The 144,179-nt window shown below is 42.9% G+C and overlaps 1 protein-coding gene and 2 pseudogenes across 1 annotated transcript; all 3 read left to right on the forward strand.

The window, feature by feature from the left end:
• The first annotated feature begins 18,473 nt into the window (after window positions 1-18,473).
• Window positions 18,474-19,172, forward strand: LOC147445248 (uncharacterized; annotated as a pseudogene).
• An 807-nt stretch (window positions 19,173-19,979) lies between these two features.
• LOC147445249 (uncharacterized) lies at window positions 19,980-26,060 on the forward strand (annotated as a pseudogene).
• Window positions 26,061-45,099: 19,039 nt separating this feature from the next.
• On the forward strand, window positions 45,100-112,590 carry LOC147445250 (centrosomal protein). Its single transcript, XM_086525980.1, has 2 exons — window positions 45,100-45,331; window positions 112,100-112,590. The coding sequence occupies exons 1-2, from the start codon at window positions 45,137-45,139 to the stop codon at window positions 112,301-112,303; spliced, it is 399 nt and encodes a 132-aa protein (XP_086382106.1). The 5' UTR covers window positions 45,100-45,136; the 3' UTR covers window positions 112,304-112,590.
• The last annotated feature ends 31,589 nt before the right edge of the window (window positions 112,591-144,179 follow it).

The raw sequence follows: 144,179 nt of genomic DNA on the forward strand, positions 1-144,179 counted from the left end.
CTTGTTAGCATCAGCTTTTTGCCTTTGTTGAGAGATGGATATAGCCTCCTTAATCTTTTGAAAAGATTCTTGTAGGTCACGGCTATACTCATCGGCAGCGAAGATCTTCCCATGTACTTTAAATAGCAAGGGACTTTTAGGCCTTCCCTCAATGATTTCAAAAGGTGCTTTTCCTGTAGAAGTATGGACAGTGTTATTGTACGCATACTGTACAAGAGGCAAGTACTTCTCCCATTGTGAGCGTTGATCTACTTCTGTAACATAAGTCTTGGGTGGATTGAGTATCGTAAGATTGGCTATCTCACTTTGGCCATCCATTTGTGGGTGATAGGCCGAAGAGAAATTCAATCTTGTACCTAGATTTTCAAAGAGACCTTTCCAAAAATTATCGATCATTCTAGGATCTCTATCTGACATGATGGATGTTGGCAATCCATGGTGTTTGGAAATCTGAGATATGAAGATAGTTGCCATTTTGTGTGCCTTAATAGTCTATTTGACATGAATGAAGTGTTCTTGCTTGCATAACCTGTCGTCTATATTCCATATTCCCATATTCAAATGGATAGACTTGGGTAATCCAAAGATAAAATCCATGGATATACTCTCCCATGGTGAATTTGGGATAGGCAATGGCTGGAGTAATCCAAGTTGATTCCCTGTATCATACTTAGTCTTTTGGCATACCACACATTTTGAAACATACTCTTGTATGTCCAATTTCATGGTAGGCCAATAGAAATGCGTCTCTACACCTCGGAGAGTAGGTTGAATGCCTCTATGCCCCGTATAGGGAGGAGCATGGGATTCATACATGACTTTTTCACGAAGGGAGTGGGTAACACATAGCCTATTTCCATGGAGAAGATAACCATCTTGCAAGGTGAATGGTTCCTCTTTCTTCCCAAAAGCAAGGACTGACATTTTGTCTCTAAAATCAAGGTCAGTAGCATACTCGTCTATCATAGAAGATAGATCATTGTGAGTTGCTATAGACACCACATTAACTTTTAGTCGTCGTGGAAGTGCATCGGCCACTTGATTGTGCTTACCAGCAACGTGAGCAATATGGAAATAAATTGTGAAAGAAAATTTGCCCACCTCATTTGTTCGTCGGAAAGCTTGGTTTGCGTCATGAAGTACTTGAGACTTTGGTGGTCGGTTTGTAAAATAAATGGAGTCCCCAATAGATAGTGTTTCCATGTGTCTAGGGCATGTAGAAAAGCTAAAAGCTCTTTCTCATAAATGCCCAAGATCTGTTCATCCGTATTGAGCCTTCAGCTCTCATATGCTATGGCATGCCCTTCTTGAAGCAAGACTGCTCCAAGGCAATCATCACAAGCATCACATTGGACCTCAAATGGCTTTGAGAGATCTGGAAGCATGAAGACTGGTTGGGAGGTAAGCTTCTCTTTGAGCTTGTCAAACGCATTTTGCTCCTTAGCAGTCCATGAATACTTAACGTTCTTTTTTGTTAAGTCATGTAATGGTCCTGCTATTTGAGAGAATTTTGCTATGAAGCATCTATAGTATGTACACATGCCAATAAAGCTTATTAGCTTGTGTAGATTCCTTGGATTAGGACATACTTTTATTACCTCCAATTTTGATGGATCCATTCGGATACCATCTTGGGAAATAATATGACCTAAGTATCGAATCTCTTGAAGGGAAAATTCGGTTTTCTTTTGGTTGATAAAAGGTTTGTTCTCCCTCAATGCTTGAAAAATCACTTGGAGATGTTGATTGTGTTCCTACAAGGACTTGGAGTAGATGATGATATCATCAAAGAACACTCCAATGAATTTGCAGTAGGGTCTAAAGATTTTTTCTACTAGACGATTGAACGTGGCTGGTGCATTAGTCAAGCCAAAAGGCATGACTAGATATTCATAAAGGCCAAACGTTGTACGAAATGCGGTCTTTAGGATACCTTCATCCACTATCCTTATTTGATGATAGCCACTTTTAAGGTCAATCCTATTGAAGTAGGTAGAGCCTTGTAGCTTTTCAAACAGATCTTCTACCCGAGGCACGTGAAATCTGTTTTTGATAGTGGTATGGTTTAGTGCTCGATAGTCCACACACATACGATATGTACCATCTTTCTTGACAAAAATCTAATTTCTAACCAACCCAAATTATTTTCTCATATTAAACTGATCATTTAATGTGGGAGAATAAACGGGAACAAGGGTTAAGATATAGACATGTGCTTATAGATCTATCTCAATACAGGGCCAATGGTAAAGGGGCCCAAATGAGAGATGGCCTATCAAAGAGCAAGGCTAACCAATGGATCATAAGACCTTAGGGTTAGAGACCTCCAATAGTTAGTGTAAAAGTCCTTTGACCTTAGGTAAGCTAGGGTTGAGCTTGAGGTGGGAACCCGGCCCAAGCTTAAGGTGATTAAGATGCTTGAGGTGCTTGATGACTGAGGTGCTTGAGATGCTTGAGGTGCTTGACATGCTTGAGATGCTAGGGTTGTACTTGAGGTGAGAACCCAGCCCAAGCTTGAAGTGCTTAAGGGCCAAGCTTGTGGTGGGAACTGGGTCTAAGCTTGAGGGGCTTGAGGTGTCAAAAGTCAAGATTCAATCCCTACAAGAGGAGGGATGAGAGAGAACACCCACACACTCACACAAGGCATACTTAGTACAAATAAAGCATAAGGGACACTTGTCAACTTCCTCCTCATGTTGCCCTCATGGTGTGCCTAAAGCCTATTGTTTGGCCACCCAAGGGGCCCATGACAATTTAGGAGATTTAATTAATTGTCTTTGCATTTATCAAGTCATCTCTCTCAAAGGGTAAAGGGGGACACTTGTCCCAAGGCTACCCTTGTTGCTTGTAATGCCTCCTGCTTGTGATTGGCTAGGCCTGGAGGGGTCCAATGAGCTTCAAGCATGAGCTACAAGAGGGGGTCGACTAAAGCAAGCTATGGGGTTGATTAGGGGTATACTCTCCCACACACACTTTCATGGTGCATTGTGCTAAGTGCAAGAGCTCCCTCTCCTTCTACAAGCAAGTAGAGGTTGAGAGCCTACACCAACACTCTTGGCTATGGAGTGCAAATCCAACCAAGAGCCATGCTTCAATGCTTAAGCTTGCCATCTTCTCCATCTTCATTACTATGCTATTACGTATGCTAGCAAAGAAGAGCGATGATAAGTGAGGAACTAATTCTTTCTCCTATGAAATGTTTCTTCTTCCTCTTCCCTACCCACATTCCTGCTAGCTCTCTCCACCTTCGAAGGTGTTTGAGGTCTTGGGACTGAGGCTTGGGATAGTTAAAGCTTTCCACAAAGTTTATGTTATGAATGTGACGCATGAAGCTTTCCATCTTCATTGCATCACCTAGATCATGAGGAACACAAAGATTGTGTTGTAACAAGTCTCTCTTGATGGGAGAAATCATAATACAAATGCCTATTGGAGGGGGGACTGGCTCCACATAAATCCTGTCCCTCAATTATTGTCATGTTCTCTAAATTCTCTCTCTTGCAAAAGTATTGTTCATGCCAAGTTAACTTATTGCTATGTTTATGTTGCTATCTTCAATTATGTTCACCCGCTATGCTCACAAAGTAATTTCTTAAAAATTCTCTCATTAATTTTCACTACTCTCAAGTTAATAGGCCCTTCATGTTGGAGAGGAGAGATGAAAAATTCTTCTTTGTTGACATAGCTTTGGACATGAAGCCTCAACTTCCCAATCAAGGGAGTAACGGAGGCTTGGTATCCCTTGAAAGCTGTGTTGACCGTTACAACATCTCCCATCCCAAAAGCTTGAATGCCCAACTTGGTGGCCAACTCCGTTGATATTAAGTTGTGAGTAGTGCTAGGGTCAAACAAGATGAAGGCATCATGCTCCCTTACCTTTCCCCAAGCATAGGAGAGAGGTGATCCTTTGCAATGAGCATCCTCTTTGGGAGCTTCGATGGTGGAAGCCCTAGGAGTCTCATTGCTTACAAGCATTTCTATTGGGGCAAGAACGATAGCCATGTCCTTGCTCCCTACACTTAAAACATTTATGGTCCTTGCGAAAAGCTTCTAGCTCCTCAGGAGAGAATTTATTTTTACCTTTGTAAGCTCCCTTCTCCGTGGACCGGTTGTTGTTGTTGTTGTTGGAATTGCCTTGGGAAGAATTTTGGGCATTGGTTTTCCCCTTTGCATCATTCTTGTCTTTGTTTTCCATGGGCTTGACATTTTGTCTAGCCCCTTGTTGGAAATTGATGTGCAAAGCAACCATGGTGTGGTGGATTACTTCGGTGATAGAACCAGGCCCTTCAGAGTTGACGTACTCGGCCATCTCTTCAGGTAATCCCGCACAAAATTGTTGCTTTTGCTCGGCAAAGTTTATCTTTTGGAAGAGTAGCCTTGAGTTGTAAATCCCAAAACTTGTCTACATATTTGTGCATAGACTCATGAGAGAGAAGCTTCAAACTGTCCCATTCAGTGAGCACTTTGTCCTTTGCATCGCTTGCAAGGAATTGCTTCATGATGGAAACTCGTAGAGTTTTCCATGTCATTGGGGCTTCGCCGTTGCCACAAAGGCTAGCCCACCATTGATGAGCCATTTTATGGAAGTGCATAGCTACATGGTGTAGCTTGGACAACTCCGTGAAGCCCTCGTCTACAAAGGTCGCATCAAATTGTTGGATGAAGGGCAACACTTTGTTAGTAGCACCTTATGTGCCATCATAGGTGAGAAAAGAGATACTCTTTCCTCCCTCTTTGAACTTCTTGAGTTTTTGTGACCTTCGCCATGCAAGATATGATTTGAGATGTCCTCCCCTCTTGTATTCTCTAGGAGAATAGCCATAGCTTTAGAAGAGGAGGAAGGTGAAGAAGAAGGAGAAAGGGTGACCTCTTTCTTTCCCTTTTCTTCCTTTGTTTCCTCTCTTCCCTTTTGGAATGATGAGGAGAAGGACTGTGGGTTGATCGTTTCCTCTTGGGAGGAGTTGGCAATTGTCTAGACCGCCGTCTTTGTGGAGCCACATCTTCAGAGGAACTTAAAGATTTATTACTTTCTTGCTCTTTGGATTCCTCTTCTTGTATGGGAGAGAGTCTTCTTTTGGGGGTCTCTTCAAGAGGCCTCCTAAGCTCTCTCTCCTCTTGGAGAGGAAGGGAAATGCCATAAGCTCTTCGGCTTGCAAAGCAGGGTTGCCCATACCTTGGTGTAACCTAGTAACAAGATAATTGACAAACATGGGGGCATCATCATTAGCACCTTCATGTGCAAAATCAAAGTTATCAATGTTCATTCTACTCTCTTGGTTATTATCATCCATGTTAACAAAATTTGAGTACTTACTTAGTGTATGGTTTGGCAATTCAAAACCTTAATTGCTACTCCTCTTAGACTTTGAAAATCAACACTTAAGTATCTGCACCCATGGCTCGAATTGGTTAATTATAGAGAGTAGTGGAGTGGGTCTAATCTTGCAGAGTTGTCGAGGGCTAGCTCCTTTTGGACTCCTTATGACTCACAATAATGGTAAAGCCATAAGCAAGTCTAAAAAGGCCCCATTATTAAGACCAAAGCTCCTGAGGTGTGCACCATATCGCACATAGTGGGCTCAACAAAATTGATAATAGATCCGAGTCCCACTTACCCTAATATAATTAAAAAAATCAACCATTAATAGGCTACTTAAGGACCTCTCTTCTTAAGCAAGAAAAGAGAAACCAAATGCTCTGATACCAATGTAGTGGAAATGGTCTATGAACTTTGAGAGTAGTGGAATTAGGAAATTAAAGAAAGCACTCTATGAGAGTACTTTGTGAGCATAGAGGGTGAACTTAATTGATGGTAGCAACATAAACATAGTATTTTGTTAGCTTGGCATGAACAATACTTTTGCAAGAGAGAGAGTTTAAAGAACATGACAACAATTGAGGACCGGATTTATGTGGAGCCGGCCCCCCTCCAATAGGCATTTGTATTATAGATTCTCCCATGAGCAGAGACTTGGTACAATACAATCTTTGTGTTCCTTGTGACCTACGTGATGCTATGAATATGGAAAGATTCATGCATCACAAGCATAACATATACTTTTTTACAAAAAGCATTAACTATCCCAAGCCTCAGTCCCAAGGCCTCAAACACCTTCAAAGGTGGAGAGAGCTAGCGGGGAATGAGGGTAAGGAAGAAGAAACATTTTGTAGGAGAAAGAGGTAGTTCCTCACTTATAATCACTCTTCTTGCTAGCATACATAATAGCATAGTAATGAAGATGGAGAAGATAGCAAGCTTAAGCATTGAAGCATGGCTCTTGGTTGGATTTGCATTCCATAGCCAAGAGTGTTGATGTAGGCTCTCAACTTCTCTACTAGCTTGGACAAGGAGATGGAGCTCTTGCACTTTGCACTTCACACAATGAGAGTGTGTGTGAGTGTGTAAGGGAAAGTATACCTCCCAAGCTAGCCCCCTTCTTGCTTTGGTTGACCCCCCCCCCCCCCCCCCCCCCCTTGTAGCTCATGCTTGAGGCTCATTGGACCCTTCCAAGCCTAGCCAATCACCTACAAGAAGCATATCAAGCAACAACAGTAGTCTTGGGACAAGTGTTCCCCTTTCCCCTTTGAGAGAGAGGACTTGATAAATGCAAAAATATTTAATTAAATCTACTAAATTATCATTGGACCCCTTAGGAGGCCAACCAATAGGCTTTAGGCACACCATAAGGGCAACATGAGGAGGAGCTTGACAAGTGTCCTATTTGCTTTAATTGTACCAAGCTTGCCTTGTGTAAGGGTGTGTGTGTTCTCTCTCATCCCCCTAGATTTAGGGCTCTCCCCCTCTCTTGTGGGTATGGGATTTGACTTATTGCACAACTTATCCTTAAGCACCTTAGTTAGCAAGCATAACAAAGCACCTCAAGCTTGGGTAGTGTTCCCACAAGCACCGCAAGCTCCCTAGTCGGCCATCATGACAAGCACCTCAAGCATCTTAGTCAGCAAGCATGGCAAGCACCTCAAGCACCTTAGTCATCAAGCATGATAAGCACCTCAAGCACCTTAGTCAGCAAGCACCTCAAGCTTGGGCCAGGTTCCCACCTCAAGCTCAGCCCTACCTTACCTAATGTCAAAGGACTTTTAAAAGTAACCTTCGTAGGTCTTTAATAAAGCTAACCCTAAGGTCTTTTATGTTCCATTGGCTACATTTATATAGATCATCTCTCATTTGGGCCCATTTACCATTGGCCCCGTGCCGAGATAGACCCGAAAGCACATGTCTATATTTTTTGTTCCCTTATATTCTCCCGTATTAAATGATCAGTTTAATATGAGAAAATCATTTGGGTTGGTTAGATATTAGATTTGTATGACACTAAGTAATATACTCTTTGTTGTGTGCCCTGATCTTCCTTCATCTTGTCCAAACTGTGTGTGTTTTTCTGCAATCCTATTTCCAACAGAAATGCAATAAGTGTCAGGTCAATAAACATGAGTGTCTCAAGGTTGGGGGACTACTCTGGTCTTTAGACATACCTCAAGGGATTTGGGAAAGCATTTCCATGAATTTCATTAGTGGCTTACCCAAAACTAGTAAAGGGAATGACTTAGTGTGGGTGGTAGTGGATAGATTAACCAAAATGGAAAAGTTTATTGCCATGAATAAACGGTTAAAATGCCAAAGTTGACAAAACTCTTTATTGAACACATTTACAAACTATATGGCCGATATGCATCTAGATATATTGTCAATAGAGATAGAAAGTTCAATAGTCAGTTTTGGAGAGAAGTTTTATAAAATCTGGATATATGAGTATAAAAATCACCGATAGTCTGATGGTCAAACCAAAAGGGTACTTACCCATTTTTGAATTGGCTTACAACAGTTCCACACATATAGCAACTAGGTTTACACCATTCATGTTGACGTATGGTTTCTAGTCGAGATCTCCTATGGTCATAGGCCTAGAGAAGGAGAATATTCCATTTGTCAAGGATTTCCTTGAAGATATGAATGATATGCTGAAAGTAGCGAAGGAAAACATTCATACTGCACAAGATCGTGCTAAGATGTATGCTGAAAAAAGGACAATTACCTTTGCAAAAGGTGACTTTGTATTCCTAAAGGTATCTACGAGGTCATGAGAGCGGGAAAGTGTGATAAACTTTCTCCAAAAAAATGTGGTGCCTTTCAAGCTCTTAAAAAGATTTGGGACCTAGCTTGGTAATGTCCCATAGCTTGTAATGGTTACGGCCAGGTCGATTGCTTTCTGACCGTTGAGTCAAAAAAGCAGGGTTCAAGGGGAGACCGCCTGGCCAGAGTGCCCGAGCAATCGACCAATGTGGACAAGCACAACACACTATAAATAAGGTTTCGGGGATGATGGCAAGTCATTCTATCATAGACTGGGTGGTGAACATCATGACCTATCCCTCTTGGTAGCATGTACATATACACATTACAATAGTGTAATAGTCATAATTCTCTAGGGGAGGCATTCACTTTGTATACCTATCTAGATGGGAGACTAAGACACCACTAGAAGGATTAGACATAAAAGGGGAGTATTGTTAGGTTTTGTGCCTAGCTCACACCATGGAGCACCACCCCTAGCACAACTTGACTAGACACATTGCACTTAGACAAGAGATACCTTTGCCACTTTTGGATGATTCTTGCAGATTGGAAACATCATCAATAATTTCAGCAGAAGTTATCCGCTTAGGCCTATATAATGGGCCTTGTACTTGTTTCATTTCTCTCTCAATCAATCAAGCCTACTTTGTGTGCACTTGCGATTGTCTCTCTCTAGTCATTTAGTTTAAACTAATTAGCTCCATGATTAAGCATGAATGGTAGTTTATTATATCCACCATAATTTCACATTCCTTCCACATTATAGACCAGACATTTTCTAATGTAGATTTATGAGATATAATTGATGAGTGTTTGCTTGAAAATTAGTAGGTTAGAGGTAAGGCAAGATGGTTGGAGCAAACCTCGCGTGATAGTAAATTGGGTGCACCTTTTCCTAGTCATACTTGTTCAAGTTTTCAGTATACCTCTTATCCATCAGATTGTTATGTTTTGGGATGTATTTAATAGGTATGATGAGTAAGAGTCTTTTTCATTTGATGAAACACAAAATCCAAAAATTTGATTGGTTGCAATCTAAGTATGATGCTATTGTGAAGAATGGCACATGATCTTTTTGTGACTCATGGGAAAAAAGCCATTGGTACTAAGTGGGTATGCAAGTTGAAACGTAAGCCTGATGGTAGATTGCTACTATATGGCTATACTTGTGGCAAAAGGGTATGTTTGAGAGAAGGGCATTGATTTTGATGAGATTGTTGCCCCCACTTATCGTATGACTACCACTTGTAGCATTTGTGCATTGGCATCTTATAATGAGTTGAACATAAAGATTGTGTTTTTAAATGGTTATTTGCATGAGGAATCGTAAGTATCATAGAATCACGGTTTTGTTAAAAAAAGGGGGAAAAAAACAAGTTGTACAAGCTTAAGAAGGCATTGTATGGTTTGAGAAAGTTCCACATGCTTGGTACAAAAAGATTCATGCTTACTTGGTTGTACATGGTTTTCAGAATAGTCAAACTCAGAGTAATTTGTATGTCATGAATGATGTAGTTATGATCATTGTGCTCTATGTCAATGACATGTTGCTCATTGGACCATATGAGGAACATATTGCCAATTTTGAGGCCAATAAAATATAATGACAACTCTTGTCTACAAAAACAATTATGGGAACATAGAAATATTGCAAAGAGAGAGCAATAGCTACCTTATAGAGCAATTATACCTAGATAAAGATGGGGAGCCTTATAAGAGGAGGAATTTCTTACATTGTAGTACAAAGAAAACTTCTCTATAACAATAATGCAAACAAAACTCCCTCTTGCATTCTCTTGAAGAAAATGTCACAAGCACCAGATTGGTTCCTTTCTAAGTTTTTGATAAGGCACGAGTGTCATTTTTGTAGAGCATCTTCTTTTCTGAGATATTTCAAAAATACACCGACTAAGTTTTTTTTGCCAGTCCTACTTCTTTTTTTCCTCTTTCTTTTATTTTTCTCACAATGAGCATGCACCTTCTTTTTCTAAGATATGTAAATGCAAGGATTGTTGAGAGTCTACACATTTTGATCCACACGTAGCCTTATTATTTATGGACTTTATTTCCTCCCTTTCATGTACTTATTTGAGTTCTTCTACTAGGGTTTTGTGATTGCTTTAAAAATTAAATGAAGTCTCTCAGAGATTTCTTAGTTGCTTGTGGATCTTTTAGAATCCTTTTAGCAACATTGCTAGCATCCGACATAATTATTCCCGTTGACTCTTTAACCCTAGTGGCTTGTGAATGTTCAAAGTCCTTCAGACATATGATGCTCAAGCATTGCCATTCTCACTGATTTGTCGGCTCATTTTAAGGTAGACACTTTCTCTCTCCAGCCTAGAGAGAGAACATTGCTTGTCAATCCTTTCACTTTAAATTTGATAAGATAAAAACATATGTAACTGATAAAAATGATAATCTATTATAATAGAGTGATTTAAGCTTTACCAAATAGTAAATCTGGTGACATACCATTCACCTATATCATAGCCATCCTTGATTATGAGCTTTTTAAGGAGAGAGAGTGTATATTGTATTGGATCGACTTTCAACAGAAACATCGTTCCATGGGAGTTGGGCTAGTCTGCTTGGTGCTTTTTGACAAACTCAATCTACCATTACACATAGCAATGCACCATCCCACCATAGGTTGTAGATATATATTGTGGGTTGTGCTATATAACACATGTTAGTTTTGTTCATTTCTTCTCTTTAAAGATAACTTGCATCAAGCATAGTCATCAATCATGGTTGAGAACGATGAAGTTTTTCACATGCTATCTGATCAAGCAAATTGGATGGGACAACTAGCCACTTTAGGCATACATGATGCATTATGTTCTTGTTACAATGGGAATTTGGAACATTATCTAGGGTTATGATGTAATACCAATTTTTATGGATATAGGTTCTGCGGATGATGGAAAGTTTATCCAGGAGACAAAGATGGAGGACACCACCTTCATCCTCTTGTTCTTTTGATTGTGTAACCATATTATAATAGGGATATGTGTAAACACACTTAGGAGTGTTGGGCACTTTTTTCCCTCTCGAGGATGTTTTTCCCCCTAGCTTGTATATGCACCCATCATTCTAGGGCAAGCTTTGTCTTTTTATTGACATGCTCGCTAATACTACTTTGTGTGTTGTGTGATCTTGAGCTCTCCTTCATCTGCTCCATCTTTGAGTGCATTCTTGCGGTCATATCTCTAACAATCGATATCATAGTGAGCTTTGACATCTAGGAAAACATTGCTAACAACCCTTCAATTGATGTTGTCTATTTAAGGTGATTTCTGGTGAGCATTTGGAGGGTGGCATAATCTTCATTGTTGGCTCAATTTGCTCTACAAATTTTGATATTTGGGTGCATTCAACCTTTATTTCCACTACTAGCAATATTGTGCAAGCAATTTTGTCGTTTTGTGTAGGTTTTTTGATAGTGCATTTTTTTGCAAAATAAGCACTTTCTAGTCCTCTGTACGTTGGTTTTGTGCCGTTTTCTAAAAGTAGCTTTATTTTTGCATGCTATCTGTTGAGGACAAACTAGATGGAGATACGGCTTACCAATTGAGATTTTCATTTATAGAGGATCTCATCTTCTAAACGAAGTAAGTTCATATTGCCCGAAACTATGGATCTACCCAAAGAAGACACCATCAACAAGCTCGTTCCACCCAAATGAGCAAACTCCTTTCACAAAAATCACCTTTGGTTGCCTGTTAAACCCCTCCTAAAACACCCTTTTCTACACTTCCTACCTCTTCCCTTGCTCAACATAAAGCTCCTTTTATCAAATGCCCCTACCAACCCTTCAAAATATTAAAACCGCTTCTCCTTCCAACCCCTTATATTGTAACAGGAAAATTCCAGAACCGCCAATATTATTGTGGATTAACAAATGGAAATGGAGAGAGAAAACTTTGTGTTCATGGTAATAACGGCAAAAATAGGTGCCGTAATGGTTTGTTACAATAAACGCGGTAATACTTGCGGAAATATATCCGCGAGTATTTGGGCGTCTATTGCCGCTATGCAGGTTCTAAAAAAGAAAGATGCTCATTTGGGCCACCCAAAATGAGCACCTTTAATTTTGACTTGCATAAAACATACGAAACATCAATTGCATTTTGAAAAGTGTACAAGAAAAAATGCAATAGACTTTGAAATTCTAAGTTACACCTTACCTTGATAATTTAAAGTACAAAAGAGCAATAATTTAAAAATCTACAAATAAGATTAAAATTTTAATTGAGTTTTATATACATGTGATCATAGAGTTTTTTTGTGCCACATTTGCACTTTAAAAGAGAACTACAAAAAGTTATATGTCTGTCCATGTCCTCCTCCTCATCCTCGTCCATAGGTAGATACATTTGATGACCCTGATTGTACATTAACCAAAACCAAATTAAACAAAAAAAAACTCAAAACAGTTAGTACAATATTATTTATTGACACTTATCGCTTGAAGAGATCCAACTGCTAAGTCGAATTGCTTGCGAGAGACGTGATGGTTCTCCAAAAATCATCACCAAGTATCAAATTCTGTGTGCCGCTCTGGATCCTTGACCATCTCCCTAGTTGGGCGACTCAGAGTGATATTTTCCTTAGTTAGCAATAACAAAATAGATTCATAAATTAAAACATTTTTTGAACCGGTTTAGGCTCCAATTTAAAAAAACTTACATATTTGTCCTTCCAAGTTGCTTTGCCTCTCTGAACCAGAGTGTGTGGGAGTTTGTCTGGTCCGAGCCTCGCGCTGTTGGCTATAGGATGAACTTGTTGCAGCTTGTTTGCCCTTTTCCTGCATTGCCCACTCCCACACTGCCACGATATCTCCTATCTGGATTTGCGACATGGTTGGCCACTGCATGTTGTACACTTGATTGCTTGTTTTTCAATTTTTCCATTGTGCTAGAAAAATGCTCGTTGGGGGCATTTGGAAATCGAGCATGCAACGCTTCCTCGATGTAGCATGCATGATTGGGATGTTGGTCTTTGGGTTTTACAAAACAATTCTTATACATCGAGTGTATAAGAACTTGAAGATGGCGTCGAAGCGCCCTGCCCTATGCTATATCAAAGTCGACTTTGTCGCCATATTACTCGAATGTAGCATTCATGCGTGGTTGGCACCGGTACGTCAGTGTCCTTGTCCTCTGCATATGGAGCGGCACACTGTAAAATAGGGGACTTTGTCCCCCCTCCACCACCAAAACAAGCAAAGCCATAGGATCCCCTGTTACTCCATCTCTCACAACGCTCACTGCCCTGAGATGAACATCGAAGCGTGCTATCGAAAGAAGTTCTCGACCACCTGTGGAATGTCGATGATGCTCGGGTGAAGCAGGAATCGAATGGAATGGCGTGAAGCCCTATGATGGAAGGGGAGTGGGGCCCTGTGATGAAAGGGGAGTAGGTCAGTAAGAAGGGATCGTAGAAGGAGGTTCCATCGGTGCGAGGCTCTCGACGTAGGGAGTCTCTCCCTTGCTCCCCCATGGCCTAGTCTGCTGAGAAAGACCGTAGGCCACAAGCTGATGTGGAGTGTAGCAGCTAAACAATCCCTCCGTCAAACGGAGGTACTCGTCTCGGAAAGAGAGTGCGCATTGGAGGTCTGGATCTACCATTGGCGAAGGAACCCGGGTAGATGGGCCGGTACCTCCATAGGTGTGAGAGGGCCATGCCTACTAATAATAAAATGAAATCTACACTCATTCTCCCAAAAAAATAATGACAGATATGCTTAAATCCATAGCTTGAACTTGTCGTCTCAAGACTCGGGGCCACTAGAGACGACGTCTACCCTGGTTGGGGAGCATCTAAGACGTGAACCAACCAAAGGAAGAATGATTGGGTTGCTCCCCAGTAGGTGATCTCTCGTCCAACATCTACATTAAAGGTTGGTAAGTGTTATGACATCTTACACACATATATACTATTAGACCTAAGTAGGAGCTAGTAGTGCCAATAGTTCAATATCACCTCTTTAGATATCATCACAATTTCAATCGTGGTAGAACCAAGGGTACGTTGCGATAATCCATACATGAGTGGACCATAGACCGCAATGCCATGATTAAAAAGGGACTATACCCAAGAGAAAGTGTTAAACCATTGGGTGCTATGCTCTCTTGCTTAGTGTCTACATACATGCACATACACGCATATATACATATACATTGCATACATATTGTACATAGATACGGATATATACACATACATATACTCATGTATACACACACATATATATGAGCATATACGCATTTATACGGGCTCTCAAGCACATCTATCTCCCTCTCTACTCTACTCTCTCTCTCTCCCTCTCTACTCTATCTCTATCTCTTTCTCTCTCCCTCTTTCTCTACTCTATCTCTCCCTCCCCCTCTCTCACTTTCCTCTCTCTCTCTCTCTCTCTCTCTCTCTCTCTCTCTCTCAATCGATTTACAAGAAAAAACCCTAAACCCTACATCTAATCTACTCCTACAAGCAAATGGAAGACGTATGTATGTCCCTACTTTTCTTTTTGTTTTAGTCTTTTTGTGTGTGTATGTGTGTGTATAGTATAATACAATAGGAAAAAAAGGGAGGTGTGTGTGTGTGTGGGTGTGTTTGTGTGTGTAGTATAATACAATAGGAAAAAAAGGGAGGTGTGTGTGTGTGTGTGGTTATGTGCTTACCTTGACTTGTAGGTTAGGTTACTGATTAGGTTGTGCACCCTACGTCGTTTGTGGTAAGCCCTTCTCCACGAAAGCTCCTTCAAACGCAATCCGGAATAGTCTCCGTGTGTGTGTGTGTGTGTGTGTGTGTGTGTGTGTGTGTGTGTGTGTGTGTGTGAGAGAGAGAGAGAGAGAGAGAGAGAGAGAGAGAGAGAGCGCGAGGGCTTGAGATAAAGATGGGAGAGAGATCGAATAGGGGAGAGGGGGTGCGGAGAAGCTTGAGAGCACGCATGTTCGATGGCGCGGGGAAGCTTGAGAGCAGAGTATGCCAAATTTTTTTAGAATACTCTGTCTCTCTTTAGTAGGTGCTAGTTATTATCGTGACTATTATCGTGTCTATTATCGTGCTTATTACCGCCAGTATTATTGTGAATATTATCGCGCTGTCTTTTTTAAACGATTGAAAAAGTATCCGAGGTAGCAGGAGGGTACAAACCATCTCCATCTACCCTTAGATTGCATATAACTTATATATATCCTTTTTAATTTTTCAACAAATCTTTCTTTAAAAATTGATACTTTATTTACTTTTGTACCACCCACTATTGAAAAAATTAGCCCTTCTACTCTAATAACTATTCTAACTATAGAGCACATGTTTTTTTATAAAATTTTAGAGAATAAATCTTTTTTTTAAATTTCTTATCATAGGCATTTTTAAAGTAGTTCTAATTGTAATTTTTTATTCATTGTAGTGTTTGGAATTAATCTTAACACATCTTCAAGCGTACACAAGATGATTGGGATGATTGTCGCCCTCAAAATGGCCCCGAACGTAATCGATGACTCAAGGAGACCCTTGTCTTTACGCCAAGTGCAAAAGGAAAATCCCTTGCTTGAGGCACATTGCTTTGGAGCATGTGGAGAATGAAGGGCTTTGGCGTCCTCGAAAAGGCACTCTAGTAGATGAGCGCAACCCCCCCTTGCTTGAGAATGCCCCCCATTGGTCCGTGTTTTGGTGGTGGTGCTGTGGCAAGCAAGGTCGAAAGACAACAATCAGAGCGATTGGGAAAAGTCATGGTGCGTAGTGATGCTCCCACTATGTTGACGGGCGAGCGTCAACGACATGCATTATGCTTCCATTGGTGTGTATGCATATATTTTTTGTATTTACGGGCTCCACAGTGGGTTACAAGTTGTACCTTGATGATTAGATGAGCCTAGATACCTACAACATGTTATACATTTTTTGGCCGGCTGCCCATTTTTAAAATCCCTTGTATATAAGTCAATTCACAAGATGTGAAAGGGCATTCTTAGAGAAGAGAGTGTGAGGGAGTGTGGAGAAGAAGAAGAGGAGTGGCTATGGAGCTTGGATCTTCCACATCATATGTAGTAGTCATTGGGATTAATGGAAGCTAAGTTCTCTCTACTTTCTCTTGTCTTTCAAGCTTATATGTGTTAATGGTGTATGATTAGTGTTAATCTTCTCTTCTCTCTCAAGTTTTCCCTCTTGTTTGAGCATTCTTGCTTCACATGTGTGCTAGATTAGAGTGTGTGTGTACGTGGGCTGTATACATTTCTCTCATTAGGCTTCTTTGTGTATGCTTAATGTGTGATTAGAGTGTGTGTGCTTGAGATTAGAGCAAAGGGATACACCATTGTCTGCATGATTAGAGAGTTAGAGTGTAGATTGAGAGTGTGTGTGCATAGATCTTGCTTCATCGGCTTTCCCTCTTCTCCTCTCTTGCTTTACCTCTCTTCCTAGAGTCCTCATTCCGTCACATTAGGTGCATCCATGCATCCATGCACTAGCCAGGTTCCGATCCACCGGATTGACATTATGTAGGTGGGTTGTGCGTTGTGCTATGACCGCCAACATTGGCGCCGTTGCCGGGGATTGAGCGCCTAAGCTAGAGGATCACTCGTGTGATGGTTTGAGTTTCTAACTTTCATTAGGATTAGGTATAGGTGATGGTGAATGGTTGATTTGTGATGAGATTTTGTTTAAAAAGTTGTGTGTAATTTTCATGTTTTCTCTTCATTTTCACTAATTGATCATTAATTTACTACTAATCCGCTAACAATTGGAGTGTTTTACATGTTTATGTGCCTAATTAGAGGTTTGTGCATCACTCTTACGGGTTGAATTTCATCAATTTTGCATGATTTGAGTGATTAGAAAGTGTGTAATTATGTGTGATTTATGCTAATTTTGATGTTTAATTATTCACTAATCTTGTGTGTTTTTAGTGCTACACATGAATGAATCTCTAATTGGATGTTTTGCCTTCATGATTATGTGTTTGATTTGAAGAAAAATGATGCTACACATGATGCTTTGTGATTGGTGCTTGTAGGTGGAGATGCGGTGAAGCGGTTGCCTACACACACACACACACACACACACACACACACACACACACACACACACACACACACACGTGTGTAATCGTCAATTGGAGTGGAAAAATCGACGCGATTCTTGTTGGAATGTGAGTGCATTAACCCACTTTAAAATATGAAATTAAAGTGCAGGTTTGAGAATTGATTATGTGCACTTAATCGGTGAAAATCTATGTGCACTAGTGTATGCCAACGTGAGGGCAAATGTGTAGAAATTGGTGCTTATTTTTTTTGGCAATTTTGATGCTAATGTGTTTGATGCAAAAACATTGATTGATTATGGTCATTATGTTGATATGCTTTATGGTTTTCAATTGCCAATTTTTCACCGAACTGCTGTCCAAATTTCGGTAGAATTGTGTGTGATTAATTGGTGCATTTTAGGCTTAATTGTGCTTGTGTATACACACATAATTAAATTAATTGCAAGTGGCAAATTGGAGTGTTTATGATTGTATTGTGATGTTGAATTAGTGGTAAACAAGTGTATGCGTAGAAATTTTCTGATTGAACCACCAATTGCGCTAATTTTTGGGCCAAAAATGGACAAAAAAGAGGATAAAACGGGTCTTGGTTTGATTGGCAATTGATGTGTTAAACACACACACACACACACACACACACACACACACACACACAAACATACACCCCTCTTCATTTTTCTTACTTTCTCTCTCTCTCGGATTCACACACACACACGTCCAAAAAAAAGACGTACACACAAAAATTGCCCCCCTTTAAATACTCCTTGATTTTCTCTTTGCTTCTTTCACTCACACACACCACACACACACACACACACAAGATCTCCCACTTAAATATTCATTGAATTTCTCTCTTTGTCTCTTTCCCTCAATCACTCCTTGACTTTCTCTCTTTGTGTCTTTCCCTCAATCACTCCTTGATTTTCTCATTTTGTCTCTTTGCCCTCTTTCACTCACCCACACAAAAGATCTCCATTAAACACTCCTTTGATTTTCTCTTTTTGTCTCTTTCTCTCACTCGAATTTACACACACACGCGCGCGCCAAAAAAAAAGACCGATTTTTTTTTCTTTCTTTCTTTGCTTCTCACACATATTCCACACACATCACATACCCCACATACTTGACGCTCACGCGCATGTACACACGATTAGACACATTTAGAGCAGATACGTCCGAGAGTTAGGTTTTGCGAGATTTTACCAGATTTGAGTCTGATTGTACGCATGAACCTCAATATAGTGCAGATTTTGATTTTAGTCTACATTCGACGAGTTGACGAGGTTTAGAGGCCTATCACACGCCGAGAGCGCACATATGATGGCCATGACCACTTCGTGCTCTGAGTACACATTGCTCACACTTGCAGGCGAGCACAGAGGCCAGCCCTTTTACACAGACACATATGGACATTTCTTTGTCCAGTGCCGCATCTCCTTTGGCCCCACACAGACCCTCCAGGTGGTGCGAGTCCTTCCCGATGACACGTGGGATGGCACATTTAGAGATGACTATCGCGCCACGTATGTGGTCGACCATTTGATTAGGCTAGAGGAGATAGAGCTAGTACACGCAGATGATTGCCTTGAGGCCTTCGACCATCCCGTGCAGGTTACATTACAATGGGTAGGTCCTCAAGTGATCTATATAGATAGTGCTCATTGCATATATCGATTAGAGTGTCGCACTTCTAGTAGACGCCTATCCATAGATGTTGTGACACTAGTTGGCGAGCCTAAAGACAGATGCTAGATGAGCACCACAGGCACTGAGATTTACTTTTTGACTTGTGGATTGCCGTACGATCCTCGACCGACCCAACGCCCTACTTCGAGTAGGAGTGCCTTACCTCCTTTAGACATAGTGCCACCACCCACATCACTCAGGAAACCACCGCCAGGATTCTCCTCACCTAGACTTGATTTGCCGCCAAGCGTTTCAAGCTATCACGAGTCTAGAGCGATGTACACAGCGATTGCTAGCACTTTGCGTACCACTCAGAGTGAGCCACAGATAGAGACCTAGAGCCTTCGAGAGTCTCAACCTCGACACCTTGCACCATCTAGAGACCCATGCAAGCCTTTGATGACACAGATTAGAGAGCATACGAAAGAGTCTATGACGACCATATCACCCTAGTTGAGAGCACCAGAGGTAGGGCCCGGTAGATCACCCATTGTAGATATGAGTGCCCCTAGACCACTGACCCCCACCCTTCAGACATTGTCCAAGACCAGAGAGACTAGGGATAGCATGAGAGATATAGACGGTCAAATCTTGCATATAGTAGGCCGATCTCCACGAGGGGTGGAATATTATGTTGACACTTATGATCACTCCTTTGTGAGGCTAGCCACCCCGCAGCGCATGATGTCTACACCTTGGCAGATTGTGAGAGCCTACCCACATGCCAATAGAGCAGTTTTTATTGATAATCTCGGAGAGCAGTATCTCTTGATTGAGACCCTTGATTTTGATGACATTGAGCGAGCACACCCAGCTGACAGCCTAGACACAGGACACATCCTAGGCTAGTGGAGCTTCAGAGAGTTGAGCAGACCGTGACCTATCTAGATGAGCTTGGTGGTAGGTACAGACGCCTAACAAGTGGTGGATCCAGAGATCCTTCAGCCTTTCTTGCATATTTTATAGGAGATCCACGTGAGCGAGTTTATAGGGATGTCGATCATGCAGTATATGTTTTGACTATAGGTCTACCCTACTCCCCTCGACTTAGACATGATGATTTATGTTTACCCACGACGACCACGCTAGCTCCACAGCTACCGAGAGCTCCGAGTCCTCGAGAGACACCACTAGAGAGATCACCTCCTAGGCTTCTTTTGTCACGTCGTATTCTACCACCTTGGGAGATGCCAGATGAGGATGATAGTGTGCCACAAGAGATAGCTCCAGCACCTAGCCTGCCACCACAGGTAGAGCCCCTGAGACTAGAGCCTAGTCAGAGTATTGTTAGGGAGCCTACACCACCTACCACACTTATCCACGAGACTTCCAGCACACAGCAAGAGATCTCACAAAGTCATAGAGTGAGTGACTCTGATGGCTTTGTTATAGATGAGACCACTCCATAGATTCTAGCCGCCATTGAGCATCCTTGTTTAGATCTGTCGACCTCACAGATGCCCTTAGAGATAGCTGTCGAGCTAGAGCCATCTACGAGAGTAGATCCCCCTATGAGAGAAGATGCAGAGCCGACAACATTGCTATCCCACTCTTTTAGCTTGCATAGCGGTGTCATAGCCAGTGAGTCACAAAGAGAGCAGCCACCACATATAGATGTTGCCCTAGTGCCATCTACGAGTGTCGATTCACGATCAGATCACCCGATTGAGCGGAGACCAGCCACGAGCCATACTTTTCTAGATCAGGTTCCTAGAAACCACATTACTGACACCACAGACATAGAGGTTACACCACAGATACATGGACGTACACGGACTAGAGTGACCTCTATTGACACCCTATGTAGGGATACGATAGAGCCTGCTAGACTTGTTTGGAGACCACGCACACAGGCATCTCAGCCATGTGTAGAGCCTTCTCTAGGCAGAGGCTCTGTGACGATGAGTAGTGCCACTGAGGAGCGACACACGATAGATCAGGCATGTAGCTCTCCACGTAGAGCTTCCAAGACAACCCAACAGGTATTTGTTCCTCGTGACGAGATACATGCTAGATTTTTACCTTGTGATGACACGATCATATTTCTAAAGAGCCATATGATCGACGACGGACTTTCACATGGTTGGCTCACATCTAGACAGTCACTTGAGGCACATGATTATATTGAGGGACAAAGACATATTTGGGTATCTAGGCCACGAGCGGTAGCACACCCAACGCATACAAGATCATACCCTAGAGCGAGACCTCCACGAGCCAGATGTCGAGAGGTGAGACTACCCCTAGAGAGGTCGATACCTTCACAGCAAATAGTATGCCCTAGAGCTAGATGCGCACGTGGACACGCTAGGAGAGCTCAGACTGGCATCCCTACGAGAGTGCCAGCATTGCAGATTTGGCTACCGAAGAGCCTTCCACATACTATTTGAGTAGAGGCTGATGCCCACCCTACGACCATTCCTTGTGCTGTTGAACAGACTTTACATATGGAGCTATGTGTTAACCAGCCCTTGACTATTAGAGATCAAGCTAAGAGATTGCAGCTCATACTTCATGGTGAGAGCTCTCTCTTGACTCCTAGTTGCACGAGATTTGAGATTTATACACATTGAAATGTGCACTAGATTTATGTGCGTATACTAGAGGCACTTTTTTCCCTTTTGGGTTTTTTCCCTCTGGATATCCAGGTTTTAGACCCTAGCTTAGATGTTTTATTTTATTATTCTGTTACTTTTGTTATTTTATCTTGTTGTTGCTAACATACCTCTTGGAGGTACATTGCTTTTGTTGATCTTTTGATGCAGCACATAGACAGACATTAGCTTGCCCATGGAGATTGGACGACCATGTAGACATGATGTATCTCCAGACACGAGGAGCTTCCATGACATCGACCTCTTCATCGAGCCCATGCACAGGTCTACGCCTTCCTATGCTATATGGTTTTGTACATTTATATTTGTTGATTGTGGCTTCTTCTTGGTTTGATTAAGTGCATTCAATTATGTTTTGTTATCTGCCATTAAAGATGTATAAACTTGTCCTTTCTTTAGTTAATTGACTTAGAGTTTAGTTTTATTGATGAGCCTTGAGATTAAGAGGCCGTGACTTTAGGTTAACTCATTTACTTGACTACTAGTCCTAGTTGGTAAAATTATTCGAGTGTTTGAAACCTTGGGAGTGTTTTAAGCATAGAGAGGCTTTCTCACACAAACAACAAAGAAAACTAGTGAAAATACAAAGGAAATGGAAGAAAAACAAAAGTGCCACAAGTGTAAAAGCTTAAGTTGGAAGAGAAATCTTGGCTTGATTTGGTACTTCATGCACATGTATTGCCTATGGTACTCGAGCCCTAGAGGTTCCCAGTGTGGGTGCTTTTCTTTGAGAAGCAAAAAGCCCCGGGTATACAAATAAGCACACACATCAAATGATTTTGCAAAATGTGAAAAATGACAAATGAAAAGCAAGAAAAATGAAATGAGAAAGACTTCCATTGAGCTTCAAGTAAGAAAAAATTCAAGCTTTTGTTTCGAGTTGTGAGAGTTAGTTAGCTAATCTATGATAGACATAATTAGGGAATCTTGCATTGGGATAAATTTACTAACTTAGCTAGTACTAGAGTAAATGTTTTAACCCTTAATCGTAGCTAACTAATTGATAGACTCATTCATAAGCCCAAAACTCTTGATTAATTAATTTCAGCAAGTGCAATTTATTTTTCCTTAATGGCAGTGTAACATTTCATAATTCTTTGCATTTACTCATTACTACATGTGCTTTGCCTTTTCCTTATGCCTTATCACCATATATTTGAGCTTGCTACCTCATCCACCTTTTTCTTTTTGCAGACACATTCTTTCTCAAGCATAAGGACGGTTAAGGAGCGAGCTCAGCGAAGCGAGCTTTGGAGCGAGCTTTTTTTTTTTTTTCATCCCACTACCACTACCTCCCATTGCCGCCCCTTAGCAACCATCACCACCCACCACCCTAGCCCACCACTGGTGGTTAGTGGTGCTAACTTACTACCACCATGTGCCGCCCCTACTCCTACCACCACCGCCAATTGCCGTCCCTCTCTCCAGTGGAGTAGCCAAGGACCTCTCTCTCTCTCTCTCCTGTTGTCTTCCCTCTGTGCATGTGTCTCTCTCTTGCCCGCCACCCCTATCTCTTGTTGTCTCCCCCTCCACCCCCTACCCCTCTCTCTCTCTCTCTCTCTCTCTCCCTCTCTCCCTCTCTCCCCCTTGCCTTCCGTCCCTTCCTGGAGTGAGCTCCACCCCTCTCTCTTCCATGTCTCTCTCTCTCTCTCTCTCTCTCTCTCTCTCTCTCTCTCTCTCTCTCTCTCTCTCTCTCTCTATGTATATATATATATGTGTGTGTACTTTTCTATAACGTTAAAATTCTCCTCTCTTTCTCTCTTTCTCTCTAAAAAAACCTAAAACATTAGCGATTTTGTTAGTGCCTTTGGTTTTTTTATTTTAAAATCAGACCCTCTCACCGCTCCCCTTCTCTCCCTCTCATGATCCCTGCAACCCATCCCCCCCCCCCCCCCCCCCCCTCTCTCTCTCTCTCTCTCTCTCTCTCTCTCTCTCTCTCCACAACCCACCTCTTTCTTCTCTCTGGCCCCCACCTCTTGCTCTACGTCCACCCTCTTCCCTAGCTCCGATCCTTCCCCCCCCCCCCCCCCTTCTCTCTCTCTCTCTCTCTCTCTCTCTCTCTCTCTCTCTATATATATATATATATATATATATATATATATATATATATATATATATATATATATATATATATATATATATATATATATATATCCTCCTATCTTGCTCTCCCTATCCCTCTCTCTCTCTCTGCCCCCCTCCACTTGCCACCTCTCTCCCCACCCCCTATTCCTTTTCTCTCTCTTTACTCCCACCACACCACCCCCCCTTGAGTCCATCCAACCCTAGAGAGAAATGAAACAAAATGGAATGAAATGCTGTATTAAGGATTTTCATAAGGTAAAAATGACATATGAGACCAAACTGATACAGTCTTGGTGGACATAATACAATGCATGGGTACGAAGGAAAATGAGAGAGAAAGAGGAGAGAGAGAGAGAGAGAGAGAGAGAGAGAGAGGGAAGGGAGGGGCCAGCGGGGGAGGGAGAGGTAGATAGATAGATTTGTTTATCGTATGACATATGGGACCAAAGTTACATGGGACATATGGGATATGACATATGGGACCAAAGTTACATGTGATGTAGTATTTGTGTCGCTGATGAGTGATTCTTGATGGTCCAAAATTGTGGTGATGAGAGTCACAATGGAGAGCCCACACTATGGCTGGGAGAGGAAAGTGTGTAGGTCTAGGTCATGACTGAAAATGTGAAGGAAGTAAGTTTACATGTAACCAAAAGCTGAGGACTCTAGAAGTGTGTGGTACTCAGACTCTCGAACTTGCAGTGAAAGGGGGAGAGAGAGAGAAAGAGAAAGAGAGAGAGAGAGAGAGAGAGAGAGAGGGGGGGGGGGGGGGGGGGGGGGGGGGGGGGGGGAGGGGGGGGGGGGGGGGGGGAGGGAGTGTAGGGAAAGGGAAAGAACCTCGTTATTGCTTTGCATGGTTTTTTTTTTTTTGGGGGGGCCTAAGCACTCCTCTCTCTCTCCCTTTCTTTCCCTTAAAAAAAAAAAAAAACTACACTCCACTCTCCCCTCTCACAATCCCCCCCCCGTGTGCCCAAACCTTCCCTTCCCTTGCGGACCCCTCTCCCCCCTTCTCTCTCTCTCTCTCTCTCTCTCTCTCTCTCTCTCCTCTCTCTCTCTCTCTCCCCTTCTTTCTCATTTTATTTTGTACCCAGACATTGTATTAGATCCACCAAGAATGTATCATTTTGGTTGCATGGGTCATTTTGGCCTTTTGATGACAGTTAACATAGAATTTCATTTCATTTGTCATTAGGATTGGAGGGACTCAAAAGCGACATGTGACAGGAGGCACATAAAAAAAAAGGAAGATGCAGTGGGAAAGAGATCGATCGATAAGGGGGAGAGAGAGAGAGAGAGAGAGAGAGAGAGAGAGAAGGGGGCGACAAAATTCTGAGGGAGAGAGGTGAAGTGTATTAATTTTTTTTTTTAAAAAGACGGGCTCACCCTGTACAACCCCTCCCCCCCCGCGCTCGCTTTCTTTCTCCCTCCCAGTCTCCTTCTCTCTCTCCACCTGCCACCCCTCTTCTCTTGATCTTTCTCTCCCTCCCAATGCCCCCCCTCTCTCTTCCCCTCTCGCTATCACTCTCTCTTTCTCTCCCTCTCTCTCCCTCTTTTACAAAAAAACGGAGGCACTAGAGATATTGCAAGTGCTTTGTTTTTTTAAATAGCTCTCTGCACCCTCTCTCTCTCTCTCTCTCTCTCTCTCTCTCTCTACCCTTGCCACCCTTCCCTCTCGTCCTAGTGTGTGTATGTGTGTGTGTGTCATAGAGAGAGAGAGAGAGAGAGAGAGAGAGAGAGAGAGTCTACCCTTGCCACCCTTCCCTCTCGTCCTAGTGTGTGTGTGTGTGTGTGTGTGTGTGTGTGAGACACACACACACACACAGAGAAGACATGGGGGAGAGAGGGGTGAAGCTCACTCCAGGAAGGGAGGCAAGGGGGAGAGAGAGAGAGAGAGAGAGAGAGAGAGAGAGAGAGAGAGAGAGAGAAGGAGAGGGGTTATAGAGCGACTAAGAAAAGAGAGAGGAAGAAGGGAGTAGGAGATAGGAGGACTTTATGGAAGGGATGGTGGTTTCTAGAGGAGGAGCTGGAGGAAGGGAAGGTGGTTAGAGGAGTAGATGGAGAGAGGAAGGGAAGAGGAGGAAGCACATGGGCGGCAAGAGGAGGAAGGGGAGGTAGAGAGGGCGGCACTCCAAAAAAAAAAAAAGCTCGCTCCAAAGCTCGCTCCGTTGAGCTCGCTCGAAGACCTAACTCCTCAAGCATCTACCACGACATGGCTTTGTCATGGACGACAAAGCTTTGGAAGGGGAAAGTGTTGACGGGCGAGCGTCAACGACATGCATTATGCTTCCATTGGTGTGTACACATATGTGTATGCATATATTTTTTGTATTTACGGGCTCCACAGTGGGTTCCAAGTTGTACATTGATGATTAGATGAGCCTAGATACCTGCAGCATGTTATACATTTTTTGGCCGGCCGCCCATTTTTAAAAGCCCTTGTATATAAGTCAATTCACAAGATGTGAAAGGGCATTCTTAGAGAAGAGAGTGTGAGGGAGTGTGGAGAAGAAGAAGAGGAGTGGCTATGGAGCTTGGATCTTCCACATCATATGTAGTAGTCATTGGGATTACTGGAAGCTAAGTTCTCTCTACTTTCTCTCGTCTTTCAAGCTTATGTGTGTTAATGGTGTATGATTAGTGTTAATCTTCTCTTCCCTCTCAAGTTTTCCCTCTTGTTTGAGCATTCTTGCTTCACATGTGTGCTTAGAGTAGAGTGTGTGTGCACGTGGGCTGCATACATTTCTCTCATTAGGCTTCTTTGTGTATGCTTAATGTGTGATTAGAGTGTGTGTGCTTGAGATTAGAGCAAAGGGATACACCATTGTCTACATGATTAGAGAGTTAGAGTGAGGATTGAGAGTGTGTGTGCATAGACTTTGCTTCATCGGCTTTCCCTCTTCTCCTCTCTTGCTTTACCCCTCTTCCTAGAGTCCTCATTCCGTCACATTAGGTGCATCCATGCCTCCATACACTAGCCGAGTTCCAATCCACTAGATTGACATTATGTCGGTGGGTTGTGCGCTGTGCTATGAGCACCAACACACTAGCTCTACTTCAAGGGCTCCTTCACACACGTCTCATTAACACTTTTGTCTTGAGGATGAGCACATATTCAACATGGTTGATGAGTTATTGGCTCATGGAGACAACATGTGCGAGGAAGATTGTAGACCATGCACTCAATGGACAACAACAATGGAGGACAAGTTTTCATAGAGTGCCCGAACACCTTTTTAAGAGGGTGCACAATACTTGATGTTCCGAGCATCGTTGGAAGTCCTCAACTTGCAAGAAATTTTTTATTGGAGAAATGCAAGTGTAGATGCACTCCTTGGGTAAGTTTTATATGTGCCTTTTTATACATGACACTCCCTTCTTGTCATGCGCTTGCATTTGTATTAATAATCTTTTTCATTGTAGTTTGATGGGCAAAATGTTTCCTAAAGATCACCACATGCCACTAGATCGCCAACTAGGGAGATCGTATGTCACTGCACTTGGCATGGAGTGTGAGTGCATCTACGCATGCATCAATGATTGCATACTATACTGTAATGAGTACGCACATGCTACGTGCTTTCGGTGTGTGGGAAAGCACACTTCAAGACCAGATTGAGAGGGGCACACCTACCCCACAAAGTATTGAGACATTTTCCACTAACCCCTTGCATTCAACACATGTTTAAAAGCAAATCTATGGTTGAGCTTCTCACATGGCACACCAACCACCACTCAAATGATGGAGTGATGTGTGTTCCTATCGATTCACCTGCATGGAGGCACATTGAGATTGAATGACTAGAGTTTCGGCTAGAGCCTCAACACTTGAGACTTGGGCTTGCAAGCAACGGTTCAATCCCTTTGGCACCAAGTCCACTTCATGGAGCACTTGGCCTGTGGTGGTGATCATCAACTACAACATTCCACCACGAGAGACAACCAAGAAGGGAATATACTTCTTTCTTTGCTTGTGCCAGGGAAGTAAAAGGTGGCAAATATTGATGTCTGCCTCAAGCCCCTCATCAAAGAGTTGGAGGAGTTATGGAGAGGCACCCCCGTTGTAGATGTATCACTTCCAAAGAAGAGGAGAGTATCCATTGTGAGGGGAATCCTTATGTGGACTATGCACGACTATCTTGGGCTTGGAGAGATTACGTCATGTTCATTCTTCTCTTTTTTTATAATTTGGAGTTTGAAGCTTTTCTCTGACGATGTGATATGAGTAAAAGGTTGTCCACATCGGGCTAGAATGCATGCCCTACTTGTCGGCCATCATTGGTGACAGAGAGGCTATATGCCTTGTGCAAGGTAATCTATCCAAATAACCATTGTTTATTGCCCCAAGGTTATAGCAAATACAAGGCTCCAACAAATGGAAAGATACCACTAAAGCGCACTATGGCAGATTGGGCAACTACTTGGGAAGAGCACTACAACTGTGATCCAGCCTCGACTACTTCACCAAAAGGTATGTCAAGGGATTCCATATTTTTAAGACTTCCATATTGGAAGGACTTAAAAATACAACACCTCTTGGATCCCATTCACATATTCAAGAATGTAGCTCACACCCTGTGGGACCACATTATTAGCGAAAAAAACTCATTGTGGGCGAGGGAGGATTTGAGGGCCTTGAAACGTCTCCCCACCTCCGTCACTCCAGATCAAGCTCCCAATGGGAAGATTGTGCTTCCTAAAGTGCCATGGACACTAACCAAAGAAGAGCTAGATCAAGTGAAGGGTTCCATTGCATCTATTCGCACATCAATGGGATACATGAGGTCACTAAAGGGAGCTTTCACAAAAGCAAAGAAAGGTGGAAGCGTTCAATTGTATGGGTTGAAGTCCCATGATTGGCACAAGATGCTACAAATAATTCTTTCTCACGTTTTTTATCCTCTCCCTCATTTCATCTAGATATTTATTTGTGTGTATGACTTTCTCTCACTTTCTCATTTACTATTTTGACATTGTAGTTCATTTTTCCAGCCAGTAGATTATAAGCTCCAAAGAAATTGATATAAATGAGCGTTTGTAAGAGAGGAAAGCATGGAAGCAAGCACATGGAGGTAGGAGGGCACCCCTAGTGCCTAGACACCTCACATGTTTCCCATATCTCATTAGTTCCTAGTGGATTTATGAGAGAATGACCGAAGCAAAAGCACATGAGAAGACACCACCAACAAAGAATGGGAGTATGTACGAAGTTGCGTATCAAAGATAGAGTACTCATATACTTAAACCATATTGTATAGTTTTCTCTTGATTTTATTTTTGTAATTGATAAAAGATATTTTCCTATTTTAGAGTGTCTTTCCTTTAACTCTATGTGGTCAAAGAGTCGACGCTTTTGTAAACACCACATTGATGAGCGTCAAACCGCCATGGATTGTGGCATCATAGGCAACTTTGACATAGATGGTGATGAAGCCAGGTACTGTGGGACTATTGAAACAATACTAAAGGTCAATTTTAGAACCTTTCATACCTTCATCTTTGAGTGCAAGTGGTTTGCAAATGTGTTTAGACGGCATAAGAATGGCCTCTACATGGTGGACTCTATGTGCATCAATGGGGAGGTATGCCATGCAATTGTGAGCAGGTGAGTGATTACCTTCTTTACCCTTATTTGCTTGTAACGTTGATTATACCAATGTTACAAACTATGGACTTCGTGTCATCTATATCCCAACAATCCACCAACCAAAACTTTGGTTCATAGTTTCGTTAACACCTCGAGGGAGAACCATTTTTTCCACTAATGAAGTGGAGATCACAACTTCGACCCTCTCCGACCTACTACTTTGGATGAGGGGGAGACAGAGGAGAGAGAGACAGATCGATGATTTAGGTCCCACGGTCGCCAGTGTTAGCGAGGATGATTTCCATGATGATGATGATGATGATGATGATGATGAGATGGAGGATGACGAATTCGAAGATAATGAAGCCAACACATCCACAAACGACAATTCTATTTCTCTCATATTTAGGAGGCATGGGCTTAGAATTGAATGATGCTTCTTAGAGAGATCTTTTGGAAGATGATTCAAAAACATTTTGTATACTTTAAGTTATGAAATTTTTTTGTTGTGTCATCCATTCATCTCTCTTTGATCTCTCTCTCTCTCTCTCTCTCTCTCTCTCTCTCTCTCTCTCTCTCTATCTCAAATTTTGTGAACCATGCTAAATTATGTTAATCAAGTGGGTGGGATTAATTCAATTGATGACAAAAAATCTATAATTTTTGGGAATAATTATTTATGAAAAATAACAAATGCTTTGTAAATTTCTAAAAAGCGTTGTTATTATCAAGCATTATGGGTGCAAGTGGAGCTAGTGTTTTGTGTTGTGCGCAATGCGAGAGTGCTTTGAAGAAAAGCTCCTTTATTCTTCTCCTTGCTGAACACCTTTTCATGACAAGAGAGCTCTTTGGCACCACTACGTAAAGCCTTTTGAAATATGCAAAGAATACAGAGATGCAGTTGCTCAGGTGATATGTATGTGTTGTTTGGGGGAAGCGTGCGGTAGTAGAAGCGATAATAGAGGCGGTAATAAAAGCAAAAATATTTGCGATAAGCAAGATATTGAGAAAGGTTCTTGCAAAATTGTAGGCCACTTACACATTGTTGCAAGATAGAGCTTGAAGAAACAAACATAGGTGCTACCATCTGGTAAATTGTGGACATAGTTCACTCTATTATGATGAAATTGAATAATGTGGGCTTCAAATGGGCATTGAGCAAACAACCCCAAGATTACCTTCAAGGCAAGGACGCTTTGTTGAACAAAGGGCTTTCTGGTTCATCACAAGGTAGGCCATCCCCAAGCTTGGAGGGTGTAGGTAGAAGACTAGGGGTTCCACTTGTAAAACATACTTGACTATGTTTTGCTATAACGGGATAAATCGACTGTCTCAGTTTGTGAGAGCCAATAAAAAACATGATGGATGGATGCCATGGAGGTGGCTTCTTTGGGCATATGCGAAGTCTGAGAAAGTAGTGCCCATTCCTCACAGAAGATGTCGTCCATGTTTGGCTTCTCATCTTTGACGGCGCTTGCTTTATATGGAGACGCATGCATAACTCTAGGATGGAGCTTCCTCTTCATAGTTTCATGTTTATCCACACGACCATTGTTTCATGCTTGAATATCTTTTTTTTTTCTTTTTTTTGAAATTCTAAATAATGTTCTTTAATTTGTATTCATAAGCAAAACAGAGGAAACACCAAAATTTGAATGTTTAAGCGCTAAAGCGGGGCTCAATAATAATCGTGGCAATATGAGCGGTAATATCCATGATAATACTTGAAAAACGAAAAATTAAACCCCCCCCCCCCCCATTTCTTCTTTGGCCATCCCATTTTGGACTCTCTCTCTACAAAAGTGGTAAAAGGTCGCAGTAGAGTTTTGAGATTTTCATAGTGCTACTTGATAAAATCTCCACCTCTTTTGGCTTCTTTCCCCACCAATCCTACACTTGCTCAAATATCCACAATATCCCCTTAATACCCCTCCTTTCCCTAGCCACCCCTCTCTCACCCCTTTAGCTCCATCTAATCCTCCCCCTTGCCAAAACTAACCTTCTTAAAAACCTTAGATATTCAAAAAACTTGCAATGGAAAAGAGAGTAGGTTTTGAGCACCTACTTCATGGGTCCATTTTCTTTTCTCCAAACCACCCATCTTTCCAATTTTTTGGACCCTCCTCCCTTTTCACCACCTTACTCTCCCACCCTCCCTGCTTGCTCCTATTATGGCATCTCTAAAAGAAGGTTTATGTATTGGTTGTCTCTTACTAATCCCTCACTTTTTAAGGTTCTCAGTTTGGAAAATCAATCAATATATGCTTCAGAGAACTAGGTTACAAATATTGCTTGCAAAAAACTCTCAAACCAATGCTCTCTCTCCTTTCAAAAAGAAACTTATGGACCTAGGCCTTAAATACATTCCTCCCCCTTCTACTTCTCCTCTCTCCTCCCTCTCAAAATATTTCTCTAGTTTACAAAGAAGCTGTACCCACCCAAGCTCTTCTTTGAGGTTAAGCATGTTTTCCTCTCTCTCTCTCTCTCTCGCTCTCTCTCTCTCTCTCTCATTCTCTCTCTCTCTACACCTAAACACTCTGTGGGAAGCTGCCTTATTTTCTTCGTTCTTTTTTATCCCTCTCTTCTCAACTTTATCTAAATTATGATCCCTCTTTAATCATCAAGCCACCAAACAAAAATTTAGTTCCCATCATCTTATGTAAATCTTAATATCTGGAAGAAGCTTCTAAGCATCTCTTAGATTCCTCTACCTACATCCGTATCTCCTTAGCTCCACTCTCCTTTGTTTTATCTCTCCTCTCGTCCAATCTTACCAATTGCTCTCTCCTTTCTCTTAGGAACGTGATTTCATCCTAACTCCAACCCCATCCAAACGTAAGCCTTGCCCCTTTTTTCTCTTACCTAAAATCCATAAACCCTCTCTAGTAGGGCATCCTATTTGCTCTTACAAGGGATACATTTTAGAGCATGCCTCTCAATGGTTGCATTTTCAACTTCTGCCAAAACCTCCCCCATGGTGTCAAAATCCCCTTCTCACCCCTTACACACAACCTCAATCTCTTTCTTGCCATCAAAAAGATTCTCACTCTTAAGCTTAGCACCACACCCGAATTATCGCACCTTCTTAAACCTTTGAAATTCTGGTTCAATGTGGCCAATGTTGAAAAGATTATAACCTCCAATTTTTGTGCCCCACGATGGCCTTGGTAGAACATACACCCCCTCTGTTAGGAAATAAGACGTAGCTAAATAGATAATTGAGTAGATTACTTAATGGAGAGAGACAGATTTACATACACGAGATTATAGAGTAGAGAGAGAGAGAGAGAGAGTACACACGATATACGTGGTTCACCCAATGTGGGTTACGTCCACGGGAAAGCAGCCACTCAATGGCTTTAGTACTTCAAAACAAGAAGTAGTTTACAAAGGGATTATACCCTTAATGAAGCTCCCGCCTTGCTTCACTCTCACCACCTCACACTAACCTTGTTGCATCAACTTCACACTCTGAAATGTGTGTAGAAATGGCCTCCTTTTATAGGCCAAAAGGGCTGCCCTGTCTTATGAGAGGCAGCCATGTGTAGCCGCCCTTGTGCGAATAAGTCCAAATCGGACCCTCCAATCCGCCCATGTGTGGCCGCCCTTGAGAAGACAAGTCCGCTTTTGAATTCGGCCACCGGCCATTGACTACCGGCCACCGGCCAACCGACCGGTTGTTTTCCGACCACTTTCCGGCCACCGGCCGGCCATAATATTCCAGCTAAGGAAAAAAAAGTCTTGGGAGCTTCCGCCCCCGAGGCCCCTAAAGTTACCCCTGGTTTTTGACTGTGAAAATTTTGGTTTCCGGTGAGTGATTTACCTTCACGCACGATGGCTTCTCCTCATAATGGGGACCTTACAAATGTGCGCTTTTACCACAGAAAATTACAAGGGTAAATCAGGCTCCATACTTAACACCCTCACCCCCCTTCTCCTTTTTTGCTTCCCTTTGATAATCCCCTTTTGGTAAATAATTTTTTAACCATCTCTAGCCAATTTTTGAGTTACCTTCATATTTGTACCATGTCCCTTCTATTTAGCCTCTCCTAATGTTTCTTTCCCAAAATTTGCACTTTGTACCTTGTCCCTTCTTTTTTGCCTCTCTTATCTTGATGTTACTCCCCAAAACTTGCTTGCTAGTTGCATGTTGTACCAAAACCTTCCTCTATTTACTTCTATGTACAAAAAGCATCCAATCCTCCAATTGTACCCTTTTCGGGTTTTGTAACCCACAACCCTCTATTTATCAATCCCCACCCTTGTAAAAAAGATGAACACTACTAATGAGCTTACTCTAACAAAACACATTGTGCTTCACGTTTATGTCTCTCTCCTCCCCTCCTCCTCTCATCCTTTTCCATTATTTCCTTATGTCATTAAGAATCGCTCCCTTAATTTCTAGACAATAATTTCAAACTTTAAGCAAGATTTGAATGGATTTATGGAAAACATAAAATGACATACAATGAAGAAAATAACAAAAACATCAACCAATCAATCTTCGACTCAATGGAGATTTCTCTAACTTACCCATAAGCCTCAAGCATCCATCACCAACCAAAATATAATCTAACTACACTAATGAGGTTCTCCCCGAGCATCCAATACTCCCAAAATATCACGAGACAATTGACAAAATCCAATCCCCAACCATGTGCTAAATAAAGGAAAAGGTTGACTACTCTAGAGTGATTTAGAAGAAAGTTATAGACAACAAAAACTATGTGGTTTTCTTTAGTTTAAGTTGCCTCATCTTTGGCAACGACGCCACATGTTAAGGGGTCTCTCCAAGATGTCTAGATCTTATTATAGTAAATCAAGAACCACAAACAAAATTGTCAATCCATCGGGCATAGTAGACTCAAATAGTACATGGAAGCTACAAGAGGTTTTTAAAAACCCAATCATAGCTCACACTTATTAAATTTAAATCTCTGATAAGTGTCAATCACAAAAATATAGTCCCATAGCTGCAAGCCAAATGTGTATGTTTCACTAAGTTGAAGTGCTTCAAATAGAACCAAACTCGTTAGAAAGCTAGGCAAGACCTAATAAAACCTCTCTATGGTCTCAAACCCCTTTTCAATGCTTGGACAACATTAAGGAAATGCCTAAATTTAGTAGGTTGGTTTTTATGTTTGATACACTCAATAATTTCACTTAGGGAGCTCTAACCTCTCCTATGCTCAGAGTTCAAAGCAAACGCATCAATCAAGCGAAATATACAAAGGATATCCACACGAAAACTTGGAAACGTTGTGAGAGACTTACGATGATGTGGAGAGCCTTCACTTGTGAAAATAATGGCGGTTACAAAATCACACATGCACTTTGAATGAGGGGAGATACAAGTCGATGAAATGAAGCAAGAAAATAGATGAGTACTCACATTGACAAAGTGCTCATTGTTATCATAATACTCAAGTGCTTTTTACAGAGGTTGGCTCATATACCTTACCCAAAAGGTGAACATGGAGATTTTGAGTCAAAATAACTTTCTACTCTAGCAAATGCAATTCCATGAATAAATTTGATACAATCCGAAAGCTCATGGCTCCATCTAATCAAAATAGGATGTCATTTACATCCATAAAATAATGAATTACAATAAGAATAAAGGAAAAAATGTGGGAGTGCATTGGAGGGAGCCTTTGAGAAGGCCTTTTGTTCTTTGCTTAACAAAAATGGCACACACACACACACTCAACTATAAAAATAGCAATTAAAGTGGGCTAATGGAACCAAAAACATTATTTTGAAAATCCCCTCTCTCTCTCTCTCTCTCTCTCTCTCTCTCTCATCATCATCATCTTTGTGTGCTTGGTCCCTTAGTGAATTTCTCTCACTCGTTGCCATCTTCTCAGCAGCAAGAAGAAGAATCTTCTTCCTCTCTCTTCTCTTTTCATGGTGAAATTTGTAACATTTAATGCACTAGTAACTTGTGTGTAGTGGGAATTGATAACATAGTGAGTATATCATTAAGAGAAATGTCCTAATGAGAATAGAGAGAGAGAGAGAGAGAGAGAGAGAGAGAGAGAGAGAGAGAGTACTTAATTGAGAAAGCAACATAGCAATTTACAACTAGCTAATTTGGCATTGACAATACTTGAAAAGAGAGAGAAATAGAACAATTGACAACAGTTGAGGACCGAATTTACATGGAGCCGGTCCCCCCTCCATAAAGGCTTTGTATTATAGCTTCTTCCATCAAAGGAGACTTTTGTACAATACAATTCTTGTGTTCCTTGACAAAACTCGTTGGTGCAACGAAGATGGAACCTTCATGCACCAAATTATGCTTGAAAATCACACTTAGTGTCCCAAGCCTCAGTCCCAAGACCTCATGCACCTTCAAAAATGGTGATAGCTAGCAGGGAATGAGGATAGATTCAGAGGAAGAAGAGGTATCTTACGAGAAAGAAGTATTCTCCTCACATAATCACTCTAATAGCATAGCTTAGCTTAGTAATTAGCATGGTAGAGGAGATGAGAATGCCATTGAAGCTTGGCTCTTGGTTGGATTTGCATCATAAAGCCAAGAGTTGTTGGTGTAGGCCTCCCTTCTCAAAAGCTTGGAGAAGATGATGAGCTTTCCATTTAAAGCTTGGAGAAAGAGAGAGAGTTCTTTGTTCCACACATGAGTTGTGTGTGTGTGTGTGTGTGTGTGTGTGTGTTTGTGTGTGTGTGTGTGTGTGTGTCAATGCCTTTGCAAAATCAGCTCTCTCTCTCTTGGTCGACCCCTCTTGCTATTTGCTCATATTGGCATCCTATTGGCCCCTCCAGAGCTTAGCCAATGACAAATAAGAAGCATAAGTGTTACCCTTGTGACATGTGTCCCCCTTTCCCCTTTTGTGAGAGCTTCAGGTATTTAAATAATTAATCTAAACTCTCATTGGACCTTTTTGTCTTCTAGCCAATAGGAATCAGGCAAGGCATTGGGCTACTGAATGCTCATTGGACCCCTTGGTAGACTGTCCAATAGTCTTCTAGGGAGCTTAATTTCTATTGGTTCTTTTATCAAGAAGTTTTAAATTGATTAGACTAAATTTACTCTAGCCTAATTCTCATTGGTCCACTAGTGGAGGTTGGGGGCAACTAGCCTAGGAACCTGACATGTGTCTAATATTCCCTTTGTGATAAGGGGAAGCCTTGGAGTGTGTGTGTGTGTGTGTGTGTGTGTGTTTCTCTCTCATCCCCTACAAATTGGGCTCACCCCCTCCTTCCTAGGGATGTGGGAAGACTTTTTAGTCTTCCCCATGACCATCCAATTCCCCTACACTTTGGCCATTGGATAAAAGGTTTAATTTCTGGAACCTTAGCCTATGGAAGTCTTAATGGAGCTGAACCTTAGGTCTTTTAAGCCCCATTGAAGCACATTGCTCTTTTGCAGGCTATCCCCCTTTGGATCCCTATTTTCCCTCCTTTGGATCCCTGAGAGAGACCGGTCTGCAAGCAGCCTTACCAATATTCTAGCTTTTACTCTCCTGGTACTTCCCCATTTTAAATGATCAATTAACATGAGAAAATAATTTGGGAGTATTAGATGTTAGTTTTTATGACATTATGACATTAGATGTTAGTTTTTATGACATTACCTTTCTCTTGAAATCATAGTCGTCCTCAACTATGAGGTAGAGAAGATAAAGCCTAGTCATTAGCCCGTTTGCTAGCGGGTAGAGGACCCCTATTTTACCATACGACATCTTTCCATAATGGATGACTAGTCCATTTGGTGCTTGAGAGCCTTAGCTGCCACAAGCATGTATGCACATTAGTCCATATCAATCTTCCATAGTAGAGTGACAAGCTCTACTTGGTGTTCGGGAGACGTTGGCTCCTGCAAGGGCTGAAATCGCATCTCTAAAATCGGGATCAATAGCATACTCATTTATCATAGAGGATAGATCATTGTGAGTTGCTATGGAAACCGCATTCACTCTCGTTCGTCTTGCGAGTGCATCGGCTACTTGATTATGCTTGCCAGCAATGTGAGCAATATGAAAATGAAATTGAGAAAGGAAATTTTCCCACCTCATTTGTTCGTCGGAGAGCTTGGTCTGTGTTATGAAGTACTTAAGGCTTTGGTGATCCGTCCGCATAATGAAAGGAGTCCCCAATAAATAGTGCTTCCACAAAATCTAGAGCATATAGAACTGTTAAGAGTTCCTTCTTATATATGCCTAGAGCTTGCTCAACAGGGTCAAGCCTTCGACTTTCATAGGCTATGGCGTGTCCTTCTTGGAGCAAAAGAGCTCCAAGGAAATCACCACAAGCGTCGCATTGGACCTCGAATGGCTTTGAGAGATTCGATAGTGTAAGCACAGGTTGAGAGATAAGCTTTTCTTTAAGCTTTTTGAAAGCATTGTTCTCCTTGGTGGACCATATATAGCTAACGTTTTTCATTGTTAGGTCATGTAATGGTCCCGCGATTTGTGAGAACTTTTTTATGAAGCGTCTACATACCTATAAAACTTCTTAGTTCATGTAGATTCCTTGGATTAGGCCATCCTTTTATTACCTCTAGCTTTGATGGATCCATTTGGATGCCATCTTGAGAGATAATTTGACATAAGTACTGAATCTCAGAAAAACTCACTTTTCTTTCGATTAATATAAAGTTTATTCTCTCGTTAAACTTGAAATATTATTGGAGGTGTTGCTTGTGTTCGTCTAGTGAATTAGATTAGATGATTATATCATCAAAGAACACTCCAATACAAGTTCGGTGAGGCCTAAATAACTTCTCCATCAAGCTATTAAATGTGGCTGGTGCATTGGTCAAGCCAAAAGGCATATGTACTCATAAAGACCAAACGTAGTGCAAAATGTGGTCTTTACTATGTCTTGATCAACTATCCTTATTTGATGGTAGCCACTTTTAGATCAATCCTACTGAAGTAGGTCGACCCTTGTAGCTTATCAAATAGGTCTTTTACGCGTGGAAACCTATTCTTGATAGTGATCCTATTTAGTGCCCTATAGTCAACACACATACGATATGTGCCGTCTTTCTTTTGCACTAATAACACTAGTGAACAAAATGGAGATGAGCTAGGCCTAACCATGCCCTTCTCAACTAGCTCATGCACTTGCCGCATAATCTCCTCTTGTTGAGCTTGAGAAACTCTATGAGGAGGTTTATTAAGCAGTGAACTTCCTGGAGGAAGTTCAATTGCATGGTCATCATTGCCTCGTTTAGGAGGTAGTTCACAATGGATGTCGTCAATAAAAACATCTTGAAATCCCTTGAGAAAATTGGATGACTCCAATTCCTTGTAATTGTTTATATTTTCTTTTGCTAAAACATTAGGTTCATTTTGAGAATCTTTAACAAAAATCATGTACACGGAAATGGAGATCTTTATTGACTTATTGAAAGCTTGCGTATGTATAATGGGTATGGTGTTACCCAACTCCTTAGCATCTATGTACATATATTTTCCCCTGAACCTAAAGTAGATTTGCCTTTCAGGGAATTTAACATTGGCAGCGATGCGATCAAACCATGGTGCCCCTAGGATTACATCCTCGTGCTTGATAGGAGAGATAAAGAAATCCTCCCTGTCCACATAACTTTAGACATGGAGCCTCAATTTCCCAATTAAGGGAGTGACTAAGGCTTCTTGCCCCTTGAAAGCAGCATCGGCAGGTAGGACATCTCCCATCTCATAGGCATGGATGCCTAGCCTGGTGGCCAACTCCATGGATATGAAATTGTGAGTAGAGCCAGGGTCAAAGAGAATAAAATCATCATGTCCTCTTACCTTTCCTCAAGCATGGCATAGAGGGGATTCTTAATGGTAAGCATCCTCTTCTTGGATTTTGACCAAGGTAGCTCTAGGAGGCTCATTTTGTGTATTCTTGTGGGGACAAGCACAATAAGCATGCCCTTGCTCCCCGCACTTGAAACAACGGTTATCTTTACGATAACGCTCTAGCTCTTTAGAAGAGAGTTTATTTTTGCCTTTATAAACACCCTTCTCCTTAGCTTTGTTGTTGTTGGCATTGCCTTTGGGAGATTTTTGGACATGGTCCTTCCCCTTAGGCTCGGTATTATGGTCCTTGTTCTCCGTGTGTTTAACATTTTTCTTATCCCCTTGTTGGAAATTGATTCGTGAAGCCACCATGGTATGTGTATGACCGCATATATGGTGCGTGGCCTTTGGGAATTGACATACTACGCCATATGTTCAGTTAAACCCGCACAAAATTGTTGTTTTTGCTCTCCAAAATCCATCCTTTTGTAGGCAATGGCTTTGAGATGTAAGTCCCAAAACTTGTCTACATATTTGTGAATAGATTCGTAGGGAGAGAGAGCTTCAAGCTTTGCCATTCGGTGAGTACTTTGTCTTTGGCATCAGTAGCCAAAAACTGCTTCATAATGGAAGCTCTTAAAGCTTTCCATGTTCGTGGAGCTTCATAATTTTTCTCGTAGGCTAGACCACCATTGCTTGGCGGACTTTTGAAAATGCATAGCTACATGACGTAGCTTAGAGAACTTTGTGAAGCCCTCATCTCCAAACGCCGCATCGAATTGTTGGATGAAGGCTAAAACTTTGTCCGTAGCACCAAAGGTGCCATCGTAGGCAAGGAAAGAGATGATCTTTCCTCCCTCTTTGAACTTTTTGAGCTTGGACGACCTCTTTCACATGGCATAGGATTTCCTATGGCCTCTTCTTTTTGGTGGTTCGAAAGCTGCACCATCACTTTCTTTAGAAGAGGAAGAGTATGAGGAGGATGGAGAAAAGGGTGACCTCTTTCTCGCCTTTTTCTTCCCTTGTTCCTCCTTGTCTGCACCATCACTTTCTTCAAAAGAGGAAGAGGATGAAGAAGATGGAGAAGAGGGTGACCTCTTTCTTGTCTTTTTCTTCTCTTGTTTTCTCTTGTCCCTCTTCAAATTATGGTGTAGAGAAGTAGGCGATGGTCTTCTCCGTTTAGGGGGTGTTGGAGAGCGTTTTGCCCACCATCTTCGTGGAGCCATCTCCGCTGAGGTAACAGGAGACCCACTTCTTTCTCGTTCTTTCGGTGGGGGCTCTATCGTTGAAACTTGAGTTCTCCTTTGAGAAGGAGATGTGTTGTCAAGTAGTAGATTTTTGAGCCCTTCGTACGGATCCTCTTCTTCTTCCCCTTATCAGAGAGAGGCCTCTTTTGGAAGTCTCGATAGGAGGATTCCTAGGTACTCTCTCTTCTTGGTGCACCAAATTATGCTTGAAAATCACACATAGTGTCCCAAGCCTCAGTCCCAAGACCTCACACACCTTCAAAAATGGTGAGAGCTAGCCGGGAATGAGGATAGATTCAGAGGAAGAAGAGGTATCTTACGAGAAAGAAGTATTCTCCTCACATAATCACTCTAATAGCATAGCTTAGCTTAGTAATTAGCATGGTAGAGGAGATGAGCATGCCATTGAACTTGGCTCTTGGTTGGATTTGCATCACAAAGCCAAGAGTTGTTGGTGTAGGCCTCCCTTCTCAAAAGCTTGGAGATGATGATGAGCTTTCCATTTAAAGCTTGGAGAAAGAGAGAGAGTTCTTTGTTCCACACATGAGTTGTGTGTGTGTGTGTGTGTGTGTGTGTGTGTGTGTGTGTGTGTGAATGCCTTTGCCAAATCAGCCCCCTTTCTCTCTTGGTCGACCCCTCTTGCTATTTGCTCATATTGGCATCCTATTGACCCCTTCTGAGCTTAGCCAATGACAATTAAGAAGCATAAGTGATAGCCTTGTGACATGTGTCCCCCTTTCCCCTTTTGTGAGAGCTTCAGGTATTTAAATAATTAATCTAAACTCTCATTGGACCTTTTTGTCTTCTGGCCAATAGGAATCAGGCAAGGCATTGGGCTACTGAATGCTCATTGGACCCCTTGGTAGACTGTCCAATAGTCTTCTAGGGAGCTTAATTTCTATTGGTTCTTTTATCAAGAATTTTTAAATTAATTAGACTAAATTTACTCTAGCCTAATTCTCATTGGTCCACCTCTATGGCCATCCAATAGGATTTGAGTGGAGGTTGGGGCCAACTAGCCTAGAAACATGACATGTGTCCAATATTCCCTTTGTGATAAGGGGAAGCCTTGGAGTGTGTGTGTGTGTGTGTGTGTTTCTCTCTCATCCCCTACAAATTGGGCTCGCCCCCTCCTTCCTATGGATGTGGGAAGACTTTTCAGTCTTCCCCATGACCATCCAATTCCTCTACACTTTGGCCATTGGATAAAAGGTTCAATTTTTGGAACCCTAGCCTATGAAAGTCTTAACGGACCTGAACCTTAGGTCTTTTAAGCCCCATTGAAGCACATTGCCCTTTTGCAGGCTATCCCCCTTTGGATCCCTGACAGAGGCCGGTCTACAGCCTTACCAATATTCTAGCTTTTACTCTCCTGATACTTCCCCATATTAAATGATTAGTTTAACATGAGAAAATCATTTGGGAGTATTAGATATTAGTTTTTATGACAATAGCGCTCTTCATCAACAACCTCATGGAATAAACCTCTATGTAGCTCTCATATTTGCTCTCTTGCAACAATGCAAGAAGCCTTGGAATAGTCAGAATCTATTGAATGATGATAAAGAACTCTCTACTTAATGGCCACCTTATCTTTTTGTCTCTACTTCTTGATTATGCTTCTTACTAGGAAACTAAGCTCTTGATTGATGAGTTTACACACACATAGGTATGTATGGGCTTGTGAAAAGTGTATAATATTAATTATTTCTTATCCAATCATGTTTAGCATGCTAATGTATGCTTATGACATGTATGTACTTGCATAAACACATAAAAATCCTGTTCTACTCGTACGTCATATATGCGGTAGAGACACTGTGTTGTATCTCCCAAACTAAGAACTAGGTTGAACCCTTTGAACCAACTATTAACCACATAATTTAGAGCACTTTCTCTTATACCTCCATGTCCAAATTTTGCTTGTGTGAAGATTTATGGTCGATATACAACTTGTTTTGTTTTGGCACTTAGTCATATGGACTAGCCTAATGGAGGAACCCATTTAGCCAGTTCATAACCTTGTTTAAATATGTTAAAATATAAGCTTAGATTATCAATACCATGTCTTTATTCACGACTCTAGGTTCATAAATGCTTACGTACATAGGGGTGTTACAAAGTAGAGGTACCATATAGAGTCGCAAGTTTGATATGAAGTTCATATATGCTTTATAACTTGTTTTTGGTGAGTTTATTGCACTTTTTAAATCCAAGAAGATAAGTGTTGATGTATGTTCACATACACCAAGCCGTATGGTTGATTTTTTACAAAGCGGCTTTCTTTTGGCATCATAAAGTTGGTGGGAGGGTATTTCTCCATCCTCCGAGACCACTGATTTTGATGTAATTCTGATTTCACCAAAAGAGTTTGATACATGGTGATAGGGCGATAGCTTATAACACCAGACTAAGCTTGATGCATTGATATGAGGTCATACACTCTCTCTTATGGCTATACATGCTCCCAATAGTAGAGGAAAACAAACAAAGAATGACACAATGGCTGCTATACTTAGCATCCAAAACAAATCTGAAAGGGTGGATGTAATGTGATGGCTTCAAGAGAAATTCTTGAAGAGGTAGTTCTTGGTTAACAATGGGTGGCACATAGCCAATGCTATAAAGGAACTACAACACTTTTCCTATCTTCTCTACGCCAAATAAAGTTGCAAATACAAGTAGAGAATTCAACGAGAACTCAAATGCAACAACCTCAAAGCCACAAGCATTGGCACAATTAACCTAGTGAGGATGGGCTTTAGCCTATGTACCAAGCCTTAGGGAATGCACATGACATGAAACGAAATGCAAAAAAGGTTCATTTGTTGGCTCCCAATCAGCCCCACATTTTTAGGGTCAACGCCTCTTCTCTGGAATGATTTGGCACGTGCATTTGGCTCCGAGTGTGAGTGTACATACACCATATGCTACCTACACCCAAGCCTGGCTCTTGACTATGAAGAGAGCTTCCTTGCGCCACTTTTTTGTAGGTCAATAAACAAGTTCTACTTTCATTCCCATTCTCTATGTTAATGACGAATAATACTTTGATCAATCCTCACAACTCCATACCTAACAAGTTGTCTCAAATCCTTCAAATGGTTGGCTATCCATTTGGCTAATTAGCATTAGCGATTAGCTTGATTGTATGATCTTGAGCATACTCTTCGATTGTAATTATGTACATAGGTTAAAGTTTCTTGTGCCACTAAATGCATTAGTTAATTAGGCTATATATTAGCAATATATTATGCTGCATTGTTGTGTGTGCATCTCTCTAGATAAATTTCAATACAATTCCTCATCCTGTACACTAATTACTTGCATCAACTAAAGGTATTGAAAATTCTCATGCTCAATTACCTCATTAGCAAGTGATGAAGTTATTAGGAGGAGTAGATTATCTCTTTTTTAATGTTTTTTGCCCTCGTTTTGTATGTTTTTCTTCCCTTTAATTTAATCCTTGCATCCTTTGAACTAAGCCCCTTGTCACACATGACCGGCATCACTTGGGCGCTGACTTTTCAAACAGTGAAATTGAGTCTACAGATTGCATGTCACACAACGCGGAGGCCTTCTATGGTCCAAAGTGCCAAAATCTGCTTGTTCGTCAATCAGTAGACTATGTGCTTCCATGGGCGAGGGTTGCCCATACTTCAAAGAAAGCTGCCCATGACTTGGCAGCCACCTTGGCAATTGAGAGCATGTCCGGCCCGCAGGGCCTGGGAAACATTTGTTGTGGACCTAGTTTTGGAACATTTCACACACATATGAGTAGGCTAACTCTAAATTTGAGAGGGATAATCACACAAACTTTCATATTGTAACTAAAAATCCCATAATTTGAGCCGGCTTGAGAACCTTCTTACCCAAATTTGAGCCGGTCATTTTTCATTTTGAACAAGCTTTGGATAAAGCGAACCTATCTTTTCTCGAGCCCTATGTTCGGGCGCATCGTGTGACTCGCTCTCCAATGACTGCCTCTCTTCATTGGGCCAAGCAAGCAGAGCTTCTTTTCCTCCTCCCTCGTCCACGACACTAAGTGACATAAGAGTGCACTGGGGCCGCGTGGGTAAGGGGATTGATGGCGAGGGAGGACTGTCGGGCATCTCGAGGTGGACACACCCACCCAAAAAATGGGGGCGTTGTTGAGGAGCCCAGATTGGAGCCCACAACCTCACGCCCCAATGCCTTTTGAAGCTAGAGCTAACCACGTCACGCGTCTGCGTGCATGTGAGAATAACGCCATTTTACATGGTGTTATAAACGATAAACCTGGACTAGCCTAGAACTAAACCCAGACAGGCCCCATGTTCGGGTTTAGTTCTTGGCCGGATTTAGTTTTACCAAGCGATCTATGGTGCAGATCGCCTCGACGACTGCGCATGGAGTTCCCATCCATTGATCCCCTCACCCCCCCTCTTAAATGCTCAGTGTCACTTGGGGATCCAGAAAATTAATACCGTCATCTGAACCACTCTCACAATGTGGGAATTATTGTGAGAATTTGTCCAAAACTTCTTGTGTGCGTCACCGAGAAAGAGAGAACAATCCCTCAGAAGAGACGTCAAAGATCGAACTTAATTATCCCAGGGGGGAGAGAACGTGAACTGTACGTGACAGTGGTTCAGATGACGGTATTAATTTTCCAGATCCCCAAGTGACACTGAGCATTTAAGAGGGGGGGTGAGGGGATCAATGGATGGGAACTCCACGCGCAACCGTCGAGGCGATCTCCACCGTAGATCGCTTGGTAAAATTAAATCCGACCAAGAACTAAACCCGAACATGGGGCCCGTACCTAGCTCGGGCGATTTGCACAGTAGATCGCTTGGTAAAACTAAATCCGACCAAGAACTAGACCCGAACATGGGGCCCGTACCTAGCTAGGTGTGCGGTGCCTCTGCCTCCCTCACATAAGCTCATGATGTTATTCATTGTATGAAAAACACTAGAAAATACTCCGTTTTCCTACGCGAGAAAATTTCTAAATCTTCTTGTGGCAGGTGAGATGTCGTTTCTATACGAGAAGAGTAGTACATGGAGGTGGATCGTGGCATCATGCAAGGCATCCAAGACTTTCTTCCTGACCTTTAGCGCCCTGTGCGTGGGTGGGTCCGTGGCTTTGGGACACGCTACCATGTACCTCACGTCCTACAATGAAGACCGCCTGCGTGAGCGTCTCTCCAAGAATGTGGACACAGGGGTAAGCTCCATTCTCCCTTTCCTTTCAGCATTGTTTTTGAGCTTTATGGCGCTCCTCCTGAATTCTTGATTTGGAGGTTAGCCGATCCTAGAAAGGTACTAACTCAGTAACATCAAATTGAGACACAGCTTGGTTCCTTTCCAAACTGCCCAAGTCCAGAATGCACCTAAACCAATGTGTGATAATTTTATAGGAATAACACATAGACGCTAGATGGCTATTGAATTCTTTGGCTTGACTTGGCGATGGATTGTAGAGAATAGTCAACTGTCAATGAATGCCCTCAGTCACAAGAAGTTTTCGACAAATTCTCACAATTATTTCCACATTGTGACTTACCTCAACATCACGAGCTTCTGTGAGAGAGGCACCGCGGCCAGCCCCCCACCTGCCCCCAAACGTACCTAGCTAGGTATGCGGTGCCTCCCTCACAAAAGCTCATGATGTTATTCATTGTATGAAAAACACTAGAAAAGACTCCGTTTTCCTACATGAGAAAATTTCTAAATCTTTTTGTGAGTATTGCACCATTGTGCACGTCTCTTTCTTGACCATAGTTCTCCAATCTTTGAAGTAGGTAAATGCCTCCGACTTGAGCTTCAGAATATAAATTGAACTTCAACATTTCAAGATTCACAAAAAAAAGAGTTGAGTATGTGGCTCTAATCCGTAGCTCTTATTTTGGAATTGGGTTTTATTAAGGGGTATCTAACAGGATGCTAGCTTGAGGTTTAAGAGAAAAAGGAAAGAGTGGCCATATGGCGTAGGACGTTGGAGAGATGGCAGGTGGCGTGCGAGCCAGGGAAGACAATGTGCCGTCGTGGACGTGAGGACAAGGCAAACGGGAGGGGGCAGGTGGCACTGGGAGACGGCCACACATCTGTACGGGGGGAGAAGGGTTTGGGGAAAACTTGAGCATTTTTTTCTCTTTTAAAGGTGTCATGGTCCTGACAACAAGATTGTCACAAAGTGATGACATGGCATGGCCTAAAGGACAAAACTCGACCGAAGGGCCTAAACCTTCTCTAAAAGAAGGAGGAGGAGTTATCACTAACTTACAGAATTTGGCCGAGTGGCCCAAAGGGGGTTAGGGTCAAAAAACGTTAGCCTTCCAACTTACAGAACCTGGCCGAGGGACCTTAAACCTTTTAAAAATAAGGCACCCACAACGAATTGCGTAGAGATGCAAATGTGGCAGCTCGTGTGATTTGCGGTAGGTTGTTGACGTAGTACAATGTATGGATTTCAATGATTTTCAGGCAGCCACTTAGTGCTAGCTTTTGGGGAGCACAGCTTTTGGGGACGTTAACTTTTTGGTCTCATGTATGTTTATAAGGAGAGCGAGGCCTCACTTCTCCTCAGATTTTGGCTTGGGAGCACTGAGAGAAGGACCCTCGGACAAGCTTAATAATAAAGAAATACTGAGAAGGGGCGCTAGTCTTTGGGGCCAGTCCATCTAGGCGAGGAACTACGTTGTGCCTTGTCGTCTCTCTCTCTCTCTCTCTGTCCCTTCAAAGTTTTGCCAAGTTATTTGCAATTTCTCACATGTGTTGCATTATATCTTTGGCTTGGAGTGTCCAAGTCTATTACAGTGGTATGAGAGCCCAAGTGATTCTCCTTCTACGAACTTCTACGAAGGATCTGATCCCTTTTTTTGCAGCACACATGGATTCTGGCAGTGAATTTGGCAGGGAGGAAACTGCTCCATCAACCCGCACAAGTAAAGAGACTAGCGGAGGTTCTAGCGGGAGTTCGCTTCTTTTGCAAGGAATTGGAAGTTGAGTATGGCCCTCTTCCGCCAACTGACCTGAGAGGATGGAATCCCAACGTCAATTGCAAGTCGACATTTGCGCTCACAAGATGCTCAAGTACGTCAAGGATCCACAAAATGCAAAGTTTTTGAAGAATTACCCACTTGACGAGATTCATTCGGGGTGACAAGTTGCCATTCCCTCTCAAGTCGGCAATGAAACAGAAAGCGAAGCCGAGTGTAGACAATTGAAAACTGTACACAAGATGAGTTTGACAACGCTATAGAGCAACAGGTCACTAAAGTGACAGCTTCGAACTCTCGAAAGAAGAGTTGTGCAACAGGTTATTCCGGTTACTTATGTCACAAAGTGATGGTGTGGCATGATTGCTTGGATGTACTTCGGATAGACGGAGGTCCAATTCCTAGTGAAAGATGCAGAGAAAGTCTTACCAACTTGTAGAGCCTATCCGAGAGGCCTAAATTAAAGATGTTGGAGCTTATAAGCTGTACCAACTTAAGGTACACCGGTCGAGGGGCCTAAAACCTATTATTAAATAAAGCTGGACCCAAAATTGAGTGGAGATGCTGATGTGGCAGCGTTGTATGGACATTTGCGATTTGCGCTGACTGTTGATGTGGCATTGTAGGGATTTCCGCGAATTGCGCTGGCTTCCCCTACGCCAACTTTTGGGGCCCATATGCTTTTAGACTTGAAGCTTTTTATGTAACTACTTTTGGAAGGCCCAGGGCCTATAAATAAAGTGCCAGGGCCTCTCTCCTGCCAGTTCTACTTTATGGAGCGCGGAGAGACGAGGACCCTTGGACATTGTACTTTGTGAAGCATCAATATTATAAAGAAATAGCGAAAGGGGTGCTAGTCTTTGGGGCCAATCTCTCTAGGCGCGGAACTTAGCGGTGCCGTGCAATGTCGTCTCTCTCTCTCTCTCTCTCTCTCTCAGTTTTGTTCAGTTTGTTAAGTTGTTTTCGGTTTCTCTCATGTGTGTTGCACCAGATTCTTGGCTTGGGGTTTTTCTCAGAGGCAGTGCCATACAGTGGTGGATGCCTATAGCTACCAAGCCGCACACTCCAAGGACTTGGCAAGCTTTCAATAAAATTTTTGCCCAAAGTTACATGCCTTCCGATATCTTCCTTCAGAGTGCAGCCTTATGGCAGACTGGGGTATCCTGAAATACGCGGACGATTACTTTCTTTCAAGAAGGGGGGATGTCACAAATTGCTGATGTGTCAAGCCACTAAAGAACGGAGCCTACCTGCAGATCCAGGTCGAGGGGCCTAAACCCTAAGAAGCAGCAAAATATGTTTTACCAACTTATAAAGTCTTGGCGAGTGGCCTATTTTATAAGAAGAGTGCCCACCAAGTTCTGACCAATGTGATATATCCTGGCCGAGGGGCATAAAACCTAGAAGAAGAAGAAGAAATAGAAGGAATCCTTGATCAACTCACAGATCACTAACCGAGGGGCCTAAAAACCCTAAAAGTCAAAGAAAACTTGTGTAAAGCGCTAGAAACTTGCCAAAACGAAGTCAGACAAGTTTATGATGACGTGGCACGTGTACGAACATCTCCGAAATTAGGGTAGATTTTTACGAAAATCCCGAAATTTAAGGAAATTATTTTTTTGGGGTCAACTTTTCATTTAAATGCTTTTAGGCTTTGGGCCTCTAAATATGAGCCTTGGGGGCCCTCTCTAACACTTTTGAGTGCGCAGATTGTAGAGGAGGTGCTCCCCACCTGTTGTACTTTGTGAATCAGCAACAATAAAGAAATACCGAAAGGGGCACCAGCGTTTGGGGCCATGAAACGATGCGAAGTGGATCTCCCGGCTACACCGACCGTCTACAGACACGCGTTGGATGAACCACCCGACCATAGCCACCATCCTGCAGCTCCCCCGTGCTGGGGCCAGCGTGCGATGACGTAGGCTCACCTGTAAGACGGAGCGTCCCATACCACCCGACCTCACCTCCTTGAGGTGACCTCGCGCACTCCTAGCCTCACGGGCTAACCACTTGCACTTTGCCAGTGGGGGTCGGTAACTGCAAATGAGGCCTTGGCCTCCCTTTCAAAATAACGAGTACGGCCGGCCGCCTTCTGCGGCCTCTCTCTCTCCTTCGCTTCCCCTCTGAGCTCTCTCTCTCTCTCTCTCTCTCTCTCTTTTCCGCTCCCCCACTTTTGTCTCTCTTTTTCGCTCCCCCACTTTTGGCTTATAGCTTTTATCTCGCAAAACGTGACACGTGTAAAGGTAGACTCCCTCCGCCATATTATGTCGTGTAAAGGTAGACTCCCTTCGCCGTATTATGCTAGTAGATTTTTCGCTCCCCCACTTTTGGCTTATAGCCTTCATCTCGCAGAACATGACGTGTGTACATGTAGACTCCCTCCGCCATATTATCTTAGTAGATGATTGGCCACACTGACCGAGTTCGCAGTATCCACCCGGACACTGGACGCCCATCCCGACGACGTCTAGGCTAGATCCCCTCTCCTGTAAGCGGGACATAACATACTTCCCCCCTTAAGAACCATTGATGTCCTCATCAATGAAGTGGGGATACTGAGCTTTCAAGGCTCTAACTAATTCCCAAGTAGCAAACCTTTTAGATTGACCCTTCCATTTGATTAAGTACTCGTCATAAGCCTTTTGGCGCGAATGACGGGTATGATGATCTAAAACTGCCTCTGGTTCTCAAGGAATATACTCAGTTTGCATATCTTGCTATACATCTTCCTCGATAGGCACAACACCGTCGGCTTCGCCTAATTTTTCTCCAAGGCGGCTGACATGAAACACCGGATGTACACTAACATCCGAAGGAAGAGCCAGTTTATAGGCAACTTGGCCAATTTTCTTTGTGATCAAGAATGGACCACAATATCTAGCTGAAAGCTTATAATGCTTTCCCGTTCGCATTGTCTTGGAATCCCTGGGTATTTTCAGATAGACCCATTGTCCCACATCTAGAGTCCTTGGAGATCTCTTTTGATTAGCATAAGTAGTGACTCGATCACGAGCCGTTCTTATACTATCCTTAGCCAATTCGAGTATTTCTTGCATGTCATACAAGAAATCACGAGCCTGGCGTTCCTTGATTTTTTCTAAGCCAATAGCAATTGTGGATTTAGGCTCAAATCCATACATCAGCATGAATGGGCTAAATCCAGTAGCAGAATGCTTGCTACTATTGTAGGCGAACTCTAATTGTGGAATATATCTTTCCTACTTGTGAGACATAAGCTCTCAACATGTCCTCTAACGTCTGATTCATCCTCTCAGTTTGTCCGTGGGACTCAGGATGGTCAAAAGACGACATACTCAACTTCGTCTAAAGATGAGCAAACACATCTCGCCAAAAACGGCCAGTGAACTTAGTATCTCGATCATTGACGATATCCTCTGGCAGACCATAAAGCTTGTAAAGCTGGTCGACAAATAAGACCGCCAACTTGTGGCTTTTTACTGTCGACTTCGTTGGTATAAACTTCGCCATTTTTGTGAGTCTATCGAACAAAATCCTTTTGTAAGGTGCAACGGAAGTGAATGTTGAACTTTGCTCAAGATGAGTGCTCCGAACTATGCTCAAGGGTTCCTTTTACCTACGGAAGGGAGAGCCTTCCGTTCCTTTAATGAGAGAGTGCAAATGATCACAAACAAAGTGAATGACACTGTGAATGGAGGTGCTGAACTGAGAGAGAGAGAGAGAGAGAAGAATACGACACTAGAATGTTAAACCCTCCTCCAAAGGCCCCTCTCTATGGCGAGAGAGGTCTATGCTATTGATTGCACAAATCTGGTACAATAGTCTAGATGCAATGGACTTGCCGACGATGTTGACGACAATGATGACGACGACGAGACGGGCTGAAATCTGAAAACTCTAGGGGCTGAAATTTGCAAATCTACTATCTGCTGAATTTTGACACTGTGTCGGTGAGGACGGCAATGGCGACGATGATGCATTGAAAACGCAGATGCTGAAAGCTGTGAATTGCGGGCTGAAATTGAAACGTTGGCTGATTTGACCGTGCAGCGATGATTTGCTGCGGGTAGGTGAGATTTGCAAGGTTTGGGGCTGTTCTTGCGGAGTCTAAGTGCTGAAAACTGAAATCGCTGATGCTAGGGCTGATTCTGTCACCGTGAATCTGCCAAACGTTGATGTTGATCTGCAATTGCAAAAACGCTAGGCTGATCTTGTATTTGCAAAAACGCTAGTTGATCTTGGGAATCTGCTAATGCTAGGCAATCTGCTGCAGAAACGCCAAGGCTGATCTGCTGTAGAAAAACGCTGGCTGGTCTTGATGGCTGAAAACGCTAAGGAAATCTGCTGGTCTTGCTGAGAAGGTGCACTGCAAGTGTAGGTACTTCTGCTGCCTCTTCTGCCAGAAAGTGCTAGCGCTAGGTTTCTTAATATTAACTTATCCAAAATGTCCTACCCAGTTTCCCAACAAAGTCACTTATTAATAATAAGTGAAAAATGGCTAAAATAGGGAAAATGGGTTCTGTGCATTGTAAAATGCTCATGATGGCTGTTGACTGTAATGCTGATGATCATGCTGTGTGCAACCAGAGGATATGCAACTACTCTAAGTGCCTGGAAATGCACGGCCTGCACACAGGCTCACAAAGGTGTCAGAACACTTCCTAAGGTGACTTGAACCCTGGACCTGAAGTAGCTTGTCCACATGCACATAGGGTTAGATGTGCACGTTACACCTTTGTCGAACTTCATCGATTTTTGGCACGCAGACCTTTCCATTTCTGAACAATAGTCCACCTCTAATGGAATTATGTCGTTGTCTCGTCTCTCCAACACAACTCACTTGGGTCTCCGGACCACCCAAGCTTGTACACAAGCCATGCCCCACTTTGACCTCGTTCCATATCTTGCCAAAATAGCTATCGGAACGACATAGCCCCTGGAGAGAGAGAGAGAAATCCGTCGAGATTTTAGCCATAGACTAGGCATTAACCTCAGGAATCCTGCTGAGTGCATCGGCAACTCGATTGCTGGATCCTTTTCTATAACGGATCTTAAAGTCAAACTCTTGCATAAGCTCAACCCATCTAGCCTTCCGGCCTCTGAGATCACCCTGATCACAGACATAGCACAAAGAGTGATGGTCTGTTCATGCAACAAACGTGGAGCCATACAAGTAGTGCCGCCATTTCCTCAAGGCGTTGACTACGGCGTAAAGCTCCTTCTCATATGTTGGATAACGCATCTCAGCGTTAGAAAGTTTCTTACTTTCAAACGCAACAGGACGTCCATCCTGGTATAACGCCGCTCCAATGGCATAATCACTAGCATCCGTCTCAACCACAACTGGTTTGCCAGGATCCACAATGTGCGATATTGGCGCAGTAGTCACCAAGTGCTTTAGTGTCCAAAAGCTCTCGTCGAGACGCTCATTCCAAACACCAGGGGGGTTACCTTTATGGTAAGGACCCTAAGTCTTCGATCCTTTCACCCCTCCTTTCAAAAGTTGCATAAGCGGAGAAGCAACTTTGGAGTAGTCCTTGATAAATTTGCGAAAGAATCCTGTAAAGCCTAAAAAGGACTTTACTTGGCGCACATTCTTTAGAATGGGCCAATTTCGCACTTTATCCAACTTTTCAGGATTGACTGCGAATTCGATCGCGAGTAATGATGTGACCCAAGTATAGAAGCTCTTTCTTGAAGAATTCACACTTAGAAGCCTTAGCATAAAGCTTCTCAATTCTCAGTACTTCGAGAAGAGCGCGTATATGTGCTAAATGTTTAGACAAACTTCGGCTGTAGATCAAGATGTCATCGAGAAATACAACAACGAAGTTGCTTAGAAATAGTCTTAGTAGATCATTTATTATCTGCTGACACGTAGCTGGAGCATTGGTCAAACCAAAAGGCAAGATCAAAAACTCATAGTGACCATAACGTGTATGGAAACCTGTCTTAGGAATATCTTCCAGTTTGATTCGTTTCTGATGATAGCCTGATCGCATGTCTATCTTTGTAAAATACAGCGCTCCATGGAGCCGATCTATTAGATCATCCATGCGTGGCAGCGGATACTTATTCTTGACAGTGAGCTTATTCAAGCCCTTGAAATCCATGCAAAAGCGCATAGTGTTATCCTTCTTTTGAGAGAGTAACACTGGCGCTCCTCACAGGGATTTACTTGACCGAACAAAACCCCTGTCGAGATAATCTTTCAGTTGCCGCTGAATCTCGTCCTCCTCGGTGTCACGTGCACATCTAATCCTATGTGTATGTGGACAAGCTACTTCATGACATGGGTTCAGTTCAGTTCAGCTAGTTTAGCTTAGGAAGTGTTCTGGCACTTTTGTGAGTCTGTTCGCAGACCCTGCATGTCCAGGCACTTAGAGTAGATGCATATCGTCTGGTTGCACACAGCATGATCATCAACATTACCATCAGATGTCCCCAAAGAGTTGGTCAATCGGTAAGGCTTTGGCCTCTCAACCTACGGGTTGTGGGTTCAAATCCCCTGTTGGGTCACACTCTAGAGGGACACCTTGTGCTCACCTGGTGTTCACGTTGCTAGGGCTCTTGCCCTTGGACACTCGAGTGCATCCTCCTCCTGGGGTGGGTCACCCGAGGAGGAGGTTCCTAGCTGGTTGCTACGAGTTCTCTCCGTCGTTCCCAGCATGTGGTGCATCAATTAGGTGGCCATGGTGATGCCTACGCGTGGCTCTTGCCCGATGGTACGCGGCCCTTGCCCGACCATGTAACATGGCTAATATTTGGAAGGGATAAGCACCTCCCCCTGTGGGCCCTCTGGTGTGTCGGAAAAAAAAAAAAAAAAAAAAAACATTACCATCAGATTCCATCAGGAGCATTTTACATGCAGAAAACCTACTTCCCCTATTTTAGCCATTTTTCACTTATTATTTTTAAGTGACTTTTGTTGGGAATTGGGTAGGGCAATTTGACTGAGCATGTATGTAAGAAACCCTAGCGCTAGCACTTTTTGGCAGAAGAGGCAGCAAGAACCGCGTGTTTGATAGTGTACCTTCTCAGCAAGAACCCTAGCAGGAGACATAGCGTTTTCAGCCACAAGAAGAACCAGCGTTTCAGCCTTGCAAATCAGCCTAGCGTTTTGCATTGGCAGCAACCTGGGCGACAGCAGGACCAAGCAGTTCACCTAGTGTTTTCATCAACAGCAAGCCTTGGCGTTTTTGTATTGCAGATCAGCCCCGGCAGTAGCAGACCCCAATTCAGCCCTAGCGTTTTTGGAGCAGCACAGCAGCCCAACGTTTTGCAGTTCCTCGGCGATAGAACCCAGATTAACATCAGCGTTTTTAGTTTTCAACATCAAGACACCGCATTAGAAGTCTTGAACTTCGCAGATCTCACCTTCCGGCAACAGGTGTTGCTAAATTGGCTTTATCTGCCAGGAAAATAATTCTAAATGAATTATTGGATTTATAAGTGAGGGTTTTTCTCTCTTGGAACACCAAAAAAAATAATCCTAAATGAATTATTGGAATAAGTGAGAGGGTTTTTCTCACTGGAGACATCCGAGTATAGAGTATTCCGAGTGCATCATTCAGAGTAATGACAAGAGCACCGTGAAAGGGAATATCTCTAAGGCCACCAAGAACGGGTACTTATGATGCGTCATGCCGGATGGGTGACAGGGAGCATCGGTAAGAAGTATTCGACCATCCGGGAACGGACATCTCTGATGCGTCATAGGCTGGGTGACATAGAGCATCGCGAAGGAGATTGTATCGTAAGTTCGTTAGGAAAGGACTAGGTGATGGGTATTCCTGATGCGTCACAAGGTGGGTGACGGGTGCATCGGAAAGGGGATATCCATAGTCGAGAGGAAATTCCAAATTGTGTTAGAATTGTGCACAAGGAAAAGCAAGCACTTGAATGAAGCTGGGTTCAAAGGAAACTTTGAGGAAAAACAGATGCTTTCTGAGAAAGCGGGATTGCTTTTCAGGAAAGAAGGAAAGGACGTCATGTCTGGGAAAGCAGAGTTATTCTGCAAGAAGAGGACTCTGGAAACAGATTCGGAAAAGAGTTGCAGGGATGCCATGCCTCGAGTCTGGAAGGTGAGATCCAGAGGCGAGAACCTTGATTCTCGAGGATTTGGAATAAGGAACGGAAGTTCCTTGGAATAGGGTTTTGTCCTAGGAATATGAAGCCGAGGCTTCCGAGAACCATCAAGTCTTATTCTAGAACGAACGCGGTAATACGTTCGGTTCAAGTGCTTGAGCCTTGTATAGACTTCTCCTCAGTAATAAAGATACTATTATGGGGGGGGACCAGCCCATCTTCTGGTCCCCAGTACTGTGTCGATCTTCTCACTCTCTCTCTCTCTCTCTATCTATTTCTCTCTGTATCCTCTGGCTTTAGTATTAAGTGATAAATTCTATTTATCCAAGTTTATTCTATATTGCTATGCGCTCCTGTTTGTGACAGTGGTATCAGAGCATGGTCTCCTCTCTTTCTGTGTGAAGGAGGACGACTCTGGGAAGACACGGGAAGAAGCCATGACTAGCCAAGAGAGAAGTAAGTAGGCGGAACCCTAAGCCCTGCAAGACAAGCTCGTAGAGTTGGGAAAATTTTTCTCTTTGCAAGAAGTCGACACAAGACTTGGGATTCTTTGAGAATGAAACAAGAGCATGATGCTCAAGAACCTAGAGAATCCAAGGAGCGGAATTCTCGAGATGCTTCAGAATCCAGAAAATATCCTTCAACTTCAATCCAGAACCATAGCCATGAAATCCCGTCATTCCGGGAAGGATATGAAGAAGGTCTCTAGACCTAGGAACACTTCAATCAAGTTCGATACTTTTGACGGAAGGGAAGATGCCCCAAAAGCTACCGCTTTAATTCGACAGTTTGAAGTTGCCTTTGCAAATGGCAATTTCTTAGAAGCGTCGAAGGTGAAGCATGTGCCCAAACACCTCAAGGGGAATTGCAAGTACTTGGTGGTATACCAAAGCTCTGCAAGGAACTTACAATAAGACTTGGATTCAATTCAAGGCTGAATTTTCCGACAAATTTTTTTCCCTCTACACTTTGAGGAAGGCATCCAAGAAGATTAAGATCGGTTTGCCCAATAGGAACACGAGCGAGTCAAAGCAAGTAGTGGAAAACACTGCTGGTGGTAATAACTCGCAAGAGGAAAATATTGGAAAGAAGTGCCGCCGTGCACAAGGAATCTTCGAATTGGAACCGTCCGCCTACGTTGAGCGACGGCCCGCAACAAGAACCTTCTTTAATGTTATCGCAAACTCTATTTGTGAAAGAAAGACATCAAGATTAATGCTCTATGGCTTAGGCAGTCCCTATGTGGGAGGACACAAGAGGTTTAATACCCTCAGGACTAACATTGCAGGATTATGCGCAAGGACAAGTACCTAGATTAATTTCTAGGAGGATTATTCTTCTCGGGATTGAGAAGGCGAAAGTGAGTTGACAGATTCTCAGATGAGGAAACTTCCAATTTGTTGGAAAGACGCGAATGACGAGTCCTTACGTGGCTCGTAAGTTTGATGATTGGTGAAGGATATCCTCGAGGTACTAGAGGAAGGACATAAACCGGTAAGGTAAGTATTGAATTATTGAATTTTCGTTTGATGTAATTTTTAAATTCTCTTTTGAGAAAGGACTAGCTCAACTCACCATTGAGCAAGATTTGAAATCTTTCCGGTTTCTCCCCGGCAGTTCAATTGGACCTCTACAGTTGAGGACAACTGTTTATAAGTGAGAGGGATATTGCTAAATTGGCTTTATCTGCCAGGAAAATAATTCTGAATGAATTATTGGATTTATAAGTGAGGGTTTTTCTCTCTTGGAACACCAGGAAAAATAATTCTAAATGAATTATTGGAATTTTAAGTGAGAGGTTTTTTCTCACTGGAGACATCTGAGTACAGAGTATTCCTAGTGTGTCATTCAGAGTAAGTGAAAGGGAATATGGGTACTTCTGATGCGTCATGTCGGATGGGTGACAGGGAGCATCAGTAAGAAGTATTCAACCATCCGGGAACGGACATCTCTGATGCGTCATAGGATGGGTGACATAGAGGATCGCGAAGGAGATTGTACCGTAAGTTCGGTAGGAAAGGACTAGGTGATGGGTATTCCTGATGCGTCACAATGTGGGTGACGGGTGCATCGGAAAGGGGATATCCATAGTCGAGAGGAAATTCCGATCTGTGTTAGAATTGTGCACAAGGAAAAGCAAGCACTTGAATGAAGATAGGTTCAGGGGAAACTTTGAGGAAAAAATAGATGCTTTTTGAGAAAGCGGGATTGCTTTTCGGGAAAGCAGATGTCTATGTTTGCATTGCAACTGTGCATGTGATTGCATCCAGGGACGCCAGGGAAGTGCTGTGAAAGCATTGTTTTTAACTTATAAGGTTCTATTGAGTTTTTGGACAAATTCCGACCATTTTTAAAGGTGACCGGCCGCCCACTTAATAAGTGGGCAACCTATGATTAAATAAAGCAGTATAAACCAGCCAGCGATTTCTCTCTCTCTTTTTCAAGCAGTACAACGGGGGGAAAAAAAAGAAGAAGAAAAAAAAAAGAAAAACGGCTACGATCTCTACGCGAGCAGCCAATGCTCTGCTATCTTTGTCGTGGCCAGGGAGCTAATAGCATCACACGCCCTCTTCCAAAGGGAAGATCAGTTTTTGCAAGAAGAAGATGCTGTTGCAGATTTCATCCGCAAAGAAGACGATGCCGGTGATGCCCATGGCTGCTCCAAGTGTACGAGATGTCGCCAAGACCTAGTGCGCGAGTTCCCTCGGGAAGAAGTGCCTACGGAGCGTGTTTCCATTGCGACAAGTTACTGTTTTTCTCTATTTTCAGCCCATAAATTTCGTTTACGGGGCTGATTTACGAGAAGGAACCCGAGAACACACCTCTTTTGTGTGTAGGATTGGAAGAGAGGATTTTCTCTGTAGAGATCTCTTCCGGGGAATTGCTTTTCGAGAACCGAGTTGCGTTTCGAGCATCGATGTCACAAACGGGAGCGCATAACAATATAAAATACATTCGGATAAATAGGATTTATCACTTATTACTGAAGCCAGAGGATATAGAGAGAAATAGATAGAGAGAGAGATAGAGAGTGAGAAGATCGACACAGTACTGGTCCACCCCCCCTTAATAGTATCTTTATTATTGAGAAGTCTATACAAGCACTTGAACGGAACGTATTACCACGTTCGTTCTAGAATAAGACTTGATGGTTTCCGGGAGCCTCGGCTTCCTATTCCTAGGGCAAAGCCCTATTCCAAGGAACTTCCGTTCCTTATTCCAAATCCTTGAGAACCAAGGTTCTCGCCTCTGGATCTCACCTTCTAAACTCAGGGCATGACATCCGTGCAACTCTCTTTTCCAACTCTGTTTCCAGAGTCCTCTTCCCGTAGAACAACTCTGCTTTCCCGGACAAGAAGTCCTTACTTGGGAATCCCTACTTCCGGATCACAACTTGAGAGACTACCTCTCTCCAATCCGTGGCTCTACTTCCCAAACTCAGGTACGAAACCCTTGGGCTGATCTGGCTGTAGTTCCTCAGCGCTTTTCTCCTGCAGAGAGAGGCTCATGCCTTCCTCTGCTCCTACTCCCTCATGAAGAGAAAGTACAACTGCAATCAAATAGTCAGAGATCATAACATGAAAATCGTTACCTTCAAAGTCTCGACGCTCGAAACGCAACTCGGTTCTCGAAAAGCAATTCCCCGGAAGAGATCTTTGCATAGAAAATTCTCTCTTCCAATCCTACACACAAAAGAGGTGTGTTCTCGGGTTCCTTCTTGTAAATCAGCCCCATCTACGACGTTTATGGGCTGAAAACAGAGAAAAACAGCAGCTTGTTGCGATGGAAACATGCTCTGTAGGCAGTTCTTTGCGAGGGAACTCGCGCACTGGGTCTTGGCGACATTGGGTACGCTTGGGATAGTCATGGGCATCACCGGCAAACGTCTTCTTTGCGGGTGAACTGTGCAGCAGCATCTCCTCCTTGCAAAAACTGATCCTCCCTTCTGAGTGAGGGCATGTGATGCTTTTATAGCTCCTGGCCACGGGCACGAATAGCTGCTTGCGTAGAGATCGTGGTTTTTTTTTTTTTTGGGCGTTGTTCTTCCAGAAAAAGAGAGAGAAAACGCTGGCTGAATCTCTTGCCTTATTTATCAGATGGCTGCCCACTTTTAAGTGGGCGGCCTGCATATTTTAAAAATAGTCTGAATCTGCCCAAAAACTCGATAAAACCTTAGAAGTTAAAAACAATGCTTTCACAGCACTTCCCAGGCGTCCCTGGATGCAATCACATGCACAGTTGCAATGTAGACATAGACTTCCTTGCGAGAAAGCATCTGTTTTCCCGAAAGGCAATCCCGCTTTCTCAAAAAGCATCTGTTTTTCCTCAAAGTTTCCTCTGAACCCATCTTTATTCAAGTGATTGCTTTTCCTTGTGCACAATACCAACACAGTTCGGAATTTCCTCCTGACTATGGATATTCCCTTTTTGATGCACTCATCACCCACCTTGTGACGCATCAGGGATACCCATCACCTAGTCCTTTCCTACCGAACTTACAATACAATCTCCTTCGCGATGCTCTATGTCACCCATCCTATGACACATCAGAGATATCCGTTCCTGGATGGTCGAATACTTCTTTCCGATGCTCCCTGTCACCCATCCGATGTGACTCATCAGAAGTACCCGTTCCTGGTGGCCTTACAGATATTCCCATTCTCAGTGCTCCCGTCATTACTTTGAATGACGCACTAGGAATACTCTCTACTCGGATGTCTCCAGTGAGAAAAACCCTCTCACTTAAAATTCCAATAATTCATTTAGAATTATTTTGCCTGGTGTTCCAAGCGAGAAAACCCTCTCACTTATAAATCCAATAATTCATTTAGAATTATTTTTATGTCAGATAAAGCTAATTTAGCAACAATCGAGACTTTGTAGGTAACGATTTTCATGTTATGATCTCCAAGTATTTGTTTGCAGGTGTACTTCCTCTTAGTGAGGGAGTAGGAGGAGAGGAAGGCATGAGCCTCTGTAGGAGAAAGCGCTCTGAGAAATTAGAGCTAGATCAGCCCAAGGGTTTCGTACCCAAGTTTGGGAAGTCGATCCAGGGATCCAAGAGAGGTAGACTCTCGAGATGTGATCCGGAAGTTGAAATTCCAAAGGGAAGGACTTCATGTCTAGGAAAGCAGAGTTATTCTGCAAGAAGAGAACTCTGGAAACAGAGTTGGAAAAGAGTTGCAGGGATGCCATGCCCTGAGTCTGGAAGGTGAGATCTAGAGGCGAGAACCTTGATTCTCGAGGATTTGGAATCCAAGGGATCCAAGAGAGGTAGACTCTCGAGATGTGATCCGGAAGTTGAAATTCCAAAGGGAAGGACTTCATGTCTAGGAAAGCAGAGTTATTCTGCAAGAAGAGAACTCTGGAAACAGAGTTGGAAAAGAGTTGCAGGGTTGCCATGCCCTGAGTCTGGAAGGTGAGATCTAGAGGCGAGAACCTTGATTCTCGAGGATTTGGAATAAGGAACGGAAGTTCCTTGGAATGGGGTTTTGCCCTAGGAATAGGAAGCCGAGGCTTCCGGGAACCATCAAGTCTTATTCTAGAACGAACGTGGTAATACGTTCGGTTCAAGTGCTTGTATAGACTTCTCCTCAGTAATAAAGATACTATTATGGGGGGGACCAGTCCACCTTCGGTCCCTAGTACTGTGTCGATCTTCTCACTCTCTCTCTCTCTCTCTCTCTCTCTCTCTCTCTCTCTATATCCTTTGGCTTCAGTATTAAGTGAACATCTATTTATCCGAGTATATTCTATATTGCTATGCGCTCCCGTTTGTGACAGCAGATCCTCGACGCACGGTCAGATCAGCGAGTGTTCGCAGTTTCAGCCTGGAAAATGTAGATTTTAGCATCTGCATTTTCAGCGCGTCGTCGCATCGTCGTTATCGCCGTCATCATCGACATAGAGTCAGAATTCAGCAGATACAAGATTTGCATGTTTCAGCCATTAGCGTTTTCAGATTTCAGCCCATCTTGTCGTCGTCCTCACCGTCGTCGACATCATCAGCAAGTCCGTTGCATTGTCGAGATTTGTGCAATCAATAGTAGACCGCTCTCGCCATAGAGAGTGGGGCCTTCGGAGGAGGGTCTGGCAACATTCTGGTGTCGTATTCTTGTCTCTCTATCTCTCAGTCTCAGCATGTCACAAACTGCTGACGTGTCAAAGCCTAAAGAATGGGGCCAACTTACATATGCCGGCCGAGGGGCCTAAACCCTAAGAAGAACAAGTAACGGAAGAAATCCTACCAACTTATGGAGACCTCGTCCGATGGGGCCCCAAGTGACATAAAGGATTCAAATAAAGTAGGACCCACACACGCAAAAATTGATGACGTGGCAGATTTTCGAGAATTGCGTTCACATGATGACGTGGCAGGTTGTACGGGATTTCGCGTTTGCGCTGGCTGATGACGTGGCAGGCTGTACGGATTTCCGTAAATTGCGCTGGCAGTTTTTTGGCTTTGCTTTTGGACCATAAGCTTTTGGGTTTTAAAGGCTTTTTATTGTAATTGCTTTTCAGGCCAAGGGCCTTTAAATATGAGGTTAGGGCTCATTCTTTGGCATGCTTCCTGGAGAAGGTGCAGAGTCTGGAGTACCGGCTTGTACTGTGTTGATGCAATATAAAGAAATACTGAAAGGGGCGCCAAGGTTTGGGGCAATACTCTCTAGGGTGGAATTCCGCCACTCCGTGTCGTGTGTCATCTCTCTCTTTCAGTTCAATTGTTATTAAAGTCTTAAAAGTCTATTCTTTTCTATTGGCACGTGGTGCCCGTCTTGTGACAGTGGTATCAAAGCATCAGGCGTGTGCTTTTCTGAAAGCATACCGGTCCTACAAAAGAGAAGACAGAGCTTTTTGGAATTTTATGTGAGGTATCTTCGCCCTCCAACCCGGACTTATTAGCCACTCCCACCCTTACTTCATCGCGCATCGGGCGCGCTCCTGTCTTCGCCGCTCATGTCTTACAGGGCATAAGCCATTAAGATCACTTGCAAGAGAAGGATCCAAGATTTGTTTCAAGCTGCTTTTTTTCTTAGAGATAGTACCATGCAAATGTTGATAGCTACCAAGTAGCATACTCCAAGTACTTGCAAGCTTTTAAGATTATTATTATTATTTTTTTGCCCGAAGTTATATGGTTTCTGACATCTTCCTTCGGAGTGCAACTTCTGGCAGAGTGGGATATCCTGAAATGCTTGCCATGGAAACCCTAGGAGATTATAACGTGAAAATTCTCGACAACTCCCCATAGATGTCTCTTCATGAGCAGATGACCTTGGAGGTCCAGTGCGATTGCTATCTTGGGAGTACCATCGCCGCCAAAGAAACATTGTTTGTCCAAGAGCTGATGGACCATGTTGTGCTCGGCTATGACCTTACGGAATGAACCTAACCCTAATTTTTGGTGCAGGTTCTAGGATGGAAAGTTGGTCGACTTTTCGAGCTCGATTGATGTCGAGATTGCTTTTTAAGTTTGAAATCTGTTTGAGAACTTGTTTGGTGATCCTGTTTGGAATTTGTTTGAAATGGATGGTATTTGTTTTGAACCTGTCTTGGTGCCGATTTGAAATGTTTGACTTTGGTTTTAATAGTGGTTTCAATGATTGGTGATTTTACTCCCGTGTGGAGTAGTGAGAGATTATGTTTAAGAATGCTTGTTCATACTCATGGCCCGGACCCTTGTGGTTATTTGCGGGGGGAGTATTGAATGATTGAAAAGTGTTGTTTTTTTTACTCATGGCCCGGACGCTTGTGGTTATTTACGGGGGCAGTATTGTTGTTGTGACTCCCGACCCGGACCGGGATGGTTATGCGGGAGGAGTATTAAGAAGTCTGAGCAGTGGTTACTCTCAGCACCTCCAAACGACGCAGGCTGCGGTCTAGGGGGCGTTTGGTTGTAAAAGGCTTCTATATCTCCCGGCCCGGACCTTTTTAGGTTATGCGAGAGGAGTGATGAGGGAGTCGTTGAATATCTCCCGGCCCGGACCTTGTTAGGTTATGCGGGAGGAGTGTTCATCGGCGCCTTTATGTTTCTATGTCTTGTAACATGCATATGTGAGCATTTGTGTTGCATTGTGATGTGCCAACCACTGTGAAACCGACTTGTTCAATCCAAAAAGGGCGGTAGACTTTACTTCAAACCTTGATTTAGCTTTCACCCATTTAATTTATCATCCACTTTACCTGTACTTTCAAGACACAACAAAGGGGAGAGGGATACAGGCTGCTAGATTGCACCTGTATGAGTAGATCGACACCAGATTGGCCCCTAACTTAGGCGCCCCTTTCGGTATTTCTTTATTCTTCAAAAGAGGAAATAAACGTTGTGGTTCCCTACAAGCTGCCCCGCACAAACTTGGCTGAATTTCAACTGTTCCGGCCCGATCTCTGCAACATAACTGTACTAGGACCCTTCAGAGTCAGTATTCCCACGCATTGAATGACTTTCCCGACGCATACGGGCACTTTGCAAAACCTGGTGAGAATCTGCAGCACGCTGAATTCTCTGTTTTTAGCCCCGAAAATGCGCCAGATCATCTGTACAGCGGTCCTCTCGCGTCCCCCGACCTCTTGGGGGTATTAGGGTCCGTTTAGGGCCAAAACCCTAAACCTGCAAAAATACACAGCAGGCTGTAATTTACTGTTTCGGGCTCCGTTTCGCGTGCCGGTCGCATCCGTAGCAAGTCCTCGAGCTCCCGCACCTGTAGGGCTACTTGCCCTTTGAATCGGACGAGATTTCTAGCGTGAAACCTCTCCGAATTCACCTGTACTTGCGGGGGATTAGCCGCTAGCTAATCCAGTACCTGTGCAAGAGGCTCTTGCCTCGGCAATCGCGCATGAACCCACACAACTTTACATTGGTCAATTGAAAAGCCCACTAGAGGGGCATAACATACTGCCATAGGGGAGAGAGAGGGCAGTGCGTAGCGTGCAGGGAATCATCCTGGCACCGCACTATACATAGGAGGAAAGCAAGCACTCCATAGCTCTTAACCTGTGACAAAATCTGAAAATGAGCCCTCCTCCTCCTAAATTCAGCGCCACTTCTTGTTGCATGAGGAAAGTGCACCAGAAGGTGCCACTTGGCACATTTACAAGCATTTTCCCGTTTCGGGGTTGCCGCCTAAAAATCTCCCAACCAGTTGCCCAGTTGACTTCACGGCAGGGTAAGAAAATCTTCCCCTTGTCATTCCGGAGGTAATGACGCAAACACGTTTTCAGGTCCCAAAATAGTAGTTCCCTAAATCTTAGGAGATGCTGCCATTGTATCTTTCTAGGTCATCTGACCCCCTTTGTACATTGCAGCCACACCCAAAATTGAAATGTAGCCTCTGTAGCAAAGGATTCCACTTTGGCTAGTCAAGGACCCCACTTTGGCTAACCATAGTCTTTGTCCAACCTTAGTGCTCTCTTGCCCTCAGGCCTGGACTCCCTCTGGACAGTTCCGCACTAGCTATGCAATGCAGGGCAGTTAGATTTCCCGAGGGGTGTTTCCAAAAAGTGAAAGTAAATAAATAATAAGAAAGAAATCAACAAAAAGGATAGATAGTAGTCAAACGTTGGTGACATACCCCCCTCTTGAAATCTCAAACGTCCTCGTTTGCATCTATGTCGTACATGCTCACAGTCAACACTGATGTATTCAACACCTGTCGACACATGTACGACACATACATGCTCATTGTCAACCCTGGTGTATTTAACACCTCGTCGACACATGTATTGCTTGCATGTGAACCCTGTCCCAATGACATAGTGGTAGCTTCGCACTGTGCCATTGCTTTGAGTCACTAACTTTCCAATGACAAAATGGTAGCCACACATTTTACCACTGTCTTATAGTACACGTTGGGCCCAGTAACACTTTCGAGCATACCCAAACCGACAGTTTAAGAATGCAGTTACACATGTACCCTTCAATAGAAGCAATTATTGTATCCTTGACAAACTGACAAGAAATACTCACTTCTATAGCACTAACCAAACTTTTGGACATTCCATAAGAGCAATTGCCAAACTGACAATCTGTACAACTCTAACATTCATGTAACATGTATTTCATTTGAGCTCACTTTAAATACCATGCACATCATTTCTTTCAGAAGCCATTGTCACACTGACAATCCATGTAGCTTTGAAACTCAAGGGGTCAAGGTAGGTTGCAAATCAAAGGCTTCGAGGTAAAGTGATAACACAGTTGGTGACTCTGCAAGTTCACCTTCTTCCATTTACTTAGCATCCATTGGTGGATAGTTTCTGAACTTTACCAAGTAACACCTAGCAACCTTGCCTTTCACTTTCCTTTCTTTGTGTGCCAAAATCTGTTTGGGGACCAAGATCTCGTCAAGTTCCTCGACTTCTGGCTGATCTTCAGCTGGCATATCTTCTGGCACATCACCCACATAGGGTCAGAGAAGACTCACATGAAACGCATTGTGAATCTTCCAACTGTTAGACAATTTCAGCCTATATGCAACATCACTGATTATGTCGCATACTTGAAAAGGCCCATAGTAACGCATGCTGAGGTTTGGAAACAGTCTTTCCTTGCCCTTCATCTTCTTTAACCTTGCCTTTTCAAAGCGTAAAAGCACCCAATCACCAAGTGAATATACCACTTCACGACGGTGACGATCAGCTGCTTTCTTTTGCGTTGCCTGAGTCTTTTCTAAGGCCACTTTGACCTTCTTGTACATTTCATCCATGTCCTGAACATACTTATCTCCTTCAAATATCTTGTCCTTTGTATGCAGTATGGGAGGAACTTTCTTGCCACCTTCAACTATCTCAAAAGGTGCCTTGCCAGTTGATGAATGCACTGTATTATTGTATGCATACTCCACCAATGGCAAATACTGCTCCCACTTTCCTTTATGCTCTGACACATAACACTTTAGCAGATCTAGGACAATAGAATTTGCCTCTTCTGACTGCCCATCTGTTTGAGGATGAAATGACGAAGAGAATTTGAGCGTGGTGCCCATATTCTCAAACAAGCCTCTGCAGAATAAACTTGTCATGCGTGGATCACGGTCGCTAACAATCAACTGTGGCATGCCATGATACTTGAAAATATTGCTCATAAACAAGCGTGCCATTTTATCTTCTTCCTGACAGGAATAAAATGAGCCTGCTTGCTGAATCTGCAAATAATGGTCCAAATACCATCGTTTCCCGTCCGCGTTCTCGGAAGATCAAAGATAAAATCCATAGCAATACTTTCCCATGGTTTGTCTGGAATAGGTAGTGGTTGCAATAACCTTGGTGTCTTTTGCCTGTCAAACTTGACCTTCTGGCAAATTAGGCATTCTCGCACAAAGGCATCCACATCTCTTCTCAATGTAGGCAAGTAGAAGAATGTCTCAACCGCTTTAACTGTAGCATCGATACCACGATGCCCTGCATACGGTGGGACATGACTCTCTTCTATAACTTTGCGTCGCAATGGCTTTGTGACACACAATCTGCCATGCATCATCATGAACCCATCTTTGAGAAGATAGTGTTCATGACGTTGTCCATCGATTAGCTGTTCGAAGACCCTTGCAAAATGTTCATCATTTGCATACTGTTCTCTCATATCATCAAGTTCATGATGATAAGGAATTGACACAACTGAAATTTGTGGCTTCCTTGACAAGGCATCAGCCACAACGTTCTTCTTGCCTTCCACATGCACAATCTGAAAATGGAACATGGACAAGATATTTGCCCATCGCATATGCTTCTCAGATAACTTTGTCTGTGTCAAGAAGTATCCCAAGGTCTGATGGTCCGTTTGGACAACGAAATCTGCACCTAGCAGGTAGTGTTTCCAACTTAAGAGCGCATGAATCACAACCAGTAACTCTTTCTCATAGATCTGCATGGTCATCTTTGGCCGTTGCAAAATTCTGCTCTCATAGGCTACTACCCTGCCATCTTGCATTAGCACTGCACCAATGCTACTACCGCAGGCGTCACACTGGACCACGAATGACTTTTTAAGATCTGGCAACACAATGACTGGATCTGAAGTCATCTTTTCCTATAAGAGATTAAAAGCTGAAATCTCTTTCTGTGTCCATCTAAAGGTGACTGCCTTCTTTTGAAGAGCATGTAAAGGTGAAGCAATCTTAGCGAAATTTTGGATAAACCTTCTGTAAAATAGGAGCATAGTCCCAAGAAGCTTCGGACATCATGCACCGTCTTCAAATCTGGCCATGACTTGATCGCTTCAACTTTTGCAGGATCCATTCTGACACCATCCTTTGAGACAATGTGTCCCAGAAAGTGGATCGCTTCCAGAAAAAATTCACTTTTCTTTGCATTGATGAGCAACCTATGACTGTGTAGCTCTTTGAACACAATGGCCAAGTGATGCCTATGCTCCTCTTCATTCTTTGAGTAGACTATCATGTCATCAAAGAATGTACCAACAAACTGTTGGTGTGGACGGAAAATTCTGTCCATCATCCTATTGAACCTAGCAGGAGCATTTGTGAGACCAAAGGGCATCACTAAAAATTCGTAAAGGCCAAACGTCGTTCTAAAAGCAGTCTTGTGCACATCCTCTGATCTTATGCGGATCTGATGGTACCCACTCTTTAGATCTATCCTGCTAAACATAGCTGCTCCTTCTAATTTGTCCATAATATCATCAATTCTAGGTATAGGGAACCTATTCTTGATGGTATTCTTGTTCAGTGCACGGTAGTCTATGCACATACGCCATGAGCCATCCTTTTTCTGTACCAACAACACTCGAGAACAGAATGGAGATGAATTGGGCTGAATCAGCCCCTTTTCTAACAGCTCCTGTACTTGGCCCATTATCTCTTTCTGCTGAGCCGCAGTAACCCTGTACGGAGGCTTATTTGGTGGGCTACTGCCTGGCACCAAATCTATCGCATGGTCCTTGGGTCTCTCTGGCGGTAATTGAGACGGTAATGAATCGGAAAAACAGTCAGTATACTGTTGTAAAAACATTGACCTTTCTTTATCTAGCACAGATAAATTTGATTCATGACAATCTGACACTCCACGTGCAAAAACCAAGTACGCAGAAAGATGCTTTTTCATTATAGAAGTAATAGCAGAAGCTGATACAGTGGGAATAGACTCCCCTTTAAGCTTTACATCCAGAATGTGAGTCTTTCCCCTGCTCTGTGCAGTGATCTTTTTGTTGTAGGCATCCATGATTCCCTGTACACGAAATAACCAAGGAATACCTAACAACACATCAGATCTGTCCAGTGGCATGATATAAAATTCTTCAGCATCTACATAGGACTGGATATGTAGACGCAACTTTCCAATGATGGGTGTCACAGCCTCTGTATGGCCAGGACATGCCAAACCTGCCTCTTCTGTATACCCCATCTCTTCAGCTCCAATTCCCAACTTTGAAGCCAATTCTGGGGAAATGAAGTTGGCTTTGGCACCTGGATCAAAGAAGATAAGCACTGTTTGATCCCTGACCTTTCCCCATGCTCTGCAAAGCTCACTTGCATCTGAATTTGGCTTGTCGCCCACCATATCTGGCACTAGACCAGCCATGGGCTTCTTTCCTTTCCTGTCCTCCTTGTCTTCAGAATTAGTTGGGCTTTTCTTTGTAGGACAATTGTAAGCAATGTGGCCAGGCTGCTCACAGATGAAGCATTTGTTCTCTGACCTCAGGACCTTCTTTTGCTCTTCCGACTTGCGAGGAAAACGTCTTTTCCATTTCTTTGCTGGTCCCTTTTCTGACTCAACCGTAGCTTTGCCTTTCCCTGCATTGGCTGGCTCCTTAGTCACTTTCGGAGCCTCCTTGGGAACATACTTCTTCGCTGAATTTTTCTTGGTTGATCCTTCTTTGACGCCAGTATTGAATTCACAATCTTCTCCCTTCAGCAAACCATTGCCAGTGTTTGCTACCTCGATGAGCTGCGTCAAAGTAGTGACTTTGGTCTTCGTGCAGTACTTTCTCAATCCTTTGGGTAGGCCACAACAGTATTTTTCAATCTGTTCTGTCAATGGCACAAACCTATAGGAAGTGACTGGAAGTAGAGCTTTCTAAAACTTCCGATTGTAATCATCCAGATTCTTGCAAGTAGCAGCATTAAGCTGGTGTCATTCTGTCATGACATCTGCTTCAAAGTTATCAGATAACCATGCTGCTGCAAAAATTTGCTTGAAGTAAATCCATGTGGATGGAGCTTGCCCTTGCAGCAATAAAGTTGTCCACCATTGTCCCGCATTCCTTGTCAAGAAAGTGGCTGCCTTGCGGACCTTTGAAGCCTCTGTAAAGTTTCCCCCGGCATAGGCCTTATCAAACTGCCGGAGGAATGAGAGAGCCTTCTTCCTGTCATCAAACCCTGTAAAGGTCGTAAATGTCACACCTTTGCCACCTTCTTTGTACGGAGTTGGCCTCTCCAGCGGCGTTAAATTGTCATAGGAAAGTGACTGAAACATGGGAACACTGTTAGGGTTCATTTGTGTTCCCTGACTGCAATTAAGTTGACCTGGAAATGCCATATTTGGCTGCTGATTTGTAATTCCAGCCATACCAAAATTTGCCTGTGGCATCCCAAATTGGCCCTGAGTGCTTTGAAACCCTGGTAGCATGCCCGTGACACCATACATGGGGTTAGGCATCATCGTTTGAGCACCCCCGAACACTGTTCTTGGCGTGTAAAACTGATTTCCAGGTGCATGACCAACCATGCTCTGGAATACCGATCCACCTCCAAAATAGCCAGGGTGTACTGAAGGTGGTGGGAAGACTTGTTGCATAGCTTGTAGGTTGCTTCCCTGCCCATTAGAACCAGCTATAGGCTGCTGAAAGGTGGCTGGCTGAACTGGTATAGCTTGAAAGACTGGCATCTCAGCCACCTGTTCTTGCACCTTAGGCACAGGTTGTGGAGACTGTATGTTCTCCGTCAAGTGTACAGGTGTTTCCATTGACTTTGCAGTATGAATCACCTGTGCTCGAGCCTTAACAGGCTTTTGAATATGATCCAGTGACCCAACTTGCTGAGACGGAAGAGGAGGTTGCAGAAACGCTAAAAACCTCGGGTTCTGCATTACTTGTGTGAACATAGCCACATCAGTAGCCAACTGGGTACTGAATATATCATCATCCGTCTGTGGTGGGCTTGAAGACTCACCCACTTCATGTGTCTGTTGACCCTATGAAGAGGAAACCTCTTCAGTCACATCATCTGGTCTGTCAGCCATAATTGCAATTTCCTGTGTCTGGTCTATGATCCCCTGTGTCTTCAAGCCCAAACTGACCAAGGCTCACTTCTATGGGAAAAAGTGATTTAATCCCGTCGATGGAACCATGAAACCGGCCGGTTCAATCCAAAAAGGGCGGTAGACTTTACTTCAAACCTTGATTTAGCTTTTACCCGTTTAATTTATCGTCCACTTTACCTGTACTTTCAAGACACAACAAAGAGGAGAGGGATACAGGCTGCTAGATTGCACCTGTATGAGTAGACCGACACCAGATTGGCCCCTAACTTAGGCGCCCCTTTCGGTATTTCTTTATTCTTCAAAAGAGGGAATAAACGTTGTGGTTCCCTACAAGCTGCCCCGCACAAACTTGGCTGAATTTCAACTGTTCCGGCCCGATTTCGGTAGCATAACCGTACTAGGACCCTTCAGAGTCAGTATTCCCACGCATTGAATGACTTTCCTGACGCATACGGGCACTTTGCAAAACCTGGTGAGAATCTGCAGCACGATGAATTCTCTGTTTTTAGCCCCGAAAATGCGCCAGATCACCTGTACAACGGTCCCCTCGCCTCCCCGAACCTCCGGGGGGTATTAGGGACCGTTTAGGGCCAAAACCCTAAACCTGCAAAAATAAACAGCAGGCTGTAATTTACTGTTTCGGGCTCCGTTTCGCGTGCCGGTCGCATCCGTAGCAAGTCCTCGAGCTCCCGCACCTGTAGGGCTACTTGCCCTTTGAATCGGACGAGATTTCTAGCGTGAAACCTCTCCGAATTCACCTGTACTTGCGGGGGATTAGCCGCTAGCTAATCCAGTACCTGTGCAAGAGGCTCTTGCCTCGGCAATCGCGCATGAACCCACACAACTTTACATTGGTCAATTGAAAAGCCCACTAGAGGGGCATAACATACTGCCATAGGGGAGAGAGAGGGCAGTGCGTAGCGTGCAGGGAATCATCCTGGCACCGCACTATACATAGGAGGAAAGCAAGCACTCCATAGCTCTTAACCTGTGACAAAATCTGAAAATGAGCCCTCCTCCTCCTAAATTCAGCGCCACTTCTTGTTGCATGAGGAAAGTGCACCAGAAGGTGCCACTTGGCACATTTACAAGCATTTTCCCGTTTCGGGGTTGCCGCCTAAAAATCTCCCAACCAGTTGCCCAGTTGACTTCACGGCAGGGTAAGAAAATCTTCCCCTTGTCATTCCGGAGGTAATGACGCAAACACGTTTTCAGGTCCCAAAATAGTAGTTCCCTAAATCTTAGGAGATGCTGCCATTGTATCTTTCTAGGTCATCTGACCCCCTTTGTACATTGCAGCCACACCCAAAATTGAAATGTAGCCTCTGTAGCAAAGGATTCCACTTTGGCTAGTCAAGGACCCCACTTTGGCTAACCATAGTCTTTGTCCAACCTTAGTGCTCTCTTGCCCTCAGGCCTGGACTCCCTCTGGACAGTTCCGCACTAGCTATGCAATGCAGGGCAGTTAGATTTCCCGAGGGGTGTTTCCAAAAAGTGAAAGTAAATAAATAATAAGAAAGAAATCAACAAAAAGGATAGATAGTAGTCAAACGTTGGTGACAACTGAATATTCCTAATTGGATGAGATTCCCTGGGTATGTAATTTTAGTGCATCAAGACACTCGTGGAGATCAGTACGGTCTGGGTGTGACGACTAATTTTACTACGCCGGAATATCAAGAGTTTTGATCTGGAGAAAGGAGAAGCTAACTCCTTGATCAAAACAGCCGAAAGGAGAAGCTAACTCCTTGATCAAAAGAGCAGAAAGAAGAAGCTAACTCCTTAATAAAAAGAGCAAACTGATTGTCCCTCAGAATGTCCCTCGAAATTTTTTGAGCTAACTTGAGTTGTTTTGCAGATATGCTGTAGTCGCGGACGATTACTCTCTTTCAAGAAGGGGCGATGTCACAAATTGCTGACGTGTCAAGCCTAAAGAATGGGGCCAACTTACATATGCTGGCCGAGGGGCCTAAACCCTAAGAAGAACAAGTAACAGAAGAAGTCTTACCAACTTATGGGGACCCCGTCCGATGGGGCCCCAAGTGACATAAAGGATTCAAATAAAGCAGGTCCCGCGCACACGCAAAAATTGATGACGTGGCAGATTTTCGAGAATTGCGTTCACATGATGACGTGGCAGGCTGTACGGATTTCCGCGTTTTGCACTGGTTGATGAGGTGGCAGGCTGTACGGATTTTCGTAAATTGCGATGGCAGTTTTTTGGCCTTGCTTTTGGATCGGAATCTTTTGAGTTTTAAAGGCTTTTTATTGTAACTGCTTTTCAGGCCAAGGGCCTTTAAATATGAGGTTAGGGCTCCTTCTCTGGCATGCTTCCTGGAGAAGGTGCAAAGTCTGGAGTATCGGCTTGTACTGTGTTGATGCAATATAAAGAAATACTGAAAGGGGCGCCAAGGTTTGGGGCAATACTTTCTGGGGTGGAATTCCGCCACTCCGTGTTGCGTGTTCTCTATCTTTCAGTTCAGTTGTTATTGAAGTGTTAAAAGTCTGTTCTTTTCTATTGGCACGTGGTGCCGTCTTGTGACACAACACCTTCATTCACAGTGCTTTCTCACTTTGTTTGTGATCATTTGCACTCTTTCACTAAAGGAACGGAAGGCTCTCCGTTCCTTAAGTAAAAAGGAACCCTTGAGCACAGTTCGAAGCACTTATCTTGAGCAAAGTTCAACATTCACTTCCGTTGCACCTTATATTGGTATCAGATGATGAGCACGCAGCAGTGTGTGTAAGTGATGGAGCACGAGGAGAAGTGCAGGGCTTGAGGCTTGGAGAGAGGGCGATGGCCCGCAGAGAAGGGGGCGTGAGAAAACGAAGAAGGAGAGAAAGAGAGAGCGCTACACGTTTGTAGAGGGGAATAAGTAAGTGAGCAAATTGGGCTCACATTTCCTTTATTAAAGTATAGGACCATTTTTAAGTTAGTGGCCAAGTTCAATGTGAACTTGGCCAAAGGTCAGTAACCTTTAAAAATGTACATAAAAGGGGTCATTTGGGCCTTTAACCCAACAACCTCCCACTTAAAGGCATAAATGACGTCTTTAAGCTATGTGACTCCCACCATCTGTATGCAGAGCTGATGTTGTGCTTTGGGTAAGCACTTAGTGAGAGCATCTGCTGGATTTTGTGATGTATTGACCTTAACCAATGTAATAAGGCCATCCTCAAGCACTTCTCGAATGAAGTGATACCGCACATCAATATGCTTTGTGCGTGCATGAAACATGGCATTCTTTGCCAGACATATGGGGCTCTGGCTATCACAACCAAGCATAGGTGTCTTGTTAGGCAAACCAAACTCACTGCATAGACGTGCTAACCAAATGGCTTCTTTGGAAGCCTCAGTGGCTGAAATATATTCAGCCTCTGTAGTAGACAATGCAACGATCTTTTGCAATCTAGAACACCATGAAACAACACCTCCTGCAAGGGTAAACACATAGCCACTTGTGGATTTCCGTGTATCCACATCAACAGCCATGTCAGAGTCACAAAATCCCTTCAACTCCAATGGTCCTTTACCATAGCAGAGGCATTTGTTTTAAGTCCCTTTCAAGTACCTCATAATTGACTTCATTGCATCCCAATGCAACCTACCTGGATTAGCCATAAACCGGCTCACAACTCCCATTGCATGGGCTATGTCAGGCCTAGTAGCAACCATAGCATACATAAGTGAACCACAAGCTAAAGCGTAAGGCACACTTTGCATGTCATTGGCTTCTTCCTTTGACTTGGGGCAATCATCCTTGGAGATTTTGACATATGGCTGTAATGGCACGCCAAGAGGCTTTGCTTCAGCCATGTTAAATCTGTCCAGCACCTTTTCAATGTACTTTTCTTGCGACAGGTCCCTTTGCCTTCTAACTCGCACTCCAAGTATATGTTCAGCTGCCCCAAGGTCTTTCATTGAAAATGCAGATTTCAGCTGTCCTTTAAGAGCATCAACAATGCTTCTTTTCTTTGCAGCTATCAACATGTCATCCACATAGAGCACAAGAATGATAGGGCTGCCATCCTCATCACGTTTGGTATACAAACAATGGTTGTGCATGGCTTCTTTTGTAACCATGTTTGAGCATGAAGCGGTCAAACTTCTTGTACCATTGTCTACATGATTGTTTCAGCCCATACAAGCTTCTATTGAGCATACATACCAAATGTTCCTTGCTAGGAATGAAAAAATCCTCGGGTTGCTTCATGTAAAGCTCTTCCTCCACATCACCGTGCAAGAAAGCGGTATGTACATCCATTTGGTCCATTTCCAAATCAAGGGCAGCCACTATGGCAAACAATACTCGCAAAGTGGTCATCTTCACAACGGGAGAGAACACTTCTTGAAAGTCTATGCCCTTGGTTTGAACATATCCCTTTGCAACTAGCCTTGCCTTATAGTTGGGTTTTGCATCAACTGTTTTGATTTTATACACCCATTTGTTAGGAATAGCCTTCCTTCCTTTGGGCAATTCCACCAAATCCCAAGTATGATTAGCATGCAAAGCTTTAATCTCTTCCTGCATAGCAAGCTCCCACTTGTCGCTGTGCTCACATGTCTTTGCCTCTATACGTAAGAGGCTCTCCCGCATCTGTCAACATAATGTAATGCAAAGAGGGATCATATCTAGTCACAATCCGTCTGGGACGAGTAGACCGCCTCACCCAATGATCCACATTATCCGGTAATGGGTCTGCATCAGGTGGCATGATAAAATCATCAACAATGGGCTGCTGTACATCATTTTCAGCATTGTTTCGTGGCTGCAAATGCCCTTCAGGAGCCTCAATTTGCTGCCCAACATCTTCTGGCTCAAACACCACTAGATCATCTACATTTTCAGCCATATGTGGTGCATCCTGAGGGTCAATAATAGGCCTAATAGGTGGTTGGTCATGCTGAAATTTGACCCTTTTATGGTCATGCTTTGAGGCACAATTGTTTTGAAGCAGCCTTGCCTCATTAAAAAAAACATCTCGGCTGCGCACAACCCTTTTGAGCTAAGGTAACCAAATCTTGTAACCCATTTCGCCTTCTTCACCATATCCCATGAAAAGGCCTTCAATGGACTTGGCATCTAGTTTGCTTCTCAACTCAGGTCTAATATGCACAAAAGCTTCGCAACCAAAAATGCGTAAGTGATCATATGAAGCAGGCTTGCCATACCAAACCTCTTTAGGGATGTCACCTTTCAAAGACGTGTGGGGATCGATGCATATATGAACTGCAGTTTTCAAAGCCTCTCCCCAAAGTCCATGAGAGAGATTAGCTGTGGACAACATGCATCTCACCCTCTCACAAAGTGTCCTATTGGATCTTTCAGCCACACCATTAGAAGAGGGGTTGTATGGCACAATAAGCTCCCTCTTAATGCCCAAATTTTCACAAAATTTGTTAAATTCAGCAATTATGAACTCCCCCCCATTGTCCGTACGCAAACATTTTAGCTTTCTACCTGTTTGGCTGGTCACAAATGCATGAAATTTCTTAAACGCAGCAAAGGCTTCATCCTTAGATTTAAGCAAATAAACCCAAATTTTCGTAGAATGATCATCAACAAAGGAGACAAAATAGCATGCACCTCCCATAGACTTGTAGGCATGCTACATACATCAGAATGTACAAGATCAAGCCCACAAGATTTACGAGAGACACCGGAGTAATAAGAACGCTTTACTTGCTTGCCATATTGACATTCATTACAAAAGTCAAGCTTTGTGCCTTTAGCATCAAGCTTGTTCAAAGTACAAAGCTTAGAAAGGCCCTTTTGGCTCATATGGCCAAGACTCTTGTGCCATAACTCCGTGTGAGAGTTAATTTCAGCCAACGCAATAAACTTGCCCAACACGGCCTTTCCATGCATGCAGTAAAGTGTGTCTTTTTTTGTGCCCTTACAATCAGCCTTGAGCCTTTAGTCATTTTCCATGATCCTGTCTCTACTGTAACCATGCATATCCATCTGACCAACAGAAAGCAGACTCTTCTTGATTCCCGGCACATATCTAACATCATGCAAGACAAGCTCATTTGTGCCATCTATGGAAAGATGCACAGTGCCAATACCTTCAATGGAACATGCATGATTGTTTCCAAGGTATACATGGCCATGCTTGCTTGCATCAAAAGTAGAGAAATACTCCTTGATAGGAGTCACATGAAATGAAGCACCGGAATCAACTATCCAAGTTTGGGATAATGCATCATTGACAGTCAACAAAGCATCAATAAGATCACTCTTGGTGATCTGCATGTCCTGTGAATGAACATTAAGAGAGGCATCAAGGTCAAGTATCATCATTTGACAAAGTGGTACACAAGATTTCCTCTACATCGGACAACTCCTCAATCACAACACTAGAAGCCACATTGGCCTTCTCTTTGTCCTTTGAGCTATCCCGTGCATCTCGCTTGGCTTCCTTCTTTTCTTTCTTTTTGTCTCCGCCATTCTTTTTCCGTTCTAACTCGGCTTTGTAGTACCTGCAATCGGGTTTCTTGTGACCTTTCTTGCCACACTGATAGCAAGTCACATCTCCCTTGCCTTTGCTGGCATTTCCCCTTTCCTTACTCTTACTCTTACTCCTTTGTGCATAGACATTCTTCTTCTCTGTCCTGCCTCTAACCATGTTGGCAGAGCTGCCTCCCTCTCCACCTGCTTTCCTCATTCAAGGTAGAACCCCTAACACCATCAAAGGTCAAATTGGGGTTATTCGACAATGAAACCACCAATGTTTCCCATGAATCAGGTAAGGTCATAAGCAAGAAGATAGCTTTCAACTTGTCATCAAAAGGAGGCAAACCTGAATCCTGTAACTGTGACAAAGTACCTGTAAACAACGACAAGTGCTCTGCAGCGCTCTTGGACTCACCTAGCTGCTTGCCAACAAGTTTTCGCATCAAATGCACTTGGTTGACAGGCGTCGTATTCTCATACATCGCCTTTAACTTCTCCCACACATCAAAAGCATTTGTGAGACCTTTCAAATCAATGACTGTCTCATCAGTCATGGCCATTTTAAGGTAAGTAACTGCCTTCCTGTTCAGGCTAACCCATGCTTCATCTGACATATTCCGTGGCTTTACCTGTTCAAGTGTCCCTTCACAATCCTTAAGAGATAGGATTCCTTGGATCCTGTCTTTCCAAAGATTGAAACCTGTTCCATCGAACCTCCTAATCTCGAAGAGATTCTTCACATCCGAAGAAGATGAGGCCATAGTTGCACAAAGAAGAGGGCTTATACGTTGAATTTTTTGGGCAAAATGCACCAAAACCGGAGGATAACCTCACAGAAGTGTGTACTACAGCTCCAAATGGTCACCGGAGCAATTTGGGGCACAATGGGTCGATTTAGGCACAAAAAACAATTTCTGAAATTTATACGCAAGAAATTTAAGCAAGTGAATTTGTGCTCAAAAACAACAATTTTAGTTGTTTTTAGCCTCACAAAACAAACCTAAGGCTAATGTACAACCTTTAGAAGCATGTATGAGCAAAAGCCCCAATTTGTAGTATCAAATTGCACAAAATTGAGCCACAAATGGTCATACATAGCTAAAACTTGTCAAATGTGCGTAGATTCCAACAATTTGCACTTTCCTCAATGTGGATGCATTAAAAATACACTTGCAAAAACTTGCGTAAATCTGAAATCTGCTGAAAACACGTGTTTTGGGACCTGTTTTTCGGCAATTTCTTTGTTTTCAGGTAGCGGGGACTTAGTAAAGATGTTCCCACACCTGAATACATGATTTGCAAAACCTGTATTTTGCTGCCATAACCTGTAATTTGCTGATTTTGACCTAATTTCAGCCTGTTTTAGGTCAATTTGACTAGCTGGGAGTCCTCTAGTGTCCGGGGACGAGTCCTTTGGCGATAAAATTGCAAAATCTCGCGTGAAAGTTGACCTCCTTGGTTGAAAATCAGCGTTTGCAGGTTTAGAATCAAACCCTAATTTGGCTCTGATACCGGTTGATGAGGGCGCAGTAGTGTGTGCAAGTGATAGAGCACGAGGAGAAGTGCAGGGCTTGAGGCTTGGAGAGATGGCGATGGCTTGTAGAGAAGGGGGCGTGAGAAAACAAAGAAGGAGAGAGAGAGAGAGAGCGCTACACGTTTGTAGAGGGGAATAAATAAGTGAGCAAATTGGGCTCACATTCCCTTTATTAAAGTATAGGACCATTTTTAAGTTAGTGGCCAAGTTTAATGTGAACTTGGCCGAAGGTCAGTAACCTTTAAAAATGTACATAAAAGGGGTCATTTGGGCCTTTAACCCAACATCGGAGCTTTGACAGTGTTCTATATCACTCAAGGAAAGAACCACATGAATTTTTTTGCTTGTTGCGGTCGCATGTAACCCAAGTCCACTTGGGCGTGTCAATTTCTAATCGTGTTTTTGAAGAGTGACTGGAAATCAAAGAAAGAAGGGCTTGTCCAGCCTCCCCTTGTTTCTCTTTTCACTCATTGAGAGCGGATCGTGCACTTAGCGGCCGGCCAATCGACGTGAGGTGAGAAAACGCAAGGCCAAGGGGTGCACCCGCAGTAAAGAGAAGAGCTCGGGTAAGAGAAGATCCTTCTCTAACACAAATTGCAAGTTAAAGAAGAACCTCAAGACTCGAGACCCTCAAGACCCAACAACCCAAGATCCACAGGAACCCAAGTTCCTTGTGAACTTAAGATCCCAAGACTTAAGTGGATGGGAAGTGGTGAGCATGGGAGTGGGGAAGAAGAGTTTTCCCTACCAGGAGGTTTTTCTGACCCTCCCCCTTCCCCATCTACGCCAAGGATTGCAGTAACTCCTATGGAGGCTTTTGACAAGATGATGATGGATAGGAAATTAGAATGCGAAGCAAGAAAAGCAGAAATGGATCGCAACTACCAAGAAAGAAAAGTAGAATTGGCTCGCGAGCGCGAAGAAAGCCGGTTAGCCTTTGCGCGTGAGCGTGAGCAAGCGTGCTTGGCGGCCGAATAGAGAGCCCAACACATGCAAGAGTTGTTCCTACTCTTTTCTAGTGTGCAGGTGCAGATTGACAAGAATCAAGAGAAGGGGACTCTCTCAGTCTTTTCTTCTCCAAAGCACAACACATATGAATTGCATGAGCAGGATAAGCATGATGATTTGCATGATCAAGATGTGATTATTACGAGCATGATGGTTTGCATGATCAAGATGTAAGGTGCAGCGGAATGAATGTTGAACTTTGCTCAAGATGAGTGCTCCGAAATGTGCTCAAGGTTCCTTTTACTTAGCCTTCCGTTCCTTTAGTGAGAGAGTGCAATGGACACAAACAAAGTGGTGAACATTGTGAATGAAGGTGCATGAGACTGAGAGAGAGAGAGAGAAGAATACGACAACAGAATGTTGTCAAACCCACCTCCAAGGACCCCACTCTCGATGGCGAGAGTGGTCTACTATTGATTGCACAATCTGGTACAATGGCTGATGCAATGAGTGTAAATGCTTGCTATGTCGATGTCAAAGGTGTGGACGACGAGGACGAGGCTAATGCTGAAAACTGAGTGCTTGAACGCGGAATTGCTGCTGTTGCAAAATCGCGAACTCTGTTGCTCAAAATGCTTGATTTTTGCAGGGGCAAGTACGCTGAAATTCTGCTGTCTAAAACGCTGATCTACTGTCTTTTAAAAACGCTGATATGCTGATCTTTAAATCGTTGTTCTGCTGGTCTTTTCTTGCTGAATGTGGCTGCCAGAAACGCTGAATAGGCTGCTGTTAAAAATACTGGCTGAGACTGTAATTTGCTGATGCAAACAACGCTACTGGAACCACCAAGTGCTGGCTGGAATCTCTTGTAGAAATGCTACTGAAATCGCCCAAAGGCAGGGCTGAAAACGCTGAAGTAGGCTTGGGAAAAACGCCAGGCTGCTGTGGAAAAACGCAAGGTTGATGGGTTCTTGTTCTTGCTGAGAGTGAAAGAGAGAAGCTTGCTGCAATAAATTGCCTGATGTCCTTTCTCCTCCTTTGCCAGATAGTGCTAGTGCTAGGATGCTTATATATTATCTTAGCAAAATTGCCCTACCTAGTTTCCAACAAAAGTCACTTAATAAATAAGTGAAAAATGTCAAAAATAGGGAAAATAGGTCTAGTACACTGGAAACTGATCCTTATGGAATGTGATGGGAATGCTGATGATCATGCTGTGTGCAACCAGAGGATATGCATCTACTCTAAGTGTTTGGACATGCACGGTCTGCGAACAGACTCACACAAGTGCCACATCACTTTCTATTCTAGACTGACTTGAGTAAACTGAACCCTAGTCATGCTGTAGCTTGTCCACGGACACATAGGGTTGGACGTGGTACGTGGCACAAGATGTGATTCTTCACGAGCATGATGATTTGCATGATAATGATGTGATTTTTCACAAGGATGATGGTTTAGTTGATACTTTGTCTAGTGAAACTAACCTCATTGTAGATTCGATCGATCACGAAGAACCGATCTTGGCTCCCGAGTCGAGGTTCCAAGAACCCCCACAGGAAGTATTTCGTGTTTGAATGATTAGTCAGCGCGCCTTTGTTCGAGTGTTTTATTCGTGATGCTTTCCTGTATTTTAGTCACTGTCCTTATGATCCCTTTTCACAAGCATGCCATATTGCACGATGAACACGATTCATTCAGGAATGAGCACGGATGTACGCGGATTACTCATGAAAAGATGAAATGTTTGCCATCAAGGAATTCACATTGCATGTCTCTCGCTTGGCATGACATAGCATCAAAAAGAGCACAAGAAGGATTGAGCATCAAGCATCGGCATTTTCATTGTGATTTGCCACAATTGATAGATTTAGATTAGAAAGACAAGTTTCGATTCCATTGTTTGTGTGTGTTTGATGAACGGTTTGACACTCTGTCTATATGTTCATCTAACATTGCATGCACAGTCTTTAAAGAAGTTTTCCAGTCACTTTACATGAAATGGGTATATTCATGTTTTTGTGTTGGAAGTGGTTTTAGGAATTTTCACCCTCGGAGATTCTTGAAGAAGGTAGACGCATGACTATCGATGAAGTTGAAGCATTGAAGGAGCCACAAATGACTTTGTGTCGCTTTTGGCGCGGCCTAAAGAAGTAAGCGTTGTAGACCTTTATGAAGTTCAAGTATCGCATGACCCACGCATGAGAGTGGGCCGGCAAAGAGTCTTTCACAGGATTCCAGACGTTGTTGGCGATCTCCCTCGACGCCATACAATTCGGTACGAGTACCATACTTTGAAAAGGAGGGGATGTCACGTGCACATCTAACCCTATGTGTACGTGGACAAGCTACTTCATGACATGGGTTCGTTCAGTTCAGTTAGTCTAGCTTAGGAAGTGTTCTTGCACTTTTGTGAGTCTGTCCGCAGATCGTGCATGTCCAGACACTTAGAGTAGATGCATATCGTTTGGTTGCACACAGCATGATCATCGGCATTACCATCAGATTTCATCAGGAGCATTTTACAGTGTAGAAAACCTATTTCCCCTATTTTAGCCATTTTTCACTTATTATTTTTAAGTGACTTTTGTTGGGAATTGGGCAGGGCAATTTGACTCAGCATGTATATAAGAAACCCTAGCGCTAGGACTTTCTGGCAGAAAGAGGTTGCAGGAACTGCGTGTTCGACAACGCCCTTCTCAGTAGAACCCCGACAAGAGACATAGCGTTTTTAGCCACAAGAAGAACCAGCGTTTCAGCCTTGCAAATCAGCCTAGCGTTTTGCATTGGCAGTAGCCTGGCGACAGCAGGACTAAGCAATCCACCTAGCGTTTTCATCAACAGCAAGCCTTGGTGTTTTTGCATTGCAGATCAGCCCCGGCAGTTGCAGACCCCAATTCAGCCCTAGCGTTTTTGGAGCAGCAAAGCAGCCCTTGCAGTTCCTCAGCGATAGAACCCAAAAGAGCATCAACGTTTTCAGTTTTTAGCATCAAGTACCGCAGTAGAAGTCCCGAACCTCGCAGATCTCACCTTCTCGCACCAGATCCTCGCCGCAGGTTTGATCAGCGAGTAGTGCTTGCAGTTTCAGCCCCGAAAATGCAGATTTCAGCATCTGCGTTTCAGCGCGTCGTCGTCGCCGCATCGTCGTCATCGCCGTAGAGTCAGAATTCAATAGATACAAGATTTGCATATTTCAGCCATTAGCTTTTTCATATTTCAGCCCGTCTCGTCGTCGTCTTCATCGTCGTCGACATTGTCGGCAAGTCCATTGCATTGTAGAGATTTGTGCAATCAATAGTAGACTGCTCTCGCCATAGAGAGTGGGGTCTTCGAAGGAGGGTTTGACAACATTTTGGTGTCGTATTCTTCTCTCTCTATCTCTCAGTTTGAGCACCTTCATTCACAAAGTTTTCCCACTTTGTTTGTGATCATTTGCACTCTCTCACTGAAGGAACGGAAGGCTCTCCCTTCCGTAAGTAAAAGGAACCCTTGAGCACAGTTCGGAGCACTCATCTTGAGCAAAGTTCAACATTCACTTCCGTTGCACCTTACACTCGGTTTTACTGAACCGATAGGGTTGCTTTGAGAAGGGCTGACTATCGGCCACGAACTCAATGCCATGATCTACTCCTCACGAAGGCTTGCTAGGAGGTAGATCATCAAGAAAAACATCCTTCAAATCAGTCATGATTTCTCGGATAAGGCATGATTTGTCGGAATCCCAAGTTTATCAGAAGAACGTGAAACATTTTTATGAAATTCAGTGACAGAAGTACCAAGCAGTAATGAATCAAACCAAGCAGATGGTACACATTCATAAAAGTCAACATCAGAAGACTTTGTATCTTTATACATTTCCAAAGCAGTAACAACTGGTATTGCAAAACCATTATTTACAGAAATCTGATTACAAAGCGAAAGAGATACATGAGGCATGTCCTGCTTAACAAAAACAAGAGAGTGATGTAGATAGTCTATATACAATGAGTCTTGTTTATTATAAAACCATGGAATTCCTAAAATAACATTTGCTCTACCCAGGCGTATGATGTGGAAATCTAGGTTTTCTTTGTAATCAGCTAGCTCGAGCGACAAATCTGGAATCATATGATTCCATGCATCTGTATCCTCGCGACGAGCCATCTTCACGCGTCATGTGCACATCTAACCCTATGTGCATGTGGACAAGCTACTTAAGTCCAGGGTTCATGTCATCTTAGAAAGTGTTATGGCACCTTTGTGAGCCTGTGCACAGGCTGTGCATGTCCAGGCACTTAGAGTAGTTGCATATCCTCTGGTTGCACACATCATGATCATCAAACTATAGTCAGTAGCCATCATGAGCATTTTACAGTGCACAAAACCTATTTTCCCTATTTTAGCCATTTTCCACTTTTTATTGGGAAACTGACTTTGTTGGGAAACTGGGTAGAGCAATTTGGCTAAGACAATATATAAGAAAAGGTAGCACTAGCACTTTCTGGCAGAAGAGGCAGCAGAGACCTAGTGTTTGACAGTGCACCTTCTCAGTAAGACCCCGGCAGGACAACCTAGCGTTTTTAGCCATCAAGACCAGCCTAGCATTTTCAACAACTGCAGATCAGCCCCAACGTTTTGCAGATTGCAGATCAGCCTGGTGTTAGCAGTTTCCACTAGATTAGCCCAGCTTTTTTATAATTGCAGATTACCATCAGTGTTTTGCAGATTTCCGGCGACAGAACCATCCATTGCATCAACGTTTTCAGTTTTCAGCAGTCAAGACTCCGCACAGCAGACCCCAAACCTCAAAGATCTCACCTTCCCGCAGTAGATCCTCGCCACACGGTTAGATCAGCTAGCGTTTGCAGATTCAGCCAGCGTTTTGCAGATTCAGCCCGCTTTTCGCAGATTTCTGCATCTGCGTTTTCAGCGCATCGTCATCATCACTGTCGTCACCGACATAAAGTCAAAGTTCAGCAGAGACAAGATTTGCATATTTCAGCCCCTATCATTTTCAGATTTCAGCCCGTCTCGTCTTCGTCGACATCGTCAGAAAGTCCATTGCATTTAGACCATCGTACGAGATTTGTGCAATCAATAGCATAGACCTCTCTCGCCATAGAGAGTGGGGCCCTTGGAGGAGGGTTTGACATTCTGGTGTCGTATTCTTCTCTCTCTCTCTCTCTCTCTCTGTCTTAATACCTTCATTCACAGTGTCATTCACTTTGTTTGTGATCATTTGCACTCTCTGACTAAAGGAATGGAAGGCTCTCCCTTCCGTAAGTAAAAGGAACCCTTGAGCACAATTCGAAGCACTCATCTTGAGCAAAGTTCAACATTCACTTCTGCTGCACCTTACATTGGTATTAGAGCTTTGACAGTGTTTCTGTATCACTCAAGGAGAACCACATAAATTTTTTGCTTGTTGCGGTCGCGCGTAACTCAAGTCCACTTTGGCGTGTCGATTCCTGATCGTGTTTTTGAAGAGTGACAGGTAACCCAAGAAAGAAGGGCTTGTCCGGCCTCCCCTCGTTCCTCTTTCCACTCATTGAGAGCGGACCGTGCACTTAGCGGCCGGCCAATCGACGTGAGGTGGGAAAAAGCAACCTTGGTGTGAGCGCAAGGCCGCCAAGGGGTGCGTCCGCAGGGAAGAGTAGAGCTCGGGCAAGAGAAGATCCTTCTCTAACGCAGATTGCAAGCTAAAGAAGAATCTCAAGAACCTCAAGAACTCAAGGACTCAAGAATCCAAGACCCTTAAGAACCTAGGTTTCTCGTGAACTTAAGTACCCAAGGTCTCAGTGTATGATCATCACCTGAAGCGGAATGGATACTTTGCGTGAAGGTGATGAGCATGGAGGTGGCGAAGAAGAATTTTCCCCACCAGGAGGTTTTTCCGACCCCATCCCCTCCCCATCTACGCCAAGGATTGCACCAAATCCTATGGAGGCTTTGGTCAAGACGATGATGGACATGATGATACAAGAAGAAGCGCAACGCGCCGCCTTGGATCGCGAGCGCAAAGAAAGAACCGCCTTAGAGCGTGAGCGTGAGCAAGTGCGCTTGGCAGCCGAAGAAAGAAAGGCAGAATTGGATCGCGAGCGCAAAGAAAGACGGTTAGCCTTGGAGCGTGAGCGCTTGGCGGCCGAAGACAGACGAGCGGCCTTGGAGTTAGAGCGTGAGACGTAGAGAGACCAACACCTGCAAGAGTTGGTCCTACAGGTACTCACCTCGAAATCCGAGCCGGTCAAAGATGTTCGTAGTTCATCAAGTAGCAGAGACTTGAAGTCCAACAACCCCGTCACAAGAAGATCACGTTCAGTAAGTTTGACGGTAAAATGGATGCTAGTGTTATTCATTCTTGGTTGCATCAATTTAATGCTTATTTTCCGACAACTAAGAAGACATGGAATAGCAAGGTTTTGACGGCAGCCATGTACCTTGCCGGTGATGCCATTAATTGATACCACGCATGGCAAGAGACACAGTTGGCCGCGCACCTAGAGGAAGTCGACGAAGGCGCGCCCCTTTCCTTCAACTGGGCCGACTTTAAAGACAAGCTCAAAGCGCCGTTTATGCCGCCACAATACCTAGCACGGTTGAAAGACGATTGGTGCAGTCTCAAGCAAAATGGTATGCTAGTTATGTCTTTCTCTAATCATGTTTTGCAGCTCGGCACCCAATTACGCAAATCGGATGATGAGCGTAAGGAGGGATTCCTTTATGGATTGGACGAGTATATCAAGTATGATGTCGAGGTACTCAATCCAATCGATCTCAACAAGGCGGTAGCGATTGCTCTTGCACAGGAGATGAAGCACAATAAGGGAAAGCCTAAGGAGAACAAGACTTCTCAAAGTACCTCTCAGACTTCTCAGAACCCTCAGAACGGTAAGAATGGTAACTCTTCTAACCAATCTTCCTCTAGTCTCTGAAAAAAGAATTCACACAATGAATCGAAGGGTAAAGCTAACACAATTGCTAAACCTAAGCTCACTCCATATGAAAAGCAGCACAAGGAATTTTAGGAGGATACATCACGTCAGAAGAACAAGTCATTTATTCCAAATTGAATTGTGATTTTAAAGTTGTGAAGTATTTTAAGTGATTCTCTCTCGTGTTGCGACAGAATCTAGACTTGGAGTGTCCAAGTTTGTTACAGATACTATGGCCCTTTCCAGATTCAAGAGAAGATCAATGATGTATCCTTTAGATTGAAGTTACCAGATACTTGGAAGATTCACAATGCATTTCATGTAAGTTTGTTGAAACCTTTCAAAGGTGGGGTGCCAATGGACATAAAGTATGAGGAGCAACTTGAAGTGGAAGAGACTGAGGAGATTCTGGTTCCAGACCAGATACTAGCTCACAAGGAAAGAAAAGCGAAAGGTAAAGTGATACGCCAGTATTTAGTCAAGTTTAAGAACTATCCGGCATTGGATGCGAAATGGATGGAGGAGGAGGACTTGGTAGATACTCCTCAAATTTTAGAACTTTACCTTGAGGCTTTTTGGGGTAGCTTCGACTATTCCAAGTGTTCCTGATGATCAGCGGGTTGAATCTGGTGCAAGAGGGACTGCACAAGAGGGGAGTTACTCCGCTTCTTTGTCATAGATTACCCCGATGGAATAAAGTCAGAGATCGTAGATTACCAACAATAGGAGAGTTACTCAGCTTCTTTGTCACAAATTACCTAGATGGAATAAAGTCACTGATTTCTTTTGTGATTTCAAGATACTGATAGGCTGACAATATTTTGCTGTATGACTTTATGAAAAGAAGTACTTCGAAATGGGAATTCTTAAAATGAATCTGTTATATGTGCTCTCTCATGTGGATGTTTGAAAGACGAAATGACTGCAGCATATCGGTCTTGTTCACCTGAGAGGTGATGTGGATATATTAGTAACAAGATTTAGTTAATCAAGACTTCCGCTGAAACCGGCCCGCAGTGGCGGTAGACTTTGGCTTTCAACCGAAACTTTACTTTAGACTTTAGGACACACAGAAACTTTGCAGATAAAACTTGGAACTGGAATTAACACTTTGAACACCCACGGCTTGGAAGCTAAAGCGCTACCAAACAGACGGCGACACCCTGTAGGCCTTGAAGATTGGTGCCCCTTTCGGTATTTCTTTATTCTTATTGCCAATAGACGATCCAAACACTTTCACCTAACTCTCACCAAGCTGTCCAAACCTGTTCATGGCTATAATTGTAGGTTTTTGACCCAATTTTGCCAGCATAACGACGCAAAAACCTCTGTAGGTCAAAAGTACACGTCAAGGACACTTTCCCTTGCGGTTGGAAAGCTTTCTAGTGAGCTGTAGGTCAATTTCAGCGTGCTGTAATTCCCTCTTTTGAAATTGCAGGTGCCCAAAGCCCTGTTTAAGCATCCAGAGTCTTTCTCAAAGCTCCCCTAGCGATGTCTTGTAGTTTAGGTGCGAAACCCTAAACCTACAAAAAAACACAGCAGGCTGTAATTTTCTGTTTTGGACGGAGCGATCACGTCTACGCGTGTCTTAGGTGCTCCTGCACGCAAGGGGACAATTCCCCTTTGAAACGGACAAGTTTTCACACAAGTAAACTCTCCATTTTCGCAATCCTTCGCGATGGAACTGTGCGTACCTATGGGGGATTAGCAATTAGCTAATCCGGTTCTTGTACAGAAGGCCCTTGCTTTGGCAAACGCGCATAAAACCCCAGAACTGTACATGGTCATCTGAGAAGCCCAACTAGTGGGGCATTAATATATGTGCTAGGGGAGAGAGATGCACGAGAGCAAATCATCGCGCTACACAGAGCAAGGGAGAAGACAAGCTTTCTATTAAAGCTGTGATCACCTGCACCCACTACTCTCACACACACACACTGGAGTCTCTTATGAGCCAAAAATCAGCCCCCTCTCTCATAACGGGCGTCCCCTCTTCTTGCAGACTTGGCAAGTGCATCTAGAGTTTCCATGTGTCCCTTATGCCTCTTTTGAGTTAATTTCCTAGTACCCACCTACTTATAAGTGTAGCGAAAGGCCTAAATGACTTTGAACTGAGCATAGACACCCTTTACTGCTCGGCCTCCAGTGCCGACTGGGCCCGACCATCTTGTGGCGACCTGCCCTACCCGATTGCGGGTGAAACTCTCGGCCGTCGGCCGTTTCACACTGGCCACACAATGTTCGGCAATTTGTGACTTCAAAAAGAGCGTCCCAAAAATCAAATAAAAATCAAGGGAAAGAAACCAACAACTATGGTTAGTGGTTGCCACAGCCTGGTGACATCCGTCGGAAATCGGTGAGACCTTGATGTGATTGCTAAATACGTTACAATGGATCATGATTCTCATCTAGGATCTCGACGGGGATAGTGATGTGAATGTGATCCGAATGCTCGGTGACTGTCGTCTTTGTGCAAGTGCTGGATATGTGTTGTTTAGTGCGTCGGTACTTAGAGTCAGTGTCTACTGAACTAGTTTTTGGCTTATGTAGGTTTTGCAGGCGTAATTGAGGGCGATTACAATTCTTCAAGAGGGGGTTATGCCACAAAGTGATGACGTGGCATGACCGCTTGGACGTACTCTAGACAAAGAGAGGTCCAATTGTAGTGAAAGATGCCGATAAAGTTTTATTAACTTGCAGAGCCTATTTGAGAGGCCTAAATTAAAGATGTTGGAGCTTATAAGTTGTACCAACTTATGGTACCCCGATTGAGGGGCCTAGAACTTATTATTAAATAAAGCTGGACCGAAAATCGCGTGGAGATGCTGACTTGGTAGCGTTGTACGTACATCTCGCGATTTGTGCTGATTGTTGACGTGGCTACGGTTTTTTGCGAATTGCGTTGGCTGTCTTAGCGCCAACTATTGGGGCCGAGATGCTTTTAAACTTGATGCTTTTGAAAGGCCCAGGGCCTATAAATAAAGTGCGAGGGCCTCTCTTGCGCGGTAGAGACGAGGGCCCTCAGAGATTGTACTTTGTGAAGCATCAATAATAAAGAAATATCGAAAGGGCGCCTATTACAGGCTTGGACACTCCAAGCGAGAAACTAATAGCAACACACTAACATAAACTTTCAAAACCAAAAAGAAAGAAAGAGAGAGAGAGAGAGAGAGAGAGAGAGAGAGAGAGAGAGAGCACGGCGAAGTTCCGCGCCCAGAAGCACTGGTCCCAAAGACTAGCGCTTGTCACAAATTGCTGACGTGTCAAGCCACTAAAGAATGGAGCCAACCTGCCGATCCCGACCGAGGAGCTTAAACCCTAGAAGAAACAGAAGAAGTTGAAGTTCTCACCAACTTAAAGATTCTCGTCGAGTGGGACAATTAAAGAGTTACCAACTTATAGGTTCCCGTCCAATGGGGCCTATATTAAAATAAAGCTGGACCCACACACACACACACACACACAGAGGCTTTTGCGTAGCAAACTGATGACGTGGCAGTTGCTGTTCAGACTCCCACAAATTCCGCTGATCTTGCCTTTTCTTCACGTTCCTCAGCTGCTCTTGAACTCTCAGGCCTTTCGTCGTGCTTGTCATTCTGTTCTTTCTTTGCCTTTTTAGGGCACTTTGCAGAGATATGTCCATGTTCCATGCATCCAAAGCACTTCCCCTCCCTGATGAAGCGAGCTCCCTCCTGAGGAGTAAGCTTGGGTCGTGCATCCTTCTTTTCTGGGTTGCTCTTTCTCTTTCTACTTTCATTTGCTGAAGTCTGTTCGGCTCATTGTGTCATGACCTCATCGGTCGGGTAGGTAAGACTGCCAGAGTGAATGGCAAAACCTCGTTTCGCATGACTCATCAACTCTTGAATAGAAGATCACTTCTGTTCCAAGCAGTGATCTCGGATCTCTGTAGGTAGACCCAAGGTAAACCGCTCAATCTGTTCTCTGAACGAGGTCTTCTTGAATGAAGAGGCGGGTAGAAAAGAGCTCCAGAATCTCTCGCAATACGTGTCCAGTGTATGTTTCTTGGTCATCCGAAGATGGTTCCAAGCAGCTCGTATATCGCGTTCATACTCTTGAGTCAGCCAAGAAGATATAAAAAGCTTCTTAAATTTCAGCCATTTAACTGACGCAGTCTTGTTTAAAAGAAGCGTGGACCACCAGGTTCGAGCATTTCCCTTATTAAAGTAAGAGGCAACTCTCCGAATCTTAGAGTGCTCTGAGTAGCGTCCTCCCGCGAAAGCGATGTCAAACTGTTGTACAAAAGACAAAGCCTTCGAAGCATCTCTATATCTCGAAAACGTGTCAAATTTAATTGACTGTCCACCTTAAACTCTCGGACCCTCTTGCTTTTATCTTCCAGAAAGTCATATTGATTGGCCTTTATAAAAATTCTTCTTCTTTGCATAAAAGTTGCTGTCGTCAGAGTCTGAATTGTTTGTAGTCGAGTCCTCTGTAGAGCTGTCACTCACTGGGTGAGATTTAGACTTCTTTGCCTTTTTCTTGCCCTTTCCGAAGCGTTGTTTCTTGCTTCGCCTTTTGCCTTTGCGGTCTTCTTCGCTCGAGTCAGATGAGCTAGAAGAACCGTCAAAAGAAGAAGAAGAAGAAGAACTGGGTACTTCTTCAAATCGAACACGCTTCTTCTGTTTCTTTGCCTTTTCAAATGTCGATTGACGATCCAAATAACCCGGGAAGTCAGTGCCATTCTTCTGCTTTTTGCCGTGCTTTTTAGCTTTGTTTTGCGCGTCAAAAAGCTGAGCAATCCGTGCATCAACCACCTCTTCTAATTCCTTCTCTGAATATTTCTTGTGAGCAGAAGGTTTCTTGAGAGCGGGTTTTGGGGGTGGTGGTGTGGTTTTCTGCCACTGCGCATGCACTTCCTGAAAAGAAGTCTCGCTCATATATTTTGCAAATTTTGGGTCCTTCGCAAAATTGAGCATCATCTTTGTTGCATCGCCAATCAATTGACAACGCTCCATCTCTTGTCGCTCCGCCTGAGTAGGCCGAGGCGGGCCATACTCCCTGCCGGAATCTTCGTTGTGATCCCTTGCCGCATCTTCGGATGCAGAGGGAGTCGACTGATCCTTGCGTGAAGCCATAGGTGCCGCGGAATTTTTTTTGGGATCGGATTTCCCGTAAAAGAGAAATCGGCCGTGCTCTGATACCATTGTAACAGACTTGGACACTCCAAGTCAAGAATCTACCACGACAACACCAAATAACCACTTCTAAACAGTTCACAATTCACAATTGATTTGCACTGGCCCGGCGGAGTTCCGTGCCTAGAGATATTGGCCCCTAAGACTGGCGCCCCTTTCGGTATTTCTTTTTGTATTAATCAGAGTTCAAAGTACAAGAGTGCGGTTGGGTCTCACTCTCAGACTCTGCGTCCAGATGCTCTGAGAAGTGAGAGACCAACTTCACTTATAAAGAATTACAAGGGATGCCAAAAGCAGAGCCCCAAAACCTTAAAATCAAAAGCTCAAAAGCTGTGCTTTTCTTTTCTCTCTCAAGTTCTCTCTCTTTCTTGCCCTAAAATTTAAAACAAAAGATCTTTCTGTTCTCTCTCTTGCAATTTGTGTGGAAAAAGCACTGTCCAAAATCCACCGCAAAATCCGGTTGTCCGTATTGTTTCCACGTGTCATGCCAGGGTTAGGGTTTTCTGGCAGATTGAGGGTTTCAACAGAATTAGGGTTTTTGCAGATTAGGGTTTGTGGCAGAAATTAGGGTTTCTTTGGCAGAAATTAGGGTTTCTCCGGTAGCCACGTCATCACTTTGTGACACCTTGTCATGAAGTAGCTTGTCCATGTACACATTGGTTAGATGTGCACGTGACACTTAATGAGACCTTCATACTTTTGTCATTTCCATCTATGATAGAAGTGAACATTATATGTTTAACACTTAAAGAGCGATGCACACTTCTATTTCACTAAATCCAATTGTATATTTGATGTACTAGCTCTGTCATTACGTCGCCTTTGAACACGTTGAGTTGAGGCATACGTAGGCTGTAACCCAAAGGCCTCAAGGTAAAGCTGCAATACATTTGGTGACTCTGACAGCTCATGCTCTTCCATCCACTTTGCATCCATAGGTGGGTAGTTCTTGAACTTCACCAAATAGCGTCTTGCAACCTGTTCGTTAACTTTTATGTGCCAAAATCTGCTCAGGAATCAAAATTTCATCAAGTTCCTCAACTTTTGACTGGTCCTCATCTGGCATATCTTCGGGCACATCACCCACGAAGGGTCTTAGAAGACTCACGTGAAACGCATTATGAATCTTCCAAGTGTCAGGCAATTTCAGCCTGTGTAAGCAACATTGCTGATCTTATCAAGCACTTGAAAAGGCCCATACTAACGCATGCTGAGCTTTGGAAATAACCTTTCCTTGCCCTTCATCTTCTTTAACCTTGTCTTTTTCAAACCGTAAAAGTACCCAATCACTAGGTGAAAACATTAATTCACGAAGGTGACGATCAACAACCCTTTTCTGCTTTGTCCGAGTCTTCTCCAAGGTAACTTTGATTTTCTTATACATTTCATTCATGTTCTCAACATATCGATCTGCCTCAAAGATCTTGTCATTTGTATGCAAAATGGGAGAAACCTTTTTGCCACCTTCAACAATCTCAAAAGGTGCCTTGCCAGTGGACGAATGCACCATATTGTTGTGCGCATACTCAAGCATAGACAAATATTGTTCCCACTTGCCCTTATTATATGACACATAGCATTTTAGCAGATCCAAGATAGTAGAATTAGCCTCTTCTGACTGTCTATTAGTTTGTGGATGAAACGAAGACGAGAACTTGAGTATAGTGCCCATGGTCTTTCCTCGATAACGCATCAGCCACAACATTCTTCTTGCCTTCCACATGCATAATCTGGAAGTGGAACATAGAAAGAATGTTTGCCCATCGCATATGCTTTTCGGATAGCTTTGACTGTGTCAAGAAGTATCACAAGGTCTGATGGTTTCTTTGGACAATAAAATCAGCACCTAAGAGGTAGTGCTTCCAACTAGAAAGCGCATGAATCCCGGCCAAGAGCTCTTTCTCATAGACTTGCATAGTCTTCTCTGGCCCTTGCAAAATTCGGCTTTTATAAGCTACTACCCGTCCATCTTGCATTAACACTACTCCGATGCTACTGCCACATGTGTCACACTGACCACAAATGGCTTCCTGAGATCTGGCAAAACAATACGTGGATCTGAAGTCAACTTTTCCTTTAAGAGACTATTTTGAACTTATGAAGGTATATCTCTTTTTGGGTCCATCTGAAAGTGACCTCTTTCTTTTGCAAAGCGTGAAGAGGTGATGCTATTGCTACAAAATTCCTGATAAACCTTCTTAGTAGAAACACAATTCCAAGAAGCTTCTGACATCGTGCACAGTCTTCAAGTCTGGCCATGTCTTAATAGTTTCGACCTTTGCGGGATCCATTCTGACACCATCCTTTGACACTATGTGGCCAAGAAAGTGGATCTCTTCCAAGAAGAATTCACTTTTCCTAGGATTGACAAGTAACTTGTGACTGCGCAGCTCTTCGAACACAATGGTCAAGTGACGCCTATGCTCCTCTTCATTCTTCGAATAGACTATCATGTCATCGAAGAATGTCCCAACAAATTGATGATGCGAGCGGAAAATCCGGTCCATCATCTTGTTGAACGTGGCAGGAGCATTTGTTAGACCAAACGGCATCACTAGGAACTCATAAAGACCAAATGTCGTTCTAAACCAGTCCTGTGCACATTCTCTGGCCTTATACGAATCTGATGGTACCCACTCTTAAGGTCTATCTTGCTGAAAATTGCAGCACCCTCTAAACGATCAAGAATATCATCAATCCTTGGAATCGGAAACCTATTCTTGATGGTATTCTTATTCAACATACGGTAATCAATACACATGCACCATGAGCCATCCTTTTTTTGTACTAGGAGCACTAGGGAGCAAAAGGGTGAAGAACTAGACTGAATCAGCCCTTTCTTTGATAACTCCTCAACCTGGCCCATAATCTCTTCTGCTGCACCGCGCTAACCCTATAGGGAGGTCTATTTGTTGGGCTACACCCTGGCACCAAATCTATCTGATGGTCCCAGGTTTGTCTGGTGGCAATTGCGACGGTAATGAATCAGAAAAACAATCACTAAACTCTCGCAAAAATGCTGACCTTTCTTTATCTAACACAGATAAATTTGATTGACAATTATTTGAGACATCACGTGCAAAGATCAAGTACACAGAAAGATGATTTTTTATTACAGAAGTGATAGCTGAAGCAGATACAATAGGGATAGACTCCCCTTTGAGCTTTACATCCAAAACATGAGTTTTGCCCCAATGCTGAAGGGTGATTGTCTTGCCAAAGGCATCCAGCACGCCATGTACTTGGAATTCCAAGTACCGCATCGCACCCTTCCAATGGCATGATATAAAATTCTTCTGTGTATGATCTCTAACTTTACCCCATGCTCTGCATAACTGGCTGGCATCTGTACTTGGCCTGTCACCCAATCTGGCACCAAACTTGCCGTGGGTTTAGGCTTCTTGCCATTCTGGTCCTCTATCATCTGAGTCAGCTGGTCTTTTCCTTGGTGGACAATCGGTAGCAAAGTGACAAGGTTGCTCGCATATAAAGCATTTGTTTTCAGCCATTAAGACCTTTTCCTCGAGTGACTTATGCACAAAAGGCTTCCTTTTCTGTTTCTTTGCTTGCGCTCTAGAAGTCCCGGCTGAATCCTTATCCTTGTTGGCCTTTTCTGACCCTGTGAGGCTTCAGGAGCCGTTTTTACAAAGGGATTCTTAGCTGAATTTTTCTTCTGCTGCCCTCCTTTTTTGTTGCTCGGAAACCCACTGTCCTCTCCTTTCAACAAGGCAAGACCAGTGTTAGCAACTTACATGAGCTGGGTGAGGATAGCCACTCTGTTCGTAGTATAGTAGTCCCGAAGCCCTTTAGGCAACCCACAACAATACTTTACTATTTGCTCTGTCAATGGCACAAATCTGCAGGAGGTTACTGAGAGTAATGCTTTACAAAACCTTCGATTGCACTCCTCCAGCTCTTGCAAGTAGCCAAAGTAAGCTGGTGCCAATCTGTCATGACGTCGGCTTCAAATTCATTTGACAGCCAAGCAGATGCAAACATTTACTTGAAATAGACCCATGTGGCGGGTGCCTGTCCTTGCATTAACAATGTCATCCACCATCTAAGCCCATTGTCTTTCAAGAAAGTGGCAGCTTTCTTGACCTTAGAGGCCTCTGTAAAATTCCCTCTTGCATAAGCTGTATCAAACTGCTGGAGGAAAGTAAGAGCCTTGCCTTATCCTCGAAGCCTTTGAAAGTGCTAAACTTTACAGCTGCACCACCTTCTCTGTAAGCTTTCGGCTTTTCTAGTACCCTCAAATTGTCATAAGAGATTGTCTGCAACATGGGCACTGTAGTAGGGATCATCGGCGCGTCTTGGCCATTGATATTTTGTTTCATAGGTGCCATATCTGGCTGCTGTCCAGAAAAATCAGCCATGCCAAAATTACCTTGTGGCACCCCAAACTGGCATTGGTTGCTCTGAAAACCTTCCTGCATGCCGATGCTACCATTGGGTTTGGCATCATGCCTTGCATACCCCCAAACACTGTTCCTGGCATGTACGGCTGGCTTTCAGGCGCATAACCAGCCATACTTTGGAACACAAATCCACCCCCGAAATACCCAGGATGTATTGTGGGTGGTGGAAAAACTGGATGCATTGCTTGGTAACCAGTTCCCTGTCCATTCAAGACAGCATGCGGGGTCTGAAAGGTGGCGGGCTGAACTGGCAAAGCCTGTAGAATAGGCGTCCTAACCACCTGTTCAAGGACGGGAGAAACTTGTTTTGGAGCCCCTGACTCCGCAACATGCGAGTGCTCCCTATCTTGCTGGGACACATGAAATACTTGGGCTCGAGCCTCAACAGGCTCTGCTCGCAGTGTAGGTTGCCTTGTTTGCTGTGGCACTGGTGGCGCTTGAAGCAAGAACTCCATAAACCTTGGGTTGTGCACTAGTTGTGAAAACACATTCACCGTGGCAACTAACCGAGTCCTGAACGCATCATCCTCAAGTTGCCCAGTCATAAAGCCCTGTACTGAAGGAGCATTCTCATTAGGAACAGGTGCAGACAGGGGTGGCCATGAACTCTCGCCAACCTCAAACACCGTAGGAATTTCCTGCTTCTCCTGCGGAGAGGAACCGTCTTCCATAATGCCTTTCCCTTTGTCGGCCATAGTGTAATCCCGCGTTCTTGTACTCTTTGTCTTTACCCAAAACAACTGAGGCTCACTTCTTGAGGAAAAAGTGATTCGATCCTGGCAATGGAACCATGAAACCGGCCCGTAGGGCGGTAGACAGAGGCTTTCACCCGAAACTTTACTTTAGACTTTAGGACACAGAGAAATTTGCAAATAAATCCTGTGACGGGAACTAACACTTCACAGCACACACGGCCCAGAAGCTAGAATGCTCCAAGTAGACGCCGACAACCTGTAGGCCCCAAAGACTGGTGTCCCTTTGGGTATTTCTTTATTATATTTCTAGAGGGAATACAACCTCTGATCTCCTACGAGCTGCCCCGCATAATTCAGGCTGAAAATGACCTGATCGGGCCCGATTTGGGCAGCATAACTGTACTAGAACAGTTCACAGACAGTGTCCCCACACAATAGGTGACTTTCCCGACGCATACGGACAGTTTGCAAAACCTAGGGAAAATCTGCAGCACGCTGAATTTTTTGTTTTCTGCCCTGGAAATGCGCCAGAACACCTGTAGAGCGGTCCCCTCGCGTCCCCGGACTTTCTAGGGTATTAGGGATTGTTTAGGGCTGAAACCCTAAACCTGCAAAAATACACAGCAGGCTGTATTTCCCTGTTTTGGGCTCCGTTTTGCGAGCCGGTCGCATCCGTAGCAAGTCCTCGAGCTCCCGCATCTGTAGGGCTACTTGCCCTTTGAATGGGACGAGATTTCTCGCGTGAAATCTCTCCGCATTCACCTGTACTTGCGGGGGATTAGCAACTAGCTAATCTAGTACCTGTGCAAGAGGCTCTTGCCTCGGCAATCGCTCATGAACCCACACAACTGTACATACAGATGAAAAGCCCTCGAGCGGGGCATCACGTTTCTGTATTGAAAGGGGGAGAGAGATGCACGAGAGCAGAATCATCGCGTTGCATAAGACAAGGGAGAAGGCAAGCATTCCATTAAAGCTGTGAGACCTGCACCCACTACTCACCCACACTCTGTAGTCATTTATGAGTGAAAATCAACCTCCTCTCTTGATTTGGGTGCCCCCTCTTCAAGCTGGCTTGGCAAGTTTGCTCAGGAGCCGCCATGTGTCCACTTAATCTCTTTTGAGTTAATTCCTAGTACCCACCGACTTATAAGTGTAGCGAGGGGGCCTAAATGACTTTGAGCTGAGCCTAGACAACCTTTTACTGCTCGGATTCCAATGCCGGTCGGCTCGACTATCTCGTGGCGACGTGCCTGCCTGACTGCAGGTGAAACTCTCGACTGTCAACCGTTTCACACTGGCCATACAATGTCCGGCCATTTGCAACTTCAAAAAGAGGGTCCCAAAAATTAAACAAAAATCATTGCAAAGGAACCAACAACTAAGGTTAGCAGTTGCCACGTTCTCGTGACAGTAATTAGCCATTGCCACGTCCTCATTACAACTCGCTTGGTAAGCCCTCAGAGAAACAGTCAGCCTGAGCTTGCAGAAAATCTTGTCATTCTTTTTCGAGGTCTAACATATTCGACCTTTGATCATCATTCAATTCTTTCAAGAAAATCGGGTAAACAAAAAAAACTGGATTTTATCAAGTGGGACGGACTTGCCTTTCATTTTTCCATCAAGTTCAATCTCTTTGCCCTTCTCATTCTTCAAGATGGCTTTCCTTGCCCTATAATCGACCACGACACTGTTCTTGGGGAACCAAGGGATTCCTCGGAGGACGTCACACGGCATGATGTAAAACTCCTCGTGCCCTAAATACCCCTTACAATGTAAACGTAGTTTGCCAATGGCAACATCCCATCCGGGTGCCTCTAGAACATCCTTAGCTTGTGGCCCCATTTCCTTCGCCAATTCGGTTGAAGTTGGCCTTGGCTTCTCCATCAAAGAAGATAAGGGTTTCATGGTCTCGCACTTTGCTTTATGCTGTGTAAAGTTCGGTATTTTGGTTCATCTGATCAAGGTTGACAGTCCCCACAAAATCTGGTATTAGTCTTGCTTTCATCTTTCCTTTGCTTCCGCGCTCGGCTGCTGCTCTGTAACTCTCTGGCTTATCTTCTTGTGGTACTTTGGTTCATCTTCTTTTCAAGAGTTCTGTCCAGCTCTTTCTGTGAGTACAGGTTCTGCTTCTCTGCACTCCTTTCAGCTTTCCTCAATCAATGGCCTCACGCCATCTCGAGTAAATCTCATCAATCGGGTAATCCTTCGGGTGTTTCGCAAACCCTTGATCAATCTTTTCACACATACGTCAACCTGCATTTGACGTTTATAGTCCATTCTTGCAAACTTTTCTGCCAAAAATCTGTCCAAATCCTTATTCCTTTCTGCAGTTCGCGAGCCGGATTTCAACTTTTCTCTGCCTACCTGCTGAGAAGTGTCAGCTCTGTGCAAGAACCCATGTATAATCTGGGGTTCTTTATGGCTTATGCCTTGTAAGACAGAGCGATGAAGATAGGAGCGCGCCCGATGCGCGATGTACGAAGGGTGGGAGTGACTAATAAGTAAAAAGATCGGATCCTCCGTAGAAGAAGAATCTATTTGAGCTTTGATACCACTGTAATAGGCTTGGACACTCCAAGCATGAAATCAATAGCAACACACGAACATAAACTTCAAAATCACTGAATTTTAAGAGAGAGAGAGAGAGAGAGAGAGAGAGAGAGAGAGAGAGAGAGAGAAGAAGAAGAAGAAGAAGAGTATTTTAATGTTGTAGGAAACTATCCCAATTATAGAGAGAAAGGGATCTGGAGAGAAAGGCTTATTAGTTTGAATCTCTCTAGATCCCTTTCGCTCTATACGCATTAAGCCTTTCCCTCTTCATCGTCGCCATGGCGAGCTCCACATTGGTTGTAGGTGTCACAAATGGGTGACGTGGCATAGCTTGGCTATGGGTAGCAGATACATACACACCTCGGCTGGCCAGAAAACAGTCCCGCAAATTACGCTGCAGGACTGACGTGGCAGTGTACGGACCTCCGTGATTTGTGGCGCATATTGCGGCAGGATGCTGACGTCGCTGAACGTACGGAATCCCGCTTTTTGTGCACAGAAAAGCAGCGACAAATCCTACGCAAGGCTTGGAGAAGCTTTTGATAAGTTGCTTTTATTTTTTAATTTCTATTAAAAAGATTTGGCAGCTTTTGGGGCTCTGCTTTTGGGCATCCCTTGTAATCAATAAATAGGTGGGTTGGGCTCCCACTCTACAGAGCATCTTGACGCAGAGTCTGAGAGTGAGAACTCCCTTGTACTCTGAGTTACAGATTAATACAAAAAGAAATACCGAAAGGGGCGCCAGTCTTTGGGGCCAATACCTCTTGGCACGGAACTCCGTCGGGCTGTGTCGAATCAATTGTGAACTGTGAAGTGTTTTGAAGTGAATCTCTGCTATGTCATGGTAGAATCTTGACTTGGAGTGTTCAAGTTTGTCAGTGGTATCAGAGCGCAGCCGATTTCTCTTCTATCGGGAAATCTGATCCTTTTCTTGCGACACTTATGGATTCAAACAGAGATCAGTCGACTTCCTCTGCATCTGGGGATGCGGGAAGAGATCACGAAGAAGATTCTTACGAGGAGTACAGCCCACCTTGGCCCACACAGGCGGAGATTGAAGAGAGGGAGCGTTGACGATGCGACAAAGATGATGATCAATCTTGCGAAGGATCCGAAATTTGCAGAATTTTTGACTCAGACATCCTTCGACGAAGTGCACTCTCAGTGGTGGAAGGCCACCGAACCACCCCTCAAACCGGCACTCAAGAAACCTTTACTCCGAGGATGTTTATAGAGCAAGAATTGGAAGAGGTGGTTGATAGGATTACCGAGCTTTTTGACACAACCAACAAAGCCAAAAAGCAGAAGAAAGGAACTGACTTCCTAGGTTATTTGGGTTGTCAATCTACTTTTGCCTCGGCAAGAAAGCAAAAGAAGCATGGCAGATTTGAAGGAGTATCCAGTTCTTCTTCCTCTTCTTCTTCTTACAGTTCTAGCTCTTCTGACTCGAGGGAAGAAGACAGGAAAGAGAAAAAGCGAAGTAAAAAGCAAAGCTTCAGAAAGCGCAAGAAAAAGGCAAAGAAGCCTAAGTTTCCCAGTTTGTGACAGTTCTACAGAGGACTCGTCTTCAGATAGTTTGGACTCCGATGATCACAGATTTAATGCAAAGAAGAAGAATTTCTATAAAGCCAACCAGTATGAATTTCTGGAGGATAAAAGCAAGAAAGTTCGAGAATTTAAAGAAGGTGGACAGTCAATTAAATTTGACACTTTTTCTGGATTCCGAGACGCTTTGAGGGCTTTGGCCTTCATAGCAGTTTAATATAGCTTTCTCTGGAGGGCATTACTCAGAGCACTCCAAGATTCGGAGGCTCTTACTTCAAGGGAAATGCTCGAACATGGTGGTCCACTCTTCTATTGAACAAGAAAGCGCTAGTTAAATGCTGAAATTTAAAAGGCTTTTTATTTCTTCTTGGCCAACTCGGGAGTACAAACGCGACATATGAACTGCTCGGAATCATCTCCGGATGACCAAGAAAGGTACCTTGGACGCATATTGTGAGAGATTTTGGAGCTCTTTTCTATCCGCTTCTTCATTTAAGAAGATCTTGTTTAAAGAATAGATTGAGCGGTTTAGCTGCCGAGTTCCTATGGAGATCCGGGATCACTACTTAGAGCAAAAGTCAGATTCTATTCAAGAACTGATGAGTCATGCGAAACGGGGCTTTGCCATACATTTGAGCAGTTTGACTTACCCCACAAATGAGATCATGACGTAGAAAACCAAACAGACTTCTAAAAATGAAAGTAGAAAGAAGAAGAGCCCCCAAGATCTGAAAGATAATGATGCACGACCCCGGCTCACTCTTCGGGAGAGAGCCAACTACATCAAAGAGAGGAAGTGTTTTACGTGTGGGGAACCTTGGCACATCTCCGCGAAGTGCCCTAAAAAGGCACAGAAAGAACAAGATGAAGAAAGGCCAGAGAGTTCGAAAGCAGCTGAGGAACGTGGACAGAAAGGCAAGATGAAAGCAGGACTGGTTCCAGATTGCATGGGTACTGACCCCAGCACGATTGATGAGAGTACAGAACTTTGCCGAGCTTAGGGCAAAGTGAAAGACCAAGAAGCCATGATTTTCTTTGATGGAGGAGCCAAGGTCAACTTCATTTCACCTGAATTGGCGGCGCGGCTCGAGATGACACCCGATCGAATAGGACCACAAGCAGAGGCAGTTTTAGTAGCACCCGACAGGGACGTGGCCATTACACCTGTCATCGGCAAACTTCGGTGATGTTCTCCCGGGAGTCCTTTGGTACCATAAGAACAACGCTGTAGTCGATTATCGGCGAAGAAAGCGACACTAACTATTAAAAAGGGTCGAACCGTTGTACTTGATGTGAAACTTAAGGCCGAGTCTGTCCCTATTGTATCGGCTTTGGTCGTTTCGAAATTAATGAAATCCAGTTTGTTTGTTTACTCGATCTTTTTGAAAGAGTTGAATGATGATCATAGGACAATTATGTCTGATCTAGAAAAAGGACGCCAAGATTTTCTCCACACTCATGCCGATTGCTTTTCTGAGGGCCTGCGAGGCAAGTTGCCACCAGCTCGTCTTGAGGATCATACCATTGCTCTGACTGGAAGCACACCACCGAACCGGCCACCTTACCGTGTGAGCCGAGCCAAGAATGAAGAGAGTATGAACCAAGTGAAAGACCTCTTGGAAAAGGGTCTTGTCCAGCTGAGTACTTCACCTTACTGCTTTCCGGTGTTGTTGGTTTTGAAGAAAGACAGATCTTGGAGAATGTGCATTGATTATAGAGCTCTCAACAAAATCACCATCAAGAACTGATTTTCGATTCCTAGGATCGATGATATTCTAGACCGACTAAAGGGATCCTCTTGTTTCAGCAGGATCGATTTGAAGAGCGGATATCATCAGATCCGAATCGTGGCGGGAGATGTCTACAAGACAGCTTTTCGGATGACCTTCGGTTTATTCGAGTTTTTGGTGATGCCTTTTGGGCTTACCAATGGTCCAACAACCTTTAATCGAATGATGGACATGATTTTCAGAGAGTACAGATCTTTTGTTGGCACTTTCTTTGATGACATTATTGTCTTCTCCAAGGATGAAGCAGAACATAGAGCACATCTGCTACAGGTCTTTCAGGCATTTCGGGATCGCAAGTTGGTGATCAATGCAAAGAAGATTGAATTTTTCCTAACAGATACACTTTTTGGGACACATCATTCTGCAGCAGGAGGACGCAGAGTTTGAGAGTGAGAGCCTCCCACTCCCTTGTACTTTGAGTTGCAGATTAATACAAAAAGAAATACCGAAAGGGGCGCCAGTCTTTGGGGCCAATATCTCTAGGCACTGAACTCCGCCGGGCCGTGTCGAATCAATTGTGAACTGTGAACTGTTTTGAAGTGAATTCTTGTTGTGTTGCGGTAGAATCTTGATTTGGAGTGTCCAAGTCTGTTACAGTGGTATCAGAGCTTGCCGATTTCTCTCCTATCCGGAAATCCGATCCTTTTTATGCGGCACTTATGGCTTCAGACAAAGATCAGTCGACTTCCTCTAGATCCGAAGATTGAGAAGAGATCACGAAGAGGATTCACGGGAGGAGTATGGCCCGCCTCGGCCTACTCAGGCGGAGCTTGAAGAGATGGAGCGTCGACGATTGATCAACGATGCAACAAAGATGATGCTAAATTTTGCGAAGGACCCGAAATTTGCAAAATTTGAGCCAAACCTCCTTCGACGAGGTGCATTCAGAGTTGCGGAATACCAGAGAACCACCCCTCAAACCAGCACTTAAGAAACCTGCTTCTCCAAGGATGTTTACAAAGCAAGAATTAGAAGAGGTGGTTGATACACGGATTTCTCAGCTTTTTGACGCGAAGAACAAAGCTCAAAAGCACGACAAAAATCAGAAGAAAGGCATTGACTTCCCGGGTTATTTGGGTCGTCAGTCTACATTTGCCTCGGCAAGAAAGCAGATTAAGCATGTGCGATTTGAAGGAGTACCCAGTTCTTCTTCTTGTTCTTCTTCTGACAGTTCTTCTAGCTCCTCTGACTCGAGCAAAGAAGACAGAAAAGGGAAAAAGCGAAGCAAAAAGCAAAGCTTCCGAAAGGGCAAGAAAAAGGCAAAGAAGTCTAAATCTGGCCCAATGGTTGACAATTCTACAGAGGACTCGTCTTCGGATAGTTCGGACTCTGACGACAACAGCTTTTATGCAAAGAAGAAGGATTTTTATAAAGCCAACCAGTATGACTGTTTGGAGGATAAAAGCAAGAAAGTCCGAGAGTTTAAGGAAGGTGGACAATCAATTTTCTACCAGCCTCTCTATTTAAGAAGATTTGTTCAAAGAACAGATTGAGCGGTTTACCTTGGGACTTCCTACAAAGATCTGAGATCACTGCTTAGAGCAAAAGTCAGATTCCATTCAAGAATTGATGAGTCATGCGAAACGGGGTTTTGCCATTCATTTAGGTAGTTTGACCTACCCCACAGATGAAATCATGACGCAAAGGACCGAACAGACTTCGAACAATGAAAGTAGAAAGAGGAAGAGCAACCCAAAAAAGAAAGAAAAGGATGCACGACCACCCTAGCTTACTCTTCGAGAGAGAGCTCTCTACATCAAAGAGGGGAAGTGCTTTGGATGCGGGGAAACGGGGCACATCTCTGCGAAGTGCCCTAAAAAGGCAGCGAAAGAACAGAACGACAAGGATGAAGACATGCCTGAGGGTTCGAAAGCAGTTGAGGAACGTGGACGAAAAGGCAAGATGAAAGCAGGACTGGTTCCAGATTGCATGGGTACTGACCCAAGCACGATTGACGAGAGTACACAACTTTGCCGAGCATGGGGCAAAGTGAAAGACCAAGAAGCCCTGATTTTCTTTGATGGAGGAGCCAAGGCCAACTTCATTTCACCTGAATTGGCGGCACGGCTCGAGATCACACCCGATCTCATGGGACCACTAGCAGAGGCAGTTCTAGCGGCACTGGGCAGGGACGTAGCCATTACACCTGTCATTGGCAAACTTCGGTTGCATTGTCAGGGGTATTTGGGGCATGAGGACTTCTACATAATGCCCTTGGATGGTTGTGATGTCCTATTGGGAATTCCCTGTTACCATAAGAACAATGCCGTGGTCGACTATCGGACGAGAAAAGCGGCTTTGACTACAGAGAAGGGCCGAACAATTGTACTTGATGTGAAAAGCATGATCTTACAAATGTGTCAACATCTTCACGTAAAGCTGGCCAGTAGAGAATGCCTCAACCCCTTTCACTGTGAGTACAGAATGAAAAGATTATGAACCGAGTGAAAGACCTCTTGGAAAAGGCTCTTGTACAGCCTAGTACTTCACCGTATTGCTCTCCAGTGTTGTTGGTTTTGAAGAAAGACGGATCTTGGAGAATGTGCATCGATTATAGCACTCTCAACGAAATCACCATCAAGAACAGATTTCCGATTCCTAGGATCGATGATATACTCGACAGGTTACAAGGATCCTCGTGCTTTAGCAGGATTGACTTGAAGAGTGGATATCATCAGATCAGGATAGCGCCGAGAGATGTCTACAAGATAGCTTTTCGGACGACTTTTGGGTTATTTGAGTTTTTGGTAAGCCTTTTGGCTTAACCAATGCTCCTGCGACATTTAACCAGATGATGGACAAGATTTTTGGAGAGTACAGGCTATTTGTTGGCACTTTCTTTGATGACATCATTGTTTTCTCCAAGAATGAGGCAGAACATAGAGATCATCTGCTTCAAATCTTTCAGGCATTACGAGATCACACGTTAGTGATTAATGCAAAGAAAGGTGAATTTTTCCTACCAGAGATACATTTTTTGGGACACATTGTGTCAGCAGAGCAGGAGTGCAAATGGACCCGGCCAAGATAGAGACTATCTGTGATTGGCGCGATTTGAGGAATGTCCATGAAGTTAGAAGCTTCTTGGGACTGTGTTCGTACTACAGGCGGTTCATAAGAAAGTTTGCAGAGGTTGCTTCCCCTTTGCATACCTTGACACAGAAAGGAGTACCTTTTTCGTGGGGACCCACAGAGGTGACTGCCTTTTTGACATTGAAAGAGAAATTGACTACAGGACCAGATTTGACTTTGCCGGACTTGCAGAAGTCATTTGAAGTATTTTGTGATGCTTGTGGTCGTAGTCTGGGTGCGGTCTTGATGCAAGAAGGCCATGTCATAGCTTACGAGAGCCGTTTGTTCTCTAGGCTGGAGATGACAGCACATATCTATGAGAAAGAGCTTTTGGCGGTTATCCATGCTCTTACTCAGTGGCGGCATTACCTACTCGGAGCGGATTTTACTGTCTTTACAGACCATCAGAGTTTGCGCTACTACTTGTCACAGAAGCAGCTTTCGGAAAAGCAGATGCGGTGGGCGAACATCTTGTCACAGTTCCACTTCCAGATTGTCCATGTGCAGGGACAGAAGAATGTGGTGGTAGATGCTTTGTCTCGGAAACCGTTGGTTCTGGCTATTTCCGCGATACATCATAGGAGCTTCGAGGATATGGTTGATCAATATGCCACAGATACAGATTTTGCAGATATTTTCACACGGATACGGGATGGGGAGACAGTAGCGGGATACTCCCTTCGGGAAGGCTACTTGATGAGAAAGACTATGTTGTGCGTTACACAGCCATTGAGGGATAAGGTTATGACTGAATGCCACTGTCCACCTTTTACGGGTCATCGCGGCATTGCTACCACCATGAAAGGGGTAGAGAAATATTTCTTTTGGCGGAGACTCAGGAGGATGTGGAAGAGTTTGTGCGCAGTTGCTTGGTATGCCAGAAGGCCAAGGCACAGGGATTGTTACAGCCTTTACCCATACCCACCCGCCCCTGGGAAAATATTGAAATGGATTTCATTTTTGATCTCTCGAGAACACAGAATGATCACGATGATTTTCCGATTACATGGCACGTCTGAGACGATTGTCTCCGACAGAGACCCCAGATTTATGAGTTTGTTTTGGAAGGCAATTTGGGAGAACATTGGCACGCAGTTGCAGTTCTCGTCATCGTTCCACTTGTAGACTGACGGGCAATTTGAGATTGCCAATTCGGTGATTTTAGATTTATTGAAGTCTTGTATCTCGGATCAGAAGACTCAATGGGAAACGAACTTACCTTTGGTGGAATTTGCCTACAATAACACGATACACTCTTTGACGGGGAAGACGCCATGTGAGATTGTTGTAAGTGCTGCGAAGGTTCCATCCTTCCTGAGCACGAAAGATTAGATATTTGAAGCGGATGAATATTCGCGAGATTTGAATACGGCTTTTGCCAAGGTTCGCGAGACTTTGCAGGAGTCTCAAGAACGACAGAAAAAGGCAGCGGATCGCCATCGTCGCGACTTGAAATTGAAGGAGGATGATTGGGTGCTCTTACTTTTGAGAAGGCACGCCTACCAAAGAAAAAGGGAAAGGAGAGGCTTTTTCCAAAGCTTAGTATGCGATACTATGGACCTTTTCAGATAACTGAAAAGATAAATGATGTCTCCTTTCGATTGAAACTGCCAGATACTTGGAGGATTCATAATGCATTGCATGTGAGTCTCTTGAACCCTGTTAAGGGTGATGTGCCTGATGATGGGGAGCTTGATGAGCAACCCGCAATGGAAGAAAACGAGGAGATCCTTGTTCCTGAACAGATTTTGGCACATAATGATACGAAGAAAGGTAAAGTCCGAAGGCGGTTCTTGGTTTAGTTCAAGAACTTTCCTGCATTTGATGGGAAGTGGATGGAGGAGGAGGACCTAGCAGATACTCCTTGGATTGTGAAACTTTACCTCGATGTTTTGGTTTAGCATAGTCTACTCCAAACGGAACCCAGAAACTCAGCTTGGCTGAAGATCTGGTGCAGTGGGATGCACAAGAGGGGAGTTACTCTGCTCCTTTGTCAACAGATGCCTCGATTTTGATACTAAAGTCACTGATGTCTCTTTGAGCTTCAGGGATACTGAGAGCTGACAGTATTCTGTTGGATGACTTTATGAAATGGAATTCCTAATTATGATACTGATTTGTTCTTGACTTCTTGCGAGTGTAGGAACTGATAGACGAAATGACTGCAACATTTTGGTCTACTTGATCTCGAATAGATATGGTTGCAATAGGGGTTAGTCAATCGGACATCGATGAGGTCCCGATTGGACCTAGATGTGATTGCTAGCTACATTGCCGATAAATCATGGTCTAAGATCCGAATGAATGTTGAATGTCATGTGATGTCCTGTGATGTCTGGTGATGTCCTGTGATGTCGTGTGATGTGACTGTCGATTTTGTACATGTGCTAGATGTGTGTTCCTAGTACGTAGGTACTAACAGTCAGTGTTTGCTAAGACGGTTTATGGCTTTTGTCGGTTTTGCAGGCATAATCGCGGTCAATTACATAGCTTTCAAGAGGGGGGTATGTCACAAAGTGATGACGTGGCGGACATCAGAAACCCTAATTTTTGCCAAAAACCCTAATTTCTGGAAATCGCGGAGGCGGAATATTATATATATATATATATATATATATATTTTTTGGGAAATTTTGAGCGACGCAAATCTCAGCTTTTCGCTTTGATTTGGGAGAAAGAAAGAGAAAAAGAGAACTTGCTTTTTACTGACTCTCATTGAGAGAGAGAGAGAATCTGCTTTTGCTTTCAAGCTTTTGGGGCTCTGCTCTTGGGCATCCCTTGTAACCTTTAAATTAGTGGTGAGGGCCTCACTTCTCAGAGCATCTGGACGCAGAGTCTGAGAGTGAAACCCTAACCACTCTCTTGTACTTTGATGGTTGATTAATACAAAAAGAAATACCGAAAGGGGCGCCAGTCTTTGGGGCCAATATCTCTAGGCACGGAACTCCGCCGGGCCAGTGCAAATCTATTGTGATCTGTGAATTGTTTTGAAGTGGTTATTTGGTGCTGTCGCGGTTGATTCTTGACTTGGAGTGTCCAAGTCTGTTACATCTAGGCTGTCATTTAGGCCCCTCGCGACACTTATAAGCTGGTGGGTACTAGGAAATTAACTCAAAAGAGGCAAACCGGACACATGGCGGTTCTTGAGCAGCTTTCCCTCTTTGCATGAAAAGGGGGCGCCCCATTTCAAGAGGGGACTGATTTCAGCCCATTAGTGTGCTACAATGTGTGTGAGTAGTGGGTGCAGGTGATCACAGCTTTAATGGAAATCTTGCCATCTCTTTTGCTCTATGTAGCACGACGATTTGCTCTCGCACATCTCTCTCTCTCCCTTTTGCACATATGGTAATGCCCCTCTAGTTGGGCTTCTCAGATGACCATGTACAATTCTAGGGGTTTATGCGCGTTTGCCAAGGCAAGAGCCTTCTGTGCAAGAACCAAATTAGCTAATTGCTAATCCCCTTCAGGTACGTATATCTCCATCGCGAAGGAATGCGAAAACGGAGAGTTTTCTCGCGTGAAAACTCGTCCGATTTGAAAGGAAACTGTCCCATTTGGTGCAGGAGTACCTGAGACACGCGTAGGCGTGCTCGCTTTGCTCGAAATGGTTCAAACAGAGAATTATAGCCCGCTTTTTTTTTCTGCAAGTTTAGGGTTTCACACCTAAATTGTAGGGAATTGCCAGGGGAGCATCGGAAAGGCCTTGGGATGCGTGTACAAGGCAGTAGGCACCTAACAATGGCAAAACAGAAAATTACAGCATGCTGAAATTGACCTGCAGCTCACTAGAAAGCTTCCATATCGCAAGGGAAAGTGTCCTTGACGTATTTTTTTATGTATACTTTTGACCTACAAGGATATTTGCGTCGTTATGTTGGCGAAATTGGGTCAAAAACCTGCAATTACAGCCATGGACAGGTTTAGACAGCTTGGTGAGGGTTAGGTGCAAGTGTTCGGATCGTTTTTTGCTAGGGGAGCCTCGGGAAAGCATTGGGTGCTTGTACAAGACAATTTAGAGAGATTTCCCATGAGGAATCTCGTCTAATTCAAGGGGCAAGTGACCCTACAGGTGCGAGAGCTCAAGGGCTACCCAGAAAAGTGCTCGGCACGCGGATCCGAGCGCAAAACAGAGAATTGAGCGAGCTACAATTTCTCGCCAGGTTTTGCAAAGAGCTCTAAAGTGCATGGAAAGTCAATGTTTGCTTGGGATTTTGTCCGTGGAGACTTCTACTGTGGTTATGTTGCCGAAATCGGGTTGGAGTAGAGGAATTTCAGCCCAATAAAAGTGGGACAGCTTGTGGAAGTTTACAGGTTTTTCTTAAGTATAATAAGAATAAAGAAAAACCGAAAGGAGCGTCAGTCTTTTGGGCCAACAGGGTGTCGTTGTCTGCTTGGTAGCGCTCTAACTGCTAGGCCGTGGTTTGTCACAGGCTTATTCGTGAAGTTCCTTTGTGTCCTAAAGTGTAAAGTAAAGAATTTCGGGTGAAAGCCCAAGCCTACCGTCCCACGGGCCGGTTTCATGGCCCCACGGGCCCACGGGTCGGTTTCACATCCTCTAGGGCCCCCTCTCCTGGATGGCTATATAGGAGCACCCCCTCCCCCTCCCCCTCTTCTCAAGTTGGCAGTGCACCTACCACCCCTAAAGTGAGCGTGCTCTACACACCAGAGCTTTCCATTCTTCAGCCCTTGTGGTGTATGTGGAGTCCTGGAGCTCCCACCACCTAGAACAAGGTTTCTCTTGATCTAGGCTGTTGTGGGGGAAGATTCATTGCGAAAAGTAGAAGGAAACTCTCTCTCTCTCTCTCTCTCTCTCTCTCAATCAAATTCTCTTGAGTATTTGAAGTGCAATTAAAAAAGTCAGTTTACGCTTCCATATTTTTGTGACAAGTATTGGCCCCAAAGTCTGGCGCCCCTTTCAGAATTTATTTTTTTATTAATGCTTGAGCAAAGTTACAACTCCTGCGGGCCCTCTCTACTCAGAAGCTCGTCAGCTAATTGAGGAAAAAGAGTGGCCTTGGGTGTTATTTAAAGGCCCTTAGCCATTGAAAAGCAGTTACATGAAATGCTTCAAACTCAAAAAGCACTGGGTCCCAAAGCTAGCACTGCCCCAAAAAGTTGCAGCGTAATTGAAATCCTTACTGCTGCCACGCATGTGTTACCGCAAAATGTGGAAATCCGTACTGCTATCTACCTTAGCATGTCAGTGCAATATGCGGAGTTTGGTACAACTGTCCACGTTAGCACCTTTTCTTTCTCGGGTGGTCATGCCACGTCATCACTTTGTGACATACTTGGACACCCCAAGTCAAAATTTGGCAGTACACACAAGAGAATCACTTAAAAATACTTCACAAACTTAATCACAATTCACTTGTGTCGACACGCCCAGCGTAGTTCCGTGCCTAGAGGTATTGGTCCCAAAGTCTGGCGTCCCTTTCGGTATTTATTTTTATATCAATGCTCGAGTAAAGTTACAACTCTTGCGAACCTTCTCCGCTTAGAAGCTCGTCAGCTAACTAAGGAAAAAGAGTGGCCTTGGGTTCTTATTTGAAGGCCCTTACCATTGAAAAGCAATTACATGAAAAGGTTCAAACTCAAAAGCATTGGGTCCCAAAGCTAGCGTAATTTGCAGAAGTCCGTAGTGCTGACCACGTCAGTATGTGTCAGACAAAACGCGGAAATCCGTATTGTCCACGTCAACATGGAGTTCCGTACAATTCTCCCCGTCAGCAACTTTTGTTCCGGGTGGTTGTCACGTCATCACTTTGTCACAGAAGGGGGGAAGGAAATGTAGACGGTGGGAACAGCCCCCATACGAGAATTCAAATTGGCGGCTGAGCTGGTAATTACCGAGCTAGTTACAGCGGTAACTACACAATGGACAATCAATCAGAAGCCCAGTCTGGCAGCTATAAATAAGGGCCATTACTTCATTTGACAAACTACCATTTGGATATCACTTTGAGCTATCATTTGGGAGACCTTTTACCACTAACACAGAGTGTAGTGTCTTGGAGCTCTCTTTTGTCATGAAGCCCAGAGCAATCCTTTGGCTAGTGTTGTACTCCATTCCAGTTGTACTGATCTGAACACAATCCAGTTCCAATCTATGTGTCAATTCCATTTTAGTTACTATTTCCATTTCCACTTCAGTATCAATATCTCAATGTCTCTATCTGATCTATTGACTGAACTCTACCTGTCTGAACTAGTATAGCTAACTCAACTAACCCAACCTGGAATAGCTGCCTGAAGAGACCAGCTCATTCCACTTGCACCATTGTGCAAACTCTTTGGAGGTAAACTCACCCCTACTATTTTTGCGAAGACCGACACCCTTGAGATCCTTCTCTTTCTTGACCATAGTTCTCCAATCTTTGGAGTAGGTATATGCCTCCGACTGGAGCTTCACAATATAAGTTGAACTTAAACATTTCAAGAGCCGGAACAATTGGTATTGCAAAATTACTCTTTTCAGAAACTTGATAAGAAAGTGAGAGAAATATATCACGCTTATCATATTTCACAAAAATAAAAGAGTGAGGTATGTCTGTTCGGCTTTCTGCTCTTTACTGTCACTTTGACACGTGGCACCTCATTCATTAGCTTGCTGTGTTTTAAACTCCAGATGATGTCCAAGGCCAATAATGATATGCTTGGCGAACTTCTGAGTGATGTTAAGAACAAAAAAAACATGGATGAGAGATATGCTGCAGCATTACAGGGAAAGATATTGACTGGTCCACCTAATGCCAGGTTTGAACGCCGTGGGAGAACATCATGGAGACCGCTACCTGAACAAGCTGATAATCAAGAAAATAAAGGACATTGAACTCCTTCATAAGTTTAGCAGGGCCTTTTGGCTGCCTAGGTTTCATGCTTGCCAGATAGATACTTATGGGTCTAAATGGTTCTAATAGAGCATGGTATTTTATGATGGATACTTGAAAATTGTCTATAGCATGAGTGAGATGCATTGGTGGCTAGTGTGATCTCTCTCAAAGACGATGATCTTGTTGAGCATGCAGCATACTTGATGAACCAGTCGTGAGGAAATATAAGACTGTAAAACAGGATGCACTTGTGTTATTAATGCGTCTTTGTTTACTGTGTACACAATTGTGTATTCCGTGTGATGCGTGTCGCAGCCATTACTCTGTGTTAATAATGCAGAGCCTTCGTGCAGCTCATGGTTTGAATTCTGTTCGCTGGGTGTTGTTTTCTTTTGTCACGTACTAAAGTTTGGAACCTTAGGCGCGCTGCTATACTTGAGGTGGGTAATAGGTTATCGATAGCATAGACCCAAGAAAGAATATGTTGTTTCTCGTGAGTTGACTTGTCTCCAAGGAAGGAGCAAAGAGCAATGCATATTTGTCCATCATGTGCGTACTTTTTATGCACAACCGGTCTCAGTCATCTTCCATGTAACTTGTCTCAGTCTTCCTTGCTGCTTTGTATGTAGCTAAGTGAGGTGACTCTGCAAAGAAATGAAGCAACTTATGGAAGAACATTTTAACTTTGAACACTCAAATGTAGCACGGTTCTACATCTGCAAAACAGATAGATGAGTGAAGTCACTTGTTTATTCATTTATGCAACAATTCCGTATTCTCTCTGCTCCATTAAGTGTGTCTTTTGGTGTGAGATTGCTTGTGCGTGTTTGTGGCACATCTTCTTGGTTGTGACAAAATCTCTCTTGCGTCCTAGTTTGCATACCGTAACTAGGTGGTGCCCCATCACTCGTTTGGTTGTGGGTTTTTTTGTTGTTGTTTCTTGCTTGTGGTTGGCCCAGCCCCAATTGAGAAGCACAGGAGCCTTGAGGGGTGTTCAGAGGTCGCCTCTCTTGTTGCCCGTCCCGAACTACTTCACTACTATCATAAACAAGTACCTAATCTCCATTCTTGATAGCATAAGACCGTAGCCTATGGTTCTCATCAAATGCTTCTTTATTCTTCAACCTTGCCTCCTTGAGCTTTTCTTTGGCTTGCTCAATATCTTCTTGACGCCTCTCAAGTTGGAAAATACATAAAGCAAGCAAATCTTCTGTAGACATATTTACTTATTGGTAAATCATGCCTAAGCAACTATAATAACCGCCATATTCGAAATCAAATATGATTGGATTGCACTTTGAAAAGTTAATGATTTGTCACTTGGAAGATGATGGTGTGGACTTAAAAGCTCTACAACATTTTCTGCATAAGATGAAAGCCATAACATGTTTTCATCTTACATTTTTCTGCAATCTATTTACACTTCCTTTAGATTTGGTGAGACTCCATATGAACATTGAAGTGGTTCATCACTCTAATTCGATGGATTTCAAGTACAACAATTGTGATACTAGGTTCAGAGAGATACAAGCTAGACACTAGATCCGTTTGTGCAGATGAAGCTCTTTATACTAGGTATAGCTGAGTGATAGGATAGGCTATGTTTGGTGGACCAATAGAGAAAGGACAACCTAATCTAAGAGGAATAATTCCATTTTAGTTCGACAATTTTTGCCACCAGTTCATAGGTGGTCAACCTTTGCTTGTCTGAAAAAGAGAAATCTTACTACATAGAAAAAGACATAGGTATTGTCTAAACCCTTGGAATACAACAATTGCATATATTAAAGCTTAAACTAGAAAAACTATGAAAAGAAAAAAACCTTTAAAGGTTTATTTGTGCCATGTACACAATCAGAAATTTCTATAGCTTTCGTTTGAGAGTCCGTAGCAAGCCTAATCCTGTTGCAATAGCATAATCATAATACCAATCATGGTATTGAGTTTGCATTGCCCCTTCTCCATTGTATTGACTTGCATTTTGTGTTGCTTTGGCTCTTGACACGGCTTCCCTTTTCTTGTCTTCACTTGAACAACTTTGTATGGCAAAAATCCTACCTTTGAGGAGCTATGGAAGGAAAAGAGAAAGATTGGTTAAACATTCGAATTAAAAAAGTTTAAACAAATTTGAAAAAAAAGCGCGCGGTCTACGTGAGTGCTATACAAAAATATGGTGGAGAGTCCGCTCAATGTCTCTCCAAACTTGTAAGAAACGAAAGCCGTACCACCTTGCCCCATAGTCCATTTTCTACTACATAGCCATGGTATTCAAGAACAAGATAATGAACCTAAATTGCTCTCTATAACTTGCTATTCAAATCCTTGCCAAGGCCACATGAATTTCTCTCTTATAGTTTTGTATACGAACTCTTACGAACAATTTGCATGTCCTGAAAGAGCACATTTCGAATAGAAAGCTCGTTAAGGTCTTTATGTGCATTTGTAGGGGTAGTAAAGTTGGTATACATCTTAAACAAAGGATTTCCACTTAGCCATACTTTGATAGAACAATTGGTTTTAATAAAAAAGAAGTCCACGTAACAGTGAATCAGACCAAATAAACACACAAGGGATTACCTGATCCCAATCCACTCTATCAAGTTTAGAGCACTCAAAAGTGTGTGTGTGTGCGCACGTGCGCACGCGCGCACACACACATGCATGTATATATGTATATATATATATATATATATATATACACATATACACATATACACACACACACACACACACACACACACACACACACACACACACACATACACATAGGGGGGGGGGGGGGACGCAAGAGGAGTATAATGTGGGAGGGGGACAAAGTGCAAAAGAGATTAGGTGAATCGGAGAAGAGAGAGAGAGAGAGAGAGAGAGAGAGAGTTAATTGAGTGTGTGGATGCGTCGGTTACCAAAAAAATTATCTCAATTGAAGAAAATATGGGAACGTTTAAATCTCTCAAGAGTTCGTCAGTGATTATACTAAAACTTGTGAAATTTTGTTGGTTTTCTACAAAGCAAGCTCGGAATCTACCAAAGATTTTGTAATTTTAACCAATTAAAAATACATCAAACTATGGTTTTTTTACAAACAATGTGGGAACATGTGTGTGTGTGTGTGTGTGTGTGTGTGTGTGTGAGAGAGAGAGAGAGAGAGAGAGAGAGAGAGAGAGAGAGAGAGAGAGAGAGAGAGAGAGAGAAGAACATAACTTTCAAAAGACAACTGGCTTTAGATAACTGTACAAGGATTTATACAAAAATGACTCAGTCTTAAATTCATTTTTGTACAATATATTAAGAATGAGGCATCATTCCAATGATCCTATACAAAATAAATGGAGTTGTGGATGTTATCTAAGTTGAATCAGCATGGATCTTCAAAGTCGGACAACAGCTAAAGATAGCATTTTTACCTGCATCCATATAGACAAGACAACATATTCATTAGCCTTGAATACATATTACAGGTGTCAAAGAGTATATCAATTATCACCCTTGTCCTACTTAAAATAATTTTAACTTAAACTACTATCCAATATAAATTTAAAGTATATAATAGTGTGAAGCATCAGAAGGTCATCATCCCTTGATGTAACTGGCTCAATCTTTAAGAACTTTTCTAATCCAAGCAAATCATATAGTTTAATTTTCATTTGAAAGTGATTTTTAAAACTATTCTCTTGCCAAACAGTGATCATTTGAAAGCATGTAGTGATTTTAGCTACTCCAAAAGACCACTATGCTCTTTTTCCATATAGTCCAAAATCATAGAGGGCCAAGTCCATCCATTACTACCGACATAGAGAAATAAGTCGGCTTACCATATTTCTTTACTTTTCAAAGCTTTGTAGCATCTTAAGGGTTATAGAATTTTATCAAAAGATCAAGCAAGCTCGGTATGCTACTAAGTGTCATAGGACTGCGGCAATATTAGAGGAGAGATAAGATTCAAGAGTCAACAGCTTATTATTTTCATAAAATTGAAGGTAAGCGATATCATGTTCCTAACTCAACTGAGATAAACAAATCGCCAGCTCAAAAGCGACGCATATCATCGATGTCAATTGTAGGTGAGTACAGACGCTATAAGCTGAGTTCATTATTTTTCCAAGTTTGAATATTGATAAGGCAAGTTTTTGGGTCTTTGGTAAAGCATCAAGGCTTAAAGTAAGTTAACACCCACATCTGATTAGTCACAATTTTTTATTAAAAAATTTATCAAAACAATAAATATCATCCGCGGCTGCCACAAGTGATACAAACACAAACCAACCAGACCAAGCAAATAATTGTATCGAGGGAGGATGGATAGCAACAACCACTTCCACAAAAGTGGATCACATTCAGATTAAGTATAATGCAGATTAAACCTTCAAATATCTATGGTACATTTAGAAGGAATCAATCCCGATCGTATATTCCATTTCCAAAGGTAACTTCTATGGCAGCTAAGAAAACCCAATTAGCCACCACAATAGAGATTAAAATTAGGTGTTCCCATAAATTCTTTGCCGAGCAAAAGATACTACCACCAATTCAATCATTAATCCCAAGATCCTTCAACCCAAGTGGACCAACATGGCAACCATCAATTTACAAAAAAAATAATAACCCCAATTTATGAAAGCAATTTATCACGGTATATCACGATAGGTGGTTAGGCATAATCCAAGTAGGAGACAAAGCAAAAAACAAAACCTGAGAGGCAGCAAGTTGCGCCACAATCTTCAAAGTCGGTATTTGCAAGGCTAAGGCTTGCTTTCACCAACATCACGAAGCATATCCTCTCTCCTGCACACATTCATATTAGTCTAAAGCTAAATGAGGGAATCCTCACCAGATTATAGGCACATGGCAGTAGACAATGAGGGATTTCCAACTGGGTTTCGGTCCCCAAACACTCCTCAAACATAGTATAAGATCTAGCTAGTCAGCAAGAAAATCCATAAGCAAGGCAATAAGTATGCAGGTAACGGCTGCAAAGAAATTGCCATAGTTTCGACTTAGAGAGAGAGAGAGAGAGAGAGAGAGAGAGAGAGAGAGAGAGAGAGAGAGAGAGAGAGAGAGAGAGAGAGAGAGAGAGAGAGAGAGAGAGAGAGAGAGAGAGAGAGTGACATCTGCTCACAGAATGAGGACAACCCAACGCGTGGTAAGCCTGAGAATGAGCCTAGAACGGGTGTAGTCCCACAGAGGAGGCAAAAGGCATCAACAATTATTTACCATGCCAAGGCAATTAAGGCAACTTTCAATATTTAGCGGCTCCATGGCTAGCAGATAGTTGATATATCCTTCAACTATAAAACCATAAGGGGAGTATCCCACCAAGATGCCATGTAAGAATCAGGGTAATCACCCATGCAACAACGTTAACATCGATAACATTATTGTTCAACAAAATAACTCTACATCAAACCCCATGCTATCGACCATAAGACCCATGAGGGGAGCATCCCACGAAGGTGCCAGGTAAATAATAAAAGTAATCCCCCATAAGACCAGTAGCAACATTATGTCTAGCATAAGGAGGTAAATTCTTCCGGTAATCATCCTTAAGAAAATACAACCATAAGCTCCAATAAGTATGGCACAAGGAAGTGCAATAACAAATGCAAAGGCAAACCTCCACACCCGTTATGTTAATCATATACAACTATATACCCATCAGCTCCATCCTACATAATAGAGCCAATTTCTTCACTTGAGGCAATAGCACAGTAAAGACTGCTAGCAAATATCCCCAAGACGATATAGCCATTAACTCTAAAGTAGCATCTTAAAAAAGTACATTACTGGGCTAAGGAAACCTAGCAGATTGTAATGTAGCAATTCAAGCACAGTAAAGTGACCAAGTAACGCGGTAAGGAGGTCCAAAAATCCAAATGTTTTAAAATTGAAGGAACCACAGGTCATAAAATGATACATAGCTTCAAAAGTCCCCTTGAACTTGAGGTAAACATGCAAGGTAATCACCTACAAGACAAAATAACTATCAGCTATGGCCAGACACGCCTTAGGTCAAGCCAGGCAGAGTTTTAGGCATTAGCCAACAAGTGAGTCCTAGTTTAACCGGGGTGAATCAAAATAGTGTGTGTGTGGATCAAGGATGAAGCAATCCTAGCCAAGTATAGTAACCAAGTGTGTGTGTGTGTGTGTGTGTGTGTGTGTGTGTGTGTGTGTGTGTGTGTGTGTGTGAGAGAGAGAGAGAGAGAGAAAGAAAGAGAGAGAGATTAAAAATTCAAAGGAAAGTAAGCGCACTTTTCTTTGCTCTTACTTTCGCTCTTACTTTCCTTAGTCCAATGTTTTCAAAATTTGGACTAAGGAAAGTAAGAGCAAAAGAAAGTGCTCTTACTTTCCTTTGAAATCTCTCTCTCTCTCTCTCTCTCTCTCTCTCTCTCTCTGTAAGAGCAAAAGAAAGTGCTCTTACTTTCCTTTGAAATCTCTCTCTCTCTCTCTCTCTCTCTCTCTCTCTCTCTCTCTCACTCACACACACACACACACACACACACACACACACACACACACACACACACACACACACACACACACACACACACACACACACACACACACACCCCTTTACGCAATGCTTGTAAAAAAATTAATTTAAGGTATTTTGACCCACTTAAAATTGCAAAATTTTGAGTAGACTTCAAGCTTGCCTTAAAGAAAATCTTTAAAAATCTCATAAGTTTTAGAGTTTCGTACTTTGCCCCCCCTCTCACTTCAAGTTTTTGTAATTTCTACTTCTTAAAAGTAAAGTAAAGCTAAGCACGGCTATGAGTGTGTAATAAAGACCATGTCATGTAGGGCAAGTAGAAGCTACCAATCATCAAAGTCCAAGCTAGCTTAATATTCCAAACCCAGCCAGAATCTTAGTGCAAAAGATCCAGTCCTTGACCATGTGAAAACTACTCAAAACCATCCTTTCCTTACTTCAAAATCTGACACAATTGTCATCAAAATGTCTTGACAATTTCTAAAGTACCAAGTTAAAACGACACTCTCGGAGCAATGTCCATTTGATCATTGTAGTCTTAACTCTAAATTTTATAGTTTAATGTAAAATTTAGATAACCTTTTTGAACAAATTTGAAAACCAATTCTTATACTTCAACTTTGGTTCTCCATTAGGATGAAATCTTTATTAAACCAGCCTTTGGGTTTTTAAGAGATAAAGTCAAATCAGCAGAATATTTCCAAATGTCAGTCAAATCATTCTTCTTTAGATAGTAGATATAGTTTCAAGCATTCAATTTAGATATCAAAGGTTTAAATCAACAGATCATAACTAATTATCTTCCAAATCGATTTAATAGCAGACCAAATGGTCTCTATTGTCAGCATGAATTTTCAGTTGTCCAACATTAAAAATTAAAATCTAACCATCAGCTTCAATTCCAAAGAGACCAGGTAATGTAAGTATCCCAATACACAAGTTACAGAAAGTCAAGGTGCAAGTGCTTGCCAGTAGTAAAAAATATTAATCTATTATAAGAAAGACAAGTCAGATGAGCATTTTATACTAAAAGGGCCCAGCCAAATTCAAAGAATCACCTAGTCAATTCTTAGATGCCAATTCCAAAACAAAATGAGAGACAACCTAGCTCAATATCATAGTTTAATTTAGTTAAGATCTGATAATTTCCAAGCAAGGCAACAACTACAAAGTTTGGCTAGAGCTAATGAGTGATAGGATCCACGACTCTATACTTATACAGACTATACTAGTGATAGAGAAGGTAAGATCAAGGAGCTAAAAGTGAGACCGATCCTTAGCTCCACAAATACCCAACAAGAAAATATTATGAGACAAATATCAATATCAAGAAAGAATCCAAACCCCATTAGAAAACATACCATCAAAACCTGTATTGCCAGGCAAGCAAGCACAAAAAAAGCTAGTGCCAAAATCCATCAGATTCTTCATCAAAAGCATCCTTTGTCCAAAATCACAAAGGAGGCAATTGAGAGACCATAACTAGCCAGGCATCAGATAGGTGCCCTTATCTAGGATCACACCAAAGGCCATCCACATCAAGTGTGTTTTTGTTAACAATTCATAAATCTAAGTATGTACCTCAACTAAAGAAACACAAATTTAAAGCATGTAATAGATAAGGATGCAACATGCCAATCACAACGAAATCATCGAGAAGAGCATTACCATATGCAAACCATTTTAGATGAGATACTCCAGGAATGCCCAAGTAGAAAAATATAATAGTCCAATGCCTCAAAGTCTCTAAAAATCAAGGTGAAATTTTGTATGTTCTTTAGAATCACTTAGCTATAAAAAATTATAACCCAAACATCATAAAACCTAGTATTATCACCACGGCAAATAAGCCTTATCAGTAGCAGAGGTGCTAATTTTTTTTGTAAAACCATTATGATAGTCATGAATATACAAACGAAACGTCTTCATTAAGTGCAAGGGTGATACCAAACAAAAGGCCAACAAATGACAAAAGTTAAAGTCGACATTGTTATGCCACAACAAAAGATGCACAATACTCCTCAAACTCACACTACTTGAAAGTATTGCAAGGCTAAGTGGAACCCTCACCATTTATATAGGTGTGCAGCACCTTGAGAGGACTCTAGCTGGGTGCCTTTCTCCAAGCATCCTCGGTTTGTAGCACCCACAGGGGAGGCAAGTCAACACATCAAAGGGACGGGAACCTTGGTCAGTAGAGCAGGACATATATGCCACACATGTACACCAACCATGGGTGAGAAGGAATAACATCAGCACACTAGAGGGAGAGGGAGACCGGGTCGAGCCTGTTCGACAGATCAGGAGAGAGAAGACGTCTCAAAGTTTAGTCAAAAAGTGAAGGGGACAAGAGAGAGCGCATAATCGTAGCATATCTCAGGTAAAATAGGGGAAGGACCCTCCATTAGGGGGAGTTAAAAACATTAATAATTTTAAAAACATTAATAATTATCCAAGCACCCACTTAACCCATCCAAGGGAGGGTCCCATATGGTTCAATCACCCACTAGACAATATAACCATCAGCTCCATCACATCATGGAAGAGAGAAGAGGAAAGGCCCATATTCACATATTGAGGACAATATATGGAAAACAATTCTGGTAATTACCCACAAGACAATAACTTTATCACCTCTATTATGCCCAGCATAAACCAGATTCACCCATTGAGGGAAGTATTATGGTTTGTAAGTAATGTGAGGTGATTCCCACATCACACACCATTAACCATGCAGCCAATGTTAAAAGACGTTAAAGTCCAGGTGCAAAAGGAAGCAGATAGGCCAACAATCACTAGAAGACTTCTTTAGCAAATGGGCGGGAGTAAGGTGGGGGGTAGGTAATCGGCTACATATTTTCATAGCCAAAGGTTGAAAGAGATGCTTCTAGAGCCAATCATTACCTTAAAAATTAAAAAATCCTAGCCACTAGGCCTACAAGTTTGTGTGTGTGTGTGTGTGTGTGTGCGTGCGTGCGCACACGTGCGCGCGTGTGCGTGAACATCCACAAGACACTAAAACCATCAACTCCATTATGCCTAGAATAAGCCAAATTCCCCCATTGAGGGAAGTGAAAAGCAAAGATTCACCCATGATCCAATGTAACCATCATCCACCTAGTATAAGCCCAACCACTACGAGCTGAAAGTTATCAGGCGGTAACAAATGCAAGGCAAACCCCCATAAGGTTATAGTAATCATACACAATAGTATACCCATCAGCTCTGTAATAGAGTTAAATTCTCCCATTGAGGTAATAGAAAGGTAAATACTCATGGTAATTATCCACAAAACAATATAACTCTCAGCTCTGTCAAGCATATTGAAAACCATTACAAAAGCTGCAGGATAACAGGTAAAAGAAGCTACTTAACAACAATGCAATAATGGATAAAGGAAACTAGTAGATTGTAGCCGGAACTAGCAATCAAAGCCAAGTTAAAGTGACCAAGTGTGTGTGTGTGTGTGTGTGTGTGTGTGTGTGTGTGTGTGTGTGTGAGAGAGAGAGAGAGAGAGAGAGAGAGAGAGAGAGGAATCCATGAGAATTTACATACGCAAGCTCAGAATCTATTCAAGATATTGCAATTTTACTATGTGCGGACGTGTGTGTGTGTGTGTGTGTGTGTGTGTGTGTGTGAGAGAGAGAGAGAGAGAGAGAGAGAGAGAGAGAGAGAGATATTTGTTTCAAAGGAAAGTAGGAGCACTTTCCTTTTCTCTTACTAGTTGAATTCACTATTGTCGTAAACAATAATGCAATGCATATTAGGGTTGATTATCCATCCAGGATTACATCGGGTGAGGCATCAAAAGGGGGTAGATTATGACCTACCAAATGCTTACCTATCCTTTGTTGAAATGGGGCCAAGATGGCTTGAAAGAGGACTCTAATGGCCATTGCACAATTTACAACAAAAGTTCTATTATTAGAAAGTTTCAAAATAATTGAACAAACCACCACGTAAAGTTAATAGTTGGAAGACTTTACCAAAAAACTATTGAGGGAATAATGTCTTTATGTATGGAACCTTAGGATCATAGCTTCTATTTGAGTGAGGCTCAAAATTGTCACAGGGTTGCACCTTGCAAACAATCAAAAGACTATGAGCGACTGCAATGGCTAGGTGTATATTTGACCATCAATGAAGCAAGATGTGTATAATTATGTAAAACAATGCCATAAGGTATCTCCAATACCAACAACCACACTATTTTAGAATACAATGGTGCTTAAGTGGGGTAAATGTTTGATTAAGTTCCTTTCTAACAATTACTCCTAGAAAATATGAGCATACGCACACAAAAGCTAGTGAGATTGAGGTTCAAAATTATGCTCTATTACGTGATCACTTGTACAAGGGGAGAAATGACTAACAACTTTGCTTATGTGCAAGTGAAGAGGAATATATCTCTATTATAGAGCTAGTACGAGCAAAATTAGCAAGAGACCATTTTCGAGAGATATGACTACACGAGTTATGATGATGGTTGAAATCAGGTGGCCAAGTCTATTCTCAGATGTTGAATAGCACACAAAAAGATGCAATGCATGCCAATGGGCAAGAATTTTGCAAAGGAAGGATATCATGCCTATGACACCAGTGATGGGAGAATGGGCTTTTTCCAAATGGGGCATAGACTTTGTGAATCCCATACAACCTCTGACTTAGAATTCTCAATCTTTTATTATAGTCATAATTGATAAGGCTACACAGACACCTTTAAAGCCCACTACCATAGTTGCCAAACTCGGACCACAACAACAAACAGAAGACACTATCCCAACAACACATGCACCATTAGAACGGCCACCAACAACGACAGTGAATGTTTTTTCATTACCTCAACTAGAGGCGAAGCCTACAATGGAATCTCCGAGAGCCCTCAATTGGGAGATGCAAAGGGCAAGCCCCTCCACCACCGCCACCTCCTCAAAAGATTAATGACATCCGATGGAGTGCTAGCTTAGCAAGGGGAATTTTGTGTCCACAAACACACACCTTAGAAGTGTATGCCAAAGGTGTGGAGTAGCTGCTAAAAACTCTGAGGAAGGAATAAAAGGGCTAGGGGACAATGAGGTCCAAGGATGGTCACCAATTCTGTGTCATCTTGCCCACAAGCACTATGTGGTTGTGACTATAACACCCTATTTATTGAACCCCCACGTAATTTTGGGTATGTAAAATTCCATTTTTTGGTATAAAAATCCTTTTGAGTTGATCAAAAATCTTGGTGATTTGTTGCTCATTATGTTAAATAACCACTTTTAGATCATTTTGAGGGTTCCAAAGGTGAAGATCTAGTCACATCAAGGTTGAGAGCTTTGAGAACACCAAGGAGCTTCATAACTTATATATCCACTCCATGGAGATACTTTATTGTATTCTTTTACTCCCACACATGCTCATTTTGAGGGTTCCAAAGTTGAGGATCTAGTACATCAAGGTGAGAGTTTTGGGAACACCAAGGAGATCCATAGCTTCTATATCCACTCCATGGAGCTACTCTATTGTATTCTTTTAATCCCACACATTAACTACTACAAAACACATATATATGAACCTTGGGTAATACCAACAATGTCCTATGAATGCCTATACTTCAGAATTGGTGTGGTTCAGACAATTGTATAATTGCCTTGATTTTTTCAAGATTCATTGATATCCCACTTTTAGAAACTATATGTCCAAGATTCTACCTTGCCATGCTATGAATACACACTTCCTAGTATTTGAACAAATACTATACAATCTACACTTTTGAAAGACCTTTTATAGATGACTAACATGATCCCTCCTTAGTGAAGAACGAACACATAAGTCATCCACACACACTTCCAATAATATTTGTAGGTACTCTTTGAACGTGGGACTCATAAGTCTCTAAAAGGTTATTGGAGCATTGGTCAATCTAAATGGCATGACTCTATAAGCAAATATGCCCAACTCTATAGCAAAGGCGGCCTTATGTTGATCTTTTAGATGTATAGCCAACTAGTTATACCTTGAAAAACCATTTATGAAGTATTATACTTTTGTGCATGTTACCCTTTCTAAGACATGTTTGGTGATTAGAAAAGGGTAGTTATCTTGAATAGTTGCCACATTTACCTTCTTGAGATTCATTTAGAATCTTAATTTTTCATTCTTCTTAGGCACTATCACAATTGGTGACACCCGATCAATGTGCTCGATCTTGTACGTAAACTCAGCTTCTTTGAGCTTTTTATCTCTTCTCTTTATCTTCCTTGCAAAGGTTTTATTGCTTGTGTATGGCCTTTGCTATGTAGGCTTTGCGTCATCTCGAATAGAAATTGTATGTTGAAAGATCTACATAACCACCCCTTTAAGATCCTTGTAGGAGCAATCTCCATTCTCCTTGCATCATCTTATTGTGATTCTATCATTCTTCATTTAAAAACATAGTAGGAGCTCACTCGCTCACACATACATCCATAATAGCCAATAATTGGGTCCATTAAAATGGTTCCAACAAATGCTATAGAAATGGTCTAGGTATGTATGCAGCATCTACTTCATCTCTTTTCTCCAACTCATCACATATGCCTCCTTCACATGCTTGAAATGCCTGAAATTACCTTAATACCTTGGGTTGAGGGGGATGGGATTTCCTTTACCACATTATGCAATTTTCTCCTATGAATGCCTTGATCGCCTAATTTCAAAGTTTTATACTTTAAGAGGTCCACCCACAACCCCCCAAGGGGTGGAAGCCATGGGTTCGATAGAGGATAATAAAAATGGGCATCCCCAAGCAAATGGATAGCTACACGCCCCGTGACTTGAACCAACACCAACCCTGTCAGAGCCTCATGACCTAACCATGCATGCATATATGGTTTCTTGTCCACAAGCACTTGATTATATTTTGATGATTCCCATGATGGACATTATATGTAAACTAAGACGCCCTTCCCCAAATGTTGTTTTCTACCAGGGATCGTGACAAATAGGGCACCCACATTGTAACCTAATGTTTATTGGGTTGCTAACAATAGGCCATTATGTTGTATTTGGTTGATCTAAGTGATTTGGCATCTATATTTTTGGGAGTAGAATTTGAGACGTTTCTTCTATTTTTTAATCTACCATACCACATGCCTTGTTGTAAGAACGCCCAAGTGTTTAGCGATTTCCCACATCATCTACAATGAACCAAAGTTTCTCTAAAATCTGGAAAACTGATACAAGCATGGATGCACGAATGTCCATGGAAGCCGTATGTATGTCCCTATGATGCTCATGTATTTGGTAACTTTTCAATAAGACATCTACTATATTTTAAATATGTAAGGTTGTAAAGTGTATGATTGTGCTATTTGTATTACTAATCTTGTGCAGACAGACACACACGCTCGTGTTTCATACAAATAGTTTTTAAAGTTTCTAAGTGTGTTGATGATATTGGTAATGTTCATGGGAGAGTTTTTGGGAATAACCCATCGGCTCCTGCTTTGAGTGGCATTCATTTTTGTGTATGTTGTTTTTTTTGTTATTGAGCATTGAGGGCCCTTCTACCTACCATACTTAGACCGCTTTTTCCCTTTTAGGACATTGTGATAGATGCAAGAATGTATGATGGTGCGTTTGGTATAATTACTGCTATAGCAGCTGTCAAGCTCTACATGTTGGTGGGATCTTGGACACATTTCCATGATTGATTGAGGTGAGTGCCAGATGTGCATCATCAAGATTAGTATTTGTGCACATTCTCTCATCATTGTGGTTGTTTTTTTGTTGCAAAAGATTTATACATTTTTTTCCTTGGCAAATTTTGTGTCGTGTCTGCTATTGCAGTCATTTTCGATGTCAAACGTGAAACAAAGCTGCAATTTTCACCTTGTTTTGTAGGTTGGGTTCAGACTGGGGTGGAGGAAATTTTCCACTCTATCAAGGTCCTCATCCTCTTATTCACCCAAGATAGTGGCATCCATAGAAACTAAAATTCGCGACAGCAACAACATCCAATTGTGTGCGAGTTGTTGGTTATGCACAAAGAGGAGTATCAACTCAGGGACTAGTGCTAAACCTTCTGCTCACAACTTTTGTTGACAAGCAAGCGCCCAAGGTGATCTTTTGAGGGGGGTGATAATTTTCTTTAAGCCAATATTATGACCCCACAAATGCACAATGCACTTGCCCCTTTTTGTGTTGCATTTCCGTCTCAACCCATTCATGGGAATATGAGAGGATTCTTTTGGGATTTAGTCCTAATCACTCTAGATTTCCCTAAGCTTGAAAACACACCAAAGCTAGGCGGGGATGTGTTACACACCAAGGTGCCCCACTTCATTCATATTTGATAAAAGCAGCTGAGCAAGCATGGAAAGGCTGCAAGCTTATTGGTTGCACGCTGGGTTTTTTGTGTGGGGTCAACAACTCAATCACCTATCCGCACTTGGGCGGGGGAGGTCTGTTGGCCATCATGATGATCATTGCTCTCCTATAAAAAAAAAACCTCATCACTTCCCAGTGAGCCAATCGTAGCCAAGTGGTGTAACGGAATAAGGCTAATAAAATTGATTGTAGCGGAATTAAAGTGCCATTAGTGAGGATTTTCTTAAGAGAATTATTAAGAAAATAATGAACATAGGGAGAGTACTTGATTGAATATCAAAATAAACACTATATCTAGCTAGCTTGGCATGAACAATACTTGCACAGAGAGAGAGAGAGAGAGAGAGAGAGAGTTGGAGAGAGTTGGAGAAATTGACAACAATTGAGGACCAAATTTACTTGGAGCTCGGTCCCCCCTCCAAAAGGATTTTGTATTATAGGTTCTCCTATAAAGAGAGACTTGGTACAATACATTCTTTGTGTTCCTGGAGACATTGTTGATGCCGTGAAGATGGTAAGCTTCATGCACCAATATTATGCCCGTAATTAACTTGCAATAAACATGAATTTGTCCCCGGCCTCAATCCCAAGACCTCAAACACCTTCAAAGGTGAAGAGAGATAGCAAGAGTGAGGGAAGGGAAGAGAAGAAGATGCATTCTTACGAGAAAGAAGTAGTCTCCTCACATATCAGTACTCTTAGAGCATAGCATAGCATAGTAATGGAGATGAAGAAGATGATAAGCATTGCTTTGAAGCTCGACTCTTGGTTGGATTTGCATTCCATAGCCAATAGGTGTTGGTGTAGGCTCTGTACTTATCAATCTTGGAGGAGGAGATGGAGTTCTTGCTCAACACATGAGAGAATGTGTGAGTGTGTTGGAGAGTATGCCAAAAGTGAGAGCTCCCCCTTGCCTTGATCGACCCCTCTCTCTCTCCTTGCTCTAGCTTGCACCCCAGTGGTCCATGCCAGGGTCCAGCCAATCATAGGCTTTGGTCATAACAAGCAATAGGGGTAGGATTTGAACAAGTGTGCTCCTTTCCCCGTTTGAGAGAGAGAGAGAGAGAGAGAACTTAATTAATTTTTCAATTGAATTTGAATTCTCATTGGACCTCCCTAAAAGCCATCCAATAATATTCAGGCACACTATGTAAGCAACATGGCTAAGGGCTTGGCACGTGTCGTTTATTTATCTTGTCTCTTGGGATTTTTACATTACTTTTTCACAAAGTGAGTTAGTAACACATAGCCTATTGCGGTAGAGGAGGTAACCATTCTGCAAGGTGAATGGTTCCTCTTTCTTCCCTAAGGCAAGGGATGAAATAACATCCTTGAAATTGGGGTCAATAGCATACTCATCTATCATGGAAGATAGATCGTTGTGAGTTTCTATAGACATCACATTTGCTCTTGGTCATCATGATAGTGCATTAGCCACTTGATTGTGCTTGCTAGCAATGTGAGCAATATGAAAGTTAAATCGCGAAAGAAAATTTTCCCACCTCATTTGTTTGTCAGAAAGCTTGGTTTGCATCATGAAGTACTTAAGACTTTGGTGATCCATTCGTAGGATGAATGGAGTCCCCAAAAGATAATTCTTCCATGTGTTAAGGGCACATAGAACAGCAAGTAGCTCCTTTTCATATATGCCCAACACTCACTCATCGGAATTGAGTCTTTGACTCTCGTATGCTATGACATGCCCTTCTTGAAGCAAGATCGCTCCAAGGAAATCTCCACAAGCATCACATTGGTCCTCAAATGGTTTTGATTTTTGATCCGATACTGTAAGCACTTGTTGAGAGGTAAGCTTCTCTTTGAGCTTCTCAAAAGCATTTTGCTCTTTTGTAGTCCATGTATACTTAACGTTATATTTTGTTAAGTCATGTAATGGTCCTGCTATTTGCGAGAATTTTTCTATGAAGCATCTTTAGTATGAACACATACCGATAAAGCTTTGTAGCTCATGTAGATTTCTTGGATTAGGCCATCCTTTTATTACCTCTAGCTTCGTTGGATCGATGCGAATGCCATTTTGAGAGATAATATGGCCTAGGCATTGAATCTCTTGCAAGAAAAATTCACTCCTCTTTTGATTAATGAAAAGTTTATTCTCTCTCAAAACTTGAAAAATTACCTAGAGGTGTTGCTTATGCTCCTTGAGAGAATTAGAGTAGATGATGATATCATCAAAGAATACTCCTGCAAACTTGCGGTAGGGCCTAGAAATTTTCTCCATTAAACGATCGAATGTGGTTAGAGCATTTGTCAAGCCAAAAGGCATGACAAGATATTCATAAAGACCAAACGTTGTGCGAAAAATCATTTATGGACTCTTTAACAAAAATCATGTACGCGAAAACTGAGCTTTTCATTGACTTATCAAAAGCAAGCGTATTTACAAGGGGTATAGTATGACCCAACTCATTAGCATCTATGTAAGTGTTCTTTTCCCTGTAGTTGAAATAAATCCTCCTTTCAGGGAACTTCATGTTGGCAACCATGGAGTTGGACCATGGTGCCCCTAAGATAACATATTCATGTTGGAGAGGGGAGATGAAAAAGACCTCTTTGTCGACGTAGCTTTGGACGTGAAATCTCAATTTTCAATCAAGTGAGTAACAAAGGCGTGTTGTCCCTTGAAAGCCCCATCAACAGTCATAGTGTCTCCCATCTCAAAATCTTGTATGCCTAACTTAGTGGCCAACTCTGTTGATATGAAGTTGTGAGTAGTCAAGGTCAAAAAGGATAAAGGCATTGTGCTTCCTTACCTTTACCCAAGCATAGGAAAGGGATGATCCTTTGCAATGAGTATCCTCTTTTGGAGCTTCAACCATAGAAGCCTTGGGTGGCTCATTGCGTGCATTTATTTTAAGCCAGGTGCAATAGCCATGTCCCTGGTCCCCGCACTTGAAACATTTTTTTCTTTGCAAAAACACTCTAACTCTCTAGGAGAGAGTTTATTCTTACCTTTGTAGACCCCTTTCTCCTTGGTTTTGAGCTTGTTGTTGCTAGAGTTTCCTTTGGAAGAGTTTTGAGCATTGTTCTTCCCTCTAAGCTCATTTTGGTCTTTAGTTTCCATGGGTTTAGAATTCCTCCTAGCTCCTTGTTGGAAATTAATTTGTGAAGCGACCACAGTATGGTGGATGAATTCAGTGATGGTCCTAGGCCTTTGAGAGTTGACATACTCGGAAAACCTTTTGCAACAATTTGAGCGTTATAGCAATCAATCTCACCATTCGGCTTATGTTTCAACTTGTAATCCCACTTTGTACCAATGGCCTTTTTGCTAGGAGACAAATCACAAAAAGTCCATGTGTCATTTTCTATAGGTACATCATAACCTTTTGCAACTATTTGAGCCTTATAGAAATCAATTTCACCATTCAACTTACGTTTCAACTTGTAATCTCACTTTGTACCAATGGCCTTTTTGATAGGACACAAATCACATAAAGTCATTGTGTCATTTTCTATACATACATCATATTCTAATTGCATGGCAAATTTTTTACCCTTTTCAGTGTACGATGCTTACACTACAAACTAGAAGGACAAGCCACCCACATGGTTCATCGTGATTGGAGCTAAATTAAGCACTTGAAAGCAAACGTAGACTCAAAACGCGTAGTGATTAGGCCTCATCATGATTGGAGCTAATTTAAGCACTTGAAAGCAAACGCAGACTCAAAACGTGCAACGATCAGGCTAATTGAAAAGAAAAATGCATGCGTTGTTGTCATCGTCTCAAAGAGCAGCAAGCAGTCATAGCCAGCAATCGCAGCTCTTCGATTCAAGGCAGCCAGGTAGTTACACGTGTGTGTGTGTGTGTGTGTGTGTGTGTGTGTGTGTGTGTGTGTGTGTGAGAGAGAGAGAGAGAGAGAGAGAGAGAGAGAGAGAGAGAGAGAGAGAGAGAGAGAGAGAGAGAGAGAGTTGATTTATGCGTGTATCTGTGCTATCCCGGCCTGAGGCTGCAGATAGTGTAGCCTCAAGCGCATGACCATCACGTTGGAGGTAGGGGTTCCCACCTACCATTGATTCATTATTGCTTATCTACGAGGATTGCGTAGGCTGGTTGATGATTTAGGGATTATCGACAGCTTTGAAGATGAGTATAAACAACTGGCCTTCTAGAAGATACACCATTTTGATTTTGTGCTTTAGTGAAACTTTCTACCTACTATCTTGTGTTGTGGTGGTAAGCTTTGTAGGCTGGCCTCTTATGTGCACCTTTCAAAGCTACAGCAATGGACTCTGATGCTGTGGATTGGAGCTTCTTGCCCTTCGTGATTCCTGCGGCTCACATTTGAACATGCCCCATTGAAAATCAAAAGGTTCATGGCTTTTGAGGCTGTGGAGAAAATATTTGTTGCCTGATTTTCCTGCTCTGCAGTGGTGAAATTTCTGTGCTCTCACATACGTTGAGATATGTTTCATCTGAAATCAGTGCAATGGTTTTCTGTGCGTGCTCACAGAAGTATGGTGTGTTTTGTTGGATGATGAGGATGTTTGGTCTGTTGACTAACAGATGAACTGTTTCCAAGTATTCTTGTGTGAAAATATTAGAATCAACAGTATGCTAGATAATAGATGCTCTTTACAAGTGTTTTTGTATGACTACATCAGGATTAAAAGTAGCTTCACTGACCTTTAATTTATTTGCGAACGAGGAATATATCTCTGATCTTTAGCTCTGCAGAGGTTATTAGATGGGATTAATCCTATTAATGGTCCTACCCACACCCTGTTGAACTTAGTCTTGAGGGCATAATCACAACGAACTTGATTATTGGGATAGGCTGTTTACCAACAAATTGACCATAACAATGTCATTTGTAAGATATGGCTGTAAAAGCCAACAAATTGGGCTCTTATTAATGAATATTGATAGTGGCCGAGAGTGTTCGAAAATGTCAGGACTTGCGGATTTTGAGAGATAGAACCCATATGTTTTTTTGTGCTCGCTGTTTGGTATTGGAACCTGATGCTCGGGGGTAGCAGTATGGAACATGATGGCCAGTTGGCTGGTATGAAAGGAAGGGGTCTTGTACCCGCCTGATTAACGATGCAAATGGGTGGGAAGTTGTTTCTCACACCCTGAGCTGAGGCTCTATGGTGCTTACTGAAGTGGGTGGTTGGCAAGTATAAAGGGGAAGACAACAGGGGTATCGTAGTTGAGATGATCGACCCACAAATGCAACTAATTGGAAAGGTGAATGAGCAGGTTGGTGTGGTATGGGACCCAGTAAAGAGGACTCGGGGCTGGATTGTAAACGCATCATGAGTGAAGCTCAAGGCAGCCGATAGGTATGAACAACACATAGCAACAAGGCTTTGTAGCCCGTTCAAAGGTGAAGAAGCAAAGTATGGGACAGCGAGTGCAAAGTATGCCAGGCATAAACATGCACCTAACCGAGAAGGTATGCGGCTGAATGGGATGCTTGAGAGCACCCAAGACAGTCGTGGATTAAAAGTTCATGTAGGTCAGAGAGATTTTAGCTGGATGTTGAGGGCAGATGGTTGATGGATTCCCCCTAGGGGAAAACATACTCGACAAACAAGGGATAAACAGAATGAATTCGAATCAATGGGTCACTGCAGTTACAAGGCGGTTCACGGGAGACTCATGGGAGTGCAATCCATTGTGTTCCTAGTGGGGTGATGACTGGATAATCATGTGGATTATTATTTCCCACAGAGGCCTCTTGTCGGCTCGTAGCCCTCGAGGCCTCAAGACACAAAGTCGTGTTCGCACCAATGGTACGTGAGGTAGTGGAGGGTCTCGAAGTGTTCACCGATAAAGGGGACATGTAATAAAAAACCTCAGTGTCCTCATCGAGTGCACCTACCTCATCCCAAAAACAATACACCTCATCCTAAAACACTGTCGTACTGTGTCCATTGCCACACACATGCACATATCCATAGTCATCTGCTGCTATAAATCCAATCCAAGCAACCAGCCAGATGAAGTTGCTCTTGACTGCCATTTCTGCATTCTTAAGGTATACATCGCCTCGCTGCCTTGTGGGCTGTGATTCCTTCTTAGCCCATATCTTTTAACCACCATAAGCACGAGCATTATCACTCGCCAGGTAATTCATTCATCACATTCAACTTCGCATTCCATGGTCATGGACCCAGCCCAAGCCACTCGCCAAACAAAACAACTCGAACGAACCGCAGGCTAGCGTTCACCGAAACCTGCATTCTCACAATATGGTTCATGCAAAAACCATCAAAAATTTTGCCACCCTTTTCATTACATCGTCCAGTCATAGTGATCTAGTCTCTAGCTATTCTCATGCGCACTCATGTTCTGCTCCCGCTCGGTGAAGAGCCCTCTTTGACGAGGGGGAACCCGTCGACCAATTGCCCTGAACATCCAGCCTGGCCTGTTTGAAACATTAGCCCTTCACTATCCCCGGTCTGCTCAAGCATCCCATTCAGCTGGATTCCCTGTTGGTTAGGTGCATATTTATGTCTGGCATGTTTCGCACTCGTGGGCTGCTCAACTGGCCCACACTTTGCTTCTTCACAATTGAGGACGCCACGAAACCCTATCGCCTCTTGAGGCTCCTGACAGTCCCTGCCCCAGCGGTCTTCAAGATTTACCTCTACCTCGCAAGCCAACAACTCCCCATTACACGGGCATGACCAGCACCGCATCCGACCTCATGTATCAATTCTTCCTCATTATACGCATCAACATTGCTGAGAAACATTACACCCAGCTTCCTCACCCATTTCTTCCTCTTCATATCTACTTACACACCCAAGTCTCATAAAAACATGTGCATAGCAACTCCAACCCCATCCAAGAAGCAAGAACAATCAAATGATAAATGAAGAAGTCACTATATATGAGACTAAACTAGATGTCCTAATGCTATCTACTTTATTTTATAGAAAAACTAATGCAACACACATAAATATACAAACTCCAAATGATGGAAAGGTATCCCTCCAACACTGGAGGTGAAAAAAGGTGACCGGGGAATGGCACATTCCCTATGGTTTATAAAACTTGGTGAGGATGGTACCACCTCCCCACCATACTTGCGTATGGTTTTTTCTTTTTTTTAATGAGCATTGGCATGCGAGCACGTACTACATTCCCTGCATCATTGAAAAGACAAACCACAATTAAGAATATCTATTTGATACAATGTTTCATATTGTAATTAATGCTTTCAGATCTCAAGCATGGTGATGGACAAACTCACTCGAAAAGAAAAAGGCAAGTAGCAAAACAACGAACAAGAACAAAGTGGAAAGAGAGACTGGTTGCAGCTGCAAGTTCGTGGACTGGAATCGACATTCTATCACGACATTGGCAAGATCAGTGCATGGCTATATCCAAAAACTTTACAATTTGTGCCGGTTGCGGAACTTCCACATTCTCAAAAACTCGCCTCGGACAGAAAATACTAGACAATGCCCATGTTAGTCTAGCTAGCATGACTTTCCTGAATGCTGCCGAGAAGGAAGGAGTATCGATACATTGGTCATGTTTCTCCAGCTGCGACAGATATGTCAGGACCAAAAGTGTAGTAGTACTGCTACCAGACTATGTCCGACGTATCCTAGAATCCAACCAGCTTCTCAGCTCCTCAGTATAATTGACATTTCCTTAAACGTCATAAGCTCTGCGAATGCTGTAGCATACGGCGTACTTGAAAAAAGATCCTTGCTTGATGACCCTCTGATCTGTTGGACAAAAGCAGCAAATATGCAGCAACTGTCAAAGCAGCTCGCGTCCTCGCGCTTATCAGACATTTTGGCTTACAACTTACTCCATAATCCAGTTATCAAGATGTATAAGACTGTGGTAGAGCAACCCCACAAAAAAACCACTTTGTGTGTGCTGACACCGGATGTTGTTATGTCAACCATAACAAGCCACTCAGAAACGGAGCCTTTTGCATTGATGGAGGAAGCAGAAGCGCAATGTGAGATGAGCATTCTTGAAAACACGTACGCCACCTCAAGAAGAAGGGCCTATACTAGAACAGACTCTCATGAATTTGGATCAATAAAGCTCTTTGAGGGCTCAGGCCTCATTGAGCGTACGACTATCTTCATGTACAATTCAGTGACTACATTAGGATGAGGATCAACATGTTGTTCTCCGTGTATACCTTGTACAAGCCATACCTACTCATCATGTACCAACTCAAGAGAGCAATCATGATTTCCAATTCTACAAACACGATGATGTTGCAGCGTGACATAGACGCGTATAAGAGAAAGCACAAGAATGCATCCAACCAAGATGCAGTAAGAAACATTATAAGATACAAAATTCCGTCAACAATGCCCGGCACTCCATCATGGCATCGAAAGAACCTCAAAGATCTCATCGCAATGGTTGACTTGTGGGGCCTACCCGATCTATTCCTCACATTTACAGTGGACGAAGTCACAGAAAGCAGGTGGAACGAAATTACAATAATTGAAAATATCGCCCATTCATTCAATGGGAGCTACACATGGAAAGATTGTCCTGTCGAGTGTGCCGTGTTGTTCCACGAGCATCTGCACGTCTTCTTGAACAACCACATTTTTGGGGGGAGCAAAGTCCTAGGCAAAATAGAGCATCATCTTTTAAGGTACGAGATACAAAACCGAGGATCGCTGCATGCTCATCTAATTTTGTGGGTTTCCGAGGCGACATTGAGTCAGTAGTAGATGAAATAGCGGCATATATACCTGACCCACAACAACCTCCTTTGAATTTCTCAAACCATTTACATCACCTCGGCACAAGAAAACAAATTCACAAATGCAAGTCCACCTACAGGGTAATGGGCCAACACTCTGTATGCAAATACTGCTTTCCATTCAGTCCTCAACTATCAACCAAACCCGTAATGGACCCACAAACATCAAGGTGGTTGTACTATCGGCCCGAGCATGAACACTGTAACGTAGTTCCCTACCACCCGACAATCTTGCTGTTGTGGGGAGCGCACATAAACATCCAACGTGTGACCAACTCATCTATATCTCACTACCTGCTAAAGTACGCAATGAAGAGAGAGACAATGGGTCCACTGAACCTATCAGAGGAGAACACAGCAAGGCTTGGCCTCAATGGATTAGGCAAGGTCAAGCTCCGCGTAATTGCACAATCGATAATATCCAAGCCGATTTCAACAATAGAGGAAGCACTAAATTTCTTGCAAATTCCGATCATCACAAGAAGCAAAGCCGTGGAATATATCGACTCATCGCCACCTTCACTAAGACAAAGATTGTAATCACAGAGCCAAACGATCGTTATGCACCCAATCGACTTGTATTGTGCAAGGCCACTGCAGCTAGAGCAATACACGTTCTACATGTACCACAAAAATTTCAAGATCGAGAACAACCACAGGATCTCAGAACAACCATATGTACGATGCCTACAACAACTTGGTACTAGAAAATCGCCGGCTCGTATGATTCACCGAATACCACCCTGGCCACCAACCAGAGGGCTTCTTCTCCAACATATTGCTACAGAAAGCAACATTTAGAACCGAGTCCGACCTGATCTCGCAAGAAAACCCAATGTCTTGTTACTTTACAAAGTGAAAAATCCGACAGTTAATAAGAGACGAGGAGGACCTCGAGATGTACATCAACAAGTACACACAACGAAACATGCTTTTAAACGAGAACACGGAGCACATTGTGAACCTGATCCACCAGAAGCTCTTCCTAAATCGCAAGAATCCGATTCATTCAAGCCGTGCATAGATAAATGATACCAAGGAAACTAGTAGGCAGAACATGCTACAGCTTCTAAAGGAGTTTTTCGATGTCCATAACGCAATACTCACTCCTGAACAACACAAGATATTCGAAGACACATCCACCAGAACATCCGGCCTCCACATTATCACGGGCGTCCTAGGATCCGAAAAGTCATTCCTTATCAAATACATGACAACCAGGTTCGTACAACAAAACAAGACAGTCATATTGACAGCATCAACTGGCGCAGCTGCATCTCAGCTAAGGAGTGTCGCAAAAACAGTGCACTATCAATTCAAGATAACGGCGGGCTCGAATAAACACTATCCAGAATCAATAAATCCAAGGGATGAGAGATTCACATACATCAAAGAGGCTGACGTTATCATAATGGACGAGATATCAATGCTCACAAGCACAACATTCAACATGGTCGTTCACCAACTTGTCAATGTCACAAACGTATCAATTCATGATCCATTCTGCAGTAAATTGATGCTTCTCTTCAGAGACTTTGCATAGCTATCGCCCGTCTGTAAGCACCCTGGACCTTTCTGCCATGTATGTACAATTACACAATTGGCACACTTCAAGCATGGCATTGTCCACAAGATGACATTCTCAGTTCGACACGCAGCGGACCCAATATTCCTCAACTTTCTGCATACAATTAGTCAAAGAAAGCCAACCAAACAAGAGATAACAAGCACGGTTTCAGAGTGCATCATAAATGAACAAGAACTATTGGAAACTATGGATGAAGACACCACAATCATTTGTACACATCGCGATGACGCTCGGAGATACAATGACATCATATTGCAAAGGAGTTTTGCAAACGAGCAGATAGTCCGAATAGTGTTAAAAACAAACGCGGACAATGAGCCACTCTTAGAAAGCTGGGTCAACTACACCTCTTTGAATGAAATACACAACGTCGCTGTTGGTGCAAAGTGTATGATCACCTCAAATCTAGACTTGGAAATTGGCGCTGCAAACAGTGCCACATGCAGGGTCACAGATATATCCCACGATTGCACCGGTCTAGTAGACGCGATCACTGTGCTCATAGACAACACAAATACCAAAATCACCATTCGGCGTACAAAACACTCCACTAGGGCATTCAACTTCAAATATTACCACAAATATACATTCCCTTTAATACTAGCATATGCAATAACGGGTCACAAATCGTAGGGTGCAACAATAGCTAAAAAGGCCATACTCAACATCAAACAAGTTTTCACACCAGGCCTTGCGTATGTCATGTTCTTGCGAGTCACCGAAAGAAGACACATAAGGATCCGAGAGCTTCCTACACCAGACATGTTTGAGCCTATGAGAAATTTACTTTCAGATACTTGAATATGTACAGTGACGTAAAATTGTATAACTCCGTTTCATATAAAGTTTGTCCTCACTTGCAAATCATACGATGCATTTCTTAATATCGGGTCTTGTGATACAGGTTTTTAAGAAAACAACTATAACATGGCAGCCAACAAGGTCTGTACATTCCAAAATCTATGTTCCTTGAAGATCAACAATACGCTTGCATGAATAGAATACTCTTCTCACAAAATGCTTATTCTTTGTCCTCACTTGTAGCTATTTGATCTGTCCAAAAGTAACGCAACAAGCACTTCATCTGCAAAACAAACAAGGACGCCTCATCAAACTATCGTACCTCCAGCCAAATGAGAATGGAAAATTTAGCAGGGGAGCATCCACATTCATACATAAAACCACGACCACACTACTCGCACGCCCGCAGCTACATCAACTCAATGAAGAAGATACTGAAGCAAAACAGTGACAAACAGGTCAGGTTCGCAACCGGACTGCAGAAAGAAATACTCAATAAACTCGAGTTGCAATACGACGAAACAGCGGGAAGACTACTTGACGGAGAGGCTTTGCAATTGCTACATACAAAGGATCCAATTTATCCTCAGTAGCAAACATCTTCAACACATATGTGTTGTTGTCAGCCATGGCGAGTGCCTGCACCTGATGTGAAAACTATCCAAAAAGAAGAGAAATGAAGCGGGACCAACACGTGCTATATAATGCAACCCGTAGAAGAATGTAAGGGACCTGCTATGTAGAAAGTGACAGTGACATAAATTTTGCACTAAATGACAAAATTGCTTGCGCAATACTGCCTATAGTGGCAACGGAGGCTAAATGGAAATTTTAAGCAGACTGAGCTCTACGAGATTATATGAAGTATTTGTTGACCTACTAATGCTCACCAAAGCTCACTAAAATTTGAGAAAGTGAGAAGGTGTGTGTGCTTGCAATGCTGGTGACTATGCCCAAGAGGACGCAACTTGCTATGATACCAATTGTTGAAATTAGGGTTGAAGGGAAACACACACAGCTTGGAGAAGACAAAGAAGCTCAAGGTAGGTAATGCTAGACTTGAATTGCTTGAGCCTATGGAGGGTGATGGCGTGTAGCCATGGCGAGTGTAGAGAACTAGTGTGTGTGTGAGAGAGAGAGATTCGACAAGGCTTGCAAAAGTAACACTTGTATTTGATTAATAAGAACCTTTACAATATATATAGTTTTCTTTTTGCCATGCAAACTGCTAAAATAGGAGTGGCTCTTATCGGTTGTAAAATAGGGGTTGTATCCTATGGTCAGGGGCTTGAACCCAACAATCCTCCCCTCAAGTACGAACTAGACAGACCCTCTCATGATACTTCGAGTTTTTGATGTACTCGTCAACCATGATTTTTAGGTTCTCTCACAACCAAGGATTTTTGGTGTATCCATAACCCAGTGCTATGATAGTAAAACCCCCTCTTGAACAGATAGGGTGTAGGTCAAAAAATTAGCTACCAATAAATGGATTTTTTGGTTCACTGCCAAATCTTGGGTTTAAGGTGTACCTAGTAACCTCATGAGAAGTAACAAAATAGGACTTGAACAAAAACTTGATAATTTGGGAGGTCTTACACTCATGTGTGGCAGTGTCTATAGCCCGTACAATTTATTTTGACTAGGAAAAACATGAAAAGAGTTGATCTAAAACCCTTGATTGTCAACAAAAAACAATGGAGTTTCGGTGTCTCCCTCAATCACATGAATGTGGTCAAATTTAAATTGAAATTGTTCAATTTATAATTGAAAATGATGGATCACGATTCATCACTCTCACCCTAGTCTTAGTTTCCAAACTATGCACTTATCTTTAGAGATAGTCTAAGTCAACTAATGAAGTTTGGTCAAATTGTTCAAGTTATTTTCAATTTCGTTTTATAATCAAGCTATGGTCATCCAAAAAAGAAGCAAATTTTTGTCACTTGGTTTGCAGTAAGGCTTGTGGTACTAATCACTCAAAATGTACCTTACAAGAAGCCCATATACCCTAAAAGTTCATGTACATCATCAAGGACATATGAACATCCAACTTATGTGGAGAATAGTGAACAATGTTTGGACCATTAAAAAACCTAAAAAAAGAAGGCACTCAAGGAGACAATTTCAAGTCTGGAGTCATATCCAGACTGAAAAGAAGCACCTTATCCAAAGACAACTGGTCAGAGGACCTACATATGGTTGTGTACCTGACCAAATGAGCCAAGAAGGAGAGAGTGTTTGTAGTGAATCATTTGCCAAATGAGAATTTCTATCCACTACACACTGCCTCAAGAGTGCTTTTAGCCTAAAGGCAAAAGGACATTCCATGTAGGCTGCATTCATGCGGGTTATTTTTTATAGCCTTTTACAACCCCCAAGAAAGGTCAATTAGTAAGGCACGGGACACCTTTTCTCCAACCCCTCTCTCTCTCTCTCTCTCTCTCTCTCTCTCCCCCCCCCCCGCCTTTGTCTTTGCTCCAAGCTCACTTGTGAAACTAGAAGAATGGGCTCTCAAATAGTCCAAGTTAATGTGGGCTACTTAGAGTGCCCACATTAACATGGGATCACTTGTGAAACTAGAAGAATGGGATCTCAAATAGTCCATGTCAATGTGGTAGGCTACCTAGAGAGCCCTTTTATTGAAGATAAGCATATGTGTAAGTATGAAGAGTGAAAGAGAGGAGAGGGCACATAGATTGTGAGCATTGCTTTGTTTGCTCACAACCTTTGTTCCCTCTCATTTGTCTCTGATGATGTATGTGCATAGTGCACATGCACTTTCCTTCAAGTGGTATCATAGTAAAAGGTTTTTGGCTTTGGCATGGAGAGCTTGCCAAAGGCAACTTTGAGTATGGGAGAAATGGGAGTTGTGAATATCAATTGAGAGAAGCTAATTTATATGTGATGTGTGTTATGAAGTTGTGGATGACATCAACCTCTTAGCTTGTAAGAGTACCATGCTTTGATGCCATGTGAAGGCTACCAAAAAAAGAAATTAGTAGGATTTTCCATCGCATGTGCATCTACAATTTTGCACCTACACAGAAATGTTTTGATTTTTTTGATCCGTGTGTGTAGAAGTGAGGGAGTGTGTCAAAGTATATGCACTTATATATGAGCCCTTCAAATTCTTTGATACCTCATGGACTCTGTATGATGCAAGATGTGATGCTCTCTTGAGACAATTCCTACAGATGTTGCTTGTTTATACTTGTGAAAAGTACTTGCTGTTGACCATGGCATTTTTCTCTCTTTATGTGAGATTACAAAAATTTGATGATATGGACATTGATGCCTGTTTATGGATGTTTATGATGAATGTGGTCTGCTTTTGCCTCAAACATGAGATGACACTCCTTTTGTTTTGTGTGCTAATTTTTGCTAGCATATGGTGATTTGATGCTCTCTTGGCTATGTGTGACAAGCTTATCAACTTATGACAAGTGATGTCATATTGTGAGCATCAACTAGTGTTCTTTGTGATTTATGTATGCTGATAGCCTGAGCATTGGATGCAATTTTGTTGGTACTCTTGGTGATTGGAGCAATAATTTAGATGCAGGTGAGATTTTGATGCCAATTTGAGCTTTGTTTTTGCTTACAATCTTGTGATGTTCATATACAATAGTTTTTTATCTGTTTTATGCAAGATTTCATGCACTTATGGTAGTATTTGTCTCTCTGGATCATTGATGCCTCCCGAGTAGAGGTTTGGAGCAAGCTTTTAGATTGAGCTTCAGAGGGAGCTTTTATTGGATATTACTCTACTAACCAAATCTAGTAAAAAATTTTGCTCCAAAAAGCTCAGTCCAAGGAGGCCATGTTGAGAAGGTATCTCATAGATGGCTAGACTTTGGAGGTGTATCTGGTTGTGCATCAGTAGAAGCTACATGGGGGGCAGCAAGTGAGGCCACTAGTAGAGGTTGGCTATCCTCATTAGTTAAAGAGAGCATCAATGAGATGTTGGCTGATTGTAGAAGAGGGCCTTGTGGAGGAGTATTAAGGACTCGAGTCAGTCAAATGGATGATCCCAAAGAGAGAGAGAGAGAGAGAGAGAGAGAGAGAGAGAGAGAGAGAGAGAGAGAGAGAGAGAGAGAGAGAGAGAGAGAGAGAGAGAGAGAGAGAGAGAGAGAAAGAGAGAGAGAGAGAGCACAATAGAAAGTGTATTCAATTGCTAGCCTATATGTGCTCCATTAGTAGTGCGCTTGTAGTAGCACAGGTAGAGGCTCGGAGCCATCCATTGCATCCGAGGCTATCATCAAGCTATTTGTAGCCTGCTCACCTTCCTGCAAGTGATGATCAACTACCACCTTGACTCATCTACTAGCTTCTGATATCCACTACTGCTTCTCTTCAATGCATCGTAGCTGGCTTGTCTCTGCAATCCTCCCAAGACCTCCTACTACGGCTCCTCTAGGCCTACTACATTGCTAATATCGATAGAGTACTCATCCCCTTTGGTTTCTCTCTCTCGCTTGTCCTTTGGCTCTCCACCCGTGTCGAGTTCCTTGCTCTCATGAAACTGTGGGTTTTTTTGGGAGTGCCATGGTGTGCACCCTTGAGCTATGTGTGGATTGTAAAGGAATTCTTGGCCAGAGGGTCCCTTAATGCTCCATCTTGTTCTTGACCTTGGAAATGGACGTGCAACCAAGCTACACAAAGAAAAGGAGGAATGAGGCATGGCAAGTTAGTGCACAACTCAAGGCACTTTGTTGTGTATCCCGTGCGCTCTTGCAAGGACCAACTAGCTTCCTAAGCTAGGTGTGTGGACATGCCACACTAGTTACAAGGAGGGGAGAGGAGGGGAAATGCTACCACGTGGAGTACATTCCTTCCTTTTTAATATATAATATAGATCTCTGTCTCTCTCTCTCTCCCCTTCCCTCTAAATATATAGATCTTTCTCTATACCTCTCTATCTATCCCCCCCCCCCCCCCCCCCCCCCCCCCCCCCCCCCCCCCCCCTCTCTCTCTCTCTCTCTCTCTCTCTCTCTCTCTCTCTCTCTCTCTCATTATTATTTTAATAACACATGAAAATAAAACATCAAGTTAGAGTTGCACTTTACAAAAGGATTTCCAATATCCCATGGGTATTTTCAAGTACGAGTATGGGCTTGCAAGCAATTTTATCCATTATTTATCTAGCAATGTTGTTCTTGTTCACTCGAATCTACAACGCAAGGCAAGGTTGTCATAATGAGGTAGCGAGGTTGCAAGGTACGAATTTGATAGCCGCTGGTGTTAAGGCAAGAAGGATAGCCACGAGCCACAGGCGTAAAGTCCTCAATAAATTTCTATGTAAAGTCCCGTGTAATGCGCCCGCTATAAATCTCCATCTTTTGATGTTTATTCAAGTAAGCTTCGATGGCATCTTTGAATAGATATTTGTCTAAAGTGACCAAGTCTCTTGCACATCTCTCATTAGTAGTAGAAGAAGCCGAACCATGAGCTCAATTGCAAATACCACAATTAAATCTAGAACAAGTCTATCAACATAAATGTATGTTTAACCCTCATGCATCTACTATATCTTTAGATTTTAAATCTTTTACATCCATCCCTTCTGACAGTCTAATGCATTTTATACAACTCACCGAGATTATTTAAAATAACAAAATGGAAGTCATCTGGGGAGGCAATCATTTTGTACTATTTTGTTGTTTAGATATTTTAGAGCTCTTAGAATTTGTCACTAGAATTCTTAAATTAGAATTAATACATATAATTCTTAGATTAGAATTATTAGACTAGAACTCGTACATAAAACTCTTAGATAGACATAATTCTTAGACTAGAACTCGTACATAAAATTCTCGGAGCATATGCATTCTTAGCATAGATAAGTTAGAACTCAAAATTCATAGATTAGTATTCACTTATAGAATTCTTAGATTATTAATCAAAATTCTCAGACTAGA

This window comes from Adiantum capillus-veneris, chromosome 12 (genome assembly GCF_014529385.1).
Source record: "Adiantum capillus-veneris isolate H3 chromosome 12, ASM1452938v2, whole genome shotgun sequence".
Classification (NCBI taxonomy): domain Eukaryota; kingdom Viridiplantae; phylum Streptophyta; class Polypodiopsida; order Polypodiales; family Pteridaceae; genus Adiantum; species Adiantum capillus-veneris.

Coding starts and splice junctions, on each gene's coding strand:
- LOC147445250 (XM_086525980.1), top strand. CDS start 45,137: ATGTCGTTTCTATACGAGAAGAGTAGTACATGGAGGTGGATCGTGGCA. Junction 45,332..112,099: donor CCAAGAATGTGGACACAGGG/GTAAGCTCCATT, acceptor TTTAAACTCCAG/ATGATGTCCAAGGCCAATAA.